This window comes from Felis catus, chromosome D1 (assembly GCF_018350175.1).
Source record: "Felis catus isolate Fca126 chromosome D1, F.catus_Fca126_mat1.0, whole genome shotgun sequence".
In the NCBI taxonomy this organism is placed as follows: Eukaryota; Metazoa; Chordata; class Mammalia; order Carnivora; family Felidae; genus Felis; species Felis catus.
The window spans coordinates 54,229,592-54,373,770 of record NC_058377.1 but is presented as its reverse complement, the minus strand read 5'-3'; the positions used below and the strand labels follow the sequence as shown (position 1 = coordinate 54,373,770).

General features: G+C 42.5%; 5 protein-coding genes across 7 annotated transcripts in view; 1 reads left to right on the top strand and 4 right to left on the bottom strand.

Moving 5' to 3' along the window:
* Positions 1-8,151, bottom strand: part of INTS4 (integrator complex subunit 4) — a 120,108-nt gene extending 111,957 nt beyond the window's left edge. The window contains exons 1-2 of the mRNA XM_045038686.1: positions 8,020-8,151; positions 3,097-3,291 (exon numbers count right to left, since the gene is read on the bottom strand). Of these exons, the coding sequence (XP_044894621.1) occupies positions 3,097-3,291; positions 8,020-8,073 (249 nt within the window). The 5' untranslated portion in view covers positions 8,074-8,151. The remainder of the gene's footprint in view (positions 1-3,096; positions 3,292-8,019) is intronic.
* Positions 8,152-18,615: 10,464 nt separating this feature from the next.
* KCTD14 (potassium channel tetramerization domain containing 14) lies at positions 18,616-25,205 on the bottom strand. 2 transcript variants are annotated; one of them, XM_019811755.2, is made up of 3 exons: positions 24,979-25,098; positions 22,083-22,367; positions 18,616-19,529 (listed from the first exon to the last, which is right to left on the bottom strand). In XM_019811755.2, exons 2-3 carry the CDS (start codon positions 22,203-22,205, stop codon positions 18,861-18,863), a joined length of 792 nt encoding a protein of 263 aa, XP_019667314.1. In that variant the 5' UTR covers positions 22,206-22,367; positions 24,979-25,098; the 3' UTR covers positions 18,616-18,860. The 2 variants fall into 2 exon arrangements, with proteins under 2 accessions (XP_019667314.1, XP_019667315.1); XM_019811756.2 differs by lacking the exon at positions 22,083-22,367 and having other exon boundaries at positions 24,979-25,205.
* Positions 25,206-54,113: 28,908 nt separating this feature from the next.
* Positions 54,114-56,774, top strand: THRSP (thyroid hormone responsive). The gene is made up of 2 exons (XM_003992699.6): positions 54,114-54,764; positions 56,310-56,774. The coding sequence occupies exon 1, from the start codon at positions 54,275-54,277 to the stop codon at positions 54,743-54,745; it is 471 nt and encodes a 156-aa protein (XP_003992748.1). The 5' UTR covers positions 54,114-54,274; the 3' UTR covers positions 54,746-54,764; positions 56,310-56,774.
* Positions 56,775-58,425: 1,651 nt separating this feature from the next.
* On the bottom strand, positions 58,426-67,805 carry NDUFC2 (NADH:ubiquinone oxidoreductase subunit C2). Its single transcript, XM_011286640.4, has 3 exons — positions 67,465-67,805; positions 61,055-61,198; positions 58,426-58,609 (listed from the first exon to the last, which is right to left on the bottom strand). The coding sequence occupies exons 1-3, from the start codon at positions 67,631-67,633 to the stop codon at positions 58,560-58,562; spliced, it is 363 nt and encodes a 120-aa protein (XP_011284942.2). The 5' UTR covers positions 67,634-67,805; the 3' UTR covers positions 58,426-58,559.
* A 13,497-nt stretch (positions 67,806-81,302) lies between these two features.
* ALG8 (ALG8 alpha-1,3-glucosyltransferase) lies at positions 81,303-110,596 on the bottom strand. Of its 2 annotated transcripts, none has more exons than XM_019811753.3 (13): positions 110,430-110,596; positions 106,687-106,765; positions 101,603-101,796; positions 98,553-98,662; positions 96,768-96,835; positions 94,382-94,508; positions 94,021-94,124; positions 93,203-93,323; positions 89,699-89,838; positions 87,998-88,137; positions 86,584-86,681; positions 86,196-86,268; positions 81,303-81,589 (listed from the first exon to the last, which is right to left on the bottom strand). In XM_019811753.3, exons 1-13 carry the CDS (start codon positions 110,522-110,524, stop codon positions 81,448-81,450), a joined length of 1,491 nt encoding a protein of 496 aa, XP_019667312.1. In that variant the 5' UTR covers positions 110,525-110,596; the 3' UTR covers positions 81,303-81,447. The 2 variants fall into 2 exon arrangements, with proteins under 2 accessions (XP_019667312.1, XP_003992734.1); XM_003992685.5 differs by lacking the exon at positions 81,303-81,589 and adding an exon at positions 83,570-84,200 and having other exon boundaries at positions 110,430-110,591.
* Between the last annotated feature and the right edge of the window lie 33,583 nt (positions 110,597-144,179).

Below are 144,179 nucleotides of genomic sequence, written 5' to 3'. Positions count from 1 at the left end.
GAGATATAAATTGAAATTTATGAACAAAATGGTATGATACCAGGGAGAATCTGGTGGAGAGGTAAGAGTGGAGGAATTGGGGTGGAGGCCATGGGAATAAAACAAGTTTGAACACAAAATGGTAACTGTTGAAGCTGGGTAATGGGTACATGGAAATCAAACTGCTCTCTTTACTTGTGTATATAATTGAAATGTTTCATGACAAAAAGCTAAAAAAAAAAAACAGATTTAAATCCAGACCCTCCATTTACTTAGCTGGTCACCTTGTATACTGAACTGCTCCAAACTTAGTTCCTCATCTGGATTACAGATATAACAATGGTGATGTCATCAAGATTAAATAAAACATTACATGTGGAAAGAGCTTTCTAAACTCCAACGCACTATATAAATGCTAACTGTTCTTAGAAGTATTATTACAGATGATTAGTGGTAGCAAAGTTATATTATCATATAATAGGTAAATACTGCTAAGAAAACAGATCACTAAGTGTCTGAAAACTAGAGAACAGAAACCTAGATTTAATTCATGTAAAACATGTGGGAAGCATTTATTAACACCCTACAGTGTTCTAGGGACCTTGCCAGGCACTGGGACAGAGATAAACAGATTTGTAGTCTCTGAACTTAGGGGCTTAAAGTCTAAAGGACAGAGACATATATGATGAAAATGGCAATACTAAGAGCTAATAAATGTGCTAACAGATGTGTCCAGTATCCAGAAAAGTGCTGGATATATAATAACCACTTGTTAACTGAGTAAAAAGTCTTACAAAAGCATACACTCATTCATTCAACAAATATTAATTTTACCACACTGTCAATTTAAATCAACTATCCAGTTAAAAACAAAAATCTCTGTTCAAGATGAGCTTACATTCTAGTATGGGGAAATGGACAAGGGACAAAATAAATGAGAAAATTATATAGATTATAAGAAGTTGGTAAGTGCTATGGAGAAAACAATATCAAGGAATGAGGCTAGGAAGTTCTGGGGTCGAATAAGGTCGTTTCAATTTTAAATACAGGGACAAAAAAAAGGCCTTAATGGAAAAGTGACATTTGAGCTAAGACTTGAACAGAGTGTGGGAAGCAGACATACGAACATCTGAGGGAAGTGTTCTAGGCAGAAGGAAACATAAGTGAAAGACTCTGAGGAAAGAATGTGTTTGGCAGAGAAAGTGGCAGACCAGATCACAGGGCAGTGGGAAGAAGAAAAGGGTTCTAGGCTGGTGGAACAGTGTGTGAAAAGACATGGGTTTCTGAAAACCCACAAAGTCTTTGGACAACTGCAAACATTTCTGGTTAAGCTAGAACATTATATGTGTAAAGGAAAAGACCCTTTATATCATACGTAAAAGACATAAATAATCATAGTTTGTAGAAAGAACAGACTGAAGGGAAAAAGAAGCTTTTGCAAGTGAACATTTGAAGACATTACAAGCATCCTCACAGGTGCAATATGAAATACAAATCTTCATCTATAACATATTCTTCAAAATTTCAAAAATGTGCTTAACCTAAGTCTAACTTTCAGTTCCTAGTAAATAAAAGGGATATAGAAGCAAGTTAACCCCTAAGCAAGTAAACAAATTCAGAAGACACTTTATAAACAACTGAGTTTATCAGATCAATGTCACCAAAACAATAAATTTGTTCTAGATTAAAAAAATAAATTTGTTCTAGATTAAAAAAGACCAATGCCATGTGTGAATAGTGTTGGTATTTTGATTTCTGGCTCAACCAAAAGAGTCACCCAGGTGTCGGTAAGCATCCAACTCTTGATTTCGGCTCAGGTCAGTCAGACTGACCCCCACGTTGAGCTCCAAGCTGAGCATGGAGACTGCTTGGGATTTTCTCTCTCCCTCCCTCCGCCCCTCTCCCAAGCTCATGCATGCATGTGTGTGTGTGCGTGTGCGCACACACGCACATGCTCTCTCTCTCAAAATAATTTTTTTTTTAAAGTCCCTTACGAATATTGAACCAGCCCTGCAGCCCCGGAATGAATCCCACTTGATCATGGTGAATAATTCTTTTTAAATGCTGTTAAACTCGATTTGCTAGTATCTTGTTGAGAATTTTGCATCCATATTCATCAGGGATACTGACCTGTAGTTCTCTTTTTTTGCTGGGTCTCCGTCTGGTTTGGGAATCAAAGTAATGCTGGCTTCATAGAAGGAGTCTGAAAGTTTTCCTTCCCTTTCTGTGTTTTGGAACAGCTTCAGAAGGATAGGTATTATCTCTGTTTAAATATCTGGTAGAATTCCCCTGGGAAGCCATCTGGTCCTGGACTTTAATTTGTTGGGAGATTTTTGATAACTGATTCAAATTCTTCACTGGTTATGGGTCTGTTCAAATTTTCTGTTCCTTCTCGTTTGAGTTTTGGAAGTGTGTGGGTGTTTAGGAATTTGTCCATTTCTTCCAGGCTGTCCAGTTTGTTGCCCTATAATTTTTCATAGTATTCCCTGATAGTTGCTTGTATTCCTAAGGGATTGGTTGTAATAATTCCATTTTCATTCGTGATTTTATCTATTTGGGTCCTCTCTTCTCTTTTTGAGAAGCCTGGCTACAGGTTTATCAATTTTGTTTATTTTTTCAAAAAACCAACTCTTGGTTTCATTGATCTACTCTACTGTTTTTGAGATTCTACTGAACAATTTAGGGAAAAATATCATGATACTTTAAAAAAAACTTCAGGAAAACAAATAAAGGGAACAAATTTGGCAACATATTAGTAAACTATTAAATCCCAGAGATGGGTATTTGGCAGTTCATTATAGTATTGTCTCTACGTTTCTATAGGCTTAATAATTTTCATAATGAAGTTTAAAACTCTGATTCATCTGTGATTCAAATATTTGGAAATCATTTCTTCCCCCTTACTTACATAAACTGAAAAATAAATACATCTTGTGAATTTCATTTCAGGATTTGGATCTTTTTTATCTCTGCATCTACAGTGCCTGGCACATGGAAGGCACTCACTACAAGACTGCTGAATGAACACCTTCTTACTTATTTTGCAATACTAACCCATTCTGTAGACGTGATAAAATTCTTACACATACTTCCATCAGATCCTCAAGACCATCTTACCTTGTAATAATGTTCCAAGAGAATCCGGACTACTCCCTCCACACTTTCTGCTTCAACAGGCTTCCTGGCAAACTGGAGCAGGTACTGCAAAGCATCTGCTGGGGAGGTAGCTTTACACAGATCTATGTGGAGTGCTGCAGATTTACTTGGTTTTGTCAATCGGAGTTTCTTGGTTGCAATTTCCTCCTGCTGTTGCTGCAAGGGAGTAGGGAAGGTAAGACATGAAAACACACAGTCTGCAAATTTAACACTGCCTTATTTCCTTATACCAACTAATGTATTTAGCTAATAGACCTAACTTTAGGAAAAAGCAGTGTAATGAACACAAAAAAAGAGCGCTAGACTGGAGACAAGATTATGAGTCCCCATTTTCCTTTTCACTAGCTCCTACCACTTTGGGCTAGTTATTTCATTTCTCCAAGTCTGTTTCTTTCTCTGTGAAGTAAGTCCACTAACATTTTGTTCTGCCTATCTCTTAGGACTGTTGCAACTTTAGGGTTAAAAGGACATACAAAGGATCTGTTCCATTCTTTATTTAAAAAGAAATCTCAATTCTACAAATATATACCGACTATGCTGAGGCACCCAGCAGGCTCAGCTTCCCTCCTGAGAAAACTGGAACTGATGGGAACTGTCTGCAGCTTACACTGAGTAAAAAGTCTTCCCCTTACTCCAAATGACTACCCAAAGCATTCTGCCTTTATTAAAAGGATGGTTAATATAAAAAAATTTTTTAAATACCTTGCAAACTGTAGTCACTTAACAAATTTTTCTCTACTGAATAATTATTCAGCATTAGGAGTTCTAATTCTGCTGCTCTTCTAAGTAAGTAACAATTTTTACCTTTATTATTTGCAATATGAGAATGATGACACTACTACCTGTTTTTCTCAACTAGGGATCATCATCTGAACCACAGGACACACAAAATTATTTGAGTAACTATTTTCTCGATTCTCCCAAGGATGGTACATAATTAGAAGCTTTTTAGATGCATTTGTTACATATAATGAGTGCCAAAAAGTTCAGTAAAAGGGAACCTGTCACTCCAGGGCTTAAGTCAGGCCCTGGTGGGTGGGTATAGAAAACATCATAACTAACATAAGGCAAATGTTGTAATCAATAATTTTCCTTAACATCTAATGCACCGTTTTGATATCCTGAGCAATCCCTCTTTACAATGTACAAATGTACGTATCTACAGAGAAAAGATTAGGATTATTCTAGTCAGGAACATAGTATGGCATGATAAAGAGACCAAAAGGTTTTTTTTTTATTGTTTTTGTTTTTTGTTTTTTTAAGAGACCGAGGGTTTTGAAGCAGAGGAATTTGGGTTCGGTAACCATTTACTAGTGAGGGAGGCCTCTCCTTCTTCTATAAAAGGGAATACACAATACCTATATTGTATGGATATTTGAGAAGTCTATGTCTTTAATTGTACAAATACAAAATAAGCACTAACTACATACCAGTTCTCTCTCCCTCCTTACCTTTATAGCAGAGGGAAAGACAGAAGCACTAAGATCTCATTTCATCACTGTATGGTAATGATTCATGCAGAATGAAGAAATGAGTTCTTTTCCTAAAATCCTCACTCATTCCTATCCTATTCTACACAAACTCAGTCTTCAGTGTTATCTAGGCTCCAATCAGTACAAAAGCTGAGAAAGATTTCTTTCCCTATAGAGTATGTAAGGGGAAAGACAAACCAATATCTGCTATCAGTCAACCATCAGTAACAGTTTAGTGAGCCAGGACCTATGGTCTATCCAGGGATGATGGAGAAGTTAGACCTGAGCTGGAGGCAAAGGCAGTGATAAACAGATGACACATTAGAAGCCTGAGGGCACAACATCCTGAATTTATGACTTTTAACATCCTGGTCTAAGGCTTCCAACACCCTGAAGCTGACAGAGCCACAAGTACAGAACTTGCAGCTCTCCTCTTCAACCTCTGCCCCAGAGTAATTTATACCTTCATTATAAACCATAACAGTTCCAACAAGAACCTTGCAGGGCCCAAACCCCCCACCCCAATTGGTAGGAGGAGTCCCTCAGATGACTGGCAACAACCTCAATTGGAGACAGCCCTAGCTATGACCTATAACCTATGCAAACACAAAAAGACATCTCTAGCTCCAGTGGAATAACCACTTCTGGGCCTGCCCACACTGCCTTCTTGAAAGTGTACTGTCCTTAATAAACTGCTTTGTGCTTGCTACATTCCTTCTGACCATCTTTATTCGAGTTTAGATCACCACATAAATCTTTCTATGGAAAATCCAAGAACTGAGACCTCCATTCATACAACATACAACATAGACTCTCCCGCCCATATCAGGGGACACTGATGAAGCAGGCATTATCTCTGTCCTTAAATAGGCCAGACTGGTAGGGAGATATGCACACTGTGTAAAATTAATAAAGCGAAAACTCATTAAAGTTGAGGAGAGAGGATACAAGGGAAGGCCAGAAGGAGGAACAGTACTACTCAAGAGTCAACTAGGGAAAGAACTGTCCATTATAGAGTCCAACAGAAGAATCAACAGGAAAGAATCTTCAGTTATAGGCCCCAACAGGGAAAGATGCACATGACCTCTCCTACAAGAAATCAACCACCCTTGCAACTCAGCTAAGGAGAAATTCTCATCACCCTAGACTTTCCCTTCAAAACAACCTCTCCTGGAGGTGCCTGGGTGGCTCAGTCATTTGAGCATAGGACTTTGGATCAGGTCATGATCTCACGGTTCCTAGGTTCGAGCTCTGCATCGGGCTCACTGCTGTCAATGCAGAGCCCACAGAGAGTCCCTCTCTCTATGCCTCTCTCACTCAAAAATAGACAAACATTAAAAAAAAAACACAAAAAACACAAAAAAAAACCCTCTCCTGACTTCCTGCTTCTCCTTAGTTTGCTGGACTTGCCTATGGTTTTGCCATAACTTGCATGTGCCGAATTGCAGTTCTCTGTTATTCCCCAAAAAATACATTTTTGCTGGTAAAATAACTATTTTTAACGTCAGCAACTAGTAATTATAGTAGCACTGAGGGGTAAGTACAAATAGACAAACAAGTACAGAGTGCTTGCTACAGAAGCAGAGGAGGAAGAGACAAAACTCTTGCTGAGGTTTTAGTTGCGTCTTGAAGCCAAAATGTGAGAGCAAAAATAAAGGGGAAAATGACATGCATTCCATGTAAAAGAGACAACAGGTATAAGAGTCTGGAGAAGTGTAAACACATGACATGAGGGAGGAAGGGCAAGTAGTCTTGAGAAGTGGGCACAATACAACAATAGGAAGAAAGGAAATCACACTGGGTAACAATGTGAATGAACTTAATGCCACTGAACTGTATACTTAAAAATGTTTAAAATGTTAAAATATGTATTTTACCGCAATTATTTAAAAAAAAAATCATAACACACACACACACACACACACACACACACACACACACGTGTGCGCAAGTGGGCAAGGGAAACAGATCCAGAAAATTCCAGAAAGCAAACCACAAAAGAAGGAGCTCTGTGAAATAAAAACTTTCCTGAGGAGGCCCTGGCTGGCTCAGTCCATGCGGCATGAGATTCTTGATCTCAGGGTGGTGAGTTCAAGCCCCACACTGAGTGTAGAGATTACTTTAAATTTTTTAAAAAATAATAAAAAATAAAAACTTCCTGAATCTTGACTCATTCTGAAAGTTCAAGAAAACCAATTTCACATAAAATGGAGCAACAAAGTGTCAACGTTAAATCTCAAAGTTATTTTAAGAAAAAAAAAATGAGAAAAGCTTCCCTACAGTGGGAATATGCTACAAAGATGTGGTAAGTGAAATAAGTGAAAACAGGAAGAAAAACTTGATTTTTCAATGGAATCATCCCTCTGTACGATAATCACAGATACGTTTTTCTGTCTCTCCCACTAGTCTGTGAGCTCCTAAAGGAGAAGGACCCTCACCTGTATTGGGCTTTGTAGCTCAACACCTTTCAGTATACCTGATACACAGTAACCACTCATTTACATGAAGGAATGATTTAAATGTTTCAGGACAGTTTCCTGCTGGATGGTCTAAGTCTTGCTACCCTCGAAATCTAAGAATCTAGGGGTACTCTACGGATCTAAGGAGGCTTTTGGTCTACCAGCATCAATTGAGGGCTTGTCAGAAATGCAGATAATTGCCTCACCTCCCCCACCCCACTAAGTAAATCTAGATTTTAACAAGATCACCAGGTGATTTGCATAAAAAGTCGAAGCAGCAGCACACTCAAGACAACTTGGGATCAACCTCGACTTTAGCAACACCTATGACGAGACACGTGGAGAATCACTGCTCTGACAGGGGCTCAGCTCACCTGTCCTTAACTCCAAAGGAAGAAAGTACTTTGCCCTACCTCCTAGGTAAGCTGTTCCACCAATGGAGAGTTCTGCCCCTATGCAGCCTGTGACCCTCACCTGCTTTGGCTGGGTTTTGAGATTTCTAAAGACTCCTCTTTCAACCCCTTAGTTTTGCATACAACCAACTCGTCCCGGGGCGCTTTCTCTGAAATAGGAGTTGGGAGGGGCTCTACCAGTAAATTGGCTCTGAATCCTCTTATCCCTCAGGAAGCTTTCAAGTCCATATGTGTAAAACGAAGGTGCTAATGTAACCCGAATAAACTGAAATAACGGATAAGACATCTTCGTAAATTGTAAAGTGCTATTTGTCCTCGCTAATAATTTTATTTTTTTAGAAGTGTCACACTGCACATATTAATAATGACTACGACAGCAGCTGCAAACGAACACGCCCACTTAAGTGTAGTTTCAGAGAGCCCATCTGAGTAGTCGGCACTCGAACCAGGTTTGCGGCGCCTGTTTTGGCAAAGTGTCTGGAAGGTGAATAACCTTCCCCGCCCAGGACTGGTCCCGGGACCTTTCCTTCCGTAAATTACCTGAACCACCTTAGTGAATTCCTCGTACACTCGCTTCTTTAGGTGCGCCGCCATGACTGCCCGCGGACCTTCTCAGCTTCCGTACTCGACAAGGGAGGCGGGGGGGGGGGGGGGGGTGCGGTGAAGGAATCCGGAAAACTTGTCTAGGCCTGAGGAACTCGCCACAGTCCCACAAGGCAGTGGGGCTCTGGGAAAGAGAGGCCTCTTCCGGCTGCGCGACTGCCCTGCTGCGGTGCAGCCCAATTTGTCCGCCTACACCTCCGGCCCCTGCGGAACGAAAAAGAAGGCGCAGTGTGAGGGGGCGGTGCCTCTGGTGGGAGGAGACTGGATTGGAAGGGTGGAGGAGCCAATGGGAGCCTTTGGGGGCTTGCAGGTGGTCGAAAGACTGGCGGGGAGCCGAGCTAAAGGAGGGTGGAAGTATATAGGGAAAGGGCAGAGGCTAGATGATCCAGAGCTAGAGGCAAAACTGGAGCTGCGTGAGGACTTTCACTTGAGCGATCAGGGAAAAGAGGCCCAGCTGGCGTTCCCATCGTCCTTTGCCGTTCACGTTTGCTGCTTGTAGCTTTATCGAGCTCTCCTTTTCTGTGTGCCACCCGTCTCCTGGCATGGGATTTTTTTTCTTGCTCTCTCATTCCGGTTGTTTGAAATTTACCCTTCTTTAAGGAATCAAACCTTCCTCTGATAGCTTAGGGAGAGTGGAAAGAATCCTGAGGTCAAGGGTCAAGCACCAAAGTTTCAGACTATGACTGGCACATAATGAGCAAAGAGCATCAACTACAAATGTGCTCACACCTAACCTGACCTAGATGTAGTGACAATGGAATGAGATAATACAGAAACATTCGGCAGACTGTAAGATGTATTTCACCTGTAAGTGGAACCCAAGGTCAAGTTTTACCTCTTTCATTAAACTTTAGCTGTTCATTGTTTCCTTCTTTCATGTGGATGCTTAGAAAAAGCAGGCTGTGGTAAGTACAGAAGACCCCAAAACACGTAAAAGATGGTCTTTACCCTCAAGGTCCTACAGTGTAACTTGGAGAAGAGACACCCAAACTAATAATTAGAGATCAAAGTGATGAGGGAGCATGGAACAAACTGAGGGCAAAATACAAGCCAACAGCAGCCCCATTCCCCTCCGGGTGGTACTCCTCAGACACTCCTGGCTACCCAAGAACAAAGAAAAGGGGTTTAAGTGTTTGCCATGTTAATGTGGGAACCTAAGGCAAATGAAAAATTAAATTCCCTTATTGCCTATAAACCCATTGACAAGTCCTTGAAGCCAGCAGAGTGACCTCCCTCTAGAAGCCCAGCTGCCTGGATGATAACACTTTGCTAGGAGCAAAAGAGGATCTTAGCCTAACATTATCCCAACCTTAAGGATCCTGTAAGTCTTCCTGTATCTCAACTGCCTCAAGATATATCCTTGAAATCATACTCCAAGCTTATGGCCCCCCAATATACATCCGAAGGGTCTCATGACTGAGGTTTTACTAATCGGCAATAAACGGTGTTTCCCTAGCACCAGCTAGCCCCTCAAGATCCTGGAAACGTTGCTTCCAAAATTCCTTAGAGACTTACTCTATCCCTGACCACCTCCCAACCTGAGGGTGTATAATGAGTTACCCATCATGACCCCAGTGCAGCTCCTCCTGCCCACAGGTCCTGTCCCTGTGCTTTAATAAAATCACCTTTTTGCACCAAAGATGTCTTCAAGAATTCCTTCTTGGTCCTTGGCTCTGGACCCCTCCTCCCCCACTTCATCAAAATTGTCCTTGGATAAGAGGAATGTGATTCAAACACACCTACTAACTTCCTCAGGATGGGGGGGGGGGGGGCGAAGGAGAATAATGACCCCAAAATAAGACATTTTGGTATGTGGATTATTTCTAACTGAAGATAATCTAGGTGCAACAGACTCAGGAAGGGCTGTTTACCGTCCCCTTAACTTCCTACAAGAATTTAGAGGGCCTGTACCAGGAGAGTGCTAATACCAAAGATAATGTTTTATTGGAAAGACTTAATCTGCATAGCATGGCAAACATTTGTTCACCAGACATTTGCTCTTCTCATCTTTCTGTGAATTGTCTTTCTCCTCTTAAGGAAGCTGCAGACCTCTTCCCCTTTTCCCTAGCTCAGGATGTCATATAAGCCTCAATTGCCTAACTGTCTTTGGATCTCATGTCTTTGGGGCTCCTGTACATATAAAATTTGTTTTTCTCCTGTTGATCTGCCTTATGTCAATTCAATTAATAGGCCAGCCAAAGAAACTAGAAGGGAAGAAAAATTTTCCATTCCTACAATGCCTTATGGAAGTACAGAGGAAATGATTTTTGTGCTGGCTTTAAAATAGTGAATTTGGGGGGCACCACTTGGTTGAGTGTACAACTCTTGATTTCAGCTCAGGTAATGATCCCAGGCTTGTGGGATCGAGCCCCACATCAGGGGCTCTGTGCTGAGTGTGGAGCCTGCTTAGGATTCTCTCTCTCTATCTGTCCCTCTCTCCTGCTTGCATTCTCTCAAACTCTCTCTCTCTCTCTAAAATATAAAAAAAAATTTAAACATTTTTTAATGTTTATTTTTGAGAGAGAGATAGAGACAGAGCATGAGCAAGGGAGGGGCAGAGAGAGAGAGAGGGAGACAAAGCAGGCTCCAGGCTCTGAGCTGTCAGCACAGAGCCCAATGCGGGGCTCAAACCCATGAACTATGAGATCATGGCCTGAGCCGAAGTTGGACGCTTACCCAACTGAGCCACCTTGGTGCCCCTAAAATATAAAAAAAAAATTTTTTAAATAGTGAATTTTCAAGAAAGAAAGGCATCCCAGACCACAGAGACTACCACATATACAAATGTGTTGAGTAAAATGAAAAGCACTTACAAACAGTGCCTTCAGTAAATGTTAGCAGCTATTATATCATTACTATATTCTATCTAATCTAAGCTGCCAGCAATGCCAGTAAAACAAACCATTATTTTAGGTAACACATAAAAAATTTAAGAAAAATGTTAAGAAATGAAAAGAATCAAGAAGTAAAAAAAATCCTAAAATTAAAACCAGTGGTTTCTTATTGCTTAATTTGTTATGTATATTTACTGAAAGAGCCCTTTTAAACTTATTTACATGTAGATTTGTATCCTATGTCATACTGCTGTGTTTCCATGCCTTTCTGTGCACATTAAAACTTTTCATTTCAATGCAAATTATAGGGTAATCTCTTTGAAGACTCATTAAATGGCAATTAAAGACAACAGATGCAGAGCTCAATGGAAGTGATGAAAACATGAACTGCCATGACCCAATCTACACATGAACAATTGACCAACAGCAATCTTAGATGTGTCCTGATTTCAGAGATGTTAAATGTGCATCTAAGCATCAATTATTAAAAGTACTAACATCATTATTATTAGATATGGCTGCAGGAAGGAGTTGGGTGCACTCAGAAAATGAAAGAAAATTCAGTTTATATTGAGAGTAAACTGAATACAGGGGGCAACTGGGACCAGACTAGTATAGAAACAAGAATATTCCACATTCTTTTTTAAAATATTTTTTAAAATGTTTAATCAATCTCTATACCTAATGTGGGACTCAAACTCACAACCTTGAGATCAAGAGTTGCACACTCCACCAACTGAGCCAGCCAGGTGCCCCCATTCCACATTCTTTAATATTGAAATGAAAAACTGTATTTATTGAATTGATGATATTTTCATTTGACTTCATTATTGCATATGGGAATAGAATGAGACACCTCAGTGAATCCTTTAAGCTTCAAACAGTCTTCCCTGTCCCCATTGTGTAACAGCAACCCAATTTCCTAGGAAATTGGGGTTACTCACTCAGATAATAACTCCTTCTCTGCTTTTGGCTCAGCAAGAAGAGCTCCTAATGACCAGGAGGCAGTCTCATCACATGTTATAATGTAATAGAACAATGACAATGTTCTTTGGTGGAACTGTTCCTCCCTTGGGAACTAAATACTCCAAACCCTCTGAATAGAATTCATAAATGAGTCATTAGGTGTAAAAATGACAAGAACCACTCTTACCTCCTCTCCTTAGTCCCTAGACCTATATGTTCTAACTGTGGGAGAAACGGTACTAAATTTTAGCTATTGGTATAAGGTAGATACCTCAAATCTGTAAAACAGCACCCCAAATTCACAATGTTTTGTCTCTCAGCTAGCCCCATAAGTGAGTCTGCAAAAGGTCATTACACTGTTTTTATCATAGCAGCTACATCTGAGTGGTGGGGTACCTAAGAAAACTAAAGAATTTCTTTGCAAAAAAAAAAATTTTTTTTTAATGTTTACTCATTTTTGAGACAGAGAGAGAGAGTGGGGGAGGGGCAGAAACAGAAAGTGGGGGAGGGGCAGAGAGAGAGACAGGGAGACACAGAATCTGAAGGAGGCTCCAGGCTTCAAGCTGTCAGCACAAAGCCCAACGTGGGGCTCAAACCTACAAGTGGTGAAATCATGACCTGAGCCAAAGTCAGTCCCTCAACCTACTGAGCCACCCAGGCACCCCTATAATTCTTTCATCATACAATAAGTTCCTTAGTGCAAAGCAATGTCCATGAAAATTCATAAGATACCCATGAATAGTAGGGTTGGCAAAAACATCACAGTTAAGCGTTATTAGGGTTTTCCAGGGAACCAGAACCATAGGAGATGACTGATAGATAGATGATAGATAGATAGATAGATAGATAGATAGATAGATAGATAGATAGATATAAGCTACTATAACAGAATACTACAAACGAAATGGCTTATAAACAGAAATTTACTTCTCACAGTTCTGGAGGCTGAGAAGCCCAAGATCAAGGTATAGAGAGATTCACCATCAGGCAAGAGCTCACTTTCTAGTTCATAGACAGCTGTATTCTTGTCGTGTACACACATGGCAGAAGAGGCAACGGAGCTCTCTAGGGTCTCTTCTATAAGAATACTAATCCTGGGGTGCCTGGGTGGCTCAGTCGGTTAAGCATCCAACTCTTGGTTTCGTCGCAGGTCGTGATCTCACAGTTCATGAGTTTGAGCCCTGCATTGGGCTCTGCTCTGACAGCCTGGAGCCTGCTTGGGATTCTCTCTCTCTCTCTCTCTCTCTCTCTCTCTCTCTGCCACTCCCCTGCTCACTCTCTTTCTCTCAAACAAAAAAAAAAAATAATAAATAAACTTTTAAAAATTTAAAAAAGAGGCACCTGGGTGGTTCAGTTGGTTAAGTGTCCAACTTTGGCTCATGTCATGAACTCATGGTTCATGAGTTCAAGCCCCGTGTCAGGCTCTGTGCCAACAGCTCAGAACCTAGAGCCTGCTTCGGATTCTGTGCCTCCCTCATTGCCCCTCCCCCAGTCATGCTCTGTTTCTCTCTCTCTCTCTCTCTCTCTCTCTCTCTCTCTCTCTCTCAAAAAAAAAAAAGAAAATTAAAAAAAATTTTTTAATTAAAAAAAAAAAAGAGGGGCATTCACTTTCAAATATCCCCTCTCTGCAAAGAGAGCTTTCATACTATTCTTCCTTTCTAATTTTATATTGTAATAAACTTTTGCCTTCTGCTCAAAAACAAAACAAAACAAAACAAAAAACCCCACCAATTTCATTCATTAGGATTCTACCTCATGACTTAATTATCTCCCAAAGGCCCCACCTTTGGAATAACTATGACAATGCAGATTAGGATCTCAACACATGAATTTGGGGCAGGGTAGGGGGTGGCAGGGACACAGGAATCCAATCTATAGCAGCAGGAAAGCCAAATCTAAATCTGGAATATGTATCTACTCCTGTGAGGACCAATCACCACTTCCTCCCTGATGGAAAGGATCCAGTATGTGGTAGAATGATTGCAAAAATGACTCTGATACTCCCCCTCTCTGTATGTGTACCCTCTGAAATCCATCCTTGAAGCTGCTTCCATTAAGAGATGGAATCTCTGGGGGTGCCTGGGTAGCTCAGTCAATTAAGCATCCCCAGGCCTTTTGTTTGATTTTGGAACCCTACCATTGCCATGAGAATAAGTGCACTCAAGTCTGCTGAATAATGAGTGACCAGATGGAACAAGCCAAGCTGACCCCGCTGAGGCCATCTTAGACCAGCCCACCCCAGCTGATCCACCACCTGACTACAGATGCATGAGGGAGCCCAACCAAGACCAGAAGAATTGCCCAATCTGTAGTTTTGTGAGCAAAACCTTATATGATTATAACCTTAAGGCACTAAGTTCGGGGGTCAGGAGGTTTTCATGTGGTCAGACAGTTCCTAAGATGCTAAGTTGATTTGACACATAGGTTCAGTTGGTAAGGAGACAAGCCCAAATGGATCTAGATAGTTTATTATTCACATGATAGCAGGTAGCATGAATTTCATGTTTTCATTGGTTCCCTTTGCTCCCCAAGCACCATGGAGGTGATGCAGGTAAATGTCATGCACACAATAGATCTGCAACACAGATGAAGAACACGGAGCTTAGGAAACCCTCAATCTTAAAAGAGGAATGCTAGCAAACCTGCCCTCTGGAGAGAGACTTTATCATACTGGTCAGAAAACAAATCTGCCTTCCAACTCAGTGGGAGACATTTTTTTTTTAAATCATCCTGAGATAGCTCCAGGATTGGACGGTGATACCAACTTCATTAACTTTATTACTATTATTTATTTATACTTTTGTATTGTAAGTATATCTCCTTACCCCTAAGAAGTTTTGCAAACATCGTCAAACAAAGGTGTCAATGCCATTTGCTTAGAAATGTCAGTGTTGCTTCCAACAGTTTGTTACAGAGCAGTCTAGCTAACTGATTTACAGTGCAATCAACCTATCACCAAGAAGTGTCTAGTTTCCTCACTCTCCCCCTCCCCAGGAATAATACTGTATCAGGAGCTCAGTGTTGGTATCTGCTGTTGTACATCCATCAGGAGCCAGACTGGCTTTGGTAAGAGGAAATCTATATTGTAGAGCCCATTCATAGCCATCATGGCCACCTTTTTCATGATTCTATTTAGCAAGCACTTGGGAGCTGGAAAAAGAGGCTGACTGACATCCAGAGGTTAGATGGTCGAGTCCATTTATTTTTTGAGAGCCTCTTTTAGAGTGGGTGCCCTCTAGTGGCAATTTTTAAGAAACACAAATATTTTCTCCACTCGAAGAGGTCCATCCACACACAGACTCCCCAGGCTTTGTTATCATGGATCTTTCATTCTAGTACTTCCCAAGTCTTTGGACAACCAGGAAGGGGCTTGGGCATGCAGTACCTAGGGATCAGATTTCGAGGACACTGAACAGAGCAGAAATGGATGGGGAGGGGAGTAGGAGAGGATGGGATAATAAATAGAGGATTAAAAAGAAAAAAAAAAAAGTCCTCTAGGAGAACAATGTAGACCTGAAAACCAGGCTAGAGCTATGAACTAGGTGAGGGCAATCTCACAGGGTTCAGTCTTTATGTTTTCCTTCGGATCATAATGACAGTTATATTTACCATTCAGTTTGTTTTTTTTTTAATTTTTTTTTCAACGTTTTTTTATTTATTTTTGGGACAGAGAGAGACAGAGCATGAACGGGGGAGGGGCAGAGAGAGAGGGAGACACAGAACTGGAAACAGGCTCCAGGCTCTGAGCCATCGGCCCAGAGCCCGATGCGGGGCTCGAACTCACAGGCCGCTAGATCGTGACCTGGCTGAAGTCGGACGCTTAACCGACTGCGCCACCCAGGCACCCCTACCATTCAGTTTTAAGTTTTCCTCCTTTGACTCTAATTTTCTTTAGTTAATCCCAATAGATCAGAAAAGTATCATATACCCCTACATATGGCCAGAGATCATTTTTTTGAACATTATTAATGTGCTTTACTATTTTGCTTCTCCTGTTAGGAAACAAGAAAGGGGGAGATGGTATTATTGGGTAGGCAACTAAGAGTTTCCACTTAATTTATGTACTTTTAATTAATATATTTTTGGATATTTCTTTTTTTCATAGTCCTGTAAACCCCACCACCATAAATCCTTTTTTGGAGCACAAATTAAATTAAATTGCATTGAATTAAATGAGTATTCTCCTCCCCAATAATCTTAAGCCTCTATAAATATAATTTTAATTGCTGTATAACATTGCATTATATAGATGTAATACAATACACTTGACTTATTTCCCATTGTTTGGCTTTTATAATTTAAGTGGGATAAAAATAGTGTGTTATCTTAACTGTATTATGGATTGGGATTGGGGAGGGAATGTTGAAATTGCCTTTGTTTAATAAAATAATTTGGTAAATCGTTCAGGAAGAGAGTGAGATCCTATGGGCATGCATGCAGGCTACAGCCAAAGCAATAAAAGAGGCAGCTAAACTGGAACGTGGTCTTCTCCTGGTAAATGACAAGAACACAAGAGGGCTGATGGAAACTTGGCATGCTTCTAAAGCCTGAATTTGGGATTGGCACAGTCACTTCCATGCATATTCCATTGGCCAGATTAGGTCATGAAGCCAAGCATGAAGTCAGTGGGGTGGGGACGATTACTCCCACCTACAGAGAAGCATGGCAAGAACAGGGAGGGAAGAAAAAAATAGGAAACAAACACAATCTACTAGTGAAAAGTTCCTAGTGATGGGGGTGACTGAGACTTTTTAAGAACAGATGTGTCGAATACTCTCAGTTTGAAGTTATTTGCATTTCTGTCTTGTAAACTACCTCCATTTTATTTGCCTGCATTCGCCACAGTCTGCTGCGTTCACAAATAGCTTGTGGAAGCAGCATTTGTAAAAATTAAGAAAAAGATAGGCGTGTTCAATCTGGGTGAGCATCGTGTAGAACAGCAACAAGCTGAAGACATCTAGATGATCCATGAATCCAGCAGAAGCAGAGAACCAGAACCGACCATGAGAAAACAAACCCTCCGGGAATATGCAGACATCTTCAGGAGGACATTGCCCTTTTCGGAATTCACAAAATTGAGGTTTTAAGCAATCCTATTTAGTTCTTATGGAAAAGAGTATCTCCTGGGAATCTAATCTCATAAATGTAATTACTGACCAAAGAGCATAAACTTTTTTTTTTCAGGTTCTTGATAAATAATGAAATGGCTCATGATAAAAAGTGCAAATATTCAGGATTTTTCCACTTAAAATTGTCAGCCATATTAAATACCAAAAGGAAAGCATGGGGAAATTTTTGAAAATAAGAAAAAATGACCATTCTGAGCAATTATGTTTAAATTCAAACTCCCTGATAGTAGTAATTCCTTAAACCCTGAAAATTAACCTTGATCTTGAGGACAGATGGTCACCCTAGCAGGCAGGAGAGGAAGGGGGTCGTCTCTCCCAGACTTGGACTTGGAAAAGATTGAATGTCTACCCATGTTCTCCTTAGAGTTCCGTTACTGTCAGGTTGAGAAGCAGAGCCTGAAACAGAGACTCTGTGCAAGTGGTATATTGGGGATGTGCTCTCAGGGGAAAGGGAGTGAGAGAAGTGGGATACAGCAGAAGAAGAATCCTAATTAAGAACGTGGCGTCAAGGGGCGCCTGGATGGCTCAGTCGGTTAAGCGTCCGACTTCAGCTCAGGTCATGATCTCACGATTTGTGAATTCGAGCCCCCCATCAGGCTCTGTGCTGACAGCTCAGAGCCTGGAGCCTGCTTCAGAGTCTGTGTCTCCCCTTCTCTCTGCCCCTCCCATGCTCATGCTCTGTTTCTCAATAATAAATAAATGTTAAAAACAAACAAACAGAATGTGGCCTCAAATGAGGACTGACTTCACCTGATCCCACAAGGAGGCCCAGAACAGGAACTGCACCAGAATTGATTCCTCCTTTGAGGTAAGGGCTCAGTCTTCTCTATCTCTACACAAGCAAGATGGCAATTCTTTTCCAGAGCAGATCTCAAAATTAGGGTGCATCAGAATCACCTGGAGGGCTTATTAAAACAGACTGTTGGGCCAACACTGTTTGATTCAGTAGGTCAGAGGTGGGGGCCAGAGAATTTGTATTTCTAAGAAGCTCCCAGGTATTGCTGATGCTGCTGGTCTAGGGACCACACTTTTGAGAATCACTGCTCTAGAGAAAACAGCTGTGAAGCTGCAGCAGTCAACACAGCATTTGGAAAAGGGAGATCTGAGTGGCGTCTGCCATAGGTACGAACTTGGCATCTTCCTCGTGAAGGCACCTAACAGGGCTAAAGGATTAGACCACAAGCTGAGGCTGAGTAGATTGTATTTTCAGATCATATTATCTAGGTCAGTGGTATCCTGTTATTTTCCTGTTATCATCCCACATCTCCAGCCAAAGCATTGTCGAAACATTCCAACTCACCTCAGCCTTGTTCTGGACTTGACGGGAAGCGTCTGGCAGGTAGGTGAGGCTTTAAAGAGGAAGCAGCTGCACCTCACGAGGCAAGCACAGTGGAGTCAGTTGCAGTGAGCACAAAATTCTCAGCAGGGGGATAGGCAATTATTAGGGGGCCAGCCTCCTAGACCACCTTAGAAACTGTTTGATGTTTGTTTATGAAATTAAAGGAAGATGGCTTTTTGAAAACTTTTTTTTAATGTTTATTTATTTTTGAGAGAGAGAGAGAGAGAGAGAGAGAGAGAGAGAGAGAGAGAGAGCGCACCAGCAGGGGAGGGGCAAAAAGAGAGGGAGACACAGAATCTGGAGCAGGCTCCAGGCTCTGAGCTGTCAACACAGAGCCCGAAGGGGGGCTTGAAACTCATGGACTGTGAGATCATGACCTGAGCTCAAGTCCGACGCTTAGCGACCGTGCCACCGAGGCTCCCCTGGAAGATGGCTTTTGAAGGCAACTTTCAATTTCATAAGTCCCGCCAGAACCCATAACACACTGCCTCTGCCCCTGGCTCCTGGGGATCACCACCAGATGAAGAGGAATGTATAAAAGTAATTGAAATACTTGGCCCGTAATGTTCTCTCGGAGTAGTGTTCATAGTATACCTGGTACCCCTGGGCTGCAATGTCCATCTTCACGCAGTCCAGGAGGTCCTTGACCTGCGGGGCTGCCTTCCAAGGTCCAAACTTGACAACCGACTTCTTTTCAAACTCGAAGACGCGCAGGGCCTCTGCGCACTGGGCTGCCTCTTCTTCAGTGCGCACCACGCACACCAGCACTGTGGAGCTGCGTGCCGCCACGGCCTCGGCGCGTGCCAAGCGCACCATGAGCTCCAGGTTCTCGCTGTAGGCGGGCACCCGCAGCAGGAACTGCTTCCGAGCCACCTGCTCACCAAAGATCTGCGGCGTGTCCTCCAAGAGCTTGACCAAAGGCTTGATTTCGTAAAACTGCGCCTCACGGTACACCTCCGGGATGTGCTGTGTGGGTAGCTGCTCGCTGCGCAGGTAGTCCAGGACGGGTCCGAAATAGGTGCCGGGGCGATCGATGAAGAAGCGGCCTTCTGCATCCAGGCAGGCCTTGGTGGAGCTGGAGAACATCTCTGCCAGCTTTGAACCTGGGACTTTTCTCAGCGTGCTCACGGTGGTGGTGTACAACTCGCCTCCTACGTTAAGCTCCACGACGGGAGATACCTGAGGGCACAAGAGGCGGAGTGAAACCAACAGCGCCACCTCCAGGGAGCTCGTGGCTTATTTTCATCGACAGAATACTAAAGGATATTAGTCCAAGACGCCGCTAGGGAAGCAAGTCCCAGTGACAATGCTCACAAAGTCTGTGGCCTTGGGCAAGGCTTTTTTCCTCCCTGGGCCCATTTCCTCATTTCTAAAATGGGGATATGGAGGTGTTGTGAAGTCAGAAGTTCCCAAGGTGGGATGCTCATGTCTAAGATCTAGCCTCAAAGAGGCTAAGAAACCATACATGTATTCATTGCATACAGGAAGCATTTCTTGGGTACTTACTACATGTCCACACCCCATGGTGGGCGTTGGGGATACAAATTCTTCTATTTATTTATTTTAGAGAGAGTTCACGAGTGAGGGAGAGGGGCAGTGGGAGAGAAAGAGAATCCCAAGCAGGCTCCATGCTCAGCACGGAGCCCAACGCAGGGCTTGTTCCCATGACCTGAGCTGAAATCAAGAGTCAACACTCAACAGACTGAGCCACCCAGGCGCCACCCAGGGAATAAAAAATCTTATTTAATGTAGGTCAGAAGTTCCTATTAGCAGTTGGCATGACTTTGATTAATTAACTAAGGGAATTTGTTTGATAGATGTGTTTCAGAATGTGGGCCGGTGGGGGTTAAATAACAGGAATATTCTTGGTGCTGAAAAGGTCAGTAACCCTGGATACAATGGCTATAAAATTGCCTCATAAACTGTAAAGTGTGGTGTCAATGGAAGTTAGGTTTAGCTGGTCAATGGAATTTTTAGAGGCCTCTTCTCAATGCCAAACCTTGAGATGAGCACTAAGGATGTGGTTAAGATGCACATGGTACCTGCCTCAGGATGCCCACAGGCAAGCACAGAGGGGGACGTGGAAACAGACAGAGTCAGGATACGTTTAGGGAATACTAAGTGCTGCCAACAGACCTAACAAAAATACCAGATTATTATATGTGAGGTGATACACTAATTGTTATCCTTACAAACCAGCTTCCTGAATAACTCTGCTTATTTAAAATTCATTCACTCAGGGCACCTGGGTCACTCAGTTGGTTAAGCCTCCAACTTCGGCTCGTCATGATCTCACGGTTCATGGGTTTAAGCCCCACATCGGGCTCTGTGCTCACAGCTCGGATCCCCTGTCCCCCCTCTCTGCCCCTCCCCCACTGGCGCATGCCCTCACGTGTACGCACCCACAGGTATGTGTGTTCTCTCTCTCAAAAATAAGTAAACATTAAAAATAATAATAAAAAAAAATACAGGGCTCCTGGATGGCTCAGTCAGGTAAGCGTCCAACTCTTGATTTCGGCTCAGGTCATGATCTCACGAGTCTGAGTCTGAGCCCTGAGTCTGGCTCTGCAATGATGGTGCTTGGGATTGTCTCTCTCTCTCCCTCTCTCTGCCCCTCCCTCATTCTCTCTCTCTCTCTCTCTCTCTCTCTCTCTCTCTCTCTCTCAAAATAAATAAATAAACGTAAAAAAATAATAAAATCAAATTCACACACTTGGTCACTAAAATACGGATGTGCCAGATACCTGGTGCACAGTGAGGAACAAGCAGGACAGTCTCTCCCCTCATAGTCTAGTGACTGTGCAAAGTGTTTTGCATTCAATTCCTAACTCAGTCTTCACAGTGCTCCTGTGAAGAATGTATTAAATCCCCATTTTACAGATGAAGAAACTAAGAATTAAGGAGCTGAAGCAAATTGCCTAAATCAACTTGCTATTAAGTGATGATCTCAGAACTTAAACTCAGGGCCCATTTACCCCAAAGCATGTGCTCTTAGTCATTACATCAGTTAGTGTTCAACCTTTAAATACCTCCACTCTTCACTCCCTTAATTACTCAGTCATTCGAAAAAGGTAGAGGGGGCCCTGGGTGGCTCAGTCTGTTGAGCAACCAAGCCTTGATTTCAGCTCAGGTTATGATCTCATGGTTCATGCGTTCGAGCCCCACATTGGGCTCTGCGTTGACGGTGCCCAGCCTGCTTGGGATTCTCTCTCTCAGCCTCTCTCTGTTCCTCCCCTCCTTGTGCTGTCTCTCAAAATAAATAAATAAGCTTAAAAAAATAAAAAAGGTAGAGAGGACCTCTTACATTCAAGCCTCCTCCTGAGCAGATGAATAGGACACAGTCCCTGCCCTCGAGGAGTTCACAGAGAGAGGGAAACAGACTGCTGAAATGTGCAGGTGCTGAGAGGGGAGACTCAAAGGCTCTCCGCGTGGATGTGCGCTGGAGGTTGTCAGGGAAGGTTTCCTAGGCGGTGTGATGCCGCAGCCGCAGAAAAGATGGGTGCAGCGTCAGAGGGAAAACTGCATTTCCACCTAGAGACTCTGCCACAGGTCTTTGCGGAGCCAGGAGTAGTGACAGGATTCGGGAATGTCCTTGGTTCTCATTTAGGTGTGACTTCATCCTCAACTTGTCTGTGGGCTCTACCCCTAAGATTAAAGTACTGGACTAAAGAGAGCCAGAGGCAGCCAAACTAATGGGGGAAAGAACTGAGTTGCCATGGCAACAGCTCTTACCAGGGGACAGCTTTGCCGGCTGGAGTGGAGAAGGGAGACGGAGTGGATGCACTCTGACAGCAGCCAAACAATACAGCCAGGAGAAAAATAAACCCAGAACCTGTGACTTCCTCTTTCTCCCATAAACCTCAAGGCCCCTTGGCAAGGATGTTTGGTTAACCCTGAGGTGGCTCTGTGAAGCAGGCAGTTAAACGCAAAGTTGCAGACTTTAACCCTTGAATGGATCCATGTGCTTCATCATCACTCCTGTACCACTGAAAGCTCACAGGTGCTCTGGAGGTCCCCCTATGAGGTCAGAAAGATGGGTCACATAGCTGGGAAGTGAAGTCAGAGCTGCAATCAAACCCCTGTAAGTCTGACTCCAGTACAGAATGGGTGTCCTACTCCTCCAGACATCCAGTCCCACTGCTGCCAGTAATTAGCGATGTGCCTGGGGCAGCTCCCTTTCTTCTGTGGGCCTAAGCTTAGTCATCTATGAAATAGGGAGGCAAAATGGACGAAGAGAACTCTAAGCTTCTCCAGCTCTGAAAGTCTAATGAGTCCAATCACTTCAAATGTTGTTTCTGAAGCTCATTTCCAGATGCTTCACAAAACAGCTTCCTGCCCTGATATCCTCAGCCCCGTTTGTTTACCAAATAAGACCTCAGTCTTGTTCCCGAACTTCTTAGTTCTGTCCCTTGTTTCCCTCCTTTTTTCCCCAAAATCTCCCAGTTTCTTTGGAAATCCAAGACCTCCTACCTCATCCACAAATACTACAGTATGTTTCTAGCAGATAAAGACTTCTTTTCCGCCCCTCTTCTGGACCATCTGCCCATTTTTGCGGCCCCTCTGCCCCACCTTTTCTACCAATCACCCTGAAGGAGCATTCCCGGGTAAGAAAGCCAGTCTCAGGCTCTGTGTGCATGGACTGGGGAAACACAGTCTTTAGGAGCCCTTGCTCCAGAGCCGGCCCTCCCTAAGGGCACTGGGACGAATCAGACAGACCCAGCTTTCACCCAGTTGTAGTCTAAAGGGTCCCTACACACCTGCAAAACCCCCTGCCAAACATTCATACATTTCCTAAGGTTACCCTTAGTAGAGTCAATGGAGGGAGATCTCCATTCACATGTCCCCCAAGTCCCTCAAATCTCTCTCCACTCCACAACCTTGACCTTTTCCATTGCCCCCCATCTCAATCATCTGAGCCAGAAATCCAGGTTGTAATCTAGCAGTCTGCTCCAGTCCTTAACCTCTTCCCACACGAATAATCAGTAACCAAGTCCTGGTGATTCTAAATCCTGGTCAATTCCACAGCCCTCTGCCCCCTTGATTGCCCTCCCCCAGTCCAATCTCTAACAGCAGAGCAATTTTTCTGAAATGCAAATCTGATCTGGTTAATCTGCATTAAATACTTGAGTGAGGGGCACCTAGGTGACTCAATCCGTTGAACATCAGAGTCTTGATTTAGCCTCAGGTCATGACCCCAGGGTCCGTGGGACCCAGCTCTGAGACAGGTTCCATGCTCAGCGTGGAGCCTGCTTGACATTCTCTCTCTCTTTCTCTCTCTGCCCCTCTCCTCTGCTCTTTCTTTCTAATAAAAAATTAAAAAGTAAAAAATAAATAAAACAAACCCTTGGGTAACCTTGCTTTCCCTTCCAGATAAACTCTAGACTCTTTCATGAGGTTTACAAGGCCCTTTGCAGCCCTGGCAATCAGCTACCAGAACCTCTCTCCCCCACCCATCCAGAACAGGCTGGTCCCCATGGCCCCCAAGACTTCACTCATTTGCCGCCCACATTCCCTTTACTTAGCCCACTCATCCTTCAAGTTAATTGCTCCAGGAATCTTTCTAGATGGGTTGTCTCCTTGTGATCCTACAGGGCCCTGTACTTCTGTCGTCATGGTAGTTAACTCTTATAATTCCATTCGTTCATCTGTATTCCCAATTAAGCTGCAAGGTTCCTAAGAGCTGACTATCCCAGATTCATCTTTATGTCACCAGTACCTGTTACAGGGCTCAGCACACCAGGATGCTCGATAAATGGCTGTTCAATTGACTGGAGCTTACCTGCTGCACTGATTTATAAGAGTGCCTGGTATTCTGATAAAAGCCAATCTTTCCCCACCTGGCATCATGCCCCGTGCTGGCTCCCCCTCTTGCTCAGTAATTCATGCAGACATTTATTGAGCACCTAGGGCGGCCCTACCACTGAGCTGGTGACTGTGTCAACCACAGTGATGTCACCATTGCCCTATGGGAAAGAGCCACAGTCTCCCCACTGCTGGATCTGCTTTGTCTTCCTACAAGTTTTCAGGATGGCACCTAGCCACCGGAAATTAGAATGTTCTGCTCCTGAAGTGCGCTGGGCCTTTTCCTGATCCCACCCCCACCCCTTCTCCTCCCCAGCAAACTCCCCTCAACCAAGCCCTGGGAAGAGGCAGGCAAGCTGGAGGACTCAAGATCCAGCCAGTGGGCAGGGGCAGGCTGGAGAGGATGGGGATGTGCTGGGTAAGGCCGCCTTTAGTTGGGTCGTCTGCTCCCAAACACGGGAGGAGGAAGGGCAAAGGAAGAGGGGTGCACTAGGACGAGCCTGGAGACCAAGAGGAGACACGCAGAAAACAGCTAAAAACAAAGACTGAACACAGAAGACCAACAAAAGCACCCACTCAGGAAAGAGGTCAAAGAGGAGCGGCTGGACTGAGCCGGAAGGGGACGGGGCACCTTGCGCCTAAGGAGAGCGATCAAAGCCAGAACCAGCTAGAAGAGAAGACCGCGAGCCAGAGGCCCGCCAGAAGCAAGGGAACTCAGACCCCGACAAAGGGGCGCACGGGGGGTCACTGGAAGGAGCGAAAGAAGGCAGAGGCGCGGGGACAGGGGAATAAGCCGCCCTCCCACCCGCCCCTGCTGCGCACTCACCACCGGCGGGCCCGCGGGGGGCGAGGCCCGGTGGAGCCGCAGGGAGCGGGGCCCCGAGGGAAGGCTCATCTTCCCGTTCCCGCAGGCGGCTGGGCGCCCAGCCCTGCCACGTGCCAGGTACTTGTGGCTGGCTGGCGGAAGTGCACCTTTGCTCCACGCCCCCCAGGTGGGGCAAAGTGCGTCCAGGGTGTGGTTAGAGCCCGGGGTTGACTTGGTCTCCGACTGGCTTGCCGGGAGTCCCTAGTCTGGTCACTGACCCTCTGTGGGAGGGGCTTCCCAGACAGCCAAACGGGGGAGGCGGAGGGAACTGACATTGACAGCAGGAGACTTTCTACTCCCTACAATCCTACGGTGGTGAAGGATAAACAACACCTATTTTACAAACGAGGAAAGTGGGCTCCAAGAGATACTGGTGGCCAGTGTGGGATATTTATCCACTTCAGATCAGCTGCTAAAAGTGCAAAGCATGACCAACGATGAAAAGAGCTAAAATAACTGTTGTGTGAGTTATTTTGCTTATTAAAACAAACCCCTAAGGAGCCGGGGCGTAACTCCTCACTCCTGAAGTACGGTCTGTGCATGCATAGTGACTTTCTTCCAAAGAGGATAGTGTGCAAAGGAAAAAAAGAGAAAACTGATAAACCCTATTTCAGCCAGGTAATCAAGGTCAACATCAAGACTCATATTTTGATGACAGTAAGTACCCTTGATGTGATGTGATGTGATGGAAATAGCACTTTATCTCTGTGATCGTCTACTCAACCCCATAATCCCAATCTAATCATGAAGCAAAACAAAACAAAACATCAAACAAATTCCGGGGCACCTGGGTAGCTCAGTCAGTTAAGCAACCCACTTAGGCTCAGGTCATGATCTCACAGCTGGTGGGTTCGAGCTTCACATCAGGCTCTGCACTAACAGTGCCTGGGATGGTCTCTCTCCCTCTCTCTGCCCCGCCCTGCTTGCTCTCTCTCTCTCTCAAAATAAATAAATAAACTTAAAAAAAATTCCAATAGAGGGGCATCCCATGATATACCTGACCAATAATTCTCAAAGCAAGAATTGTCATTAAAAACAAGGAAAATCTGAGAAATTGTCACAACCAAGAAACATGGCAACTAAATGTAATGTAATGTGGAATTCTAGATGGGATCCTGGAAACGAAAATAGACATTAGGTAAAAACTGAGGAAATATGAATAAGCCATTGGCTTTAGTTAATAATAGTGTATCAGTGTTGGCTCATTAACAGTAACAAGTGTACCATACAAATGAAATATGTTAAGAATAGGGGAAGGGATGCCTGGCTGGCTCAGTCCATAGAGCATGCAACTCTTGATCTTGGGCCTGTAGATTTGAGCCCCATGTTGGGTGTAGAGATTCCTTAAAAATAGAAGCTTAAAAAAAAATAGAGGAAACTGAGTGTGCTTCTTCTCAGTTTCTCTGCACATCTAAAACTGTTCTAAAAAATAAAGTAAAAAAGATTGACTCAGTAACATACAACCACTATGAAAAACAGTACAGAGTTCATAATCTTTGTGTTGGTGGAAGGTCTTGCCCCAATACTGATGGCTGCTGACTGGTCAGGGTGGTGGTTGCTGAAGCCTGGCGTGGCTTTGGCAATGTCTTAAAATAAAACAACGATGAAGTTGCCATATCCATTGACCCTTCCTTTCATGAATGATTTCTCTGTAGCACGCAATGCTGTTCGATAGCATTTTACCCTCAGAACTTTTTTCAGAATTGGAGTCAATCCTCTCAAACCCTGTAGCTGTTTTAACAACTAAGTTTATATAATTTTCCACATTTGTCGTTGTCATTTCAACAATCTTCACAGCATCTTCACCAGCAATAGATTCCACCTCGAGAAACCAACTGCGTTGCTCATCCACAAGAAGTAACTCCTCATCCATTCAAGTTTTATCCTGAGATTACAGCAAGTCGGGCACACCCTCAAGCTCTACTTCTAATTCTAGTTCTTTTGTGGTTTCCACTAGATCTGCAGTTACTTTCCTCCACGGAGGTCTTGAGTCCCTCAAATTTACCTACAAGGGCTGGAATCAACTTCTTTTTTTTTTTTTCCAAGTTTTATTTATTTTTGAGAGAGAGCATGAGTTGGGGAGAGGCAGAGAGAGAGGGAGACACAGAATCCGAAGCAGGCTCCAGGCTCCGAGCTATCAGCACAGAGCCCGATGCTTGAACTCACAGACCTTGAGATCATGACCCGAGCTGAAGTCAGACGCCCAACCGACTGAGCCACCCAGGCACCCCTGGAATCAACATCTAAACTCCTGTTCATGTTGAAATTGTGACCTCTTCCTATGAATCATGAATGTTCTTCATGGCATCTAGAATGGTGAATCCTTTCCAAAAGGTTTTCAAATGACTTTGCCCAGATCCATCAGAGGAATCACTCTCCATGGCAGCTATAGCCTTATGAAGTGTATTTATTTCCTTTTTTTTTTTTTTGAAAAATTTTTTAAAAGATTTTTTTTTAATTTTTAAGTAATCTCTACTCCTAACCTGGGGCTTGAGAACTTAAACCTCAGGAACCCGCCTCTGCTAGCTTCAAACTTTTCTTCTGCAGCTTCCTCACCTCTCTCAGCCTTTGTAGAATTGAAGAGAGTTAGGGCCTTGCTCTGGATTAGGCTTTGGTGTGAGGGAATGTTGTGGCTGGTTTGATTTCTATCCAGACCACCCAAACTTTCCCCACCTTGCAATAAGTCTGTTTCCTTTCATACCATTCGTGTGTTCACTGGAGTAGCACTTTTAAGTTCCTTCAAGAGATTTTTCTTGGTATACACACCTTGGCTGTTGGGTGTAAGAAACCTAGCTTTTGGCCTGTCTCAGTTTTTGACAAGCTTTCTTCATGAAACTTAATCATTTCTAGCTTTGATTTAAAGTGGGAAATGTGTGGGGCACCTGGGTGGCTCAGTCGGTAAAGCAGCCGACTTCGGCTCGGGTCATGATCTCACGGTTCGTGAGTTCGAACCCTGCATCGGGCCCTTTGCTGACAGCTCAGAGCCTGGAGCCTGCTTCAGATTCTCTCTCTCTCTCTCTCTCTCTCTCTCTCTGACCCTCCCCTGCTCACACTCTGTCTCTGTCTCTGTCTCTCTCTCAAGAATAAATAAAAAACATTAAAAATAAATAAAGTGAGAAATGTGTAATTCTTCCTTTGACTTGAACAACTAGAGGCCAGTATAGGGTTATTCACTGGCCTAATTTCAATGCTGTTGTGTCTCAGGGAATCGGGAGGCCCAAGGAGAGGGAGAGAGAGCGGGGAATGGCTGGTCAGTGGAGCAGTCAGAACACACACAACATTTATTGATTAAATGTGCCATCTTAGATGGGCATGGTTCATGGCACCCCAAGACAATTACAGTAGGAACATCAAAGATCACTGATCACAGACCACTATAGCAAATACAGTCATAGTGTAAAAGTGAAATATTGCAAGAATATGACAGAGACACAAAGTGAGTGAATGTTGTTGGAAAAATGGCGCTGACACACTTGCTTGAGGCAGGATTGCCACAAACGTTCAGTTTGTTAAAAAACAAAAACAAAACAAAACAAAAAAAACCCCCAAAAACCCCGCAGTATCTGTGAAGCACAATAAAGTGAAGTGCAATAAAAAAAAGGTATGTCTGTATTTTAAGGAGAGAAAGTAGGAGACAAAGACTGGGATACTCACAGGGTAGAATGTCAGATCAGAGACTATAAAAGGGTAAATTATAAAACAATTCTCCACTCAAAGAAGAATGCTGTACCTGCTTCATTCCCTGGTTCTGGGGAGGGAAAAGTCTTCCCCGAAAAGGTCTGATTGTAGGCTAAAGCTCAAATGGATCTGGGGCCCAAATATTCACTTGTTTAATGGTCAAAAGCAGCAATATCAGCGAGGAATTTAATTTAAATGTACCTGGAATGGTAAAGCCCTCGGATGCCTGACAAAGAAAATGAAAACCCATCCTGGAGGAAAGTCCACAGTCACACCAAGCTTGAAAGAACCCACACAGTCCAACAAATACACACTCACAGTCTAAAGCCTCAAACTACAAAAGTAAATAAAGAGCCATGAGCAAGAGTCAACAGATTCACAAGCACCTCAGATATTGAGGTAATTGGATATAAAATATAAAATAAGTGTTTAATGGGCTATGAGCCACCTGGGTGGCTCAGTTGGTTGGGCATCCAACTCTGTTTCAGCTCAGGTCATGACCTCATGGTCGTGAGTTCAAGCCCAGAATCAGGCTCTACATTGGGTGTGGAGTCTGCTTGGTATCCTTTCTCTCTCTCTCTCTCTCTCTCTCTCTCTCTCTCTCTCTCTGTCACACACACACACACACACACACACACACACACACAATAAAAAAATAAACAAAAAATACAATAAATGTTTAATGGACTTAAATAAATATAAGTGTTATCTAAAAGATGAGTGAAGAGCAAAAATTTATAATCAAAGGGGCACCTCGGTGCTGTCAAGAGTTGGTTAAGCGTCTGACTCTTGATTTTACCTCAGGTCGTGATCTCACAGTTCATAAGAGTTTGAGCCCCTCATCCGGCTCTGCATTGACAGCATGGAGACTGCTTGAGATTATCTCTCTCTCTCTCTCCCTGCCTCTCTCTTTCTCTCAAAATAAACTTAAAAAAAAGATATGATCAAGGCAGATTTGGGGGTACCTGGGTGTCCCAGTTGGTTGAGCATCCGAATCTCATGATCTCAGGGTCATGGGATGAAGCCCGTGTCAGGGGCTCTGTGCTGAGCATGGGGCCTGCTTAAGATACTCTCTCTCTCTCTCTCTCTCTCTCTCTCTCTCTCTCTCTCTCTCTCTCTTTCTCCTTTCCCTCTGCCCCTACTGGCTCTCTGTCTCTATTTCTAAAATAAAAATTAAAAAATTACCCAAGCAGATTTGAGAAAAGCCAAATAGAGCTTCTAAAAATTAAAAATAAAATAACTGAAGTTACCAAAATTTAGCAGGGGTTGAGAAAATGCAATCAAAGGAGCAATGCTGTGATATTTCTAATCTGTCATTTTGGCAAATATTAAGAAGAATAACAATATTCCAGAGGTGGTAAGGATACAGGGACAAAGTTCCTTAAGCTTTGCTGATTGGAAAGAGGTGCCCACCATTTGACCCAATAGTCCCACTTTTGAGAACCTATCCAATAGAAATAAAAACTGCTCTGTAAGAATATGAACAAATACATGTATCACTGTTTTGTTTGTGGTGGCAACAATTAGAAATTTAGAGGTATGGTTGAATAAACCATGATTTTTTATTTGTCAATGTCTTGGAATACTATATACCTATTAAAAAGAATGAGGCAGATCTTGGAACCGAATAGAAAACTCAGAAACAAACCCACAATTATATGATCAATTAATCTTCAACAAAGGAAGAATGAATACAAAATGGGAAAAAGTCTCTTTAACAAATGGCGTTGGGAAAACTGGACAGCTACATGCAAAAGAATGAAACTCAACCACATTCTTACACCATAGGCAAAAAACTCAAAATGGATGGAAGACCAATGTGAGATCTAAAACCATAAAAATCCTTAAAAGGGGGGGGGGGGGGCGCCTGGATGGCTCAGTCGGTTAAGCGGTTAAGCATCTGACTTCGGCTCAGGTCATGATCTGATGGTTCATGAGTTTGAGCCCCGTGTTGGGCTCTGTGCTGACAGCTCAGAGCCTGGAACCTGCTTCAGATTCTGTGTCTCCCTCTCTCTCTGCCCCTCCCCCATTCATGCTCTGTCTCTCTCAACAATAAACATTAAAAAATAAATAAATTATAATAAAAATTAAAAAAATAAAAAAGACCCCCAGAGAGTCTTCCTTCTACCATTTGAGGACACAATGAGAAGACAGCTGTCTATGAATGAGGAAGTGAGCTCTCACCAGACACCAAATCTACCAGCACCATGATCTTGTACTTCCTAACCTTCAGAACTATGAAAAAGAAATGTTTGTTGTTTAACAGCCATGAAGTTTATGGCATTTTGGGTATAACAGCCCAAATGGACTAAGTCACTGGGCATAGTATATACCTTGAACATCAGGATTCTGCAAATGGGATCGAGCACGGGGAGGCTGCTGTGATCTCCTCAAGGCAAGCTTCCCTGCCCACCGCGTCTGGCTGGAGAGCCTCCCACAGGCTCTGCATAGCCCCTGTGCCCACTCACCCTTGCATTGGTCCAACTTGTCCCTGCAGGCTGATCAGATGCATGAGCCGGAGCGATTCCATGGGGAAGCTGAGTTCTGAAGGGTCATTACCCCAGAAAGGAGGGCTAGACACTCAGGGAGACAGTGGGCACTTCTCACATGACCAAGCAGCCTGGGCTTTTCGCTTCATTTCCTGTTTCTTCCCCAGTCCGGGCTTCCCTGAAATACACCCAGCAAGTCAATGCCTTCCTGCCTTTATTTATGCTGTTCAGAATACCTTTCCCCATAGCTCTCTGGAAAACAATTTTCAAGTCCCAACTCAAATGGACCTCATCTTCCTTTTATATCCATTAGTACATTTGACCCTCACCATTCAAAATTGGAACTAGCACTCCCTACACTTTAAGTATGAGGACCCTGAGGATCTCAGAGACGAAGCGGCTCTTTCAGATTCCTCTATCCCTGGGAGACAAGAGATCAGGGCTCTAGTTCTGGCTCTGCCATTTGTGTGTCACCTTCGGCAGGTCTCTGCTTCCCTCTGGGCCTTAATTCTCCATTATAACATGGTGGGTGTTGGGATGTTGCCTGAGATGCTCTTTGCAATCCTGTCTTGTTTGATGCTATGGCAACAAAAGAATTCAAACAGCCCCTTGGTGTTGCCTGTGACTGGATCTTGTTTCCCTTTGGCCTGATTCCAAGAGCAAGCACTGCTTCCCTCTGCCCTCCTCCCACTCATCCCTCTCTTTGTTCTTCCTGAGACAAAGCTGCCAGCCCCTCTCCTCTCCAGGCGGCCGGGCTTTGAGCCAGCCAGCCAAGTGGCAGCTGGGACTCAGATGAAAGGGTCCTTAGAGGGTTGCCTGTGGCCAAGTGCCCAGCCCAGCCCAGCCCAGGTCTGGCAGCCGTGGGCCCAGCTGTCCCACAAGGCATCCTGCCACCAGTTCCACACAAGGCGCCCTTTGTGGGCCTGGCAGCAGGGGGAGACCCCTGCCAACCCATGAGGACCCTCTTCCCTTCCCTCTGCTCCACACCCACTTGAGAAATATGCAGGTCCTTAGAGAATGGTCCAGGGCTGGGCCAGGCCGGCCCGACTTTGGGCCAGGCACCTTGGAGAGCTTTGTCCTATTTAATCTTCAGAACAACACTGGTAGCAGGTAGACTATTCCCTTTCAGAGAGGAAGGACACAGGTACCTGGGCGCCTACTGTGTGTTGATCATGGTGCCAGGCACTGGGAAAAGAGTAGTGAACCAGAGGACAAGAGCCAGCTGCAGGGGCTCACTGTCAGCAGGGACATAGACTGATAAAGAACCACACAAAGAAGTATCTGATTACGCAGGGTGATCAGTGCTCTGAGGGAAAAGACCAAAGAATCATGAGAGCACACAGATCATAGGGAGCTTATTAGGGGGGAGCAAGGGCAGTGAAGTCTTCCTGGGGTGAGGTCTGAAGGGTGAGGGGAAGGATGGTGTGTAGTGAAGGGTTCACAGGTCCCTGAGCCCCTGAGGCAGGAGGGAGGTGCTGAGTTAGAGGAGGAACTAAAAGAAGGAGGTCTGACAGGAGTAAAGAGGGGTGTCCCTTTTTAATCACCTTTGGCTAAGACAGCCTGTCAATGCAAAGGCCACATTATAAACCCCAAAGTAGTGCCTCAATGAATCAACTACATAGTCAATCAACGTGTGATCCCATCCGCCTAGGAAGCCCCACCCCCCAGCTCTGCCTGGGGAATTTTATTTAGAAGCAAGCCTCCTTGGGATGCCTGGGTGGTTCAGTCCGTTAAGTGTCTGACTCTTGATTTTGGCTCAGGTCATGATCTCATGGTCGTGAGATGATCTCATGGTTGAGATCATGAGATCGAGCCCCAAGTTGGGCTCAGCATGGAGCTTGGATCTATTTTGGATTCTCTCTCTCTTCTTTCTCTCTGCCCCTCTCCTGCTCTCTCTCTCTCTCTCTCTCTCTCTCAAAATAAATAAATAGGTAAACTTAAAAAAAAAAAAGAAGCAAGTCTCCTTAACTCTGGGAGCCTCACTTTCTTCACCTCAAAAATGGGCATTGTGATGCCCCTACAGAGTTTCCAGGAGGCAATGTACAGTCAATGCCAGGCACAGGGCAGGCACAGGTGCCCATCCCTGGAGACCGGTATGGGGAGGAAGCAGAGCTGGGCTTCCGTTTGAAGCCCTCCCTCTGACCTACCCCAGACCCAAGCTCCTCTCTGGAGGAAGGAGGCAGCCAGAGCTTCTGGATAGATGTTAGAATTTGCTCAGCTTAGCCTTGACTGCAGGGACACGGAGCATGGCTGGAGGCCAAGTGTGCCCATAGTTCACCAATTCATGGGCCTTTTAGCCCTTGCAATGATGCCCCTTGCAAGGGGCAGGCATCAAGATACCCAGAGTGGGGGATGGTAATAAAAGGTAAACTTTGTTTCATATGCATTATCTCACTTATCTTCATGGCAACTCTGTAAGGAAGACTAAGGGAAGACTGAAATCATCTCCATTTTCCAAGTGAGGAAATTGAAATTTAGAGGGGCGCCTGGGTGGCGTAGTCGGTTAAGCGTCCGACTTCAGCCAGGTCACGATCTTGCGGTCCGTGAGTTCGAGCCCCGCGTCAGGCTCTGGGCTGATGGCTCGGAGCCTGGAGCCTGTTTCTGATTCTGTGTCTCCCTCTCTCTCTGCCCCTCCCCCGTTCATGCTCTGTCTCTCTCTGTCCCAAAAATAAATAAACGTTGAAAAAAAAATTAAAAAAAAAAAAAGAAATTTAGAAAGGCTGTTTTTCTATGTTCAGATCAAATCCAGAGCCTGGCTCCAGAGCCTGTTGTGTTGATCACTCCCTGCCCTGCCAGGCCAGGGCACAGAGCCAGCGCTGCCTGACTCCCAACCCCTCCCTCTTTCCTCCATAGCCTCTTTTAGAACCCATAGTGGTCTAGCCTGAATTTACCAGCAGGTCCCTGTTATACCCAAGACTTCCGTTTCCTCATTCACATAAAGCAAAGTGGACAACTAGGGTTGATGATGCTTAAGATCCCTTCCAACATTATCACTCGTGGTTCCTTCTGGTGAAAGTGATGTCAGGATGAACTCTTTAAGGGGTGTCATTTCCACTCTTAGAGTTAGCCTCTAGAGTACAGGTGTTGACACTATGTGTGTACAAAGATGTTCTTTGCAGCATTGTTTATAAAACTTTTTAAATGTTTTTATTTATTTTTGAGACAGAGAGAGGCAGTGCATGAACAGGGGACAGTCAGAGAGAGAGGGAGACACAGAATCCGAAGCAGGCTCCAGGCTCTGTGCTGACAGCTCAGAGCCCGACACGGGGCTCAAACCCACGGACTGTGAGATCATGACCTGAGCTGAAGTCGGACGCTTAACCGACTGAGCCACCCAGGTGCCCCTGCAGCATTGTTTATAGAAGAAAAAGACTACAATAGAAACATCCTAAATGTCCATCACTTGGGGACTAGTTGAATAAATTAGAATACATCCATATTCTAGATTACTCTACATGCACTACAAAAAATGATGCAAACCTCTATGCAGTAATATAGAAAGGTCTTCAAAATAGTAATACAATGATAATAAATTATAGGTATACACACTTCTGCATTTGCACTGATAATTTCCAGAAGGACATACGGGAGACTTGACCATCATTACCTCTGTAGAGAAGAGTAGGAGTCATCCACGGGAGGAAAATTACTTTTCATTGTATGTTCTTTCATACTGTCTTAATTTCTTATAATATATATGTCTGTCTTCTGTCCCCTTTCACCTTCCTTCCTTCTTTCATTCTTTCCTTCCTTCCTTTCTCCAAACATTCTCTAGGGGTATTTCTTGCTTCTTTTTTAAAGAACAAGTCCTGTAGGGGCACCTGGCTGGCTCAGTTGGTGGGGGGTGTGGACTCTTGATATTAGGGCTGTGAGTTTGAGCCCCAGGTTGGATGTAGAGATTACTTAAATAAATAAAATAAAACTTAAAACACAAAACAAAACAGAAACAAGTCCTATAGAGGACAGATCATGTGACCTGGGTTTAAGTCCTGGTCTTGACATCACTTACATGGTCTTGTGCAATGCCCTTCTTCTCACTGGGACTCAGTTTTGCTACCTGTAAAATAAGGTCCCTGGGCTAGGTAATCTTCACGTCCCTTCAACGCAGAGGTAGGACTGAAGGGCCCTGAGTGATCCACATTCCCCCAACTGGCCATAGTGAAGCATGTAATACCAATCCCTGTCACCTGAGTTTATGGAAGGTAAGCACTCAGACATAAACTGTAGTGGAGATGTGTAACATTTCCACCTGGCTTCTACTCACCATCCTTTCTTGCAAAGGACTGGTTGCTCTCTGGAGACCAACCCCTCCTTTACTGCCACCATATTGCCACTACATGTATCTTGAGAATGAAGTTGACATATGAAGGAAAGTAGAATTGAGAGATGATAACAGACTTGTTTCTAGCTAGCATTTGAGCACTGATCAAACTATTCCTATGGCCCTATCCCTGGAATGTCCAATTAGGTACCAAAGGTATTCCCTTTTGACTTAGGCCATTTTACATCAGATATATCTGTCACTTATATTCTAAAGATATATCTATCACTTATATCCACATATATATCCAGTGGATATGGACCCTGTGCTTTATCTTTGCCATTTGTTTCTACAGATCTATTTCACCCTTCCTCCGCTCTCTACCCTGGAGGCCGATCTTCAGGGGTTACATCTACACAGCCTCCCTGCCTCTGGCTTTCATCTTTGCTTGTCCCATGGGGGGCCTAGCAGGATATCAGAGGATAAGGGGAGGCTGAGGTCAGAGTCCTTATTCCCTCGGCTCCCTCCCTGCCCAGCTCCTATAAGTCAGCTACTCCCTTCTTCTGAAGGTCCCAGCTCCTGTCAGGTGCCGAGTCCACCCAGCTATTCTCTTGGGTTCTGGTAATTGTTCTCTTCCTCACTCTCTGCAGCCCCCCCTCTTATTAATAGCCCTAGGGGATGCTCTATTCCTTGATGCTGCCATGCCTTTATAAAGAGTGTCATTATTAAACTCTCCACAAATATGTAGCTTGAGTGAGCCTGGGTGTGTCCTGCCTGTAGGTGTTCTTGACTCTGTGTGTGTGTGTGTGTGTGTGTGTGTGTGTGTGTGTGCATGTGCGTGCATTGTCTCTGCTATCACTTGACAATTAATCACGACCTGGGACAGGAAAGGAACTGACTTCACTGGGTATCCACCATGTGCCAGGCGCCATGCAGGGCACTTTCTATACACGATTGGGTCTCATCCTCACAATTCTGTGAGCTAGGCATTTTTAGCTACACTTGACTGAAGATAAAACAGAGGCACTGATTGGTAAGGGGACTCTACCTAAAGTCTCACCAAGAATCTTCTCCATAGCACACTGTGCTTTCCCTTCATGGTGTGTATTTGCTTGCTTGTTTATTTCATGTCTGTCCCACTCGTTGGATTCTAAGCTCCACGGGGGCAGCCAGTTTCCATATCTGTTTTGTTCACCACTCTCTGCCCAGCGCCTGGCACAGTTGCCTGCTACACACTAGGTCTCAAATGAATCTGTGCTAAATGACAAAGCAGCAAAGGAAAGGAACCTTTATTAAGTACCTGGCCCATGCAATTATGGGTGATCTCATTTTCTCTTCACAACAATCTTAGGAGGTGCATGTTGTCCCATTTTGCCGATGAGGAAACCCAGGTCAGAGAGGGAATGTGACTTTTCCAAAGTCACATGGCCTAGAGCAGGCTTCGAACACAGGTCTCCCTGATGTTACAGCGGTGCTTGTTCCATGGTGCCTCTCTGTGCCCTACTCAGCTACTCACAGTGCGCAAAGAGGAGGAAAAGTTGATCAGTGGAACTCATGTGAATCATTCCTGGACAAACAGAAACTTCAGGGAGCAAATAGTGTCTATTTTGGCCACTCCTCTGGGACTGGCCATTCCCTGACCCTGTTGGGCACACACCCTGCCAGCCCAGCCGGGAAGATCATCTTCCCTGTTTGCCCTCATGCTTTCAGCCCAGCCCTGTCTGAACTGTGAGCCTCTGCAAACACCCTGTTCTTTGCCTTTCTCTGCAAGGCTGCCTATGGCTACAAACCTGCTTACCAAGTTCTGAGGGCCGGTCCAAGACACCAAGTGTGTGGTGTGTCCCTGAGATCTGCACATAGGCCAGTTCACTAGCTGGTGTGAACAAAGCAGGGGGCTCTCCTGCTGAGTCCTCAGGACCACACATCAGCCCAGACTGGAGGAGGATCTTTTCCTTCCTTTTTCCTTTGTTCTCAGACCCTGCTCACTTCCCTCTTGAAAATCATTGCCACCCTAGAGTGCCTGGGTGGCTCAGTTAAGCCTCCAATTCTTCGTGTCAGCTCAGGTTGTAATTGTGTGGTTGTGATCTTGCCGTTGTGATCTTGAAGTTGTGAGATCAAGCCCCACATTGGGCTCTGTGCTGAGCATGGATCCTGCTTGGGATTCTCTCTCGCTGCCCCTTTCCCCCACTTGCTTGTGCTCTCTCTCTCTCTCTCTCTCTCTCAATAAATAAATATTAAAAAAATAATAAAATAAAATCAAATCATTGCCACCCAAAGGTAGGGGAGCTTCTGAGATGCTGAGTAATGTGTTTGTTTTGTTTATTTGTTTTGCGCTAGAAATGGTTACACTGGTTCAGTTGGTTAAGCGTCTGACTCTTGATTTCGGCTCAGGTCATGATCTCACGGTTTGTGAGTTTGAGCCCCATGTCAGGCTCTGCACTGACAGCAGGAGTCTGCTTGGAATTCTCTCTCTCCCTCTCTCTTGTCCCTCCCCCTCCCCCATGCATGCTCTCTTTCTCTCTCTCAAAAATAAATAAATAAACAAAAATAATTTTAAAAAATCATTGCTACCCACTCCTTCCCCAGCGTTCCCCAATACTCCCTTGATACTCCCCTAACACACCCAGAGACCCTTCTCATCTAAGAGTTTCTGACAGAAGCCTGTGAAGCAGAGACAGGGTAGAACAAAGTGAGCAGCAACATGGGCAGTGCCCCAAGTCTTGAGACCTCCTGAGTCCTCAGGTCCCTGCTCCTGGTGGGCAGCAACCACCACCCCCGCCCCTGCCCTGACATCTCTTGAAGCCCTGAACACCTCTCCCTGGTGCAGTCTGAGCAAGAGCTTGGATATCCTCCCTACTCCTCCCCAGACCCCCCTTTTTTAGGACATGCTAGCAGCCTGTAGCCCAGATACATGTGGGGGCTAGTTGACTACTGCCTTCTGTAGAAGAGCACCTCCCATGGCCTCTGCCCAGGACCTCTGTCTGCTCATCCTCCTTCGGTCCCTAGAGAGGAACGATCTGCATCCCATCCAGCTCCCCACTCACTGGTTGCCTGCCCTAGTGTGTATCCCCCAGCTGACGGACTCCTTCCCACGCAGCCCCAGGACACCTGAACCCAAGGGAAGGGGGGTGCCGTGCACACCTTGTGGGGAGTGGTAGCAGAAGACTTCCGGCAGCCGAACCCAGCAGGAGTGTCAGACAGGGCTTCCGGTGGCAAGTAACAGGGGAATTTCAGTGTTCACTGAGGCCAAGGACCAGGAGCTCAGGGGGTCCTGGCGGCATGAGCCTGACTAAGATTTCACTGCAGAAGTGATGGCTTCTGCCGCTATGTTCATAGGCAGGCCCCTGGCTATACCAGGAGCAGGTAGACTACAAATGCAATCACTTGGACTTCTTTAGTGAGAGCAGGGACTAGGAACCTTCCCTCCCACCCCCACAAGACTTTAATGGGAATTTCCCTTGGGTAAATTTCCCATGGGGCTATCAGGGAAGGGGTGGGGTCTGGACTTGAGATTGTAAAAAAAGTACCTACGTCTTAGCACAGGTTGAACTGAATGGAATTTTGAGAAGCGTCTGAGTCAGGGCAGAGGTTTGCCACCGTCATTACACACATATCCACTAATAAAATTCGAATCATACCTTGCAAAGATTGATTTAAACATGAATGCACTTAGGGGCGCCTGGGTGGCTCAGTCGGCTAAGCGTCCGACTTCAGCTCAGGTCATGATCTCACAGTTCGTGGGTTCACAGTTCAAGCCTGGTGTCGGGCTTGGTGCTGACAGGTCAGAGTCTGGAGCCCGCTTCGGATTCTGTGTCCCCTCTCTCTCTGCCCCTGTCCTGCTCATGCTCTGTCTTCTCTCTCTAAATAAATATTTAAAAATACTTAAACATGAATGCACTTCATTTTCTTCATCTAGTATCATGAGGATATCCCCCAATTCGTTAAGGGCTGTGCAGTACCCTTTGTAATGACTTTGTAATGACTACACAGCTTTGTGTTGTATGAATGTATCACAAATCTGTTAAGTCACAATTCATTTCTTTCTTCTGTCTTTTTTCTCCTTTACTATAAATAGCACTGCAACGAGCCTCCTTTACATCTAAGACACTGTGCAAGGGACGTGCACTTTTTTGAGGATCTTACTCCTTGTTGCCAAATGGCTTAGAAGTCTGTGCCCCCCTGGGGTGCCTGGGTGGCGCAGTCGGTTAAGCGTCCGACTTCAGCCAGGTCACGAGGATCTCGTGGTCCGTGAGTTCGAGCCCCGCGTCAGGCTCTGGGCTGATGGCTCAGAGCCTGGAGCCTGTTTCCGATTCTGTGTCTCCCTCTCTCTCTGCCCCTCCCCCGTTCGTGCTCTGTCTCTCTCTGTCCCAAAAATAAATAAAAACGTGGAAAAAAAAATTTAGAAGTCTGTGCCCCCCATCCAGGCACATGCGGGGTGGCTGCATCTGAGTATGTTTTTGCCCCAAGTTCAGAGTCGACTGAAAACTGGAGCTGGTTTACAGGCAGGGTCTGGGCTGATGGCTCAGAGCCTGGAGCCTGTTTCCGATTCTGTGTCTCCCTCTCTCTCTGCCCCTCCCCCATTCATGCTCTGTCTCTCTCTGTCCCAAAAATAAATAAAAACGTGGAAAAAGAAAATTTAGAAGTCTGTGCCCCCCATCCAGGCACATGCGGGGTGGCTGCGTCTGAGTATGTTTTTGCCCCAAGTTCAGAGTCGACTGAAAACTGGAGCTGGTTTACAGGCAGGGCCTGAGACTCGAAGCCAGGTCACTTCCCTCACCGGTGTCTACCTGGGATCTGAAGCAGGAGCATTTATTTTTTCTGGACTGATTCGAAACACCAGCTAAGGAACTCACCCACCTCTTGCTCCTCATTCTCTTTTCTTTTTCCTGTGTTCTCTTTCTTTTCCTTTCTTCTTCATTTTCTCTTTCCTTTTGTTTTCTCCTTCTCCCTCCACTTCTCCTTTCTATGTCTCCCCTCTGACTCTGGTCTTCTTTCTGTCTCTCTACTCTTTTCCTTCACCTTTTCATTTTCCTCAGACAGACTCAGCCTTGTTTCGGTCTCTTTTCTGTTTCTCTCCGTGGCTCTCTGTCCTCCACCCACCACTCCTGCCGTGAGTCATAATTTCCCCCAGGGAGATAAGGCAGGCTTTTCCTTGATAGGCCTTGATTTGAATGAGCTGGGAGTTTGCCTCCCACAAAGGGCAGAGCTAACCGATCACGGAATTGGGAGCCACCTGGTAAACGAGAGTGACTCAGGGCTTCCAGGTTGGGAGATGCACAATCCATCAATCCAGCTTCCCTTAGAGGCTTTGTCATGGTGGGGGCCAGCACACTGTGCCTCATGACTCACCAGGGCAGCCTTGGCAAGGTAGGGGCACTGGAGTTTAGGATGTTGCTCCTGGAAGGAAACCCCCTCTCTTTGGGCAGGCTCGGGGTTGGATGCTGGAGACCCAGGAATGCAGTAGATTCAGGCCCCACAGCCACGTGTGTCATTCAGGTTGCGGGGCCCTAATTCAGCTTTATTAGACCGGAATATCTGGGGATGGGAGTTAAGAACTTTCAGGTTCAAGATAATTTTGATGCAAAGAGTGGTAAGTATTTGTTAGACTTTTAAACACACATACCTTGGGGTGCCTGGGTGGTTCAGTCAGTTAAGTGTCTGACTTTGGCCGAGGTCATGATCTCACAGTTCATGAGTTCGAGCCCCGCTTCGGGTTCTGTGCTGACAGCTCAGAGCCTGGAGCTGCTTCAGATTCTTTGTCTCCTTCTCGGTCTGCCCCTCTCCCATTCGTGCTCTGTCTCTCTCAAAAATAAATAAACGTGAAAAAAAAATTAAAAAAATAAACGCGCATACCTTATGTTCCAGCAGCTCACTCGTGGGACTTCCTTCGAACAAAATAGTCCCACATGTATTATGCGTGGGGATTTTTTTGCAGCATGGTTGGTATTATCAAAAAATTGGGAACACCTTGAACGTCCATTAGTAGAGAACGGTTAAATAAATGATGATGTCTCCTATTGTGGAATAGTATTCAGCCATTAGAAAAGAATGCAGCATTCACAGAGACAGAAAGGAGATTAGAGGTTAGCAGGGGTCATGGTGGCAGAAGACAGTGAGTTATTGCTTAATGGGTACAGAGTTTCTGTTTGAAGTGTTGAAAAGTTTTGGGAATTGATAGTGGTTGATGGTTGCACAATACTGCGAATGTAATTGATGCTGCCAAATTGCATACTTAAACATGGTTAGGGGCGCCTGCATGTCTCAGTCAGTTAATCGTCCAACTCGGGACTCCAGCTCACGTCATGATCTCACGGTTTGTGAGATCAAGCCCCGCATCAGGCTCTGCACTGGCAGCAGAGGCTGCTTGGGATTCTCCCTCTCCGTCTCTCTCTCTGCCCTTCTCCCCACTTCAAAATAAATAAATAAATTTTAAAAATGGTTAAAATGGCAAGTTTTATGTTGTATATATAAACACACACACAATAAGAAGAAAAGAGAATGAGATAAAATCATACGCACTAACATGGAAAGATACCCACGATAGACTGTTACGTGAAAATGGAAATTGCAGACCAAGAAGTACAGTAAGAAGGATTCAATTGTGTGTATGTGTATGTGTGCGTGTGCACATGCCCACATGCCAGGAAAAGACAGTAAGGAATCCTACCACCCTCTTAAAAGTGGTTGTCACTGGAGGTTAGGATTGGCAGGACAGGCAGGAGAAAGGAGACTCTTTGTCTTTTTTATGATATCAAAAGGAAGTGGTGGGATTATGGGTAATTTTGACTTTTTGGAAGCTATTTTTCATATAAAAATGTAAGTACACTCTGGGCACCACTCTGGGTGGCTCAGTCGCTTGAGCGTTGGACTCTTGATTTCTGCTCAGGTCAAGATCTTATGGTTGGTGAGATCTAGCCCCATGTTGCTTGGGGTTCTCTCTCGCCCTCTTTCACTGCCTCTTTTCCACTTGAATACACATATGCACTTTCTCTCTCTCTCTCTCAAAATAAATAAATAAACTTTAAAAAATGTAAACATACTGGGGCGCCTGGGTGGCGCAGCCGGTTAAGCGTCCGACTTCAGCCAGGTCACGATCTCGCGGTCCGTGAGTTCAAGCCCCGCGTCAGGCTCTGGGCTGATGGCTCAGAGCCTGGAGGCTGTTTCCGATTCTGTGTCTCCCTCTCTCTCTCTGCCCCTCCCCTGTTCATGCTCTGTCTCTCTCTGTCCCCAAAATAAATAAACATTGAAAAAAAAATTAAAAAAAAATGTAAACATACTTAACAAAACAAATATCATCCTTGCCTTCAAAGAGCTCAGAATCGAGTGAGGAGATAGGTATAGATTGAGATAATTACAACAAAACACTATTTGTGACAAGACCAGTGGAAACATGATGGAGGGCGTCACAGTCAGGGAAGCCTTCCTGGAGGAGGTGACATTTTGACTCTGGTCTTCAAAAACCACAGGAGTCAGCTAAGTGGAGAAGCTAAGTGGAGCTAAAACTCCCCTGGTGGAAGGAAAGTCAAAGGTACGAGAGAAAGCATAAGGTGAGGGAAGTATCCTAAAGCCTAGGAATTGAAATGCAGCATGCCTCCAGCAACAGCTGGAGGGTGAAGATTTTATGCAGGGGACTGACCATCAGATTTGTGTTTTGGGTAGATCTTCTGATGAGGTCTTTTCTGGGCTGAGATTAGAGACACAGCTCTCCAGTAAATTCTGGAAATTAATAAGATGTAAACAAAGACTTTCCCAGTCACCTCAGAATTTCAGGGGAGGTCCCAAAGGCTGAAACATTGGCAGAGTTGCTGACGCTAAACTGAGAGGCTGGACCACATATGCAGTACTCCGAAGGACGGAGGGCAGGGCTAAAACCCACGTCCTCACCCACTCCTGGCCACAGTAAGCAAGCTAAATCCCCCAGGACCGTGGGAAGACATGCTGTTTGGAGAATTGTCAGACCCTGCCTGTCCTCCAACCCACTCCTCACCAAAGAGCGGAAGAAGCTGTCCTCCCTTCCCCTCAAACTAGGAGACAGAGGCTTCAGGAGAACTATTTGAGGAATCTTGGAGGGGGAGATTCTGGGATCTGGAATCTGGTGAGAGCTGGCAAGTGGAGGGGCTCTTGGCAAGGGGCTGCACTTCAGCTGTGTTCCCTGCAACACCTGCAGACCCCACAGAAAGGAGCAGAATGTAGGCCTTATGGAAAAGGACCCCGCGGAAGAGGACTTTCATTTAGGGGTAAGGGGAACCTAGCAGAATGAGAATGGAGGTGTAAGTAGGGATGCCGAAGCGAGGGGCTGTAATCAGCCTGAAGGAGGAGGCATCCGCTTTTCTTAGGGGTGTTGCTGTTAAACGGGGCGTGGGGTGGGTCTCCAAGGAGCCCATCAAAGTGCTCCTAAGAAAAAGTGTCAGCATATGGAATCTGCCACGCGCCAGTGACCTCCCAGGCTGTGCCTTCTCCTCCCCCACCCGGCCCTAACTAGCCAGAAGCAGCCTGGGGAGGAGCAGGAGTAGCTAACTGCGCGAGGCCTCCCAGCCCCCCCAAGCCACCAGGTGTCCCAGCCAGAGGTAGCCGGAACCGGGAGAGTTTTGCTGTAACTCAGGCCTGCACTTAAGACTACCCAGCAATAAACGAGAGACTCAGAAAAGCTAGGGGACTTGGCCGAGATTTCATCCGGGAACAGTGAAGCAAGAGTCCACAGAATCCGTTCGAAAGGGCAGTGGCAGGGAAAAAAGAAATCGCTTTGGTGCTTTCACCTGCTGAGTCAAGCTCCTTTAATAAATAACTCCAAAACCTTAATGACGCCTATCTTGTGAGTGGGATCCCGGAACGCTGAGAAGATTTTCCTCCCACTCTCTCCCCTGTCGGCCAACACTTTTCTATTAAGACGAGGCGGACAATTATCGCCTGGAAACTCGTGTGTGTTTCCGCTGGCGACAAGTCCCCGCTGGCTGGCAGGCGGTCAGGATCCCTGCTGCGAAGCTGAGATCCTCGCCTGCCCCGCAGCGCCCCCTGCTGGCGGGAGCCGCAGCGGCCGGCGCCCCGCCCAGCCGCTTCGGAGCCAGTATTCTTTGCAGCAAGGCACAAGTCGGTAGAGGGAAGGGTCAGAGGACAGGCGTACACTCGCAGCGAGGAGGAGGGCCTATCCGGTAGAGGAGCGGGCTATCTGGTCAGAAAAGTCAGCCGCGGTAGCGGGAGCCCGGGCAAAAGGGGCGAAGCGGGAAGAGGAGGAGCAAGGCTTTGGAAGTTACGGCGGAGTTTAGGAGGGTGCGAGGCGTGTCTTGAGGAATCATCGGTATTTTTGCTATTTTGAGTGTCTGGGCTTTTACTCAAGCTGGTACTTCTGCCTGAAAGACATTTCCCACTTTTCCTTTTTTTTTTTTTTTTTTTTAATTTTTTTTTTCAACGTTTATTTATTTTTGGGACAGAGAGAGACAGAGCATGAACGGGGGAGGGGCAGAGAGAGAGGGAGACACAGAATCGGAAACAGGCTCCAGGCTCTGAGCCATCAGCCCAGAGCCCGACGCGGGGCTCGAACCCACGGACCGCGAGATCGTGACCTGGCTGAAGTCGGACGCTCAAACGACTGCGCCACCCAGGCGCCCCTTTTTTTTTTTTTTTTAATTTTTTTTTTCAACGTTTATTTATTTTTGGGACAGAGAGAGACAGAGCATGAACGGGGGAGGGGCAGAGAGAGAGGGAGACACAGAATCAGAAACAGGCTCCAGGCTCTGAGCCATCAGCCCAGAGCCCGACGCGGGGCTCGAACTCACGGACCGCGAGATCGTGACCTGGCTGAAGTCGGACGCTTAACCGACTGCGCTACCCAGGCGCCCCTGGTTTTTGTTTTTAAGAACGTAATGAATTCAAATTTATTAGAGAATGAATATGAAAATATTCGTGTACCCATGACTCAGCCTGAGAAATAAGACCTAATAAACATGAAGTACGCTTTCACCACCCCCACACGGCTCCTTAAATTCGTGTTTTCATTCCCATGTAAGTTTTTATTTACTGTTTATGTACGTATTCGTAAATAAAATATAGATACAGCAAATCAGAAAAATTGGAATGGATATATCCTACTATATAGAATACATATGATATGTATGTATACTTAAATATATTCTATATATTCTTGGGTGGCTCAAGAGGTTGAGGGTCCAACTGTTGATTTCAGCTCAGGTCATGATCCCAGAGTTATAGGATCAAGCCCCAAGTCAGGCTATGCGCTGAACTTGGAACCTATGATATTCTCTCTCTCTCTCTCTCTCTCTCTCTCTCTCTCTCTCTCTCTCTCTTTCTCTGTGCCTGGGTGGCTCGGTCGGTTGAGCCTCGACTTCAGCTCAGGTCATGATCTCACTGTTCGTGAGTTCGAGCCCCGCGTCGGGCTCAGTGCTGACAACTCAGAGCCTGGAGCCTGCTTTGGATTCTGTGTCTCCCTCTCTCTCTACCCCTCCCCTGCTCATGCTCTGTCTCTCTCTGTCTCTCAAAAATGAATAAACCTTTAAAAAAAAATTAAGATTGTTAATCAGTGGGCCTTGAGATAAGAAGATTATCCTGGATTATCCAGCTAGGCATAACGTGATGACAGCAGTTCTTGTAACTGGAAGAGGGGAAAACAGAGAAATGGCAGTCTGAGAATGCTTTGCTGGCTCTGGAGATGAAGGAAGGGGCCACGAACCCGGAAATGCAGGCAGCCCCTAGAATATGGAGAAGGCAAGAGAATAGATTCTCCCCCAGAGCCTCCAAAAAGAACACAGCCTGTTGACACCTTGATTTTAGGCCAGTGAGACCCATTTTGGACTTCTGACTTCTGGGACTGTGGGACAGTAAGTTTGTGTTGCTTTAAGCCACTCAGTTTGTGGTGATTTGTGACAGCGGCCATAGGAAGCTAACACAAGGAATTACTGAAGGTATTTGAGTTAGAGAGGGGCTGGTATTTTGTGTACAGCAGGAAGATTGTACAGGGAAGAATCATGGAGAAGCCAGAGCAGGAATCACCATGGATCATAGGCTGGAAAGAGAAGGAGGCCCCAGGAGATGGCTGGGGGTGGATTAAGGGCTGGGAGGTCTGAGAACCCTGAAAGAAGAGTGTTCATGGGCTGAGTTTTGTGTATGAGCTTAAGGCCCTTGGTCAGCGTCTCCTCTTTTTCCAGCCAAGCCTCCTCCCAGCTCCTGTCCAGGATGGGCAGGGGTCCTTAGTTACCTCCTAGACTCTGGCCTGGGTCCCAGCCTGTGGGTCAGCTCTGTGGGCAGAGCGAAAGGTCCCCCCAGCAAGGGTGACTCATGGAGATCCTCTGTCAGGATCTGGCCATCTTGGAAGGAGGCAGCTGAGCCAAGGCCCCACCACTGCTGAGCTCGCTGGAGTCCGGGTGCTGCTGTTGGTAGACTCTCCACTGAGTGCCTCCCCTGGGGGGAGCTCAGTATAAGTGTGTTGAATGAAAAAAATGGAAAAAGAAGTGAGGAAATACCTGGGAAGCACACCCAAGTAGACAGATCCCCACAGTTTTCATTCATGCATCCTTTCAGTCAACAAACTGAGGAAACTTTCTTAAGCTCCTGGGGTCCTGGGGTCACAAGGAAGAGTTAGACCAGTTTCTTGCCCTCAGGGGTCCCAGGTAGAAGAGAGACAGACAGGCTTTCTGTTTGAGTGACTAGTCTTATCTAGTCACAGAATTAAAAGAATTTTCTTTTAATGTTTATTTATTTTTGAGAGAGAGAGAGACAGACCGTGAGCAAGGGAGGGAGGGCAGAGAGAGAGAAAGAGACACAAAATCCAAAACAGGCTTCGGGCTCTGCGCTGACACAGGGCTTGAACTTACAAACTGTGTGATCACAACCCAGCCGAAGTCAGATGCTTAACCAACTGAGCCACCCAGGTGCCCCTGGTCGCAGAATTTTTAAATATAGCTCTATTGTAAGTGATACATATGGCCTTTCAGGGGAGTGAACAATACGTGATTAGAAATACAAGGTGAAGCCTCAGTTTTCTCATCAATAAAGGAGAGGTTGGGTGCGTGATAGCTATCCTATGTCCAACTCTGACAATCCAGATTTTGACTCACTGGGGAGCACTTCTGCCTCTGCCTCTTAGTCGGGGAGCCCAGAAACCCTAGGCTGACCCCAACCTGGTTGCATCAGCTAGAGGAAGGAGTAGGTCTTCCCAGAACTGAGGGAGGAGTGTGACAGGGGGGAAGTTGGGAGTGGAGGCTGGATCGGAAGACCTGCGTTTCCCGGGTCTACTCCGGGCAGCCATTCACAAGGAACCTTTGTAACAGTGGAGTTTGTGATGGGTTCCTTGAACTGCAGACATGCCTGTATTCCCGAGTAACAGAAAAGGCCCGGGCCTCTTGGGGTGACCTGAGGACTCCAGAGAAGGGACCCTACTGCTCCCTCAAATAGCTCTTTCTTAGCCGGTCATTTGACTCTTGATGCCTTAAAACCCTTCATTCAAAAGATAGTGGTTTTGGTTTTTGTTTTTTGGGTTTTTTTGGTTGTTTGTTTTTGTTTTTCGCTTGAAAGAGTCTCTACTTAGGCCAGCTCCTCAGTTTTTCAGTTGGTAAACTGAGGCCCAGAGGGGTGGAGTGGCTTGCTTAAGGTTACCCAGTGAGTTAGTTGTGTCTTTAAGGAGAATATATTATGATCAGTCACACTGACTGTTCCCTCTGCCTGGGAGATAGATCCTCCAGAAGCTGAGAATATTCAGGTCCCAGCATAGATATTTCTTCTTCCTCAGGGTAATAACCGTGTTTGGAGTGAATGCTTGACTCCCTGGCCACACACATCCCTGGGGGATCTTGCTGAAATGCAGTTTCTTATCCAATAGGTCCTGGGGAGGCCCTGAGAATCTACATTTCTGATGAACTCCCTTCCCTGGTGGTTAGATGCTGCTGGTCTGCAGACCACACTTGTACTAAGTAGCAAGGCTCTAGCTCATTATTTTAGTTATTTTATTTCTAGTACATGTCACAATGTAGTATTATATTTATCTGTGCATATGTTCTTTGTGGCTTTCTCCCCAGTAGATATGAAGTGCCTGAGTGAGTGCTGTGTCTGCTTTGTGCCTTGCTATATCCCCAGGCCCAGCACAGTGCGAGCAGAATAATCTCTCAATATATGAGGTCCCCTGAGTGACAGAGGGAGCCAGGTTCTGGAAAGCAGGAACCAACTGCTTTCTCCTGCCTCCCTGGGGCACCCCAGAGAATAGAGCACACCAGAGGGGTTCAAGTACTGGGAGTAGGGCGTAGAAAAGTTCTGGACTCTTGACCCCATGTGTTCCCCCATAGGTCAGGACGGAAGTAACAGTGTAAAGAAAAGCAGCCTGAGGCCCATAGATATCAGATGATGATGATGATGAGTGTATAAAAGTCATTTTGGGGGTACCTGGGTGGCTTAGTCAGTTAAGCGTCCAACTCTTGGTTTTGGCTCATGTCATGATCTCACAGTTCATGGGTTCGAGCTCCACGTCAGGCTCTGCACTCAGTGCAGAGCCTGCTTGGATTCTCTCTCTCTCTCTCTCTCTCTGTCTCTCTCTTTCTTTCTGCCCTTCCCCTTTGAGTGTGTTCTCTCTCAAAATAAATAAACTTACAAAAAAGAGTCATTTTTTTTAATTTTTTTTTCAACGTTTTATTTTATTTTGGGGACAGAGAGAGACAGAGCACGAACGGGGGAGGGGCAGAGAGAGAGGGAGACACAGAATCAGAAACAGGCTCCAGGCTCCGAGCCATCAGCCCAGAGTCTGACGCGGGGCTCGAACTCACGGACCGCGAGATCGTGACCTGGCTGAAGTCGGACGCTTAACCGACTGCGCCACCCAGGCACCCCAAAAGAGTCATTTTTAAAACTAGAAAACTTGGGGGTGCCTGACTGGCTCAGTCGGAGGAGCATGCGACTCTTGGTCTTGGGGTCATGAGTTCAAGCCACACGTTGGGGGCAGAAATTACTCAATAAATAAATAAACTTTAAAAAACCATCAACCTAAGAAAAGTTGTCGCAACCATAGTCTGAGTCCATTCTGTATCTGCATGGGCTGAAGCGCAGCCAGGGTTACTTGGACACTGGCAGTCCCAGAGCACAACCTCATCATCTTACCCCTTGTACCACATTCACATGGTGTTCCTGGCCTGGCCCTTGGGGGCCTTGACCCGACCATCTGGGGCCATATCGGTTTATCCAACATGGGGCATTCAGATACCTTGAGGATGAGGCCACTGTCAGCTTTGCAGAGGCCATGCCAGTGAAGTGCCTCACTCAGCCTCAGTTTCCCCACCTGAGAGCGGGGGAAGGGGGGGGAGAAAGGAAGACTGGGGAAACTCAGTGACACTTGAGATCTAGTCCAGCTTCTGCTACCTTTGTCCTCTCCATGGCCAGGACCTCCTTACCTGCAGTGGCCCAGCTGGACCAGATAATCTCCCAGCCCTGGGATGTGGCATCTTGAGAGCAAGGACACCTGAGTCCAGTGGACCTGGCTGAATCAGAACCACCTCTCCTGCCCTACTAAATCCCCTGAAAAGAGCCCACGTCCCTTCTTTCCTGTCTTCCTCCTTTCCCCTCCTCACTCCTAGAACTTGTCTGAGTTCAGCCTATCCCCTCAGATCCCGTCTCTCTGTCTTCTAATCGGAGACACTGGGCAGCCGCTAATTCAGCAACATTTCATCCAGGGCGTTCCATCTGCCAGGCAGACCTGGAGGCAGCCTCAGTTTGTAGCCTGCTGTTTGGACACCGGCCGTGTCCTCCTTCCCAGGGCTCCTCGTATGGTCTGCTCGTATGGTGCAGACCTTTTATTCTCGTGGCCCTTTTATTCTCCTAATTACCAATTTGTTCACTTTCTCCCTTTTTCACTAACACCCATTTGCTCACTCACACACGTGGCACTCACTCGGTCCCTCTGGGCTAGGTCCAGGAACACATCTGGGAACAGGCTGGCCCAAGATGGGATTGGGACACAAACGGCAGAGGCAGAATGACACAGAAGGGCACGGGGGCCCTGTGCTCAGGTGGACTCCCTCAAAGTCTGAGCTGGAGCGGCTCTAAGAAAGATTGGCCCCCTCGTTGAATAGATGGGAGGAGGCCCAGGGAGGCCTTGGTCGGCCCCAGGCCACTTGCAGGGCTCTTCTGGCCTGCCCACCATACCAGGGTCAGCTCCCCCAGCCCTGTCCACATCATGTTTTCCAGGGCTAGGTTCAAAACATAAGAACTAAGGCAGGGTAATGCCCTTAGGGACCTGGACATGGGTTCAGAAGAAGTTACACAATTAGGGCTGAAAGGGCCTTCCCTTCAGAGACCTCCCATCCCTTCATTTTACAACCGCGGACCCCAGGGTGCAGGGCGCCTGCTTGCAAGTGGGCCTGGCAGCAGCCCCAAACCCGAACTACAGTGTCCAGGCTCGTGGTCTTTGGCTGTGCCCGCTGCTCAGCCATCTTGGATGTTCGGTTACAAAGGAAGCCCATTTTTCTGAGGAGAAAACATTTAAAGAATGGTTTTCCCAATGAAGGTAAAAAAAAAAAACAAAACACAACTTTTAGGGCTGGAAATGAGTTAATCAAATATTTACTTAAGTACCCTGTTAAAATTAAATTCTTTCACTTACTCTATTAATTTAGAAAACTTGCTTTTTTCTACTCATAGTGTAGGAAACAGTTTTATGCAAATTCTTTACCCCTCTGACTGGTGGAGGTAATTTTGGGCCCGTGTGTCTTGCTAAGAATTTAGTTTGCAGTAAAGTATGGGGAGGGCAACTTGGACAATGAAGACTGTCAGAACAGGAGTATGTCACGTCCCTCCTTCCCTGAGGAGCAGTTCTGGAAAAGAGTCTCAATGTTAGCACCAGCAGTAGCTGCAGATGCTCAGGCTCCCTCACCGGCCAGAGTCCTCATGACTGCCTCCTGACAAGCCAGGGACGCTGTTTTTCAAGGCGACTGGACATTATGACCAAAGGCACTAGAATGTATCAAGAAGTGAATCTTTTATTTATTTATTTATTTATTTATTTATTTAATTTTACGTTTATTTATTTATCTTTGAGAGAGAGAGAGCATGTGCGCACACACACATGTACACACACACACACAAGCAGGGGGAGGCGTAGAGAGAGAGAGAGAGAGAGAGAGAGGGAGACACAGAATCTGAAGCAGGCTCCAGGCTCTGAGCTGTCAGCACAGAGCCTGACGTGGGGGCTCAAACTCACAAACTGTGAGATCATGACCTGAGCAAAAGTCAGACGCTTAACTGACCGAGCCATCCAGGCGCCCCGTAAGAAGTGAATCTAATGGTCATTAATCAGCTAGTATCTACCGAACATTTGCAGCACTGGGCCCTGGGACAGGTGCACAGTGAATGGAAATGTATGTAGCAAGTCCTAGAATGAGGGAATAAAAGAGGGGCTGGGAGGACAGAAAGGAAGAAAACAGAAATGCCAGGAGGCAGTGCAAATTTATTGAGGTCGCGATATACCAGATATTTCATAAATATCATCTGTAATCTCCATGGTGGGAGTTATTACTCATCTCAACTCCTCCTTGCTTAAGGACTAATAATGTGTATTCGTAGGCTGGTTACTTTACCCCCATAGACCTCAATTTCCTCAACTCCTGCCACATGTCATTGCTGGGAGGATTGAGTTCTGTTCTAAGCACTTTGCTTAGAAAAGCAAGCCCTCAACCAATGTCATCATGATTACACCACAGGAGGAAGCTGAGGCTGAGAGAGGAGCGGTGACTAGTCCGGTGCCACATAGCCACAGGGAGGAAGAGCTGGCTTCTGTTCTCTGTTCCACTCCACAATCTGATACAGGAAAGGTTAAAGTGGAAGCTTTGCCCTTCACAGCAAGCCTGCGGCCTGGACTTGGCTGTCCTCTCTGCCCTGGAGAAGCAAGGCCACCTGTCTAACACAGGATGACTCCAGGTTACCTGTGGCTATGTGCATGGCCAGCCCAGAAAGGGCACTTGGAGAGAGGGCCGACCTTGGTTTTCCTCTGAGGGCTGGAGAGCTGGGCCAAGCCTCATCTTGTCAGGTTTGAGCCCTTGGACAAGTACCTCCTCCTTTCAGCTGTTTCCTTGTCTGAAAAGAGGGCTGCCAATGTTTTTCTGCCCCATAGGGCAGCTGTGGGGATTGAGCAAGTTAAAGACTGGGAAATGGTGTTTCACACAACCCTGTTGTGCTAACAGAAGCATAGTTAAGGCAGGCAACTTTGGGGTGGGATGGGGTGAATATTACAATTTAACTTAATGGGAGGGGCTAAAGGCAGGTAGAATTCATTTAGAAATAAAGATGAACTTTCTTGTATCTCTGGCCATAGGAGTGGTAGGGAATGGGCGAGTGGAGTCAAGAGAGTGAGTCAAGTGAATGCAGAGGGGACTCCCGCCCTGAGGTAGGGGTGAGAGTGGCTTAGGTGAGACAAGATCCCCTCCCTATGCTCTCCTCCTCTCTCCCCATTGCTGGGGCAGAAGCACCTAGCAGATCTTTCCACCCAAGGTGGTGTTGTGAGCAGGTGCCTGAACCAGAACTTGGAAGGACTTGTTCTCCACTTGACTCTGACACTTACTTGTTGCACAACTTTGAGCCACTCTCTGGGCCTCAGTTTTCCTAATTATCTCATAAATAATAGAGCAAATGCAGTGTGTCAACTGTGATAACGTGGTTTTGCAAAAGATTATTGTCTTCTAAGACTGCTGGTCAAAGGACTAGGTTGGTGGTGAAGAGGAAGCATCGTAACTGCTGGAATTGTAGGTTACAGTTGACAGTGACCTGCATTCATCTAGTATCTGCACAGATAATGCACCTGGGAACTGTGCTTTGTGGTTTACAGAGCATTTTCAATGGCTTTATCTTATTTAATCATCACAACACCTGAAATTTACAGATCAGGATATGGATCCATTTAACATGTACAACTTACGCAACCTCACACATGGGTCTAGAGCTCTGACTGGAGGTGGGAGTGAAGTGGTCCTGGGCTGCCATCCCAGCTCCAATGGGGCCATGGGCAATTTACTTTAACTTAGTGCAGAACTTGATGTGAAGTAGGTTTTCAATAAGTGTTAGCCAGCAAACAACCAGAAAACGCAGCTGGGAAGTTGCAGAATTGGGCTTCTGGCTCCTATGTCAGTGCTCTTTGTCCCATAACGAGCTGTTCCATTTCATGACCCTCCTCCCTAGTTCATTTAGCAGCTGAGGCACCCCAGGCTAAAGAAGTGAACTTGTACATTAAGAGGCAGGCAGTGAAGGGGCGCCTGGGTGGCTCAGTCGGTTAAGCGTCCAGCTTCAGCTCAGGTCATGATCTCACGGTTCATGGGTTTGAGCCTCATGTTGGGCTCTGTGCTGACAGCACAGAGCCTGGAGCCTGCTTCAGATTCTGTGTCTCCTTTTCTCTCTGCCCCTCCCCTGCCCACTCTCTGTCTTTCTCTGTCTCTCAAAAATAAATAAACGTTAAGAAAAATTAAAAAAAAAAAAAAAAAAAAGGAGGCAGTCAGTGAAGAGGCAGCTTGGTCTCAGATAACCCGAAAGAACTCATGACTGCCCTGGGGTCAAGCACACTGGTTGCCAAAGAGAAAAGCTTCCCTCTAACAAGCCAGTTGCGCTGGTGAAGGAGGAGGCGGGTGCTTGCTGAGGCGGTCACAGAGTGCTGAAATGACAGACAGAGGGCTGGCAGGTCTGTCTCTGGGCAGATGGATCGCCTGATATAGACGTTGGCGCCCAAGCCCTGGGATTGGCCTAAAACAGGTTTGTGTTGACCCACTGGCGGGCTTTGGCATCCTGTCAAACTGCTGTCACCTCCGGACATAAAAATGGTCTCGACGTAGTTCTGGGGCAGTCTGCTGGACTCGGCATGGAAACAGCAGCCATCATGCAGGTGCAAACCAAGCACTACCCCAAGAACTGCCTGCTGACTGTCATGGACCGGTACTCGGCCGTGGTGCGTAACATGGAGCAGGTGGTGATGATCCCCAGCCTCCTGCGGGACATGCAGTTTAATGTGCACGGGCACCGGGCCCAGGATGGGGCCCCTGATCTCTACAACTACTTCACCATGCTCAAGGCCATCCGCGTGGATGTGGACCACGGGCTGCTGCCCCGAGAGGAGTGGAGGTCCAAGGTGGCAGATGGCAGGGCCAGTGAGGCTGGGAATGAAGCTGCAAAGACAGAGAAGGATGAGGAGGAGAGAATCTTGGGGCAGCTGGACCTGGAAGCCCAGTTCCACCTGCACTTTTCCAGCCTTCATCACATCCTCACCCACCTTACCCTGAAAGCTGAGGAGGTGACAAGGACATACCAGGAGATAACGGGAGAGGCCAAGTAGGCCTCGGACTCTAGGGAAGGTAATGGTGGCTCATTGGTGGTTGTCAGAGTCCATTGAGGGATATTCCAGGGGAGGTGAGTTGGAGCAGTGCACAGCCCAGTGGGAGAGGGAGAGCCTGGGTCTCAGACAGGTACCCTCACTGCAGGGTATTGAGACCAGGACCTGGGAGGGCTCAAGGCCAGGCCTGTCTTATTTTCTGGACCCAGAATTGGTAAGTAATGGCCACAAACTGCATGGTGATAATAAGAAAGGTGGCCTGTGAATGCATACCTTATGTGCACATATATGTGTTTGTGCATGGGTGCATTTACTAGCAAGTATGTGAATGCTTGGGTCAGCAACTCTGGTTCAAGTTCTGACCCCAACACTAAGGCCTTGGTTTCACTGGCTCACTTCTCTGGGTTTCTGTTTCTTCACTGAATCATAACAGTCTTAGTAAAAACAACTATTGGCACTTCAATAGTTTTATAGTTTAAAAATCACTTGCATATGGGGCACCTGGTTGGCTCAGTGGGTTGAGCCTCTGACTCTTGATTTTGGCTCAGGTCGTGATCCCAGGGTCATGGGACTGAGCCCCATGTAGGGCTCCGCGGTGAGCGTGGAGCCTGCTTAGGATTCTCTCTCTCCCCCTCGCTCAGCCCCTCCCTGCAATGGCACTCTCTCCCTCGCTCTCTCTCTCAAATTAAAAAAACAAAATCACTTGCATATCAATTTTCTAATGGAACTATCATTCCCTTTTTCAGATGAAAAAACTGGGGGCCTGAGAAGTAAAAAGAGTCCCAGGTTACTCAGGAAATGAATGCACCCTGGCTTAACTCAAATCCAGTTCCCTTTCTCTGTGCTAGTGGATTGCCCTAGAACCTTAGAACCCTGCAGCCTGGGCTGGAGAGAAACCCCCTCTATGTGTGTCAACTATACTTTAATTAAAAACAAAACAAAACAGGGGCGCCTAGGTGGCTCAGTTGGTTAAGCCTCCAACTTTGGCTCCAACTCTTGTGGTTCGTGGGTTTGAGCCCCGTGTTGGGCTCTGAGAGCCTGGAGCCTGCTTCAGATTCTGTGTGTGTGTGTCTCTCTCTCTGCCCCTTCCCTGCTCTCACTCTGTCCCTCTCTGTCTCAAAAATAAATAAACATTAAAAAAAAAAACTAGAACAAAAATCCACTTTGTTAGTGTCAACTTTAGCAACAAAATAGAAAAGAAACCGCACCCAACTCCTTCAAAGACGAGAGCAGCCATTCTGCACCATGTTTGAGCACACCGTAACCTGATGTTCGTGGAGGCTATCTGGTACAGCAGAAGTTAAAAAATCTGGGCTCTGGTCTTGGGTCTACCACTGAGCCTGTATGACCCCAGACAACTTCACCTGTCTGCCGTGCAGTTTCCCTGTGAGTGAAACGCGGAGGTGAAACTAGCTGTTACCGCAGCTCTGACACCCCAACTCTTACGCTGCTAACTGCATTGCCAGGTTTCCCTACAGCAATGAGCTGTGCGTTGTTTTTCCCACCTAAATAGGCACGTTGTATGAGTTTATACTGACTCGGTTTCTTAAATGTCGGCTCTCCACAGATCCTTTTAAGTGGCAGAGGGCAGACTCTGATGAGGACACGGAACACTTCGCTCGCTCTGACGCAGACCAGAAAGGCCTGGACCTGGCGCTGGAAGCAAACAAAGGCGACTTGGCTCTCTGGGATGCTTCTCTCGCTCTGAGCACCAGCTTGTGGACTTGGCACCAGCTCACCTTTAGGATGCCTGCTGTTATTCACAGCTCCCGTCACCCTCTTAGCAGCTTGGGGTGGTGGCCAGTGCTTCATGAGGGGCTAGGTATTACCTGGCCAGTGTGGTATGCCAGAAAGGACGTAGGTTTTAGCATCTGACCCAACTGAAATTCACATCCTTTCTCTGGGCAGTCATTTACCATGTGATCTTGGACGTTAATTCAACTCACCGGAGCCTAAATTTCCTCATCTATAAAATGGGATAGTATTACCTCACAAGATTGTTATGGAAATTAAAGATGATGAATCAAAAGCACCTGGCATGTGAGTGCTATTATTATAGGTTGACTTTCTCCCACCCTTACCATGTATTTGCTCTAGCCCTTGCTTTTTACCCTCCAGAACTAAGGCAGAGCAAAGTCCCTTGGGATGAATGGTTCACACTCATGTACCTGCCAACCACAAGTGAACTATAAACGTATTTATTGCAGTAACAGTAAAAAACCCAAAACTTTGCACGTATATATATCTTCATTAGCTTAAAAAAAATTTGTTTCGTATTTGAGAGAGAAGAGAGCGAGTAGGGGAGGGGCAGAGAGACAGAGACAGAATCCAAAGCAGGCTCCAGGCTCTGAGCTGTCAGCACAGAGCCCGATGTGGGGCTTGAGCTCACGAGCAGTGAGATCATGACCTGAGCCACCCAGGTGCCCCTATCTTCATTAGGTTCTGAAGTAATTTCTCAGACATAATTTCATTTTTAACAAGTGAGACCCAAGAGAATAGATGGAACTCATCTGATTTTGTCCAGAAACCACATGCGTATATTCATTCTAATTTGATATAATGTATTGAGAAATAATTTTATTAATCTCCCCAAACCAATCTGATTATAAAATCTGAGCTTGCAAACAAACACATTTTGGATAAACATTTGGATTTGGGAAGTGATAAAGGGTAAATTCGTTCCAGTTAGGTGGGGTTTTTACCTTTAATCACACCAAGCTCTGCTGTAGACAGTGTTAGCTGCTGAGCCCACTTTCTCCTGGGTGATCCCTGGATCATAACCAAAGACCCCTTTGCAGTATCAGTGTTCCAACAGTTCTTCTGGTCTTGAGTCTCCTCCTAAACCACCCTATATGTTGATTGTTGCAGAGAGCTCAGAAATACAAGCCTGACTGTGCTATTCCACTAAAAAGCCTTTAGTGACTTCCCACTACCTATAGAATCAAGCCCAAATTATTCTGCAAATTCAGAAAACCCTCCATAATCTGGGTTACTTTATTTTGCTTTTACCAGCACTGGGAACAGGTAAGCTTTTTCTGTAATCGGCCATATATTAAAGAGTTTAGCTTTTGCAGGCCATAACGTCTGTCACAACTACTCAACTCTGTCATTATAGCATGGAAACAACCATAGACAGGCAAACAAGCATGGCTATATTCCAATAAACCGTTCTGGCAGCGGACAACATTTGGCCCACAGGCTGGTTTGCTAACTCGACTCAACTTCATTTTATTTTTTGAGAGAGAAAGACAGAGAGAATCTTAAGCAGGCCCCGAAATCAAAAGTCAGGAATGCTTGACTGAACCACCCAGGTGTCCCTAAACTCCATTTTATTTTATTAAAAAAAATTTTTTTTTTAATGTTTATTTTTGAGAGAGAGAGAGAGAGAGAGAGAGAGAGAGAGAGAGAAAGCAAGCAGGGGAAGGGGGGGAGAGAGGGAGACAACAGAATCTGAAGCAGGTTCCAGGCTCTGAACTGTCAGCACAGAGCCTGAAGCAGGGATTGAACCCACGAACTGTGAGAACATGACCTGAGCTGAAGTTGGAGGCTTAACTGACTGAGCCACCCAGGCCCCCCACCTAAACTCCACTGTAAATCTGCCAGATGTCTTCTTAAAATTGGGTGAATGGAAACGGAGCATTCTCCAGTGAATTATTTTTCTTACGACAAAAAGGAGTCAAGAGTGTTCATGAAGACCATTTTAATCACAAAGTGTTAACATACAGATTAACATAAACTTCAGGTATCATGGAAACATGTTTCACAAAATTCAGACATAACTGGTATCAGTGAAACCAAAGTAAGCATTTTGGAGACTTCAACGCACTGGATGGAATTCTTCAAGAAAGTCACCATAAGTTTTCTTATCTATAAAAAGGAAAGATCACAAAAAAAATTATTTTTAAATTAGGTTTTATTTTTATTAAAAATTTTTTTCTTATGTTTATTTATTTTTGAGAGAGACAGAACACAAGTCGGAGACGGTCAGAGAGAGAGGGAGACACAGAATCTGAGCACGCTCTGGGCTTAGAGCTGTCAGCACAGAGCCCAAATGTAGGGCTCAAACCCAGGAACCGTGAGATCATGACCTGAGCTGAAGTCAGATGCTAAACCAATTAAGCCACTCAGAAGCCCCTTAAGTTATGTTTTAAAAATCGTATTTCCTAAAAAAAAAATTAACAGTTAATATTCTCGTAGACAGAAACTCCTCTAAGAATTTCCTTAGGTTCTTGTCCTCAACCATAGCTTGGCAATCCCTGAGACACTGTTTCACTGGATGAAGGGTAACTTTGGAAGACTCTGGTGACATCCAGATGGCTGCCCAGAGGGACAGAGCGCTGCCAGGGGGCCCTGGCTGACGGGGTAATGGAAGGAATAAACAGGGAGGAGCACAGGTCAGCTGCAGGACCAGGAGTCGAGGTGGTCAAGCTTTCCATGTCCCTGCTGTCAGTGCAAGAGGCTCTCAGCACACCTGCCACTGATATGCTGCTCAGAGACAGAATGAGTCTGTAAGGCTACACAGGCTCCCACTGACAGAGGGAGCTAGTATAAACAGGAGGCAATGAGCCACAGGCCTGGGACCGAGAACTGCTCTGCCACTGGGTCTGTTAGGAATCACGGTTTCCAAGATTCCAATGCTAACGTGCATTTGCCTACTCCCCATCCCTGATACATCCATTATTCATGGCTTTGTACTCTAGCCTTTGAATTCTTCATTGGTAAAGAAAGCTATACCTTTTTGATCCACCACGAACATCACATATGTGACTAAAGGCTATGGGAATATTAAATAGAGTAATGAAATTTTAGAGCTAAATAGGACATTAGAAACCATCCTTTAGTATAATAAAATTTAAATGCTTAATATTACACATTTTTGTGAATATGTAAATATTTAAATATCTCTTTAAAATCTATGTAAGTTCAAAGTTTTTCTACATTCGTTCATTCATTCCTTCACATATATGTACATCTGTATTATGTATATGTATTAAAATACAAACAAGACAACAGTTATATTACAATCATACTCATAGTTGAAGAGTGGTAAGTAGAATGTACTGAGGAAATTCCTGTCTGTAGCTGGGCCAAGGCTTCTTTGAGATGATGAATCTTAGGTTGGAATTTGCTAGATGGACAGGTAAAAATGGAGGAAGAGGACGATCAAGAAGGTACAGAGTTGAGCATTACCCAGGATATAGGGCAGATTTAGGACACAGAATTTCACAAGGCAGGAGATGAGTTACAGGAGATGAGACAGGTTTTTGTGTACATCAGATCAGCTATTATTTATTGCTTACTAGTATAGGCTTTGTACTAGAGGGCTGGGGAAACAGATGAAGCTACAGTCTAGTGAGGGAGACAGACATGTACATGTTATGTGGTAGATAAAAGGTATGGGCAAAGTCTTTCTAGCAGGCAATTAGCTCAGCCTGGGGAAATAAGCCCTCCTAAACAGTCTGGATTTTGTCCGATAGGCAATAGATAGCTACTGTAAGCAATGCCTATTATTATGCATAGCCACATTTATCCAGAGACATGATCTTCAGTAAGATTGTAGGCAGAGGTGTGCTGGAGGCAAGTGCAAGAGTTCAAGCAAGAGATTATAAGGGTATGAACTGGGGTAGTGGCAGTGGGAGAGAGATGGGAGTTTAGGATTGAGAAATAGGAAGTAGAATGGTAAGACTTGAGGACTAATGAGAGGTCACAGAAAGACTGGAAGACACTTCCCAGGCTTCTGGCTGGAGTAGCCAGGTGGACAACAGTGCCACTCACCAATGCAGAACACAGAACAGAAGTCTGCACAGGCAGAGGGGACATAAAATCTGTTTGCTGTCTGAGGGACACAGAGGTACTCGGCTAGGAACTGGATATACAAATTCAAGAAAATCCTAATACATAGGCAATGATGTGAGAGTCAACAGAATACTGAATGTACCTGAAGCCACAGGCATGTATAAGATTAACCAGGGCAAATGATACAGGGTAAGAAAGAGGTTCACTATAGGTAACTTGAAATACCTTTCTTTTTTTTTATGTTTATTTATTTAATTTTGAGAGAGAGAGAGAGAGAGAGAGAGAGAGAGAGAGAGAGAGAGAGAGACAGAGTGTGAGCAGGTAAAGGGCAGAGAGAGACAGAAACACAGAATCCAAAGCAGGCTCCAGGCTTTGAGCTGTCAGCACAGAGCCTGATGCAGGGCTTGAACCCATGAACCATGGGATCATAAAGTCAGACGCTTAACCGACTGAGCCACCCAGGCGTCCCTGAAACTCCTTTTTCAAAAAATAATAAATCAAAAATAAATGAAATACCTTTTTCAGGAAAATCCTCTGGATGTGATTTTACATATGCAAACATATCATGGTCCTTCACAGCATACATATAATCTTGACGTTTTAAAAGATAATATCCAATAAAGACAAAAGAAGTAACATATAGAAGCTGGCGATGTAAACCTGAAATTCAAACAATAAATTCCAAAGAAAGCAAAAATCCATCAATGTGTATTTAAAATCACAGCTTTGCAGTTCAGATATGTAATTTATTGTTATTTCTTCCACCATTCTTTAAAAAAAAAGGTTTTTCTACATGGCTCTTTTGCAAAAACAGCCTTGACCCTGACATCAATTATGAAAACCAACATTAAATCTACAAACATAACTATGAATAGAATCCATATTTATTTATTCATTCATTTATTCACTTATGCAAAACGAACTCAAGATTTTTCAAATTTAGGTTTTATAAATTTCTTTATGGGAAAAGGTGGATTAAGTACAAAATCCTGAAGATCTAAACTAACTTGTATTCCAGGACCTGTTCAGGATGTGATGTGACAGAGATGAAGTCCTTTATAAATGCTCAGAAAGCAGTTTGGTTTGTCTCCATACACCAATTTGTATCTGCATATTTACTGGTTACCAAAGCAGCCAGGTACACTATCAATTCTCTTCTTATCTTCTAAATTTTGTACCATGTGTATGAGTACCTATTCGAAAACTAGATTTAAAAAATCATCCTATTATAATGAGACTGGGGAGGATCAAATCATGTGATCTAGGGAAAGCCAAAATTTAAAGTCTGAATGGGAGATCCAAAGGTCTGAACTTTACATACAGAAGCATCTTTTAAAAAAGGCTAACCACAGGTTTGATTTTCTAGCTATGCCCCAGAATTCTATCCCCAGCCCTCTTCTTCTTATCCCACATATATTGCTTTGAAGAATTCGTTTATTCCTATAGTTTTATTTACCATCCATGTTCTAGTGACCTGCAAGTATGTCTGACTCAGATACCCAAGGTGAGTAACAGATATATCCAAATGTTTGACACGTGTGTTCACCTGCATATCCCCAAACGAACTTCCTTCCTTCCTAATCACCTTTTGTAAGACCAATCACCCAGGAAATCAAGTCCTGGGTAATCACAGTACTCATCCCTTTTTTTTTAATGCTCTTTCCCCACATTCTGTCACTGAGTCCTGTCAATTCTATTGTAAATATTTCCTTGCCTCACTTCAGGGAACTCAATCTCCCTTTCATCTCATTTTCTACTCTGCACTTATCCCAGTCTGTACCCTGTCACTAGAGGAATTTTAACTAAAATACAAACCTAGCTTGTCAGCCCTTTCTCCTTCAATTATACCCAATAGGAGACCAAACTCCTAGATAATGACCTCCCAGGTCTTTCATGAACTGACTCTTCCATCTTTATCTAACATTCCCTGATATGCACATTGTGTTCCAGCAATACTGAACTACTTCTATTTTTATTTTTAATTAATTTTTAGAGAGAGAGAGCAGGGGAGGGGCAGAGAGAGAATCCCAAGCAAGTTCTTTGCTATCAGTGCAGACCCCAATGTGGACTTGAACTCCCCAACCATGAGATCGTGACCGGAGCAGAAATCAAGGGTCAGACACTTAACTGACTGAGCCACCCAGGCACCCCATGATACTGAACTACTTTTTTTTTTTTTAATTTCTCTTTGAGAGAGACAGACAGAGTGCAAGCAGTGAGGGGTAGAGAGAGCGGGAGACACAGAATCCAAAGCAGGCTCCAGGCTCTGAACTGTCAGCACAGAGTATGAAGCAGGGCTTAAACCCACGAATTGTGAGAACAGGACCCGAGCTAAAGTAGGACATTTAACCGATTGAGACACCCAGGCGCCCAATACTGAACTGCTTTTAATTCCTCATACCACCCACTGGTTATTTCTCTGCCCAGACAACCTCTGCCCCCATCCTTCAAGATTCAATTCAGACATCACTTCTGCTAAGAAGTCATCCAGAATTTTCCTTAACAGGGTTAAAACAGGGTGAACTCCTCTCTATTAGCATGTTAAATGCTATACAGATTATTTCTATCTACTACCCCGCAAAGCCAATGTTTAATTCATTTTTGTGTACCAGCACGTAGCCAGCACTTAATATTTAATAAATGGATAAAAGGTCTTGGGCAAGTCAATTTACTACCTCTAAAACAAAGATGATACCTATCCTATCGTTCTCATGGCAGTATTATATAAACTAAAAGAAAATGCGTGTAAAAATATTTTTGGAAAAATGTGTAAAACAATAAAAATTCAAAATAGTACTACAATCTGGGACTGGACAGGGTTCAGGCTCTTTCGCATTCTCCCTGACCCCAAACAGTCATCACTCCCCCTAATGGGCCACGTGCAATACAGCAAAGTGTGCTGAGTTCTTCTTCTATATGCCACTGGACGACACAGACACAAAGACCTAGACTCTCTATGCTTATGTATATTCCTCATAGGAAAAGATTCCCTGAATGTTTCAGATGGTGATGTTAGTGTCCCAGCCCTCAAGGGCATGGTTTGGCCCCTTCCCAAGTCCTCCTTTCCTTAACCTCTTCTCTCCCTCTCAGTGGTGGCCTCCCTCCCACCACATGCACAACCCCTCCACAATCGTTTTCCCTTTATTAAGTGAATTAAAAAAATTTTTTTAGGTTTATTTATTTTTCAGAGAGAGCGAGCGAGAGACAGAGCATGGGTGGGGGAGTGGCAGACAGAGGGAGACACAGAATCTGAAGCAGGCTCCAGGCTCTGAGCTGTCAGCACAGAGCCCAATGCAGGGCTCGAGCTCACGGACCACGAGATCATGACCTGAGCCGAAGTCGAACGCTCAACTGGCTGAGCCACCCAGGCTCCCCAAGTGAATTTAAACTTGGAAGCCATGGTGTTCTTTGCAGAACACCATTAACTACTGATATATTATACTAGAAATCAATAAATATATTTAATTTTGTGGTAGACACTTAGATACCAACTGACTATAAATTTAGAGCAGGTAAGTGGTAACTACTATCAGTGGTTTAGAACTTGCGATGGGAGAAAAGCTCAAGAAAAAAATTGTTTAATATTTTCTGCTAACTTGAAAAAGATCTGCACAATTTGATTTCATTTACAGAATATTCCAATGCTACCCACAGAATGCCAGATACTTTCCACGGCTATAGTTTGAAAATCCACCATATCTTTCTCCTTCCCCACTCCTCTGTCACAGCTGTTACCCAACATGCATAAACTTACACCATTTGGCCTTTTAAATGGATATGCTTGTCTGATTTGTGAGTCTTTTAAGGCCTGGGACCATGTTTTAGACTTCCTTGTAATCGACATATATGTATTTATTCAATACTTACTGAATACTGCTATATGACCGTCATTAAACTAGACAAACATAATGTGCTTCAGTAAATGCTGCTGAGAACCATTTCAATAAAGTTCTCAAGACCAAGGAAACCCTGGGGAACTCAGGAACTCTCACCCCTAGCCCCTAGGTTAAGGGCTTTATACATCATCTCATCTAGTTCTCACAGCCACACAGAGGCAGATATTATCTCTATTTCATATGTAAGGAAACTAAAGCTCAAAGAGATAAGTAATTTCCCCAGAATTGAATGGCTAGTAGAATGGAGTGGTGTCAAACCCAAAATCATGTGCTCTTGACCACTATGTTCTTCCTCTGGAATAGTATCTCTCCAATCTCTACCTCCTCTGTGCTCCCAAAGTGCTCTCTGCTCACCTACTTCTATGAAAACACATTATCTGTCATGCCTAGACCCATAATGGACTGTTCACTTGTCTGACTCGACTAGGAGCTCTTCAAGGGCAGGGACGGTATTCCTCACCCCATATACCTGGTATGTAACCCTTCCTGGCACAAAGAAAGAACTTAGTAAATGCTGAACGAACAAATATATGGTAAACTGTTTGCATAACGACAGCTAAGGAATAGAAACTTTGTCTAGTACCTTCTGTAAGCCAGGCATTTTATCTCTAGAATCTCACTTAATTCCCACAACAAATATGCAAAGATTAATTACTGTCATTTTACAGATGAAGAAATTTTGCCTCTGAATGGCCCGACCAAGTAACTTGTCCAAGCTAACACAGATAGGAAAGAGAGGAGCAAGGCCATCGAGTTGCAAAGTGCAGCTGTGACAGGCTGGGGCAAATGTGGAGTGGTGATGAAAAGGGAGAAAACCTCATCTCCCCAGAGGCAGAAGTAGACAAAGCCCACTCCTTTGGATGGAGGAGGGTCATGTCTAAGGGAGATGGAATTTCAATACTATTTGAGCACTGGAAACGCTAAGATTTGGTGAGCTGAAAGCTGGACTTCAGGCATGACATACAGCTGCAAGGTGGCCAAAAGAGGAACAAGTGAAGTGATTCCTGGTCACCTGAACCACTGTATTAGCTTTCTTCTAAACTGAGTTCCTCGGCTCCAATCAGTGCTTTGCACTGACAAAGGTGACCTTCTTTTTTTTTTAAACGTTTATTTATTTTTGGGACAGAGAGAGACAGAGCATGAACGGGGGAGGGGCAGAGACAGAGGGAGACACAGAATCGGAAACAGGCTCCAGGCTCCGAGCCATCAGCCCAGAGCCTGACGCGGGGCTTGAACTCACGGACCGCGAGATCGTGACCTGGTTGAAGTCGGACGCTTAACTGACTGCGCCACCCAGGCGCCCCAAGGTGACCTTCTTTTTAAAATACAAGGGCTGGTGCCCCTGGGAGGCTCAGTCGGATAAGCATCTGACTCTTCATTTCGGCTCAGGTCATGTTCTCCAGGGTTCCTGATTTCAAGCCCCATGTGAGGCTCTATGCTGACAGCAAAGGACCCTCTTGGTATTCTCTCCATGCCCCCTGTGCCCCTCCCCACTCACGTGTGCTCTCTCTCTCTCAAAATAAATAAATAAACATTGAAAAGAAAAAACAAAACAAAACACAAGGCCTGGGGGACCTGGCTGGCTCAGTTTGTAGAGCATCTGACTCTTCATGTCACAGTCATGAGTTCAAGGCCCATGTTGGGCATGGAGCCTACTTAAAACACAAGGCCTGCTTACTGCATCTCTCCACTCCCCATCTGCCAATAGCTCTCAAAAGCTAAAAAGGTTCCTGTCTGCCTAGAGTATAATGTGCCCTGATCTACCTAAATCTCCTTCTTACCCTCATTATCCTATTCTATACACTCAATCATCAAATTGTTCCCCATTCAGAGGCCCTTACCTCCATTTACTTCCACTAGCTTCTCAAAGGCCTGAAAAACTCTCCTAGAATTCGATAAATCATAGCTAAGTTCAAACACACCTCTTCCAGGGGCGCCTGGGTGGCTCAGTTGGTTAAACAACTGACTTCGGCTCGAGTCACGATCTCACAGTTCGTGGGTTTGAGCCCCACGTCAGGTTCTGTGCTGACAGCTTAGAGCCTGGAGCCTGCTTCAAATTCTGTGTCTCCCTCTCTCTCTGTTCTTCCCTTGCTCATGCTCTGTTTCTCTCTCTCCTTCAAAAATAAACAAAAACATTTAAAAAAAGACAGCTCTTCCAAAGCTTCCCTCCTCTTTTCCCTTTGGAAATCCACTGCCCTTTGCCCAGCTACTGTGTCAGCCATTATCTGACAGGAGGCCACTGACATGCTACTAGAAAATACAGGCCAGTGGTTTTATCCTCTCCTACTCAAAGGGGGTCTCTAGACTAGCATCATCAACAGTATCTGGGAGTTTGTAAACATCACGCTTCTCTCCAGACTTGATAAATTAGAATCCGCATTTTAAAAAGATCCCCAGGTTACCAGTATGTACATTAAGTTTGAAAAGCACTACTTTCAAATACAGACTTGAGGTCTAAAACAGGCTACTTAGGAGCGTCTGGGTGGCTCAGTGGGTTAAGTGTCCGGCTTCGGCTCAGGTCATGATCTCCCCGTTCCTGGGTTCGAGCCCCCATAGCAGGCTCTGTGCCGACACCTCGGAACCTGGAGCCTGCTTTAGATTCTGTGTCTCCCTCTCTCTCTGCCCTCCCCCCTGCTGTCTCTGTCTCTGTCTCTGTCTCTCTCTCAAAAATAAATAAACATTAAAAAAAATTAAAAACAGGCTACCTAACAACCATATGACCTTGGGCAAGTTGCATTAACCCCTCTGAAGCCTCATTGAGGACCTGGCAGTTCAATCCTGGGTTCTTCACAGACTCACTGTGGGGCCTTGGGGTTTCATTGCCCTCAATTGTTAAGTGCCAAGTAACACTTTGGCCCTATCGGGTTCTGAAGAGCTCCCGGGACACGGATGCCCCAGGGAGGCGAGGCGGGGCCTGTTAGGTGAAAAGGCCCGGAAAAGCGAAAGGACCTTGGGCAGCCTATGGAGGAACCAACCCACAGCCCTGAGACCCCCTCTCCTCCCAGCCGATCCCGCCCGCGCAGCCCTCACCGGCAGTCACCACCGGCCTTCGCCGGATCGCGTTATCAATCAGGCCGGAGCAGTAGCCCAAGAAACCCATGTAGACGAGTCTCGGGTCGGTCAGCTTGGGCGGTGGGAGGCTCCGGGCCTCATCCGGCAGGAACTGTAAGGGCACTCGGCCCGGCCGTCCGCTCATCATGGTGATGCCGTTCCCACTGGAGGCCTAGCCTCGGACCCGCCAACTACAAAGAAAACCACCAGGACCACCGCCTCGGCCCAAGCCGCGAGCTTTCTCCTCCGAGAGCCCGGCTGAAGGGCATGGCGCAGGGCGGTACAGCGCCCATACGCTTCCCCGTGCGCGCTGCTGCAGGGACCCCGCACACGAAGTTCCGGGTTATCAAATGGCCGGTGCTGCTTGCCCTCCCGCCGGCGCTGATGCTGGCGGGTAGGGTTTCCTGGGCTTGGTACCGCGGGGTCTAGGGTACACCAAATGAGCAGAGCTCAGAGACTAGTAGATACTGCTTTTTTTTTTTTTTTTTTTTTTTTTTTTTTGCTCTCGACGCCCCCCGCCCGAATTGCCTCTCTTTCCCCCTCCCCTGAATGGTCCTTCAGGCCAAATTGATCTTCGTATCCAACACCCACAAGTAGGTTTGACGGATCGTTCTAAGAAACGTAATTAATCAAAATCATAAAAGCTAGTTTCATTTGTTGAATTTGCCGTTGCTCACAGGCTCGCTTTCCAAAGCCTAAAATTAAGATCCAGCCAGCAACAAAGAATTCAGAGAACATCAGGATTGGATCATTTAGCCAAACTCTTGAAAGTCAGCTTGGTGGCAGCACGCTAAAAATTTTCACCTCTGAGTCTTTAGGTCCTTGCACGTAGCTCAAGGAAAAGGTGTTCCCCACAGGTTTGAAGAATGAAAGAAGGAATTTATAACATTCTGCCAAGTAATTGCCAAGTCTTTGCTTCCCTACCTCCAGTAACGGGGAGCTTCTACTTTTGAACAGCTCTCTTTCGAAAACCCTTCCTGATTTGAGTGACAATGTCTTCTTTTCGTGTTCATTCATTAGTGAGGTCAACATTTTACCTAGATAAATGCTGATTAAACCAGAGATTAATGCAAAGGTATACATATCAAAGGTATTGAGCTCCAAAGTGGAAGAATTAAATATCAGTTAAGAATGATTAAATAAAGGATGGGCCTTTTATGTCTCATAAAAAGCACTCCCAGATCTATAATATTTCAAGTTAGGATTTCCCTAGGTAATGTATATTGGGAGTTGCCTGGAAAGCAGCAAATGTTTCAAAGTTTCACACTCTTTGATCCGGTAATTACAGAGCTGGAAATCAGTCCTATGGAAATAGAATGACATATAAAGCTGTTTTACAATTTTAAAAAAAACCTCAGTGTTTATTTTTAAAACTACATCAAAAGAAGGGAAACCACTTAAAATTTCCCATAGTAAGATTGTGTAAATTTTGAATACTAAATGAACTCTTAGGCAAACACTTAAAAATATTTAAATGATATTTACACATTCTTCTCCCCCACATTTTTCTAAGTCCAATCTGGGACAAGATAACAAATAACCATATTCTACCACTCAAATTCACAACCATTAATGTTTTGTCATATTTATTTTTAACCTTTTTTTAAAGGAAATAAAACACTATAAATAAAGCTTAAGTCCCCTCTCTCTTCTTCCCCAGAGAACCACTGTCATGAGTTTAGTATATATACTTCCAATTCACTTTTTATATTTTTACATATATTTAATATCATGTTATGTGTGTTTGTTATGTTTTTTTACCCAAATAGTATAATTCATTGTTCCTCTTTTCTCTCACTTTTATCATTGCATGCAATGATTCATTCCTTTTTTTTTTTTTTGAAAGTTTACTAATTTATGTTGAGAGAGAGTGCATAAACGAGCAGGGGAGGGGCAGAGAAACAGGGAGAGAGAAAATCCCAAGCAGGCTCCACGCTGTTAGCACAGAGGGGCTTAATCTCACCAACTGGGAGAACATGACCTGAGCTGAAATCAAGAGTGGAACGCTTAACCAACTGAGCTACCCAGGCACCCCTGATTCATTCATTTTGACTACTGTATAATATTCCACCATATAAATATGTCACATTTAATTTATCCATTACCCTTTTGATGGATATTTAGATTGTTTTCAGTTCCTTGAACATCTATACTCTAAGCCTATACTCTAGTGTCCAGAGAAACTTGAATACATGTACTAGGATTAGGAGATGTACAAGAATATATGCAGGAGTAGAAGCACCTGAGTGATTCCGTCGATAAGTGTCTGACTTTGGCTCAGGTCATGATCTCATGGTTCATGGGTTCAAGCCCCACGTAGGACAGCCCAGAGCCCAGAGCCTGGAACCTGCTTCAGATTCTGTTTCTCCCTCTTTCTCTGCCCCTCCCCCACTCACGCTCTGTGTCTGTCTCTCAAAAATGAATAAACGTCAAAAAAAGAAAAAGAATATTCACAGGAGCAATAGCCATTTATAATTCTCCCAAACTGGAAACATCCTAAATGTCCGTTAAGAACAGAATAGAAGGGGCTCCTTGGGTGGCTCAGTTGGTTAAGTGTCCAACCTCAGCTCAGGTCATGATCTAAAAATTTGTGAGTTCTAGCCCTGCATTGGGCTCTCAGCTGTCAACACATAGCCCACTTCAGATCCTCAGTCCCCCTCTCTCTGCCCCTCCCCTGCTTGCACTCTCTCTCACAAATAAAAACATTAAACAAACAAACAAACAAAAAGAAAAGAAGGGGCACCTGGGTGGCTCAGTCGGTTAGGAAACTGACTCTTCTTTTTGGCTCAGGTCATGATCCCAGGGTTGTGGGATCGAGCTCCAAGTAGGGCTCCATGCTGAGTTTGGGGCCTGCTTGAGATTCTCTCTCTCTCTCTCTCTCTCTCTCTCTCTCTCTCTCTCTCTGCTCCTCTCCCCTGCTTTTGCTCTTTCTCTATATAATAATAATAATAATAATAATAATAATAAGAAGAAGAAGAAGAAGAAGAAGAAGAAGAAACAGAAAATAAATTGTGGTATTTTCATAGGAAGGTGTATCTATGCATTGGTATGATGAATCTCAAAAAAGAGAGTCATGTTAAAAAAGGGAATAAACATAAGGGAATAAGAGATAAGTTACAGGAGAATATTTAATTCCATTTATATAAAGTTCAGTGTTAGGCAAAAATATATTGTTTAGAGATACACATGTTGGTAAATTTGGAAAGAAAAGCAAGAGAAGGATTAACATAAATATTCAGGATTATTATCTCTGGGGAAGGAGAAGCACACATAAGGCCTTTATGGTATTAATAATATTCTATTTCTAAGGTGTGGTGGGTACATGAGTGTACATTTTATTATTTTTGACTTTACATGTGCATTACACACTTTTGGGTTTATGATATATTTAATGTAATAATAAATTTATATTGCTACATTAACATTTTAACTTTTTTATTATGGTAAAAAATACATAGTATTAAATTTACCATCTTAACCATTTTTAAGCATACAGCTCATTAGTATTAAGTATATTCACATCGTCATGCAACATATCTCTAGAACTCCTTCATCCTGCAGAACTGAAACTCTACACCCATTAAACACTAATTCCATGTCCCTCTTCCCCCCAGCTTTGGCAGCCTCCTCTCTACTTTTCTGTTTCTATGATTCTGACTTCTGTAGATACTTCATATGTATGGAATTATATAATATTTGTCCTTTTGTGACTGGCTTATTTCACTTACCATAATGTCTTTGAGATGAAATCATATTGCTGCATGTGACAGGATTTTCTTCCTTTTGAGGCTGCATAACATTCCATTACAAAAAGTAGACACTACATTTTTTTTAATCCATTCATCTGTCAATGGACATTTGTGTAGCTTCCACCTTTTACCTATTGTGAATAATACTGCAATGAAAATAAGTTTGCAAATATCCCAAGGTCCTGCTTTGAGTTCTTTTAGATATATCCCAGAAGTGGGATTGCTGAATCATATGGTAATTCTATTTTTTATTTTTTTGAGGAACCTCTCTACTGTTTTCCATAAGGCTGCACCATTTTATTATGTTCCCACAGTGCCTAAGGATTCCAAGTTCTCCACGTTCTTACCTACACTTGCTGTTTTCTGTTCTTTTGATAGGGGCCATCCTGTTGAATGTGAGTGGTTATCTCATTGTGGTTTTGATTTGCATTTCTCTTATGATTGAGAAATGTTGTGATGTTGAGCTTCTTTTCAGACACCAACTTATTGGCCGTCTATATCTTCTTTGGAGAATTGTCTGTTCAAGTCCTTTGGTCATTTAAAATTCATGTTATTTGGTTCTTTTTGTTGTTGGGTTGTGGAAGTTCCTTATACATTCTAGCTATTAATCCCTTACCAGATACAGATTTGCAAATATTTTCTCCCATTCCAGAGGTTGCCTTTTCACTATGCTGATTATTTCCTTTGATATGCAGAAATTTTTTGTTTAAGTTTTTTTCATTCTTTTTTATTTTTTTATTTTTTTCTCATACATTTTATTTTATTTTATTTTATTTTTCAATATATGAAGTTTATTGTCAAATTGGTTTCCATACAACACCCAGTGCTCATCCCAAAAGGTGCCCTCCTCAATATCCATCACCCACCCTCCCCTCCCTCCGACCCCCCATCAATCCTCAGTTTGTTCTCAGTTTTTAAGAGTCTCTTATGCTTTGGCTCTCTTCCACTCTAACCTCTTTTTTTTTTTTTTTCCCTTCCCCTCCCCCATGGGTTTCTGTTAAGTTTCTCAGGATCCACATAAGAGTGAAACCATATGGTATCTGTCTTTCTCTGTATGGCTTATCTCACTTAGCATCACACTCTCCAGTTCCATCCATGTTGCTACAAAGGGCCATATTTCATTCTTTCTCATTGCCACGTAGTACTCCATTGTGTATATAAACCACAATTTCTTTATCCATTCATCAGTTGATGGACATTTAGGCACTTTCCATAATTTGGCTATTGTTGAGAGTGCTGCTATAAACATTGGGGTACAAGTGCCTCTATGCATCAGTACTCCTGTGTCCCTTGGGTAAATTCCTAGCAGTGCTATTGCTGGGTCATAGGGTCGGTCTATTTTTAATTTTTTGAGGAACCTCCACACTGTTTTCCAGAGTGGCTGCACCAATTTGCATTCCCACCAACAGTGCAAGAGGGTTCCCGTTTCTCCACATCCTCTCCAGCATCTATAGTCTCCTGATTTGTTCATTTTGGCCACTCTGACTGGCCTGAAGTGATATCTGAGTGTGGTTTTGATTTGTATTTCCCTGATGAGGAGCGACGTTCAGCATCTTTTCATGTGCCTGTTGGCCATCCGGATGTCTTCTTTAGACAAGTGTCTATTCATGTTTTCTGCCCATTTCTTCACTGGGTTATTTGTTTTTTGGGTGTGGAGTTTGGTGAGCTCTTTATAGATTTTGGATACTAGCCCTTTGTCCGATATGTCATTTGCAAATATCTTTTCCCATTCCGTTGGTTGCCTTTTAGTTTTGTTGGTTGTTTCCTTTGGTGTGCAGAAGCTTTTTATCTTCATAAGGTCCCAGTAGTTCATTTTTGCTTTTAATTCCCTTGCCTTTGGGGATGTATCAAGTAAGAAATTGCTACGGCTGAGGTCAGAGAGGTCTTTTCCTGCTTTCTCCTCTAGGGTTTTGATGGTTTCCTGTCTCACATTCAGGTCCTTTATCCATTTTGAGTTTATTTTTGTGAATGGTGTGAGAAAGTGGTCTAGTTTCAATTTTCATTCTTTTTTAAAATGTTTATTTATTTTTGAGAGAGAGACTGCAGGAGGGGCAGAGAGAGAGGGAGACACAGAATCCCAAGCAGGCTCCAGGCTCCAAGCTGTCAACACAGAGCCTGATGCAGAGCTTGATCTCATGAACTGTGAGATCATGACCTGAGCCAAAGTCGGATGCTTAACCGACTGAGCCACCCAGGCACCCCTGTTTGTTTTATGATTTTTAAGTAATCTCTACCCTCAGTGTGGGGCTGGAACTTACAAACCTGAGATCGAGAGTCACACACTTGGGGTACCCGGGTGATTCAGCTGGTTAAGCGTTTGTCTTGAGTTTGAGCCCCACATCGTGTTCTGCTCTGACAGTGCAGAGTCTGCTTGGGATTTTCTTTCTCCCTCTCTCTCTGTTCCTCCCCCACTTTTTCTCACTCTTCTCTCAAAATAAATAAATAAGCTTAAAAAAAAAGATCGTTTTGCAATGTGGGGTCAACAATGCATTTTTTCCTTTTTTTAAATATACATTTTAAAAAGAAAAACATCTCATTTTAATGTAAATATACATGATAATTAGAAAGGTTATGAGAAGTCTTTCATAGATTTATTGGTCATCTGGGTCTTTTCTTCAGCAAATTGCTGGGTTTTATCCTTGGTCCATTTTGTTCCTTTGAATTGTCTTTTATTTATTGATTGATTTGTAGAATTCTTTACATATTTTTTTTAACATTTATTCATTTTTGAGAGACGGAGGGAGGCAGAGCATGAGTGGGGGAGGGGCAGAGAGAGAGGGAGACACAGAATCCGAAGCAGGCTCCAGGCTCTGAGCTGTCAGCACAGAACCCTACATGGGGCTTGAACTCACAAACTGTGAGATCATCACCTGAGCTGAAGTTGGACGCCTAACCGAGTCACCCAGGCGCCCCGAATTCTTTACATATTCTGATGCTAATCCCTTGTTATATAGGTAGCAGATATCTTTTCCAAATCTTTTGTTTGCCTTTGAGCATTATTTATGGAGGATATTTTTTAAGTAATACAGAAGTGAAAGAATTGACTTAGTCAAATATATCGATCTTTTTTGTATGGTCTATGTTTTTCATATTGTTTAAAAATCTTTATTCCATGGTGCACCTGGGTGGGTCAGTGGGTTAAGTATCTAACTCTTGATTTTGGCTTAGGTCATGATCATTTGTGAGTTCAGGCCCTGCATCCGGCTCTGCACTGAGTGTGGAACCTGCTTGGGATCCTCTCTCTCCCTCTTTTTCTGCTCCTCTCACCCCCCAAATAAATAAACATTAAAAAAAAGAAATCTTTATTCTGTGATCATAAAGATATGACCATATATATTTTTCCCAGGTTTTAATTTCTTATGTGTAAGTCTTTAATCCATTTGGATTTTATTTTCGTGTTGGGTATGTGGAATGTTACACATGAGAACTGGCCCAACACCATTTATTAAGTAGTTCATCATACTCACCCACCAATAATCAACTCCAACTCTATTATGCATCATGCTATCAGAAATGCTATAGTCTATTTGTTTTTTTAAAATTAAAAATCTCCAGCTTTGTTATGACATTATTGTGATATAACATAAATTAAAGGTATAAAATGTGATGTTTTGATAGACATGTATATTGTGAAATGATTACCACAAAAGGGTTGGTTAACAGTCACAGTCTATTTCTGAACTTTATTTTATTCTACAGATTTCTTTGCTAATTACTGTACCTTTGTCACACTAATAGCTACAACTTTGTTTATTATTTACTTATTTATATTTAAATTTTAGTTAACATACAATGCAATATTGTTTCAGAGTAGAATTCAGTGATTCATCACTTACATATAACACTCAGTGCTCATCACAACAAGTGTCCTCCTTAGTACCCATCATTCATCTAACCCATCTCCCACCCACTTCCCTTTGTCAACCCAAGTTTGTTCTCTATCATTAAGAGTCTCTTGTGGTTTGTTTCCTTCTCTTCTCTACCTCCCTCCCATATGTTCATCTGTTTTGTTTCTTAAATTCCACATATGGGTAAAATCAAATGGTATTTGTCTTTCTCTGATTGACTCATTTCATTTCACATAATACATTCTAGCTCCATCCACATTGTTGCAAATGGCAAAATTTCATTCCTTTTGATGGCTGAGTAATATTCCATTGTATATATACCATATTGTCTTTATTCATTCATCAGCCGATGGACATTGGGCTCTCGACATAGTCTAATTATGGTTGATAATGCTGCTATAAACTTTGGGGTGCATGTGCCCCTTCGAATCTATATTGTTGTATCCTTTGGATAAATACCTGATAGTGTGATTGCTGGGTCATTAATAACTACAACTTTGTAATATTCTTTTATTTCTGGTGGGGCATGTTACCCACATATTTTTTCAAAAGCTAGCTCACAGTAAATGTTAGTGGTTATTATTACTATTTGTACACTTCTATTTGTCCTCATTTTTAAAATCACCTTGTCAAATTCCCTGGAAAATCTCACTGGGGGTACTGATTAGAACTATAATGAATTTATAAACTAATGTGAGGAGAATTGATATATTTAAAATGCTGAGCCTTCTCATGCATGGACATTGTATATATGTCTCCATTTATTCAAATTTTCTTTTTATACCCCTCATTAAAACATTATAATTTTCTCCATAAAACTATTACACATTTTTGTTAGTTTGTCTCTAGGTATGTGTAGTTTCTGTAACCACTGGGAATGATAGCTTATATTCGATTACTTTTTCTAAACGTTGATTAAGATGTCATTCTTATGTCTAGCATTTTGCTAAACGCTTACTAGTTCTAATAGCTTTCCACTTGATTCTGTTGGTTTCCTTGGCAACCCCTGCCTGTTGCCATTGTCAAACTTCGATTTTGCCAATCTACTGGTAGAAATGTTATTTCGTTATTGTTTTGCCATTCCTTGATTATTAGTAAAGTTGAATCTCTTTTCATATTTATTGAAAACGAATATTTTGACCATTCAAAATATTGACCATTCCAGTTTCCTCTTCTGTGAATTAGTTGATTGTTTATCTTTTATTCACTTTTCTTTTGGATTGGATCGTCTTTTTTACTGGCTGATTTGTAGTAATTCCACAGATACTCTCAACACTAATGAAATTTACTGTTTTTATGTAGGGACATTTATCCACTTTCTTTCTTTGTGATTGTGCTTTGTGTGTCTTGTCTAAGAAATCTTGGTCACCCATGACAATGTCCTTCTGCTCTCACCTTCAATTAAATTACCCTAACGAGAATACCAGTGACCTCCATATTATCACACTCATTGATTTTACTCAACATCTCAGCAGCATTAGACACAGTTGTCCTCTTCATACTTTCAATTAACACTCTCTTCCTTTAGCTTCCAGGACACCATACACTCCTAATTTTTCTCTTGCTTCACTGGTTTCATTTTCTCAGTTTCCATCCTCTATTTCTTCTCAGCTTGCAAAGGTTAGATTTCCTCAAGACTTGTCCTGGGTCCTCTTCTCTTTACTATCTCTTCTCTTTCCTTAGGTGACATATCTACTTCCTTAGCCTTAATTATCATGTATATATTGATGATTCTAGCATTTTTTACTCTAGCCCAAACTCTCTTCTGGGCTCCAATGATACATCTATTCTCCTACTTGAAATCTCTGCCAGGATATCTTACAAACATCTCAAATTAAGTATGTCGAAAAATAAGTCTTCTTCACATTGAAAAAAAGTTTTAAAAATCTTCAAGTATAAGGAACAATATAATAAATACTCATATATTCACCATCGTAACATTTTGTTGTATTTACTTCAGATTTATTGTTTCCTGATGTATATACACAGATGCACACATTTGTATATATTCTCCTTCAAAGATATGTAAATAATACAGTACGAAGCTAAAATTCCTCTTGACCTCAACCTTACGTCCCAGTCTTTTTCCTTCCTTCCTAGAGGCAACCATGATCCTAAATTCCATATGTATATTAGTATCCATATTAATGTTAATAAATGAATTCATAAATAATATAAAACAATTTTTTGTGTGTGGTTTTAAAGGTCTACACATTCTGTATATATTATCTCTGTATAGATACTATATAAGTCCATGTAAAAGAGTTTCAGAATATATGAATTTTCAATTTTACTAGATACCACCAGGTTCCTGTATGAAAAGACTGATCCAATTTCCATTTCCATCCACAATATGTGTGAAAGTAGCAATGTTTTCTATTGTGACACTAATTTTTGCCAATCTGATGGTGAAAAATGGGAGCTCAATGTTGTTTTAATTTGCATTTCCCTATTATCCAATGAAAATAGTTATTTTCCATTTGAGTTTCCTTTTGTTTCGTTGCTTGTTCATATACTTTGCTTATTTTCTTTAGAGTTGTCTTTCTTTTTTATTAAGATTTTATTTTTAAGCACTCTCTGCATCCAACATGGGGCTTGAACTCACAACCTGAGATCAAGAGCCACAGTCTCCACCAACTGAGCCAGCCAGGCACCCCTAGGATTGTCTTCTTTTTTTTTTTTAAGTTTATTTGTTTATTTTTGAGAGACAGAATGGGAGAGAGAGAGAGACTGAGAAAGAGAGAGAATAAGTGGGGGAGGGGCAGAGGGCGAGAGAATCTCAAGCAGACTCCATGCTGTCAGTATAGAGCCTGATGCAGGGCTCGATTTCATGAACCGTGAGATCATGACCTGAGCTGAAATGAAGAGTGGGACATTTAATGGACTGAGTCACCCAGATGTCCCCTGGAGTTGTCTTTTTAAAAATGATTTGTAGAAACTTCTTGTGTGAGGTAATATGAATCCTTTCCTATATATGTTATAAAATACTCTTCCTTAATCTGGTGTTTGTCTTGTAACTTTGTTTATAAGGCTAGAAGTCACAGAAGTTAAAAATCTGATATAGTAGGGGTGCCTGGGTGGCTCAGTCGATTAAGCATCCAAATTCAGCTTGGGTCATGATCTCGCAGTTTGTGAGTTCGAGCCCTGCATCAGGCTCTGTGCTGACAGCTCAGACCCTGGAGCCTGCTTCAGATTCTGTGTGTGTGTCTCTCTCTGCGGGCCCCACCCTGCCCCCCGCCTTGCTCACACTCTGACTCTCTCAAAAATTAATAAACTTAAAAAAATTTTTTTAAATAAAAAAATTTCTGATATAGTAAAATTTGTCAATCTAATCTTTTTTTTTAAATAATCTTTTTCCTTAAAATTTTTTTAAATGTTTATTTATTTTTTTGAGAGAGAGACAGAGTGCAAGCAGGGGAGGAGCAGAGAGAGGGAGACACAGAATCCAAAGCAGGCTACAGGCTCCAAGCTGTCAGCATGGAGCCCGATGTGGGGCTCGAACTCACTGAGATCATGACCTGAGCCGAAGTCGGACGCTTAACCTACTGAGCCACCCAGATGCCCCTAATATTCGACCAATTTTTAAATGCACATAGCTTTCAACCCAGAAACCACTTCTAGAAATTTAATCCTATAACATGTGCAATCCTAGCGCATGTGCAGAATAAAGTATACTGGAAACAAAGGTCCATTGAGAGGAAACTTGTTAAATAAATTATGGTCCATCTATACAATGGATACCTTAACGGACAGACTTGAAAATGGCCCCCAATTATCTCTGCCTCCTGGTACTCAAGCCCAGTGTAATCCCCTCCCCTTTAGTGTAGGTGGGACGTGTGGACTTCCTTCTAATATACAGAATGGGGCAAAGGTGGCAAGAGGTCACTTCCATGATTACATCACATAACATACATCTGTCTTGCTAGCAGACTCTCTCCCTTGCTGACTTTGATGAAGTCTGCTGCTCTGTTGTGAGTTACCTTATGGGGAGGCTTACAGCGCAAGGAACTGAGGGTAGCCTCTACCCAACAGTCAGCAAGAAACTGAGGTCATCAGTTCTACAACCCACAAAGAACTGCATTCTGCCAACAACTGTGTGAGCATGAAAACAGATCTGTCCCCAGTCAAACCCTGAGATGAGAACATAGCTCCAAGGTGTCACTGGAGCCTGTGAGAGACCCCAAAGCAGAGAACCAGATAAGCTTGAGCCTGGATTCCTGACCTACAATTTTGAGATAAGAGATGCGCTTTTTCAGCCACAGAGTTTGTTACACAGCAATAGATGACAGATACAGATATTATGCAGCTGTTAAAAAAGCATGATGGAATTTTATATATACCTATAATGGAATGAACTCCAAAATACATTAAGGAAGAAAAAGCAAGGTCATAACAGTGTGTGGAATGGTATCGTTTGTGTGTTTATAAACACACAGATATGTCTGGTGTTTCTGCAATGATATAAGATATTGATGGCAATTGTTGCCCTGTTGGTAGGGGAACTGGGTGGCTGGGGACTTTTTGAATTTTGCTCCATGTACATGAAAATCAATTCAGAAATTTTTAAACCCTTTTGTTCTCATTGTACTCAAAATAAAATTTCATTTCTTTACAATGGCCTAAAAGACCCTGCATGACTTGGGCCTTGCCTACTTCTCCAACTTCAGCTCATGCCACTCTTTCTGGCTTTCAGGACTCTCCAGTCACTAGAATATAAACTCCTTGAAGGCAGGAATATGTCTCTGTTTACCTTTTGATCTCTAGCACCTAGCATAGTACAAAATACTCAGTAGGAATTCAGTGAATATGTTTTTTGTAATTTTTTAAAGTTTATTTTTATTTTGAGAGACAGAGAGAGAGCGAGTGTGAGAGAGAACACAAGCATTCACATGCATGGGGGAGAAGCAGAGAGAGAGGGAGAGAGAATCCCAAGCAGGCTCCTCACTGTCCACCTAGAGCCCAACGCAGGACTCAATCTCACCAACCATGAGATCATGATCTGAGCCAAAACTAAGAGTTGAACACTTAACTGACTAAGCCACCCAGGTGCTCCTGTGAATTTTTTTTTAAAGGAATAATAAATGAATTTGATTTCCAAAGTTTTAGGAAGGGTAAAAGAGGTAATGCCTAGAAGAGTACTTGGCACTCAACAAAAGAGGACACAATATGGGATTTTCCTTTTGTATATCACTTGAAAGGCTGTCATAAATGGGAATAGGACCTCATTATGTACTCCTCCAGAGACTAACTAGTAAAAGTCAGAGGAAGAAAAATATTAATTCAGCATTAAATGCCCTAAGGAATATGGGAGGGGCTGTTTTATGATGTGGTGAACACTTCCACACTATTTATTGTCAAGAAAACTGTTAAAAATGTGCCAAGTAATCATCTGAGAGCCTTTCTAGGATTCTAGAGTCCTGTGATTCTGTACATAGGTATATTTCAGGTCCTGTCCTTTTCATAGGAAATAGGCATATTGTTTTTTGTTTTAAAATTTTTTTTTCAACGTTTATTTTTATTTTTGGGACAGAGAGAGACAGAGCATGAATGGGGGAGGGGCAGAGAGAGAGGGAGACACAGAATCAGAAACAGGCTCCAGGCTCTGAGCCATCAGCCCAGAGCCTGACGCGGGGCTCGAACTCACGGACCACGAGATCCTCGTGACCCGGCTGAAGTCGGACGCTTAACCAACTGAGCCACCCAGGCGCCCCTGTTTTTTGTTTTAAATATTTTTTATAGTTTATTTATTTTGAGAGAGTGAGCATGAGTGGGGGAGGGGCAGAGAGAGAGGGAGAGAGAGAGAATCCCAAACAGGCTCCACACTGTTAGAATGGAGCCTAATGTGGGGCTCAAACTCACGAACCATGAGATCATGACCTGAGCCAAAGTCAGACACTTAACTGACTGAGCCACCCAGGTGCCCCTATTGTTTTTATTTCTGACTCCTGGGACCAAAACAGAAAAATTGGTACATTTATCGATCTTTCTATTAAACAGGCATGCTGAATATGGGACTTCATTGTGAGATACTAATGGCTGTACTGACTCAAGTTTTTTGAGGTTTATAGGTTTGCTCTAATCTCAGCTGCCATCAGCACAGTAGTCTGTTTCTTTGGAGCACCAGAAATGAGATAGAGGGGTCAAAAGGTTTGCTTTTTACCACAATCACGATGGAAATGTAATTTCATCAAACTACTCAAGAGTAGTTTTTCAAAGGCCATTTTTTATTGGAATGCTTTCCTGCTCCATTAAATGCTGCATAACAGCCACATAGACTGTATGTAGGGGGCAGTTCGCTGACACTGAAGTGCTTCCTTCAGAAAGAGTAGCTTCAGGTGGTGATTAACAAGGACACCATAGCAGTTTCAGGCTGGAAAGGCAGTGCATCTTCCTGGTAGCTCCCTGCTGGTTCTGGCTCTACCCCCCTGCTTGGGTAAAGATACTGGGAGCAACAGTACCAAGTCCCTCCCATCTTTCTTTTCTTTTATCTTCTTAAAGCTTGGCACACTGCATATAAATTAAACAGCAGGTAAAAAAGGAGTTATTTATATACCCTATTTAAATTTTGACGGTAACCTTAGCTTGTTCTTGACTTTACTTAATTCTAGATTTCAAAACATTTTGAACAGCACTTTGGTTTACTTAGGAACTGCTGAAACCTAGAAATTTGTTATTGAAAGCCAGCCACATCTTGCAAAGTTTAAATATATGAATACGAAGTATGGTACTTGGGAGAGTCCTGGGCCATAGGCAGGAGTGTGGGTTTGAGTCTGTGTGGCACCAACAAGATATTCCTGTCTCTGGAGCAGTTTCCCTCCTGGTAACGTAAGAGGTTGCTTTATTTTATTTTTTAAATGTTTATTTCTTTTGAGAGAGCACAAGCAGGGAAGGGGCAGAGAGGAGAGAGAGAAAATCCCAAGCAGGCTCTGCGCTGTCAGTGAGGACACTGCCATGGGGCTCAATCAATCCCATGAACCGGGAGACCATGACCTGAGCCAAAATCAAGAGTTGGAGGCTCCACCAACTGAGCTACCAGGTGCCCCTTGAGGCTGAGTTGATTTAAAGAAACTGTATTTGGACTTGGAACTCTTTGTCAAAACAAAAATTTATGCAAAGCCCAATATATGAAATAGATTAAAGCATATTTGCTTTGGTGGAAGATGGGACAGGGCCCAGAGCCTCTGAGGCAACTCTCAGGAACATCCCATGCTCTTCGGAACATTCTGGAAATCTCTGCACCACATAGGCTCTTCCAGTTCTGGCATCACAGAACAATCTACAAAGTACGATTAAATTTGGCCTTGTTGATATGCATCTAAATCCAACTTCTAATTTCTTTCTTTCTTTTTTTTTTTTGCTTGCACATCAATTGGCCAAGATGTGAACTACACTGAGTCTTGCATTAATGCTGGTATTAGTAAACACTTAGATTTATGGCCTGTGCGGTGTGCTTCATTCATTCAACTGTGCCAAAAACTGGGGCTATTAAGACAAGTGTGGTCTCTGCTCTCAAACTGCTAGTACCTCCTGGGGAAAAAAGATAAACGAATTAATATTAGATGTAGACTCCCCAGCATGGGAGCTCACACATGGTGAGGGTACTCAGTTCTGGGGCATGGGGAGAGAAGGTTGAGGCAGAGGAAAGGATTCATAAAAATATCAAGTGATATTTATTGCACATTCATGTGTCAGGCAGCATTCTAAATTTCTTGTAATCATTTTAGAGACAAGGAGATTGAGGCAAAGGATGGCTACATAACCTGGCTGCAGATAAAAAAATGATGGAGGCAGGATTTAAGATCAGGCTGTGTGACTCTGGGGCTCCTATTCTTAATCACTACACCATACTACCTGCATATTCATACATAGGGTAGCAGTTAAGTTTAATTTTGATGAAGTACGTACAATCACATGACAGGGTAGGAAAGTCAGCCGAGAGACAGGAAGCAGAATGGATGAAAGGGAGCAGCATTGACTTGGACTTTGATCTTCTTAGAGGATAAGGGGTAAATAAAATGTGTGAAAGGTCCTGGTGTTGGCTAGATAAACGTCGGCTGAATTTGAATGTGCAGCAGATATTCGGCAAACTGGGGTCATGGATAAAAAGTGTGTGTGAAGGACTCTTCTAGAAGGGAGAGGGCATGGCCAGGCTGCAAAAACCACTTAAGTTTGTTCATATGGTGAAAGTTTAAGAAGTGGCAGCCTTATCAAAACTGCAGAGCTTGCTGTTAGAATAAATGAACTGTACAAGATGTCCTTAACTCAATGCAAGCGTTGATATGCTGACAGGCCAAACCAGTTCATTAAGTATTCACCCCCCGGCTTTGTGAGTATTGTTATTGTATAATTTCAAAAAAAAAAAAAAAAACCAACAACAAAAACCTCCTCTCGGAACAAGGTGTATAGAATGGGGACAGAACATCACCTGTTTGTGTGCACACGCCAGTAGGAAAATATAGGAGCGGATAATGATCCAGAACATTCTTGTTCAGAAATACAAAACAGCATTTTATTTCTATTTCCCTTAGCACATGATTCTAATTATGCCTTATAGCCTGACAATGGTCATCACAGGCTACAAATAATCATGTTGTTGGTAGACTCCCTGCTTGCTGTGAGCAAGCACAGCAGTCTGAATCATCTCAGATGACTTGAACAGGGCAAGGCGAGATTTGTTTCAAATGTGCTTCATTGCTTAGGGAGGATAAGTGGCTTCTCACCATGGTGACAATCACGTCGCTAGGCTGGGCAAGGCGAAGTTTAGAAGAATGGTCTTCCAAACAGAACCACTGAAATGAATGGTTCATGCCACCAGCAACTTTCTTCAAGTTCTGATTAATTTCCCATGAAATAATTGCTTGGAAGACATCCAAGCAGTTCCTTTATTCATTGTTTCTTTGTCTTGCTGGAAGGAGGGTCAGACAACACTGAAACATACAGTTTGAACCAAGCATATGTGATGCCGGCTGCACAATACACTGAGGTCAGTAACAAAGGGATAAAGGGGTACTTCAGCTTCCAGGAGGTGAAAGGGAATACAAATTCACAGAAGACTTCCAGAGGCCCCAAGCCAAGGAGGTAGAAAGTTTCCAACCAATTAAAAAGAGGTTTTTCTTTTCTGAAGACAAAAGGAGAGAAAAGTCTCATTTTAAACAAGTCATCCTGGTTTAGCAAACATCTCTCAGCTGAAGCTTCCCACCTGCACCGTCCTGATGTGAATGATAGCCAAAGCCATTGTCAAAAGAGTGCATTCAATTTCACATTTAGAAAAAATGGAGAATGATATACCACTGCACTAGCTCAACAATCCAGATTTACCCAATCATCATCTACCCATGCTGTCGCCTCAGTGAAGCTGCTGAGAGAACCAGCTCTGCATCTGGGGGAGGAAAGGGAGCTGGATGCTGTGACGCTGATGTAAAAAAATGCTACACAATAGGTAATTGATGGTTTTCAAGACGCTTTTGCTTTGGTAAAATAACATACAACTTGCTATTTAGCCATTTTTAAGTATGCCATTCAGTCCAGTAAGTGTATTGATAGTGTTCTGCTACCAACGTCACTATCCACTTTCAAAACATTTTCATCACCCCAACAGAATCTCTGGAAACATCATGCAATAATCACTCCCCATTCCTCCTCCCGCACCTCTACTCTGTAACCTCTAATTTACTTTTTGTCTCTATGAATTTGTCTATTCTGCAGCATTTATATAGTATTTGTCCTTCTGTGTCTGGCTTAGTTCACTTAGCCCATGTTTTCAAGGTTCATCCATGTTGTAGCACACATCAGAACTTCCTTCCTCTTTCTGAGTGATCAGTACTCCACTGTATGTATACACCACCTTTTGTTTAGCCATTCATTTGCTGATGAACACTTGGGCTGTTCCCACCTTTTGGCACAGTGAATAAAGCTGCAATGGACACTGTGTACAAGTATCTGTTTGAGTTCCTCTTTTCAGTTCTTTTGGGTATATACTAACAGTGGAATTGCTGGGTCATATGGTGAGAACTGAGTTGTAATATAATTAAGTATATGAGGCTTATGGACATAATCAGATATGAATCATAAAGGAGCTTTAAAAAAATTATATGGATAACATTATATTAAGTTTAGAAGAGAAAAAATTCTACCCATAATTCTACAACAAGAATTTTTACATATATTTATTTAAAAATATTTTTTGAAGTAGGGGCGCCTGGGTGGCTCAGTGGGTTGAGCGTCTGACTTCGGCTCAGGTAGTGATCTCACAGCTCATGGGTTTGAGCCCCACGTCAGGCTCTGTGCTGACAGCTCAGGGCCTGAAGTCTGCTTCGGTTTCTGTCTCTCTCTCTCTCTCTCTCTCTCTCTCTCTCTCTCTCTCTCTCTCCCTCTGCCCCTCCCCCGCTGGCACTCACTCTCTCTCTCTCTCTCTCTCTCTCTCAAAAATAAACATTAAAAAATTTTTTTAAAATATTTTTTGAAGTTTGTTTATTTATTTTGAGCGACAGAGAGAGCAAGCAGGGGAGGGGCAGAGAGAGAGGGAGATAGAGAATCCCAAGCAGATTCCGCATGTCAGTGCGGAGCCCAATGTGGGGCTCAAATCCCTGAACCATGAGATCATGACCTGAGCCAAAACCAAGAGTCAGATGCTTAACTGACTGAGCCACCCAGGCGCCCCTACATGTATATTAGCTTTATGCATCTATATTTATGTGGCTTTACTCATAATGCATATTTTACATTCTGATATTAAGTTTTCATATAAGGTTTTAATTTAAGTTAGGTAGTCCCTCCTCAAATAGTCCTTCAGTTAAAGACATGAACTATGTTGTCATGTCAGAGTGATGTGATTATGGGTAATTCGTCCCTAAAAAAATTCTGGCAGCTTTTTGGGCTCAGGTCATGATCTCATGGTTTATAAGTTCGAACCCCGCATTGGGCTCTCAGCTGTTAGAGTGGAGCCTGCTTCACATCCTCTGTCCTCCTCTCTCTCTGTGCCTCCCCTGCTCGTGCACTTTCTCTCTCAAAAATAAACATTGAAAAAAAATATTTTTTAAAGGCTTAACGGACCATTTAGGAATAAACATTTCACAACAGCAAACATAATTTTAAATGTACTCTTTTGGATTACCTGAATAGAGTCTTCAGTGAGGAAATACTATAGGTGGTAAATAGTAACATGAGTAAGATTTTAGTGGGAAGTTCTGTTAAAAGAAAAAAAAATACAGATGATAATTCAGTTGATCACAGAAAGATATATGATACTCAAGGCAATATAAGAAGCACACTGGCACAGCTATATAGTGCTAGCAATGCTTTTTGAGCTTAATGATGCATCTTTGTGACATCTAAAGATACTGACGATTAGGAACAAATTAGAGGTTTTATTTAAGAGCATGGAGGGGCTCTCTCCTTCCAAGAGATTTTAAGGTCATTTAAATGAGATATATTGATCTCTAGGCCCTGATGAAAAAGGCATGGCAATCAAATCTCTCTCTCTAAAATAAAAAGCTGTTTACCTGGTGCAGTGAAGAGCAGAGGGAAGAGGGAATAATGTCCCGTTGTGGTCAGAATCAGAAAAATTGAAGCATCTCCTGCTTTTCCCACAGAAAGAAGGCTAAAAATAAAAATTCTTATAATAATTCCTTAAAACAACAACTGAAACTTACACTTGCAGCAGACAGCTTGAATAAACGGCATCTATTATTTCTAGCAATGGCTTATGCATAAGCTAACATACTGATCTTTGCTACAAGTCCAATGTAATTGAGAATATTAATTTCGTGGGAAAATTTAAGCAACTGATGGAAAAATGTACCACACTGAATTGGGGAGTATTGAAAAAGAGTCTTGCTTCCCTGAGTAACTGCCTTCCCCACAGGAAGGGACATGGTGGGACTAGGAGCTGCCTAGTCGTGGTAGCCAGGGAGACAGGACTTGGGAGTTTAATTTCCAGACCTGGAGCTCTTCTCTTGGGCAGTGCCCCATGCCTGATGGTGCTTAGTATGAGTTCTAATTAAAGACATTAGAAGTTTTGCTCTATTTCTTAATTTGGAAACTCTACGTTGCTGAATGAATCCAGACAAGCCATATACTGACGTGACAAATTTGCTTAAGCTTCCTTCAGAGCTTAATTTCTCTCAAGATTTAAGAAGAATCTCAAGGAAAAAAAAAGGCTAATTCTAATATCATCTATCTATCAGGATTTAATTATATGCAAAATGGACACTACTGCATTTAATTTTTTTTAATTTTTAATTTTTTAGCATGGTACAGTGAAAAGATCATAGGAACTAGCATGATAACATTCAGGTTTAAGTCCTAACTGTGCTACTTGCTAGCTGTGTGGCTTTGGATAAGTCACTTAGACTCTCTGAGCCCAGTTTCTGTAGATGTTAAGACGGGATGATATCCATTTATCCTAATTACCTTAAAGGTTGCTGTGAGGCTCAAAAGAAAAAAAAATGCAAAAAGAAAAAAACCCAACCAAACCCCTCTTCTCCCCACCAAAAACCACCTCAACAAGAGTTCTGCAAAATGTGAAGTTCTGTACAAATATTAAATTTTACTCCATAATGGACTCAATCATCACTCTAACAACACTTAACAAGAAACCATGAAATCTTATTTTCGCCAATGAGGTGACACCAAAGCCTATGCTTTTCTATACCATGCTGCCATTCAATATCCAGATCTAACACCTTGTATCATGGTTCTTAATTGCTGTAGTACCCTTAACAAAAAACAGCAGTAACTGTGTGTGCATATTCCCAGGCCCAGCGATCCCAAGTTAAGCATCCCTGTCCTGTCCTAGTATAAATCTATTCCTGTACATCTTTGCCTTTGCCTATCCCACTGAACATGTCAAATAGAAAACAACAGGCTCATTACGAAATCTGCCAGAAATGCCGGCTGACTGAGTTATGTGCTTACCTCATCGGGAGAACTGCAAGAAGTATGGCTTTTTCATGGACGTGCCACCCAAATAGGAAGGAGCTCAAGGCACAAAGAATTAGACATCGCAGAAAGCCTCTGGGCCCTTGGGGTTTAAACCAAAGACAGAAAACAGAGGGCTAGAAACAACAGGCAAAGATAAAACTTCAGTATCACTCAAAATAGGCTTTACAGAAACATTGTTCAGGCGAATACAATTTATATCATCTCTGCAAACCAGTACATCTTACACTGGGTTAATTCATCACCATGTGAACACTCCACCAGAAGTTATAAAAAACTACACAGGGGGCGCCTGGATGGCTCAGTCAGTTAAGTGTCTGACTCCTGATTTCAGCTCAGGTCATGATCTCATGTTTGTGAAATCAAGCCCTGAGTCGGGCTGTGTGCTCACAGCACAGAGACTACTTGGGATTCTCTCTCTCCCTCTGACCCTCCCTGGCTCATGCACACTCCCTCTCAAAAACAAAACAAAACAACAACAACAAAAACTAAAAACCTACTCAGAAAACAAGGCTTTTGGAAATACGTATTTAACTCATTAATATTAATTCTGTTCAGGGCACCTGGGTGGTTCAGTCAGTTGAATGTCTGACTCTTTACTTTGGCTCTGGTCATGATCTTGCAGTTTCATGACTCGGAGCCCTGTGTTGGGGGGGCTCTGTGCATGGAGCCTACTTAGGATTCTCTGTCTCCTTCTTTCTCTGTCCCTCCCCTGCTCACGGTCTCTCTCAAAATAAATAAATAAACTTAAAAAAAATTAATTCTGTTCATCAGAATTAATAATGAATGACTGATACCAGGTCAAACTACAGAAGTTCAAAAACATTTTGAGGCTAATAATAAACTAGATTTTACCATATTAATAAATACATACCTAGCTTTGTGGGCTGGATTGTAATTTATAATAAAACTAGGACCTTCCATACGCAGCTTATGAGGCTGACGTTTTAGAAAGTTTTAGGCAGTTAGAACATGGGAACAAGTAGGCCAGCAGAGCTTAATTACCCATCAGCACTGCCACTTAATTAAGCGGGGTCAGGTATCTTACTAGGTTTGATCTTTTAGAAACCAAAATTAAAGCTGAGTATAATTAAAGTAGAATTGAGTTATTTATACTGAATGCCATTAAAATCATATCATGAAATTGAGAGCATCATGATCACAAACAAAAACAGCTATGAATGAAGTCTCTAACACCATCTGAGTCATGTTAGATTCAATGTTTGATACTCAAAGAGCCACTGTTGACTCTCTTAACTCATTGTCATCATCAAGACAAAATATCCACGCAGTCCAGGCAACTTTGGATTTTTGACCAGTTAGCCATGGATGAAAACAACAACAGAAACCTGGATGTTCCCACTACACACATTTTCCTTCTCCACAGTGCAGTCCTTGGCCCTTCCTCTCTGGGCTTTTCTTTTTTTCCCATCAGATCATGAACAAATGATCTAACAGCCACAGCAAGGATCTCTCTCTCAGAGGTCGTACTAGTAATCTTTCTTTAAGGTGTTCAAAGTTACTCTAAGAATTGCTCTGAAATACCTCAGTCTGCAGCAGGATGACAGCTATGGTATTTGTCCTATAGTTGGAAAAACCTGAAAGATGAAATTAACCAGCCACACAAAAGAAAAGCAGAGAAAACTCAAGAAACGAGTACCGTGGGTGAATTCTTACCAATATGGCAATCAGAGTGCAGATGAGGGTGGCCAAGGGAGTCACTGAGGGAAGGACTGTGTGTTGGAACTGCTGAACCAAACCACTTGTCATTGAGGCCTTGGGAATTTTGTTGGGATCAAGAAGTTTCAATTCCAAACCTAGAGAATAAGTAGATATTTTGTTTTATTTTTATCAATATTTGGTCAACCAACTCCTCGAGAAAAAAAAATTTATTAAATCTTATTGTTGCTTCAAGGTCGAGCTGTATTAAAACTCAACTCTGTACTATTATTCTACCTAAAATGCCTCTGGTCTTGAGATCATATGATGCAAAGCAGCTTTTTGCACTGGAACAGGGAATTCGTGCAGACAGTATGAATATCAATCTGCTCTCTCTCACCTCTAAAATGAAGCAGGCTTCTAAAATGCAAGTCTGACCATGTCACATCCCAGCTTGGAATCCTTCATTGCCTATAAAGTCCATATTCCCAAGCACGGCATAAACTGTCTTCCATGATCTAGCCCCTTCCTCTCCAATCTTATATCCTCTGCTTGATTAAATGTGGCTTGGCCACAATGAATTGACATAGCACTCTCCACACTTGTCCCCTTAGCTTAGAATGGCCTAATCACTTCTCTAAGTTAACTCCTAATTCACTCCCTCATCTGAGAAATCTTTTTTTTTTTTTTTAATTTTTTTTCTTTTTTCAACGTTTATTTATTTTTGGGACAGAGAGAGACAGAGCATGAACGGGGGAGGGGCAGAGAGAGAGAGGGAGCCACAGAATCGGAAACAGGCTCCAGGCTCTGAGCCATCAGCCCAGAGCCTGACGCGGGACTCGAACTCACGGACCGCGAGATCGTGACCTGGCTGAAGTCGGACGCTTAACCGACTGCGCCACCCAGGCGCCCCTGAGAAATCTTTTAAATAAAAAAGTAGAGCTGATTTTCTTGTGGGCTAGGTACACACATATGGACCCTGTACATGTCTCTATCTAGTGTTCACCCTACTGCCCTGTATCTGTTTATGCACTCATTTCCTCCACTGTATTGGATTTCTTAAAAGCAGAAATGATGATTAATCCATTTTTATCCCCAGCACATACATGTTCAAGGAATACTTATTAGATGACCAAGTCTGAGGATGATGATGCAAATCCCATCCCAAACAAGCTAATAGGACAGCCAAGGACAGTCTGAGCACGGCCTTGTAGTAGACAAGGTCTACTGAAAATCAGTGAAATGTGGGGAGGTGTACACTACCAAATTATTTTGTATTCATTAACCTCTTTCCTTTTCCCTTCAGTCTGATGACTCTCTCTTAAAGCTACCGCCACTGACCAAGACATCTTTTTTTTTTTTTTATATATATTAAATATAATTTGTTGTCAAATTGGTTTCCATACAACACCCAGTGCTCATCCCAACAGGTGCCCTCCTCAATACCCATCACCCACTTTCCTCTCTCCCCCACCCCCCATCAACCCTCAGTTTGTTCCCAGGATTTAAGAGTCTGTTATGGTTTGCCTCCTTCTCTCTCTGTAACTTCCCCCCCCCCTTCCCTCCCCCATGGACTTCCGTTAAATTTCTTAGGATCCACATGAGTGAAAACATGTATCTGTCTTTCTCTGCCTGACTTATTTCACTTAGCATAATACTCTCCAGTTCCATCCACGTTGCTACAAATGGCCAGATTTCATTCTTTCTCATTGCCAAGTAGTATTCCATTGTATATATTAACCACATCTTCTTTATCCATTCATCAGTTGATGGACATTTAGGCTCTTTCCATAATTTGGCTATTGTTGAAAGTGCTGCTATAAACACTGGGGTACAAGTACCCCTATGCATCAGCACTCCTGTATCCCTTGGGTAAATTCCTAGCAGTGCTATTGCTGGGTCATAGGGTAGATCTATTTTTAATTTTTTGAGGAACTGCCACACTGTTGTCCAGAGCGGCTGCACCAGTTTGCATTCCCACCAACAGTGCAAGAGGGTTCCCGTTTCTCCACATTCTTGCCAGCATCTATAGTCTCCTGATTTGTTCATTTTAGCCACTCTGACTGGTGTGAGGTGATATCTCAGTGTGGTTTTGATTTGTATTTCCCTGATGAGGGATGACGTTGAGCATCTTTTCATGTGCATGTTGGCTATCTGGATGTCTTCTTTAGAAAAGTGTCTATTCATGACCAAGACATCTTTGAAGAGGCAGATATATAAGATAATGTACAGCCTAGTTTCCTCACTCGGACAAGGAAAGTGGCCCTTATACCTCATACCATGCTGGTTATTTAAGGTTTTTGAATATAAATGTTAAGAAATTCCTTGTAAGGGTCCTTGGACATCAAGGCTGGATTCACAGTGGGTGAGGGATAATACCAAATTATGATTTCCTTTAAGTACGCACCAAAACAGTGACAGCAGCTACTTGTGCCAAGAGCTTTGTGGCCATTACTTTCAGACCCTTGAGGCACAGAAAGATGTATAACTTGTCCAAAGTCACACAAGTGATAGGTGGTAGAATTAAACTCAGATCTGTCTGGCTACAACGCCCCTGCTACTAACAACCTAGCATTTTTTTATTATTGCATGTTTCTTACAATATAGTGCATTGGTACAGTTACTTACATTATCCTCTTATTATACTCACTAGAAGAATCAAGTGACTTGAAGAATGCCACAGAGCCACTCATTTATGCAGGTGGGCCTCCAACCAAATCATCACTCTAGATCAGGAATTGGCAAATTCTACCTTGAGGGCCAAATCCCCAGCCTGTGACTAATTTTTGCATAGCCCGAAGCTAGGAAGAGTTTTTATATTTTTCAAGGTGGTAAAACAAACAAACAAAAACACCTTATGTGGTCTGCCAAGCCTAAACTATTTACTATCTGGCCCATTTTTTTTCAGACAAAGCTTACTGACCTTTCTCTTGATCCTCCCCATTTCCCATCAAGCTAGGCTATATTCACAAACTACTGTGAGTTATTCTAGAGTGAATTATTTTCAGTAGAACCATCTTAAAATATACATTATTATTATTATTATTATTATTATTATTATTATTTTATCACAACCCAAACTTAAAAGCCTAGCCTAGGTTTCCCATTTCTTCTCATCTCATGCATGACTATCATTTTCCTTACTGATAGAACACCTAGAGTCACAGCTTACACAGTCTTCTTTCCTTATGCACACATTTAAGTTTAAAAGCAGAGTTAACTGCTGAATAACATTTTACTCAAGGCAAAAATTACTTTTTAAAAATGTCTAAATATTGTATTTTTTTTTTCCAAAGCAAAGGATCAACCTCATTGCCACAAATGGTTTTTATAAGGAACACAGCCTGTCTACTACACTGAAACCTTAGTCCCTAGAACTGCTCCCCTGTTTATTCTGAAAGCTGAAACACAAGGCCAGACAACAAACAGTTCAGCCACATTCAAAACACAAAGCAGGATTTTCCATTTCTCAGTATGACTTGTCCAAATCCATCGTCTAAGTAAGAAGGCTGGCTACTATACCGATGATGGAGAGCACTTTGTCCAAAGCATTGTACAAAGCCCAGAAGTTTGGAGCCCAATATGCATGGCAGAGGCCCCTCTTGAAAGGGAAGAGTCGGGACAAGACTTGAGGCAGTTGGTTCTGTAGAAAAGAGATTAAACAGTGACCGATCTTTTCCAAATGCAAAAAGAGAACTAAAGAACCATCTGTGACATAGCGTGTAGAAAGTTCTAGTCCTTGTTCCCTCAAGTAGTTGTGTGATCCTGAGCAGTTCACAGAACCTCCTCTTGTCTAACCTACTCATCTGTTGAGTGGGACAAGATATGCTGAATACCAGTCCAGTACTGCTATGAGATAATTATAATAAGGGAAGAATTTATGAGCTGCAAAGGAGGAGACGCCAGGGTGAGGGATAAAGGGGAAAACGAAAAATATTCATCGAACATCTATAATATTCTAGGCACTTTGAATGTTGTCAGTGAATGACTATGCAACACCATTAGTATTGATTTTGGAGTTACAAATAAATTATCACAAGTAAGCAAATGAGCAAATAAGGAAATCTGCGAACAGTGATCATCAATTCTGTGTGTAAGTGTGTGTGTCTATGTGTGTGAAAGACATATAGTTAAACATGTAAATACACAGATACGTATTTGAATATGAACCAAAATGTCTGAAAGAACACCATTCTGTCTTTGGGGAGTCATACTGGGGAAGAATCAGAAAAAAGTAGATTTGCTTCTTTTATACATTCTTTGTTTTACTATTTTTTTCTAAACAACAGCAGCAACAACAAAAAATATGTATTACTTAATTTAAAAAATAAAAGACTTACCAAGGCTAGGAAGGGACCCAGTGAAAGAGCAGAAACTAAAAAAACAATCAGTCCTAGAGAAATAACACGGACAAAGCTGAAACTGTTCCATCGGATGGATCCATCTACAGAAAAGGAACATTACCATTACCAGGAGCATGGAAAACCATAACTTATACAATGTGCTAAAACCAGAAGTATCCCCTGATAGCACACCAACCTTCATGATGTGACAAGAGCACAGAAAAGTCAGAATGGTCAAGGGTTTATAGGATCAATAAACGAGAGATATCTGCTGTGCCTCATAAAATCCTCTCATGAAGCAAGCTACCAAATCAAGGAAAAAGAAAATAAAGGTTTTGTTATTGTCACTAAAACTTGCCTGGTTTATTTGCAGTGAAACAGTAAGACCGTAGCAGGTATACACCATAAGCCGGGGCTACATAGAGGTAGATGTGCTTGAAGTGTAGAAGAACAGCAAAGAGAAATGCTCCTTCCATATGCCTTTTCTAGGAGATTTAAAAGGGAAATATCACTTTAAAATTCAGGGTAAACTAAATGTAGTAATGTAGTATCCTGGTTGGATCCTGGAACAGAAAAATAACATTAGTGGAAAAACTGGTGAAATCTGAGTGCAACACCAATGTTGATTTTTTAGTCTTTTTTTGTTTTTTAAGTTTTAATTTTAATTCCAGATAGTTAACCATACAGTGTTATGCTGGTTTTAGGTGTACAATAGTGTTTTTTAGTCTTGTTGAAAGAATGAACTATGAAAGTGTCATAGTTATGTAAGATGGTGACATGAGGGGAAAATGGGTGAGGCGCACAGGGACTCTCTGTACTATCTTTGTTAACTTTTCTATAAACCTAGGACTATTTTTAAAAATTAAGTTTATTAAAAAATAAAAAAACCCTGGAGACTGGTTGCATAACAATGTGAATATACTTAAAACAATACTAGCCTGTACACTAAAAAAATGGTTGATAGTTAATTTTATGTGTATTTCAACACAATTTAAAAAATACATATTTTAAAATCTATATCCTGACATGCTTAATGAATGAAATCATCTGGGATATGTTTCAAAATAATCTTGTGTGTGTTTGTGTGTAGATCACTGTGCTATTTTTATTTTCTCTACTTTTGTATATGATTTAAATTTGCTATAATAAAAAGGTTTTAAATTTCAGGCAAATATTCTACATGCAATATAAGGAGAAAACAGGCAAGTGATTCTAGTTAGTTTTTATACTGAGCCTAGTTAATTACTGCAACAAATATTTATTTAATACTAAGCTTGATGCTAAGGTACAGGACACATTATCATAAAAACACACCCCAATGCTCCTTAAAGATCTGAAGCCCAGAGAATTCAATCACCCTCATCCCCTGGACCTGGGGATGAGAGTATTAAAGAATACATATGATGTTATGCTACCAAAGAGCCACCTAAATCTGGTGTTATAGATCAGGTAACATATAGTACTATCAGGCGGAAGGCACCGAGTACAGTACTTGATCCTAACAAACTACCTACAAGAACTAAAGGTATTCTGATTTAAAACAAATAAACAACAACAACAACAAATCCCCAAGTTGACTATAACTAAATAAATCTGAATTCTACCTACCTCACAGGAATTTGGGGATCAAATGAGATAATGTTCCTGTGGTTCAGCAAGGAAGCTGCCAAAGGGGCCATGAAAGGCCAGGTTCCTTCTCTCACTGTCTCATCAGGGTGTGCTCTAGAATAGATGAGTGAGGAATGATCAGGAAAAATAATGGGTTGTTTCCAGATCTCTGATCGCCGCTTTTTCAACTTAAGATTCAGAGAAGGTCTAGCTAAACTTTACTTAACAATCATTCACTGAATGCCAATTATGCTTTAAGTGCTACATGGCTTTTTATGGTTAAAAGACAAAAACTTATCCAGACATTTATAGTTGACAAAGAATTTTAAAGCAGATTATCAAATTTGATCTTTCCAAAGTCCCTGTGAGGTAGGGGGCCCCCATTTTACAAATAAGAATGTAATAAGAGGTACATTTCATTTTATGGATGCAAAAACTGTGGCTGAGGGGGTTAAATGACTTACTTTCGGGTAATGGTTCCCAAACCTGACTGTGAATCAAAATTCCCTATAAATTCCTAAACGCCAGTGCTAAGGATTCTTATCCAGCATACAGAGAGGTGACCCCAAAATATGAACTTCTGATTTCTTCCTCTATAAAGAGGAGGAAAATAATGACAATAATTTCATAGAATAGTTGTGAGGTTTACTCAATAAGATATTATATACAATGTACCTAACCAAAGTAGCCAATGCATTTGTGTGAGCCCTGTCTGAGTTATACAGTTCATTAGGGTCAGTCAGGATTTCAACTCAAATCTTCTGATTCCAAATCCCATACTTTCCATTACACTATGCTATATACTTCTGACGACGAAACCCCACCATCAGTTATTATATTGTAAAAACTGGAGACTTCATTCCTAGGTAAATGATTCCAGCCAAATACAGCAACACAAGTTTATTTCAGGCCTGCCACCCTCCAACAAGTTTCTAGAGTCTATGTGTAAAAGGAAGAAAATTATTGTCAAAAGAGAAGATGGGATTTATGAGAAATATGCAATAAAATTATCTATAGTGCTTGACAATTCAAAACAGTTCATCAAATAAGTCTACCCATCACCAACTTATTGTTGCCTTTCAAAGCTCAAAGTCAGACTTAAGGGCAAAAATCTAATCAGCCTATTTTGTATTTACCTGAAATAATCGTGCAATGGAGAGTAGCATTAATCCAAATAAAAAACCATTGTACTGGAAATGAATATCTGGACTTAGATTAAGGAAAGACAACAGAGGATACCAAATTTAAGTTGAATTGTGCCAGCAGATTGAATATAAAAATGCAAATGCTTTCCTAATAGGTAAACTAAAGACAAAAATATTCCTCCAGTTTGAACTTCTCATAAATGTGTTTTCTATAAACAGAGTCAAACCTTAGACAAACTCTAATTAAAATGTATATAGTGCCTGGGAATGCAAGCTGGTGCAGCCACTCTGGAAAACAGTATGGAGGTTCCTCAAAAAACTAAAAATAGAATTACCCTACGACCCAGCAATTGCACTACTAGGCATTTATCCACGGGATACAGGTGTGCTGTTTTGAAGGGACACTTGCACCCCCATGTTTATGGCAGCACTATCAACAATAGCCAAAGTATGGAAAGAGCCCAAATGTCCATCAATGGATGAATGGATAAAGAAGATGTGGTATATATATACAATGGAGTGTTACTCTTTTCAAAAAGAATGAAATCTTGCTATTTGCAACTACGTGGATGGAACTGGAGGGTATTATGTTAAGTGAAATTAGAGAAAGACAAAAATCGTATGACTTCACTCATATGAGGACTTTAAGAGACAAAGCAGATAAACATAAGGAAACGGAAGCAAAATAATATAAAAACAGGGAGGAGGACAAAACAGAAGAGACTCATAAATATGGAGAACAAACTGAGGGTAATGGGAGGGGTTGTGGGAGGGGGGATGGGCTAAATGGGTAAGGGGCACTAAGGAATCTACTCCTGAAATCATTGTTGCACTATATGCTAACTAATTTGGATGTAAATTTTAAAAAATAAAAAATAAAATAAAATAAAATAAATGTATATAGTGCCAAGGATTATATAGGGGATAAAAAAAATTATGTTTAAGAAGAAAACCAGGAAACATTCCCATGTTTTTTCTATCTTAAAGACCCAGCAGCTACAGGACAGGGAGTTTTCTGGTTTTGTTTTTTAAATTAGGGATGAGAAAGGAAGGGACCTAACAGCTACTGAAGGCCACTGGCATGAAGCACCCCCTCGTTTATAGTATATATACACAATCTTAGTAAGCCTCACAACGAACCTGTGAGGACATCAGAGCTCAGAGCCATTAATCTACACATGGCCTAAAGCTACTGCAATGCCATAGCTTAGAGCTGAGTCCAGGTCAGACTTGAACCAAAGTGCAGGTGTTTTCCTCACACATGGCTACCTTTATGAAAACTGTAAAATATTAGGCTCCTGTCGTTAAGAGTTTAGTTTCATTCATATCTTCTGGATTTAAGAACTTTGCCTGTTAATATGTGGTAATCTAAGGTGGTAGAAGAGCATGAAGGTCTGCCTGGTCCCATATGTAACACTGAGACAGGCCCTTACCTAGAAAAGGTATTTAGAATAATGTGTTCTAAAACTATGTAAGATATATGTATCTGATGAATCTAAAGACAGTTAACAAATCCCAGAATATTGCTTTACTGATGGTTTAACTGGTTCTTGAATATCACCACTAGCTTTTCAGAAACAAAGTGCTCTAAAAATCAGTGTCTGGTACAGTTGGGAGAACCCATAGAAACCACAGTTTTGGGAACCCACGGACCCACCCCACACCCATTCTCAAAAGCAGCTCACATTTCAGAATTACCACCGAAGAAATAATTAATCTCATACTTAGTATATATCAGAGTAAGTAAGGGAATAGTGCAGAAAATGTCAAGGATACGGTCCACGATTAACAACCCGAAGTTCCACAGCAGTAACACTGATAGAATAAACTTTGGCTTCTCTGTAAGTTCTTTACCTGCTTTTTTCCCATCAATGCATTTACAGCACCTACAGTGGAACACCAGGAAGGAAGCAGAAAGATCTTTTATCTTCATTAGAACATCACCATACCACTACAGAGTACACTCTGATACACTCAGACATATTTTATTAGCTATTCCTGATAAACTGTCCATGCTGTTCTTGACTGCTTAAAAAGGTGACAGCAGAAACAAAGACCTCAGGGTCAGTTCCATGTCTCTTTTTCAGCTCTGCTGATTTGAAACAGTCCTCATTTAGTAAAATGAAAAATAAACAAACAGCCACCATAAACTCAAAGGGAAGGATTTTGAAAGTTGAGAGTGCACACACTATTTAGTCCTGAAATGTAAAAAATGCAGACCATACCTGAAACTAATATAACAGTGTAACATTGTATATCAACTATAATAAAAAAATGCAGACCAGAATAATATGGTACTCTAAATTATATATCATAGCAGCCAAATTAAAAATAGAGCCACGAGGAGCACCTGGATGGCTCAGTTGGTTAAGCGTCCGACTCTTGATTTTGGCTCAAGTCATGGTTTGTGGGTTCGAGCCCTGCATTGGGCTATGCCCTGACAGCACAGAGCCTGCTTGGGATTTAATCCCTCCCTCTCTCTCTACTGCTCCCCTACTTACTCTCTCTCTCTCAAAAATAAATAAATAAACATTTGAAAAAAAGTAGAATGGGGTGCCTCAGTGGCTCAGTTGATTAAGCTCCAACTTTGGCTCAGGTCATGATCTCACGGTTCGTGAGTTTGAGCCCCATGTTGGTCTCTGTGCTGACAGCTCAGAGCCTGTAGACTGCTTCAGATTCTATGTCTCCCTATCTCTCTGACCCTCCCCTGCTCATGCTCTGTTTCTCTCTCTCAAAAGTGAACATTAAAAATAAATAAATAAATCCTATCAGATCTAACATCCCCTTAAAAAAAAAAATAGAGCCACGAACTCATAGCTCCTGATTGTCCAAATAATTTTAAAAACATTTATTAAAAATGTGTATCATTGGGGCGCCTGGGTGGCGCAGTCGGTTAAGTGTCCGACTTCAGCCAGGTCACGATCTCGCGGTCCATGAGTTCGAGCCCCGCGTCGGGCTCTGGGCTGATGGCTCAGAGCCTGGAGCCTGTTTCTGATTCTGTGTCTCCCTCTCTCTCTGCCCCTCCCCCGTTCATGCTCTGTCTCTCTCTGTCCCAAAAATAAATAAACGTTGAAAAAAAATTTTTTTTTAAAATGTGTATCATTTAAAGGTCAAGATCTATTATTAAATGACAATAGCAAATGAAAAAAATTATGATCCTATTTTTATTTTATAAAAATTATATTCAGACATAGAAGAGAGAATGAAATAATATATAGCAAAATGGTGATGGTGATAGCTGTAAGTGGAGGAGTATGGGTCACTTCTACTTTGTGTACATGTGTGGTTTTCTCTTTTCCAAAATTTTGACAACGATGTATAATCCCAAAAAAGGATTTTAAAAAATACGTCTGAGTATCGGCAAATCGCAAAAACAGAAATCTAAGCCCCCAAAAAGAAACAGACAATAAAGATGCAATTAAAGAGGGGTTAGCAAAAGGTGTTCTGCTTTTCCTCCATGGAGCCCATTTCCTCAACAGAGACAGTAACCTTACAGGGTAATTGAGAAAATTAAGTAAGTTACTGTCTATACTTTGTGCCTGGTTCTGGGAACTGGGACATAGATCTCAACAATTTATATCTTATTTACCTGCTCCTTCTACACTGTAGGTAGAAATGAATTCTATTCCCTCTTCCTTCTGCTTATATGCCTTCTCTAGGAACTTCAATTCAACCATTTTGAGTTTAAAGGAGTACATCACAACTCACCTTCCGTTCCAACTCTTGCTAGGTCGTAAACAGACTGAATGTTAAGGTGTCAAGTGGGAACTACTCCTTGAGAATGAGCAGGGGTTAAAACATTGCCAAGGGACTCTTGCCTAGATGGGGCAGGGGTTCAGTGTAGAGGGCCTCACAAATAGAAATGATCCATTTGTGACAAGGGTCATGAAGGGACACAGTTGGTGGTCTGTCACATCATACCAGCAGGCTTAATAAAGTATTGGGACAGAATAGGAACCAACATTAACCGAGAACTTACTACTTATAAGTCACTGTGCAAGACATTGTATATATGTCTATTCAACTAAAATTAATTTATAAGTAAAAGATGCAAAGCATAAAAATAGAAAATATAAACATAACTTAAAATTAGTGAAGAGTCTAAGGCGCCTGGGTGGCTCAGTTGGTTAAGTGTCAGACTTCAGCTCCGGTCATGATCTCATAGCTCATGTACTGAGAGTTCAGAGCCTGGAGTCTGCTTCAGATTCTGTCTCCCTCTCTCTCTGCCCCTCCCCCCTGCCTGTGCTCTGTTTCTCTAAAATGAATAAACGTTAAAAAAAATTTTTTTTAAGTTAGTGAAGAGTCTTCATGAAGGAAAGAGTCCAGAAACAACAACTAAAAGCACTCAGTAAGGTTTCCTGAGTTTACTAGAATGGACACTCCATTGGGTGGTCAGCACAATGAATATGTGTACATGAGCGTGTGTGCTGTATGTATGTGTGTGTATCCTAAAGAATAGGGTAGGTCACAGAAACCTCTGGGGGCCGGTTACAAGAAAGGAAAGAAAAGCATATGGAGCCATTCTGAGCAGGAGAAATGGTCGTGGAACTCTACGTGAGACTACTCCTCAGAACACTCACAATCTCTCGTTCTGCCTCTGCCTTGTAATCCCACCTCATTCCCCATTGTCTTCCACAAGATATAGCTAGACTACCTACTGTAATTACTCACTGTACAGTTTAAAACACAGTAACAGAGTTCAGAACTATTCTAGAATTTGCTATCATGTGAGCTTTGTTTCTCTCAAATGAAGAAACAGTTAATACTACTTAATATTGTATTATGTCCTCAACACCTTCCACACAAAATGACATTCTCAGACTTACTCGTGGACAGCATACACAAAGAGTGCATCTGTAAAGATGACAGAAAATCTCTGGAAAAGTAAGGTTCTCGAGCTGGAATAGTTCAGATTACGGACATTCAGCATCTCTTGATCAAAATATTTGGCAACATGTGACAGGGCATACTCAAACCACGCAAAAAAAGGCGGATAATCCAAGGTCCATTCTGAAGTTGCCTGTAAAAATAAAAAAATAGAACATATCCTAAATAACTGAATAAACAAAGTGGGTGTAAAGACTGAAAATCCTCACTCTCTAGTCTTTAAAAAAGCACATGAAATAAAACCGCATTCAAAATATGACCTGGGGTGCCTGGCTGGCTCAGTTGGAAGAGTGTGCGACTCTTGATTTTGGGATTGTGAGTTCAAGTCCCACAATGAGTACAGAGATTAAAAAAAAAAAAAAAAAAAAAAACAACTTTAAATAAATGATTAAATTATAGAGTAATTTCTATGTAAGACTGAGCAGACCACCAAAACCTGGTTCCTAAGTTATTTAATAATGGTCTTCAATTTTCCTTAAATAGAATTAACTATATTTCAAAGAAAATTAATGAAACTTGCAATAATAACCTTGGTTCTGACATGGTGCTACTCATCTAAATATAAAAAGGGAGCTATGGTATAACAAATGATTCACTAGCTTGGGTTCAAGTTCTGTCTCAGAGACTCAACTTCTCTATTCGTAAAATGAGGTATTGTGAGGGTTAATTGATATAATACAAATGAAACACAGTTATAAATGACAAAAGATAACACAAATGCTATTTATCTTTTGTTCTTATAGGTTATCAGATACTGAGATTAAGAGAACAAAAGTCACTCCTTGCCATTTCTGTATTCTGAACCTTTAGTAAGTGCCTGATATATTAAGTATGAAAAAATCATTAGCTAAATAAATAAGCAATCACTAATGAGTAAATGAAAATACAGATCATATGAAATAGTATATAAAATATATAACTTCAGGATATTATGTTTTGTTAGATTACTCTAAGTCTCCATTTCCTCACCCAAACAACAGGGATGTACCTACCTCATTACTGCATTAAATTTTACATACGCATTTCAAATACTATTTACATAGTATTGCGCCAGAAACAAAGTGTCCGCAAATATTATTTATCATTTAAAAAATTATCGCTATCACCACAGGATGTCCCTAAAACTAAACTCAGACCTTGCACCTCTAAGAGCTCAGATGGTAATAATAATCTCCCTACTCTGTATTTGTTGCTCTTTTCAATGGGAAATTCCTCTCCTTCTGGAATTGCACTGAAGGTTCACTGGGTACTAACTGGGTGCTCATAGGGACTACTATTTAGGGTCGCTCTGTGGCATCAAATGAGGTGAGAGAGACTCTGACAAACTACTTGTTAGCTCTTTGTTCATGATAAGGCTAAATGACAACTTTGGGTCCAGATAAGAAGTAGCTTGTTTCCTCCCCCTGCAGGTACCAACATGTAGAAAGCCTCAGATCTGAGGCAAACCCAGAGGACTGTATGTCTTAAGCACTCAGGCTATGAACCCACCCATTAAATTCTCTATGAAAAGTTCCTTCCCTAATCCCAAGTTTCCAATGGGGAGTGTAAACAAGATGAGCTATTAAATTGGAGAAAGAAAAGTTAGAAATTCTATTTTTTAATTTCACCCTGTTTAATGTCTACTTTTAATAGTATATTAATAAGGCAGTACTTTTGTAATTTATAAATAAACTCACATGGAGTAGTAAATGATCAAAATGTTTTCTTGCGGGGTATCTGGGTGGCTCAGTAGGTTAAGCGTCCAGCTCTTGATTTCAGCTCAGGTCGTGATCTCACGGTTTGTGAGTTGGAGACCTGCATCGGGCTCTGCATAGTGCAGAAGCTACTTGGGATTCTCTCTCTCTCCCTCTCCCTCTGCCCCTCCCTGTATGTGCTCGGTCTCTCAAAATAAATAAACTTAAAAAGATTTTTTTAATGTTTTCTTGCTAGGGTATAGATATTTAAGAAACAAATTTAGAAATTACTGCTCCATATAATTCCAGGAAAGTCAACATCAACTTAAACTTTAACATCTGCAGTTCCCAGCTACAGTTTCTATGTCAGAGTTCACTCTACCCTGAAAGAGCCATTTACTCTACAGAAGCGTAAAAGGTTTTGTCCTACTTTACCTTATTTGGAACATTTATTACTTTAAATAAAATGGGGACTAGGAAAAGCATTGAAAAAAACTGGGAGGGACAGGTGCTGCCTGGGAGATGGCCATTTTTCCAAAATAAAATGTCCCTGTCGTTTCTTTGCTATTCCCAATTCCATACCACTCAGAGGCTTTCTACATGCTGCTCCTATTCCCCACACAAAGACTTTCCAAATCTAGCTGAGAAGGTCTCTGGACCTCAAGGATTTCCATCTGGGCCATTCTCTTACCTCAACAGTTTTTGGGAAGCCAGTTAGGCTATTAGCTATCATTTCCTCCCAAGTAAACAGTTCCATCACTTAACTAATATTTGGCAGAAGTGGAACTAAAATCTGGGGCTTCTGACTCCAAATCCATTAGCTCAGTAAGCTAGTACAACAGAGCTGTAGAGAGCAAGATGGAGTCACTCATGTCAAGCAGTGACTCATGTCAAGTAGTGTGGTAAGCAGCCAAGGGCGTTGCAACTAAGACCATATATCATGAAACCAGAACATGCTGACAACTCCCAGAACTGATAACCAGCAGAACCAGAAGAAGCCTGCAAAGACCCACTGACCCTTTCACTGTAGTCAACGTCTGGAGCGTCTGACAGTTTGCTGCAAAAGTCCTCCCTTTTTAAAGGAGCTTAATCAGTCTTGGGTCTTTGCAGGCTTCTTCTGGTTCTGCTGGTTATCAGTTCTAGGAGTTGTCAGCCTGTGCTGGTTTCATGATATCTGGTCTTAGGTGCAACGCCCTTGGCTGCTTACCACACTGCTTAATATGAGCAACTCTATCTTGCTCTCAAGAAGAGCTATTTCTTCAGATATAGAAACATCTAACTTCACGGCGCCCGCGTGGCTCAGTTGGTTAATCATCTGACTCTTGATTTCAACTCCGGTCATGATCTTAGGGTTTGAGAGTTTGAGACCCATGTTGGGCTCTTCACTGATGGCACTGGAGCCTGCTTGGAATTCTCTTTCCTTCTCTCTGCCCCTCTCCCACTCACGTGTGTGCATGCGCATGCTCTCTATCTCTCAAAATAAACCAATAAACTTTAAAGAAAAAAAAAGAAATATCCAACTTCTTCATATGAAGATTCAAAACAACTGTGTTCATTCCACAAGTATTTACTGTGGGTCTCTTTGGTGTCTTTCCCAACCAGTCGACCAATCAATTTAAGCTGAAGCCAGAGCAGAAAGGTAGGTTTGAAGTCACAGTTAGGTAGTCCACTGCTCACATGTTCACTCTCCTTACCATGTCAGAGAGACCCTTCCAGACCTGACCTCATGTGCCTCTCTAGCCTTATCCCCTACTGTGAGGTTCTTGTCTCATATAGTCAAGCCTTGCCCACAACTGAGTTTTGCTCCTTATTGGCTCTTGTGGTTATTTTTGAGCAGAGCAGGAAGAACAAAGAAGTATACCATTACAAGAATACTTTTTTTTTCCCTTTAGTAAGCTCTATGTCCAATGTGGGGCTTGAACTCACAACCCTGAAATCAAGAGCTGCATGATCTACTGACGGAGCCAGCCAGGTACCACAAGAGTATCTTTTATATAAGACTCTTTTATCTAAAATAAATTGATAAAGAAGACAGCTTTGGCCTAAATAGTGTTCTAGGAATCCTAACTTAACAGACAGTGGTGAAGGTTCTAGGAACAAATGAGAGAACATCCAGAAAGAGTTACAGAACTGAAATTCTGTACCACAAAGAGAACCCTAGAGTACCAGCTGTTTAAAGGGTGTACAGATGAGGAAAAGTTAACAAAGGAGACAAGGAAGGAATGGTCAGAGAGAAAGAGAAGACAGGGGGCTGCCTTCTTATTTACAGTCTAAGGGTCATGATATGAATAATGCTAATTCTTAATAACTCTTAATGTTTACTGAGCACTTCTGTTCCAAGCACTGTGCTAAGTGTTATAAGCATCATATTCATTTCACTCTAATACTTATTATCATTTAATAGTTAGGGATGTTGAGGCTTTGAGAGGTCAAGCAGTTTGCCCACAGTCACTCAGCATGGGTGTTAGCTGGCAGAACTGAAAGTCACAGAGAGGTGGTCTGGAATCACAGCCCCAAACTCTTGACTGCTAGGCCACACAAAATGTCTTCTAATGGATATGTATACATGCAAACTGAACTATCTTATACTAAAGCAATTACTTAAAGATCCTTAGCATTCCTATCAAATACTTATAATGTTATTATGTGAGAAGAACTCGGTCCCTTAGGTCAATTGTTCTTAAGCTTTTTTGGTACAAAGGACTATTCTGATCTGACAACAAACAAACAAACAAACCCAAAAAGCAACAATGAATTAAGAGAAAACTTTGCAGATTGTCTTAAAAAAACCTCCCTGCAGCAGAGTGCTATTTTTGATCAAGACACTTCTGAAATATCATATGCAACTTAGTAATTCATACCAGAAATAAAAATACATAGTTTTCAAAAATAATAGGAGAGAATGGTTTGTATATTATCAGAAACCTATATATCACATTTGATTATTTCTTTTTTCATAAATAGTGGGGATTGGCAGGATCTTAGAAATAATTCATTCCTAATCTTTATGTGCCAGATGAGAAACTAAGGCTCAGAGAAATGAAATATATTTTCTATGTTGTGACAGAGCCAGGCCTGGAATCTAATTATTCCTCTTTCCCAGTCCCAAATTCTTTCAAAAGGGGTGCAGCAAATATTATAATTTCTAATTTATTGTTTGGGAAACTCATTTTGAAGTACAGGGATTCCCTAATAGTGCCAGAGGACAGAACTGAGGAAAAAGTACAATTTTTATAAAGATTAATTAGAGCTATAATCACATGGAAAACTTCTGATATCAGTAAGACTTATATGATTTCACACATCACTGTAAAAGACAATCCACCAAAAAAGTGAAAATTTAAACTTACCTCATAATACCACTGTGATACTGGCAAACTGTGAGTGATAGCAAGCCAGTTTCGGTGTACTTCAAAATCTGTGGAATGGCTATTCAAAGTAATCAGATGAGTAAAATGAGATTTTGTTACATTTATCTATTTCACATTTCTAAAATTATGCTTTTAAATGGACTAACACTCCTATACAGCCACAGTTCATGATCCTCTAAAAACACAAACAGGCATTACATAATCCTGAGACACCTCACTTATCTGAAGGTCAGACCTCCTTCTGGAAAGGTTGGGGATCTACAAGTAAGTGAAAAGGTTCTTGGAGTTATCTAAAGGGCTGGGCAAAATCCCATACTCTTTCTTAAGGGAGGTCCTCTGGCTATTGCTCAGAGGTCACTTACTCTTGTTCACAAAGAATTCTAACAATATTCATTATCTGGAAAATGCTTCACACACCAGCTAGAACTTCAAGGATGAGTAGGAGTTCATCAGATGGAGAAGGTGAGAAAAGGCCCCTGCCCTGCCTTTCCCATGTCTCTTAATTCCTCACTATGTGTAAATATAGTCAAGAATCTCTCCTGCAGGGAAAGAAACATTTTCTCTTCTACCCTTCCAAGTTCTGTAGCTGGTCTAAGAATTAAACTGACATAAGACAAATTTAACAGGAGAAAAAAAAAGCGCCAATTTTAATAATATATGTATATATGGGAGCCTGAAAAGAGATGAGAAAGACATGAGGCTTAAACAGTGGCCAAATGATTAAGGCTTATATACCACTCTGAACTAAGGACAGGGATAGGAGCCTGGGGCCTCAAATGGGGAGAAGGAATTCAAGTGAGAAGATGTTTGGTGCACAAAGGTCACCCTGCCAGCAGATAAGTCTCTCAGGTGGAAAAGTGATCTCTGGTAACAGCTCTCTTTCTGGTACAGGCCCCCTTTCTCACATAAATTTTCCTTATAAAAAGGAAAAACTTACAAATCTTATTAAAAGGGTAACTTCTACTGTTTTCAGAGCTTCTCCTGTATCTGCAGTTTCTCCAAATAATCAGCCCCAAATAATCCTTATGGCAAAGAGACATATTTTGGGGTGGCATATTCTGTGCCTTTCTCCCCTCTTTAGAATAATTTTCTTTTCCCATTTGTCTACTGCAGTATTTCCCTTCCATGTCTTGAACAGCACCTGATATACAGACGGGCTCAACACATTCCTGTGGAGTTAACCACTCATCATCAAAGTCAACGAGTTCCACAGCAAAACCCGATTAACACTTTCCAATGTTTTATACAACCTTTCCAGTGTCAGCTATCTCCCGAGTTTCCTAGCTAACTTTCATGGCTTTCCATTCCAATATTCATCAGGTAAACGCTGATGATCCCCTATGTTCAGTTCTTGGTCCTCTTTTTATGCAACTTATTCTACTCTGGACAATCTTATTCATTCTTATTGCTTCCATTATTAACAGTACAATGATGACTTCCAAACCACAGTACAAGCTTGATCTCTTTCCTGAGTTCTAGAGATAGGTATCTCCAAATTCCTGCTGACAATGTCCCCTTAATTTCCTATGGATTCCTCAAAATCACAATTCAAAATTGATCTAGCATTTTAATTTCTAAGTATATTCAGTAGTCAACAGAAATACATTTACATATGTTTATCAAAAGACATGTATTGGGTGTGGTCTTCAGGCCTCCAATTACATGTCAATTCCTGACACTTTCCTTGACACCCAATCTAAGTAAGTCTCCCTAGTTAGTCCCTTTATAGAATCCCATTCTTTTCCCTTATAACACTTTTTTTTAATGGATTCATCTGTTTAATATAGAGATATAACACTGTGTCAATACTAGGCACCATAAAATGTAAACACAATTACTGTCATAAACCTGGAAAGAACCTTTAAGGATTCAAAGTGGCTTTGTTTAGTTACCATTTGCATATAGTGCAGAGAAAGGTCTCCATGTTATTAGCAGTATGTACACAAGAGGTCCAAATTATGAGACAGATAAAAAAGTTGTGTTCTTTAAATATTGTTAAACTAAGTTTTGTAGTAACAGCCAGGTTTATCTTCCTTTCACTAACCATGTTCCCTGTTCAGCACATCATAACAAGAGCATAGTGAAGTGAATGACGAAATAAAAGAATTTTGATACACTTGCACACAACACATTCTATTTATATGATTAAACATTTGATCATACAGTACTTTCCTACAGGATTACTGGCTAATTTTCTTCATAACACTTAACACAAGTGTAGTTGTGTAATTACATATTTACTTTGATTTGTTGCTGGAACTGTTATAGGATTAGTGATCATATCCATTTTGTCCTCCCCTGTAGTACCTAGCCCAGTACATGGTATACAAAAAGCACTTAACAGTTTGTTCACTATATTTACATCTATCCTGTAATACCGTAATGCTGTAGTCCTTCCCTCTCACATCCCAGGGTTTTGCAGTTGAGAAGCAGAACATTAACTACAACTATATATGCTCTTAATCCTGGACTAAGAGGAGTATTGAAAGTAACAACCCTGAAGTAACTAAAGCAAGAAACATTACTTTATATACACAGATCTACAGTTAAAAAAAAAATAATTCCCTTTCACTCCAATTTGAAAGGTATTTCTTCATTTTAGAAAGATTTTTTTTCCAATTTGCTTTTAAAATGGAGATATGTTCCTTATTTATTTTCAGTTGCACAGAAAGTTCAACTGACCAACTCCTTTTTCTAAGTCCCTGCAAGTCATTTTGCTAAACCTACACACATTTCATTGCTTATATAATTACATAGACACATCAGTATAAATGCACACTCTATCCATACAGTTCTTCCATACCCAGCAGGATATCACCAAGAACTTGAACCAAATGATACCAGTAAACCAAAACCTAAACTGGGAAGGGGTGGGGAGACCTGGAAGGAAGGGAGAAAAGGAATGAAAGGATAAATGATGGGATAAGAGTTAGGAAGGATGAACAGATGGTGGAAGCTAATATTGAGTACCCACAGTATACATATTACTTGGTGGATACTTCCTAACTGGTTTCCATGCTTTCAGCCTTGCCCCTCTATTTTTCAAATAGCAATCTAATCCTGTGTGATCTGGCCACTGTCCACCTCATCCTGTGCCATTCTCCTCCTCCCATCATGCTCTTCAGCAACAAGGGTCACTTTCTGTTCCCAGAATGCTCTTGAGGTTTTTTTCCTACCACAGGGCATTTACACTTATTCTCTCCTGTGCTTGAACTGATTTTTACATGGCTTATTCTCTTTCATACTTCAAATTTTAACTCAAACATCACCTCCTAAAAGAAGGGTAAAGCCTTGACCTGTAGTCAATTTCTTGTATACATCCTATCACAATCTGAAACATTCGTTTTTGTCTGCCCCCACTAATCTATTGAGGGCAAGAATCGGAAATGTCTTTCTCACCACTGGATCTCTAGTGCCTAGCCCAGCAGACAACTGTTAAATACAGCTGAACGAATGGTGGAGGTGAGTGTTCTTAATCTGCATATTAAGGATGAAGACCCAAGGCTTAAAAACATTTAAGTCAGTCAGCGCCAAGCCTGAACCCAGCCATCCAGGGCTATGATCTAGTTCTCAGGTCAAGTAACAATCAATCGGCGGAGCGGGCAGCTTAGCAACAGCATAGCGGAGCCTACATGAGCGTTCAAGTTCCCTTTCCTCCTCCCACCCACGGGCATCCTCGCTTCTCTCTCCCGCTTTGACCAACCGTGGTGCGGGTCCCTTACTATGTGGGGATGAGAAGGCATTTGAGGAGAGTCACCCCGAGCGCCAAAGCCGAAAACCAATTGCCACCACCCATCGCAATTCCGAGAGCGGCCATTACTGTAGCGCCCGGCGCTTTCAACCAACTGGATCCACATCCGGGCTCCCGCGCATGCGGGAAAGGCCGTCTGAGGCGGTGCCTAGGCCGCTGCGCGCATGCGCTCAGCCAGTCCGGCTGTGGGACTCTAGTGCTGTGTCATTTAAACCTCCCGCTAACTGTTCTTTCACCGCCCCGTCTCACTCCAGGGCTCGGCAGGGCGTGACAGTGTCTGCGCGGATTTCTTACGGCGACAAGTTAAGTTGGCGACAAGTTTAAGTTTCGTTAGCTGCTTCATACTTATCTTTAAATAGTTGCTGGGTGTCTGCTCTGGCGTTTCCTGCATTTTGCCTGGCAAAACCCGGCGTTGGGGCACCTAGGCGAGAGAGGACTGTATCTTGCACCAGAGACGTAGTGGAGGAGACAGCCTTGTAACCCGAGAGTTGCTGTAGTCGAAAGCACCTGAGAATCCTGGAGGTGCCTAATGCAGGCACCTGAACAGAAGTGTCAGCTCCAGGTAGAGAATGGTGTGAGCAAAGATGCAGAGGTGTAAAACGTCTGTGCTTCTAGAACTCGGAGTTAGGTTCTTGGTGCGGCACCTGCCAGAGTGGAACCCATTCTGGACGCAGGCTAGAGTCTAGTGCTTGTCACACAAAGTATAAATAACTTGGGGATCTTGTGAAGATTCAGATTCTGATTCAGTAGGACTAACAGACTCCTAGATCGTGCCAGTGCTGCTGGTGCATGGGCTATAAGGGCCAAGGCATGAGGAATGGAGTTAGTCTCACTACATCATGTACTGTCTGATCTTGGACACATGACTAATCTCTCTAAACCTCAGTTTCCTGTTCTGTAAATAGATAAAAATGGTGTCTAGCTCATAAAATGGCTGAGAGTATTGAATGAGTGCACATAAATAGCTCTGTATGGTGCCAGGACAGAATAAAGGCTCAATAAATAATGGTTTCAGAGAAGTTAAGTATCTTGCTGAAACATGCACAGCATGTAGGTGACAGTGTCACTCTCCTCATAGGAGCTTATGCCGTTCTACGTCTTCAAATGCTACACACCTGAATATGACACTCAAATGTAGACCTCATGCCTAGCCCTCTTCTTTCACCTCCAGACCCTTATATCCAACTGCCTAACTGACCTCTCTTAGATATTTTAAGGGCAACTTGCATTAGTTTCCTATTCTTGCTGTAACAAATTACCACAAACTTAAAGCATAAGCTTAAAACAGCGCAAATTTATTCTCTTACAGTTCTCGAGGTCAGAAGTCTAAAATCAATCTCGACAGGCTAAAGTTAAGGTGTCATTGGTTCCTTCTGGAGGCTCTGAGGGGAGAATCTATTTTCTTTTAGTTTTTGAAGTTGCCTGAATTCCGTGGCCCCTTCCTCACATCTGTAACCTCTTCCTTCTATTGTCACATCTAGTGTTTTTCTGGGCTCAAATCTCCCTGTGCTTCCCTCTTGTGAGGACACATGTGATTACATCTAGGGCCCACCTGGATAATACAAAATGATCTCCCTTTCTCAAAATTTAATTTAATCATTTCTGCAGAGTCCCTTTTGTCATAGGCAGTAATATTCATAGGTTCCAGGGATTCAGTTTACCATATAGCTTCAAGCTCAATATTCCCAAAACTGAACTCACTATGTTGCAATATTATCTAATCAGAATGATATCAACCATCCAGTTGTTCACTCCCCCACCCTGTACTTGCAAACTCACTGTGAATTGACTAACTCAACATGCATTCCCAATCCTCTTCCACCTTTTCCATTTTTTTCTAAAGAGGATAGAAAAGCCAAAAAGTTGAACTTCCAGCTTCCCTCGCAGCTAAAAGTGGCCTGATTACACAGTTAGGTCTGCTGGGGGAGGAGGGTGGTTTGAAAAAGGTTTTCCTTTCCTGATAAAAGAGACTGTTGTCTTGAATTTTGCCCCCTTTTCCAATTCTTCCTGCCTTGGATTTGATCATGAAGCATGGAGCTGGATTCAGCTGTGAGGAAAAAGAGCTTCCTGTTGGCCCTGGCATCACTGAACTCCTATTCAAATCCCCCTTACTTCTGGAATTCTTACTATCTTTTTCTTGTCTCAGGAAACTTCTTATCTGAGGAAACGTGCACACACATACATGTACACACACACTCTCATGTGTTCAGTCCACTGTCGGTCAGGTTGTCTGTTCATTCCACGAAAGTATTCCTAACTGCTATTGCCGAGTCCTGTCTTTTGAGCTTCGTATCTCTCACATGTATCCCCTCCTCTGAAACCTCCTTCACTCTACCTCACTGGTCTGCTCTCAGGCTCTGGCACATGCACGTTCTCTCCTGTCATCGTGCCTTTATGCATTCTCTTCCTTCATCTGGAATATTCTTCCTTCTCCCTATTACAAAACAAAATTCGGGGTGCCTGGGTGATTCAGTCAGTTAAGCAACCGACTTCAACTCAGGTCATGATCTTGAGCCCGCATCAGGCTCTGTGCTGTGCTGACAGCTCAGAGCCTGGAGCCTGCTTCGGACTCTGTCTTTCTCTCTCTCTGTCCCTCCCCTGCTCACACTCTGTCTCTGTCTCTCTCAAAAATAAATAAACTTTAAAAAACTTAAAAAAAACCCACAAAGTTCAACTCAGTAAATTTTATTTTTTTTAGTGTTTATTTATTTTGGGGACAGAGAGAGAGAGAGAGAGAGAGAGCGAGCGAGCAGGGGAGGGGCCGAGAGAGAGGGAGACAGAGGATCTGAAGTAGGCGCCACACTGACAGCACAGAGCCCAATGTGGGGCTTGAACCTGAGAACTACGAGATCATGACCTGAGCTGAAGTTGAATGCTTAATCGAGCCACCCAGGTGCCCCTCAACTCAGTAAACTTTCAAGGTCTTGTACAGTGATTCATGAATCAAGCAGCATCCACTCTAGAAGATTGAGAAGAGCTCTGAAGAGCTGTACAAAATGAAAGACTTTCAGAGGCAGATGCAGGAACAAGAGGTTGTACTAGGCAAAAAAGCAGGTTGGCTATTGCTACGTTACTTTCCTTTAGGGGATAGCAGGGGTCTAGCAGGCAGATTACCCAACTAGTGCTGATTAGGCAATTCCTGGTTTACTAGTTTCAGATTCTACTTGTGGGAGAGCTGACACTAATAAGTCCTGGTTTTGCAGTGTGGGGCTTCACATAAGTGACTCCATTTTGGGCCTGCTCTATCATTTTTAACATCCTTTTAGGCTACTTAACTATCAATTCATTAGCTCTCAGATCAAGCACGACTTCCCCCTGGGAAGTCTTCCCTGGCCTTGTCCTTCACTGGCCTGTCCAGTGCAATTGCATTTATTTGCATGATTACTTAATTCTCCTACTAGTGGGAATGCAAACTGGTGCAGCCACTCTGGAAAACAGTATGGAGGTTCCTCAAAAAACTAAAAATAGAACTAACCTACGACCCAGCAATTGCACTACTAGGCATTTATCCAAGGGATACAGGTATGCTGTTTCAAAGGGGCACATGCACCCCCATGTTTATAGCAGCACTATCAACAATAGCCTAAGTCTGGAAAGAGCCCAAATGTCCATGTCCATCAATGGATGAATGGATAAAGAAGATGTGGTGTATATATATATATATATATATATATATATATATATATATACACACACACACATATATATGTACATATATATATATATATATATATATATATATATATATATACACATACACATACACAATGGAGTATTACTTGGCAATCAAAAAGAATGAAATCTTGCCATTTGCAACTACGTGGATGGAACTGGAGGGTATTATGCTCACTGAAATTAGTCAGAGAAAGACAAAAATCATATGACTTTATGAGGACTTTAAGAGACAAAACAGATGAACATAAGGGAAGGGAAACAAAAATAATATAAAAACAGGGAGGGGGACAAAACAGAAGAGACTCGTAAATATGGAGAACAAACTGAGGGTTACTGGAGGGGTTGTGGGAGGGGGGATGGGCTAAATGGGTAAGGGGCACTAAGGCATCTACTCCTGAAATCATTGTTGCACTATATACTAAATAATTTGGATGTAAATTAAAAAATTAAATTAAAAAAAATTCTACTAGGAATTCACTCCATAGGGGCAAGGAGCTTGTCTGTTTTTACTCACCATAGTAGCAGCAGCAGCTGGCACAATCTATGGACTTAGTATTTATTTGTTGAATGGTGTGAGTATCTGAGACAGGATTCTAGCTTCAGTCTCTCCTACCCCTGAGTCCTTCCTTTTTCTTTGGTGCACCACCCAGAATGAATAGATCTGGGACTTTGAATAGATCTGAGAAATTGCTGAAAAGGGCCAATCTCTGTTTCTAAGCGTCTTCCAGCTTGAAAACCTGAGCAGGTAGAACAATACACAACTTGGTGAAGAAGGTTTTGATAAACCACATGATCTGGCCTCTCCTTTCTGCAGAGTTAATTCATTCTGCTCTCAGTTCTGGGTGCATTGCTGGTGTCTGAAAATTCTCCCGACCACTGTAACAAGCTTCTTTCTCAGAGGATGCTCAGATTTTTGATTATCCCACAAACTGTATAGGAGCTCTGTGGATTCTGAATGCCTAGAGACTTATTTTTATTTTTTTATTTTTAAAAATATTTTATTTATTTTCATCATGATAAGTGTACTCTTTTTTTTAGATGTTCTTTTAAGTTTTTTTATTTTAGAAAGAGAGAGCATACAAGCGGAGGAGAGGGGCAGAGGGAGATAGAGAATCTTAAAAATGTTCCATGCTCAGTGCAGAGCCCAATGCAGGACTCGATCTCATGGCCCTGGGATCATGACCTTAGCTGAATCAAGAGTGGGACACCCAACCAATGGAGCCATCCAGGCCTGCTGGTAAGTGTACTCTTGATTCCCCACCCCCAAACCCATTTCCCCCTGGTAACCATAAGTTTGTTCTCTATAGTTAAGAGCTTAAGTGTCTGTTTCTTGGTTTCTCTCTCTCTCTCTTTATCCCTTTGCTCATTTGTTTCTCTTTCTTTCTTTCTTTCTTTCTTTCTTTCTTTCTTTCTTTCTTTCTTTCTTTTGAGATAAAAAGAGAGAGCCAGTGAGCAGGGGAGAGGAGGGGCATAAAGAGGGACACGGGATCTGAAGCAGGCTCTGCTTTGACAGCAGAGAGATCAATGTGGGGCTTGAAACCACGAACCATGAGATCATGACCTGAGCCGAAGTCTATTGCTCAACTGACTGAGCCACCAAGGCGCCCCTGCTCATGTGTTTCTTAAATTCTACATATGAGTGACAGCATATGGTATTTGTTTTTCTCTAATTTATTTTGCTCAGAATTCTATTCCCTAGCTCTAGGTTGTTGCATTGGCAAAATTTCATTCTTTTTTATGGCTGAATAACATTCCATTTTATATATACCACATCTTCTCTATCTATTTATCTATCAATGGACACTCAGGCTGCTTGCATAGTTTGGCTATTGTACATAATGCTGCAATAAACATAGGGGTGCATGTATCCCTTTGAATTAGTGTTTTTGTATTTTTTTGGGTAAATACTGGTAGTGTGATTGCTGGATTGTAGGATAGTTCTATTTTTAACTTTTTGAGGAACCTCCATACTGTTTTCCATGGTAGGTGCACTAATTTAAATCCCACCACCAATGCATGAGGGTTCCTTTTGCTCCACATCCTGGTCAACACTTATTGTTTATTGGACTGTTGATTTTAGCCATTCTGACAGGTGTGAAGAAGTGATATCTCATTGTAATTTTGATTTGCATTTGTCTGATGATGAGTGGTATTGAGCATCTCTTCATGTGTCTGCTGGCTATCTGGATGTCTTCTTTGGAGAAATGTCTTTTCATGTCTATTGTTCATTTTTTAAATTGGGTTATTTGTTTTTTGGGTATTGAGTTGTATCAGTTCTTTTTTTTATTTAAAAAATTTTTTTTAACGTTTATTTATTTTTGAGACAGAGAGAGCATGAACAGGGGAGGGGCAGAGAGAGAGGGAGACACAGAATCGGAAGCAGGCTCCAGGCTCTGAGCCATCAGCCCAGAGCCCGACGCGGGGCTCGAACTCATGGACCGCGAGATCGTGACCTGAGCTGAAGTCGGACGCTTAACCAACTGAGCCACCCAGGCGCCCCGAGTTGTATCAGTTCTTTATATATCTTGGATACTAACCCTTTATTGGATATGTTGTTTGCAAATATCTTTTCCCATTCTTTAGGTTGCCTTTTAGTTTTGTTGATTCCTTTATTCTGCAGAAGCTTTTTATCTTGATGTAGTCAATAGTTTAGTTTTGCTTTTATTTCCCTTGCCTCAGGAGACACATCTAGAAAAATGTTGTGATAGCTGATGTTAGAGAGATTGCTGCCTATGCTCTCTTGAAGGTTTTTTATAGTTTCAGATTTTATGGTCTCACATTAGATCTTTAATCCATTTTGAGTTTATGTTTGTGTATGATGAAGAAAGTGATCCATTTTCCTTTGTTTGCTTGTGGCTGCCCAGTTTTCCCAGCACCTTTTGTTGAAGAGACTCTTTTTGCCATTGTATATTCATTCCTCCTTTGTTGAAGATTAATTGACCATATAATTATGGGGTTATTTCTGGGTTTCCTATTCTATTGATCTATGTGTCTATTTTTATGCCAGTTCCATACTATTTTAATTACTCCTGCTTTGTAATATAACTTGAAATCTGTAATTGTGATTCCTCCAGTTTTGTTTTTCTTTCTTGAGATTGGTTTGGCTACTTCAGGTCTTTTGTGGTTCCATACAAATTTTATGATTGTTCTAGCTCTGTGCAAAATGCTGTTGGTAGTTTGATAGAGATTGCATTAAATCTGTAGATTGCTCTGGGTAGTATAGACACTTTAATAATACCTGTTCTTCCAACATGAGCGTGAAATGTCTTTCTATTTTTTTGCGTCATGTTGAATTTCTTTCATCAGTGTTTTTTAGTTTTCAGAGTCCTGGTCTTTCATCTCTTTAGTAAGTTTATTCCTAGATGTTCTATTGTTTTTGGTGCTGTCAATAAATGGGATTCTTTTCTTATAATAATAGTGTATAGGAATGCAACAGATTTCTGTACATTGATTTTGTATCCTGTGACTTTAATAAATTCATTTATCAGTTCTAGTAGTTTTTTGGTGGAATTTTTAGGGTTTTATATATATAGCATCATGTCATCTGCAAACAGTGAGAGTTTTACTTCTTCCTTACCAGTTTGGATGCCCTTTTATTTCTTTATGTTGTCTAATTGCTGTGGCTATGACTTCCAGTGCTATGTTAAATAAAAGTGGTGGAAGTGGGGGCACCTGGGTGGCTCAATTGGTTGTGCATCTGTGTCACAGTAGTGGGATCAAGTCCCCTGATGGGCTCTGTGCTGATCACAGGACCTGCTTGGGATTCTTTTTCTTTCTCTCTGCCTCCTCCCTCCCTCTCAAAATAAATAGATAAACTTAAAAAATGTGAAAAAAGTGGTGAAAGTGGACACCCTTGTTGTGTTCCTACCTTAGAAGGGGAAAACCCTCAGTTTTCCACCATTGAATATGATGTTGGCTGTAGGTTTTTCATATGAGGTCTTTATTATGTTGAGATATGTTCCCTCTAGACCTACTTTGCCGGGGGGGGGGGGTTTATCGTGAATGGATACACTTTGAAATGCTATTTCTGCATCCATTGAAATGATCATATGGTTTTTATCCTTTCTCTTATTGATGTGACATATCACATTGATTGTTTTGCAATATGAAACTAACCTTACATTCTGGGAATAAATCCAATTTGAACATGGTGTTTGGTTTTTTTAATATATTGTTAGATTCAATTTGCTAATATTTTGTTGAGGATTTTTCATCTATATTCATTAGAATTATTGGTATGCAGTTCTCTTTTTTTGTGGTGTCTTTATCTGGCTTTGGTATCGGGGTGATACTGGCCTCATAGAATGAATTTGGAAGTTTTCCTTCATCTTGTATTTTTTTGAATAGTTTAAGAAGAATGGGTATTAACTCCCCTTTTTTTGGGTATTAAGTCTTCTTTAAATGTTTGGTAGAATCCACCTGTGAAGCTCTCTAGTCCTGGGCTTTTGTTTTTTGGGAGTTTTTTTTTTTTTTATTACTGATTCAATTTCATTCCTGGTCATTGGTCTGTTCAATTTTCTATTTCTTCCTGCTTTGGTTTTGGTAGACAATATATTTCTATGAGTTTATTCAGTTCTTCTAAGTTGTCCAATTTGTTGGCATATAGGTTTTCATAATATCTTGTTATAATTACTTGTATTTCTGTGATGTTGATTGTTATTTTTCCTCTTTCATTAGTAATTTTGTTTATTTGGGTCCTATCTCTCTCTTTTTAAAATGAGTCTTGCTAGTAGGGTGCCTGGATGGCTCAGTCGGTTAAGTGTCTGACTTTGGCTCATGTCATGATCTCACGGTTTGTGGTTCTAGCCCCTCGTCCAGCTCTGTGCTGACAGCTCCGAGCCTGGAGCCTGCTTCCAATTCTTTCTCTCCCCTCTCTCTGGCCCTCCCCTGCTCATGCTCTGTCTCACTCTCTCTTTCAAAAATAAGTAAACATTAAAAAAAATTAAAAGAAAAAATAAAATAAAATGTCTTGCTAGAGGTTTATCAATTTTGTTGATCGATTAAAAGAATTAGCTCCTTGTTTCATTGATCTGTTCAATTGTGTGGTTTTTTGTTTGTTTGTATGTCATCTATTTCTGATCTGATTTTTATTATTTCTTTCCATTTGCTGGTTTGGGTTTTGTTTGTTCTCTTTCTAGCTCCTTTAGGTATAAGTTTAGGTTGTTTATTTGAGATTGAGCCCCTCATGGGGCTTGGTGCTGGGTATAGAGTCTGCTTGGGATTCTCTCTCTCTGCCCCTCCCCTGCTTGCTGCATGCTCTTTCTCTTTCTCTATCTCTCTCTCTTTTTTTTTTTTAATTTTTAATGTTTATTTATTTTTGAGACAGAGAGGGACAGAGCATGAACGGGGGAGGGACAGAGAGAGGGAGACACAGAATCCGAAACAGACTCCAGGCTCTGAGCTGTCAGCACAGAGCCTGACGCGGGGCTTGAACTCACGGACCGCGAGATCATGACCTGAGCCGAAGTCGGCCGCCCAACCGACTGAGCCACCCAGGCGCCCCTCTCTCTCTCTCTTTCAAAATAAATAAACTTATGGCCAACTAATCTTTGACAAAGCAGGAAAGAATATCCAATGGAATAAAGACAGTCTTTTCAGCAAGTGGTGCTGGGAAAACTGGACAGCAACATGCAGAAAAATGAACCTGGACCACTTTCTTACACCATACACAAAAATAAACTCAAAATGGATGAAAGACGTACATGTAAGACAGGAAGCCATCAGAATCCTCGAGGAGAAAGCAGGCAAAAACCTCTGATCTTGGCCACAGCAACTTCTTACTCAACACATCTCCAGAGGCAAGGGAAACAAAAGTAAAAATGACCTATTGGGACCTCATCAAGATAAAAAAACTTCTGCACAGTGAAGGAAACAGTCAGCAAAACTAAAAGGCAACCGATGGAATGGGAGAAGATATTTGCAAATGATATCCGATAAAGGGTTAGTATCCAAAATCTATAAAGCACTTATCAAACTCAACGCCCAAAAAACAAATAAGCCAGTGAAGAAATGGGCAAAAGACATGAATAGACACTTCTCCAAAGAAGACATCCAGATGGCCAACCAACACATGAGAAAATGTTCCACATCACTCATCATCAGGGAAATACAAATCAAAACCACAACGAGATACCACCTCACACCTGTCAGAATGGCTAACTTTAATAACTCAGGCAACAGCAGATGGTGAGGATGCAGAGAAAGAGGAACTCTTTTGCACTGCTGGTGGGACTGCAAACTGGTGCAGCCACTCTGGAAAACAGTATGGAGGTTCCTCAAAGAATTAAAAATAGAACTACCCTATGACCCAGTAATTGCAGTACCAGGTATTTATCCAAGGGATACAGGTATGCTGTTTTGAAGGGGCACATGCACCCCAATGTTTACAGCAGCACTATCAACAACAGCCAAAGTATGGAAGGAGCCCAAATGTCCATCGATGGATGAATGGATAAAGATGTGGTACACACACACACACACACACACACACACACACACACACTCACACTGGAGTATTACTTGGCAATCAAAAAGAATGAAATCTTGCCATTCGCAACTATGTGGATGAAACTGGAGGGTATTAATGCTAAGCGAAATTAGTCAGAGAAAGACAAATATCATATGACTTCACTCATATGAGAACTTTAAGACACAGGACAGATGAACACAAGGGAAGGGAAGCAAAAACAATATAAAAACAGGGAAGGGGACAAAACGTAAGAGACTCTTAAATATGGAGAACAGAGGGTTACTGGAGGGGTTGTGGGAGGGAGGATGGGCTAAATGGGTAAGGGGCATTAAGGAATCTACTCCTGTAATCATTGTTGCACTATATGCTAACTAACTTGGATGTAAATTAAAAAAATTAAATTAAAAAAAATAAATAAGTAAATAAATAAATGAAATAAAATAAAAATTTGAAATGAATCCCAGCAGTAATAGCAGTAAGAATGTGAGGGCAATAAAATATTTGTGAAAGTAAAAATAAATAAATAAATAAATAAATAAATAAATAAATAAATAAACTTTAAAAATATTTAAAGTTTATTTTATCTGATATAAGTATTGGTGCTCCAGCTTTCTTTGAGCATCCATTTGTATGATAAATGTTTCTTCACATCCTCACTTTTAATCTGCAGGTGTCTTTTGGTCTGAAATGAGTCTCTTGTATGCAGCATATAAATGCATCTTGTTTTTTTAATCCACCCTGTCACCCTAATGTCTTTTTATTGGAGCATTTAGTCCATTTACCTTCAAAGTAATTATTGATAGATATGTATTTATTGCCATTTTGTTACTTGTTTTGTGGTTGTTTCTATAGATTTTCTCTGATCCTTTCTTCCCTTGCTCTCTTTCATGGTTTGTTGGCTTTCTTTAGTGGCATATTTGGATTTCTTTCTCTTTATTATTTGCATATCTATTACTGGTTTTTGATTTGTGGTTACCATGAGATTTGTATGTAACATCTTGTGCATATGGCCATCTATGTTAGGTTGATGGTCGCTTACGTTTAAACCCATTTTTTACTCCTTTCTTTCCCATGTTTAGGTATGTGGTGTCATATTTTATTGACATATCACTTTATTGTATGAATCCCTTGACTGATTTTTACAGAAATACTTTTTACTGCTTTTGTGTTTTTCACTTTTCATACCCTCCTCTTGTCTTAGCCAAAAGGCCGAGAAGCGATTCACTTTTCATACTCTCTTTTCATGTTCTTTCCTTTCCACTCAAAAAGTCCTCTTTAACATTTCTTTTAGGGCTGGTTTAGTGGTCATCAACTCCTTTAGTTTTGTTTGTCTGAGAAACTCTTTATTTCTCCTTCTATTCTGAATGATAGCCTTGTTGAACAGAGTATTTTTGGCTGCAGATTTTTCTCTTTTAGCACTTTTACTGTATCATGTCACTGCCTTGACCTACAAAATGCAGATGTTTGTCATTAAACTTGATGGAGTCCCTGAGTTCCATCAGACTATTCTCTATTTGCATAATTTCCTTTTCTCTCCTTTGCTGAGCTTGATTACTTTCCATTACTCTGTCTTCCAGGTCAATTTGTTCCTCTGCTTCATAACCTGCTATTTTTCCCATCAACTATATTTTTAATTTCATTTATTGTCTTCTTGAGCTCTGATTCTTTTTTATTTCTGTATTAAGCGTCTCACTGATGTCCCTCCCCCCTCTTTTCTCAAGTCCAGTGAGTATCTTTATGAACATTTCTTTAAGTTCTCTATTAGGCATATTATATCTATCTCGCTTAGGTCTCTTACTGTGGTTTGGTCCTGTTCTTTAATTTGGCACACATTTCTCTGTCTCCCCATTTTGTCTGAGCTTCTGTGTCTGTTTCAGTGTGTTAGGAAAGTCAGCTACTTTTCTTGCTGTTAAAGATAACAGCCTTATGAAGAAGAGGTCCTGTAGTGCCCTGCAGTGCAGTGTGCCCTGTACCCTAGCACCTGACACTTCAGGGAGTGTTTCCTCTGTGTTTTGCATGCGATCTGCTGTTAAGTCTTAGTCTCTTTTTCTTTCACTCCAGTTGTCTGCAGAGGCTCTCTTTGCCTATTGTGGGCAGCAAAGTGTGCAGTGGTCTGCTTGCAAAAGGAGATGTGTTCCTGCTGCTGCCAGAACTGAGGTCCTGCAAAACGCGTGGGTCAGGAGATGTGGTGTTGGCAGGATTTACACCGGTCTTCTGGAGGAGAGGCCCACAGCACCAAGACTTAGGCTAGCTTGCCTGAGAAAGGCAGATCCTGTGAAGTGTGGGGGATGGGGGCAGGGTTTAGTAAGGAGTGTGGGCACCTCTCCTCTGGTTCCTGCAGGTGGCAGTTTATGCTGGGGGATGGGGGTGGGGTGGGGAATGGCACCTGCCAGCCCCTTTGTTTCTGGAGGGGTTTCCCAGTGACCCCTGTCCCTCTGGGCTGTGCTTTGAGATGAGCAAATCACCTTTCTTCCCATCTGCCCCTGGCATTTTTCAAACTGCTGGTTCTGTATCCTATCTGCTGTTTGTAGTGCTGTCTCTTTAAGGGAGGGGACTCTGCTTTCTAATATGCCTTCTGGGCTCTCCCAGAGCTGATTTTTAAAATTCCAGGCTTTGAGTCATACTGGTTTTAAGAATTCATGAAATTCAGTCCCCTCTCATTTTCAAAGGCAAATATTACTGAGATTCCTCCTTCCTGTTCTTGGGCTCTGAGGTGTGAGAAGTGTGAGGCTCCCTCCCCACTGCTGATAGCCATAGTCTTTTCACTCCCAGATTGCGTCTTTGCCCTTCCTACCTTTTTCATTGTGGCCTCTTACCTGCCTTTAGTTGTGGAGTTTGTTCTTCCAGGCTTTTGTTCCTTTTCTGGGTTATTTACGCTGATACAGGTGTTAACTAGTTGTATCTGTAGGTCGAGGTGAGCTTAAGGCCCTCCTACTCTACCATCTTCCCAACTGACCTCTTGTTTTTGTTTTTAATTCTTTTTTTTTAATGTTTATTTATTTTTGAGACAGAGAGAGACAGAGCATGAACGGGGGAGGGTCAGAGAGAGGGAGACACAGAATCCGAAACAGGCTCCAGGCTCTGAGCTGTCAGCACAGAGCCTGACGCGGGGCTTGAACTCACGGACCTCGAGATCATGACCTGAGCCAAAGTCGGCCGCTTAACCCACTGAGCCACCCAGGCGCCCCTGTTTTTAATTCTTATATTTTTTGGAACCCAAAACAAAGATGATGATTAATTTAATAAATTATATATTTTTATACCTCAGGATGATTGTACATGTCACTTGAAGGCTATAATTAAAATCAGAAAGAAAGAATCAAATTCCAAGCATTGCATTTAGATATTGTATTAGTTCTCTATTGATACATAACCAATTACCTCAAAACTTGATGGCTTAACACAAGAAACATTTATTATCTCATTGCTTATGTGGTCAGGAATTCAAGAGTGGCTCTGTTGGGTGGTTCTGGCTTAGGGTCTTTCATGAGGTTGTAGTCGGGATGCAATTAGAGGCTGAGGTCGACTGAAGACTTGACTGGAGCTGGAGGATACACTTCCACGGTCAGCAGGCCTTAGTTCCTCCCCACATGAACCTTTCCTTAGGCTGTGTGAATGTCCTCAGGACACGGCAACTAGGTGCTTCTAGAGCGAGTGATCCACGAACCAGTAAGGAACGAGTCACAATGCCTTTTGTAACCCAGTCTCTGAAGCTGTACATTGTCACTTCTGCTTTATTCTATTTGTTAGAAGCTATCTACTAAATCCAGCCCACACTCTAGCAGAGGGCAGTTAGACTCCACCTCTTGAAGGAAGGAATATCAAATAATTTATTGACCTGTTTTAAAACTACCATAGATGCCTCAGCCACGTTCTTATGATATTGGGAAAATGATTATATCTAGATGAAAAAAAAAAACAAAACCAACAACCCAGACTCTTGTAGGAGGGCCCTTCATTTATATGTCTAGTTTGTCCTCCTTATCAAAAGTTGTCCCCCTCATGTACGTTTCTGCCGAAAATGTGCAGGCTGTATGCTAGGCTATGCATTTCAAGGGTGAATCAGAACAAGAGTTGCTTTGCCTCAGGACTAATGTATCCTGGCATCATGCTGAGCAATTCTGTTCTTTTTATCTTCACTACCATCCTTTGAGATAAGTACTATGATTATCTCCACTTTGCAGATGAGGAACCTGAGGCTCAGGGCAGTTAAATAACTTGCCCAAGAACACTCAATAAGTTGAGGAGGTAGGATTTGCATTCAGGACTGTCTAATTATTCTGCCACCTGAATGTTTCCGGGCTTCCTGGAGCTCAAGATCTTCCAAAGCACACAACACATGGTCAATTGCTGGTAGAGTGTGATGGTTGCAGCAATTAGAGGTATGTGCAAGGCATAAAGGTACACAAAGGAGAGAATAACCAAATCACAAGCCTGGTGCTGCACCACCTCCAGAGTCATCTTCTACAGTGTGGGTCTTCCTATCTACAGGTAAAAGTTGAAGCTGTCATTCAGGCCTTCCTGTGGTGGCCCCTGCTGGCTTCTTCAGGTTCACTTCATCCCTCGTCCTCCACTAAACCTATCCTAGCCACATGGAACTTCTCTTCTCTGGACGCACTGCGCTCTTCATACATCTGAATCTCTGCATGGGTCATTCCGCTTTCCAAAATGCCCTCTTCTTCCAGTGTGACAAGTTCCCACAACTCCTTCATGACCCATCTCAAATAGTCTGAAATTTTTCTAAAGCACTTTAGGCAGGCTTCTTTTACAGAATTTACTGGTAGCTGTTGTAATTGTAACCCCAATGGCAGCTAGGGCCTCCGAGATTCTTAACATCTAGGTAAAATTGACTTTGCCTAACCATTTCCTCCCAATTTGACAGCTTTGTGGAAGCTGAAGCCCTCCCTCATCCTTCTGCAGATTCTCAGACTTAACATTTTCACATCCCCTTTTCTCCTGGACTTCCTACTTCCTCACCTGCGGCCTGTATTTTCACCTTGAAATCCAGATGGGAAATTTTGCTCCTTCAGTGGTTTCCAGGCAAAATTTGCTCACACAACAGTACTTATGAATGCAGAGGGCTTTCCTGAAGAGCTTGGGGTAACACAGAAAATCTTTTAAAGTCCCTGAGAATCACCTTGGCCCTCTTCAGTCCTCTTTGGCTACTTGGCCACAGGGTGTTTCCTCCTTTTCCCTTTCCTTGGGCAGTACCAGTCTCCCCCCCCCCCCCATTTCTCTGATCTTCCCTTACTCTCAGAAGCAACAAAGGGCTTCCAGAGCCTTTCTCATGCAGAGCAGTTCTAGGGCACTTTCTCCTCAGGGCCTCTCCTTCTACCCAAGAGCTTCACAAAGTGTTTTCCCAAACAAAGCCAAGTCCTTTCCAAAGAGGAATTCTGGAGCTAGCAGCAAAGATAATTATTTCCCCATTCCTTTACCTAACTGTATGTTTATGAGTGTTTTACCCATGAGTCTGAGTCAGGTCTTATTTCATTCATTTTGGTTAGCCCAGCTCCCTGCACAGGGGCCTTAGTAACAGTTATTGAGTAAATGAATTTGACAATTGATAAGACTAATTGACTGAAAAACAACAACAAAAGAACGAAGGGGTTGATGTTAATTTGATCTGGTGGTTCCCAGGGATCTTTACAATGCAAAAAGAAAGAGGCTGATCCAGGGTCTAAACTGTAAATGTAGTTCCAGTGTTGCCTCTAACTTGCTGTGTATCCCTGGACAGGTGTCTTTTCCTCTCTGCACCTTGGCTGTAAGATGAGAAGGTGACTTCTAATTATTCCTTTGTGTTCCACCAACCACACTTCATTCTAATCCCCACCTGATATCTGAAGCTTCACACTGGGAACCTGGCTAGCCTGCTGGGTAGCTTATTATTAAAACCCACCTGCCTGGCTAAGAAGTGCTTTCAAGTCATCAAGGCGGAGGGACTGGGGGGGGGTGGGGAACTGGGAAAAGTTTTCATTAGTGATAAGCTCTTGGATAAACCTCATTGGCTGCGATACTTGCTACTGCACACAAAGTGATTTCAAAGCAGAAGGCCAACCTAGTATTGTTCTAGCCCGTGGTTCTTATTCAGCGATGCCAGGTTTCTCCACCTGCACATTCCTCACCCTCCTCTAATGCCCTAGCAAGCTGATGTTGAAGGAGGTGCTTTTTATCCCTCACCAGCTTTACGTATTAAATCCCATCAGTCCTTTCCTATTTATTCCTAGCCCTCAAGCAGGTGTGTGTGTGTGTGTGTGTGTGTGTGTGTGTGTGTGTGTGCATGTGTATGAGTACATCCTGCATGCGTGTGCACACACCCACTTCCTTAACCAGGTTTATTGTCTCTGGAATTTCCTGAAACTTTCTGTAGGATTTCTGAAGGAATTAAGGACCCCATGTCGTGTTCTTGGTAAGGCTTTTGTCATCACTGCTTCTCCATTGTTTGGGGCCTTACAACTTGAGCTACCTGTCATGAGTCCTCAGAGGCAAGAGTTTGTGAGAGCTAAATGATCAGTTTTCATTTATTTCTAGTTCACTGATGTCACTAAGCCACTGTGCCAGCAACTTATATTTTTGAGTGCTGAAGGGTATCCAGTGGGTTTTTTTCCTATAATGTATCTTGCTGCTGCCAGGATGCCTATTTCTGTCATCTTTGCTTTAGGGGTTTGGGGGTAACTTAAAAGAAGACAAAAAAGGTATAACCCACAGAACCTTAGAATTTTGGATTGTGCCCAGCTCCATGTGAACTAGGACATAATTAATGACAATTATTCAATTATTAGCATGCATTTATCTATGCCAAACATCAAGCTAAATGCAATACAAAGACATCTCATTTATGTAAACATTATGAGGACAGCATTGGACAGGTTAAGAAACTTGCTCAGGTGGGGTGCCTGGCTGGCTCAGTCGGTAGAGCCTCTTAACTGAGCTTTAACAGAAAATTCCACAGAGGCACCTGATGGCTCAGTCAGTAGAGCGTTCAGCTTTGGCTCAGGTCATGATCTCACGGTTCGTGGGTTCAAGCCCCATGTTGAACCCCATGACTGGCTTTGTGCTGACAGCACAGAGCCTGCTTCAGATTCTCTATCTCCCTCTCCCTCTCTGCCCCTCCCCTGCATGTGCTCTCTCTCTCTCTCTCAAAAATAAATAAACATTAAAAAAGAAAGAAAATCTTAAAAAAAAAGAAAATTCCACAATTCTGGTAACAGTTTTTCTAGCTGATGAAGTATACAGTATGATCAGTGGATCTCTATAGTCAGTACCTCCTTTGCTAAAAGTGGGTCCCTTGCTCTGAGTCAATGTTGTGTGGGCTCAGGAATCTTGGAAGCTTTCAGATGGTAGTTCTAGTATAGGCAATGAAGGCAAAATCATATCCAGGGTGGACATAATTTCACTGCTCTTCCCAGGACTGAAGAGGTTCAATGTAATTAACTTGCCACAAAGAGGCTGACTGGTTTCCTTAAGGATTGGTGTTATGCTGAGAGCTCAGTATTGGTCATTGCTACTGGCTTTTTTTTTTTAAATGAAATGTTTTATTTTGAAATAACTAGGTGCGCTTGCAGTTGTTAGCAGCAATACAGACCCATATTCTCTTCTACCCAGTTTCCTGCAGTGCTAGAGCCACAACCTGGAATAATTGGCCTTCCCCCCACCAGCCACCCCCCCCCCCCCGCCACTTACTTACTTACTTTCTTAATTTATTTATTTAAGCAGAATCATATCAAATACATTTTATTGACTGGAGTTCTTTTTTAAAATTTTTTTCATCTTTTTTCTTCTTCCAAGTTTTTATCAAATCCATTTAGGTAACATACGTGTGATATTGGTTTCTGGTGTAGGATTTAGTGATTCATCACTTACATATAACACCCAGTTCTCATCACAACAAGTGCCCTCCTTAATCCCCATCACCTATTTAACCAATCCCCCCAACCACCTCCCCTCTGGTAACCATCAGTTTATTCTCTACAATTAAGAGTCTGTTTTCTGGTTTCTCTCTCTCTTTTGTCTCCCCTATGTTCATTGTGTCATTTCTCAGATTCCACATATGAGTAAAATCATATGGTATTTGTCTTTCTCTGGCTGACTTATTTCACTTAGCATAATACTCTGTAGCTCTATCCATAATAAGCGTACTCTTTAATCCCCATCTTCTGTTTCCCCCATCCCCGTTTCCCCTCTGGTAACCATTAGTTTGTTCTCTAAAGTTAAGAATCTGTTTCTTGGTTTGCCTCTCTCTTTGTATTTTTCCTTTGCTTATTTGTTTTCTTTCTTAAATTCCACATACAAATGAGATCATATGGTGTTTGTCTTTCTCTGACAGATTTATTTTGTTGGCATTATACTTCCAGCTCCATCCATCTCATTGCAAATGACAAGATTTCATTTTTTATGGCTGAATAATATTCTATTGTAAATATATATACCACATCTTTTAAAAAATTTTTAATGTTTTATTTTTGAGAGAGAGAGAGAGAAAAGAATGAGTGGGGGAGGGGCAGAGAGAGAGGGAGACACAGAATCCACGAAGCAGGCTCTAGGCTCTGAGCTGTCAGCACAGAGCCCCTCAGTGTCTGTTGTGGAGCTCGAACCCATGAACCACAAGATCATGACCTGAGCTTAAGCCAGATGACTGAGCCACCCAGGCACCTCTATACCACATCTTCTTTATCCATTCATCTATGAATGGACACTTGGGCTGTTCCATAGTTTGGCTATTGTAAATAATGCTGCAATAAACATAGGGGTGTGTGTATTCCTTTGAATTAGTGTTTTTGTATTTTTTGGGTAAATACTGGTAGTGTGATTTCTGGATTGTAGGGTAGTTCTATTTTTAACTTTTTGAGGAACCTCCGTATTGTTTTCCATAGTCGGTGCACTAGTTTACATTCCCACCAACAGTGCATGAGGGTCCCTGTTGCTCCACATCCTGGTCAACACTTACTGTTTCTTATGTTGTTGGCTTTAGCCATTCTAGCAGGTGTGAGGTGACGTCTCATTATAGTTTTGATTTGCATTTCCCTGATGGTAAGTGATGATGAATATCTTTTCATGTGTCTGCTGGCCATCTGTATGTCTTCTTTGGAGAAATGTCTGTTTATGTCTTCTGCCCATTTTTTAATTGGGTTATTTGTTTTTTGGGTATTGAGTTGTATCAGTTCTTCTTTTTTTTTAAATTAAATTAAATTAATTTGTTTTTAGGTTTTTATTTTAATTCCAGTTAGTTAACATATAGTGTTATATGTTTCAGGTGTACAGTATGTTACAGTGTTTCAGGTATACAATAAATGATTCAACAATTCCATATGTCATCCCGTGCTCATCATAACAAGTGCACTCCTTAATCCCCATCACCTGTTTACCCATTCCCCTCTCCTCTGGTAACTACCAGTTTGTTCTCTATAGTTAAGAGTCTGTTTCTTGGTTCATCTCTCTCTCTCTTTTTTCCTTTGCTTGTTTTGTTTCTTAAATTACACATATGGGTGAACTTATATGGTATTTGTCTTTCTCTGACTGACTTATTTCATTTAACATAATACTAGCTTCATCTATGTCATTGCAAAAGGCAAGATTTCATTATTTTTTAATGGCTGGATAACATTCCTTTGTATATATATACATCACATCTTCTTTATTTATCAATTGATGGACACTTGGGCTGCTTCCATAGTTTGGCTATTGCCAGGGGTATAGCTTAGGGGCAGAGCGTCTGACTGCATAGTTTGGCTATTGCCTAAATAATGCTGCAATAAACACAGGGCTGCATGTATCCCTTTGAATTAGTGTTTTTGTATTTTTTGGGTAAACACTGGTAGTGTGATTGCTGGATCATAGGGTAGTTCTGTTTTTAACTTTTTGAGGAAACTCCATACAGTTTTCCACAGTGGGCTGCCCCAGTTTGCATTCCCACCAACAGCGCAGGAGTGTTGCGTTTTCTCCATATCCTCGCTAGCATTTATTGTTTCTTGTGTTCTTGATTTTAGCCATTCTGACACGTATGAGGTGATATCTTATTGTAGTTTTGATTTGCATTTCCCTGATGGTAAGTGATGATGAATATCTTTTCATGTGTCTGCTGGCCATCTGGATGTCTTCTTCAGAGAAATGTCTGTTTATGTGTTCTGCCCATTTTTAATTGAGTTATTTGTTTTTTGGGCATTGAGTTGTATAAGTTCTTTTAAAATTTTTTTTTAATGTTTATTTATTTTTGACACAGAGAGAGACAGAGTGTGAGCGGGGCAGGGGCAGAGAGAGAGAGGGAGACACAGAATCTGAAGCAGGTTCCAGGCTCTGAGCTGTCAGCACGGAGCCTGACATGGGGCCTTAACCCACGAACTGCGAGATCATGACTTGAGCCAAAGTCGGACTCTCAACTGACTGAACCACCCAGGCGCCCCTGTATAAGTTCCTTTTTTTAAAAAAAAGTTTTTATTTATTTTGAGAGAAAGATTGCGAGCAGGGGAGGGGCAGAGCGAGCAGGAGAGAAAAATCCCAAGCAAGGTGTATCCTGTCAGCACAGAACCAGATGCAAGGCCCAATCCCACAAGCATGAGATCAAATCAAGAGTTGGACGCTTAGCCAACTGAGCTACTCACATGCGCTAAGTTGCATAAGTTCTTTATATATCTTCGATACTAACCCTTTATTGGATATGTCATTTGCAAAGATCTCCCATTCTGTAGGTTGGTTGCCTTTTAGTTTTGATTGTTTCCTTCTCTGTGTAGAAGTTTTTAATTTTGCTGTAGTCCCAGTAGTTTATTCTTGCTTTTATATCCTTTATCTCAAGGAGACATACCTAGAAATATGTTGCTATAGCCAATGTCAGAGAGATTACTGCTTGAGCTCTCTTCAAGGATTTTTATGGTTTCAGGTCTCACATTTAGGTCTTTAATCCATTTTGAGTTTATTTTTGTGTATGGTGAAGAAAGTAGTCCAGTTTCCTTCTTTTGCATGTGGCTGTCCAGTTTTCCCAACATCATTTGTTGAAGAGACTCCTTTTGCCATTGTATATTCATTCTCCTTTGTCGAAGATTAATTGACCATATAACTGTGGGGTTATTTCTGGGTTTCCTATTCTATTCGATTGATCTTTGTGTCTATTTTTAGGCCAGTTCTGTACTGTTTTAATTACTACTGCTTTGTGATGTAACTTGAAATCTGGAATTGTGATTCCTCCAGTTTTATTTTATTTTATTTTATTTTTTTCTCAAGATTTCTTGGCTATTTGAGGTCTTTTGTGGTTCCATACAAGTTTTTGGACTGTTCTAGTTCTGTGAAAAATGCTGTTGGTATTTTGATAGGAATTGCATTAAATATGTAGATTGTTCTGGGTAGTATAGACACTTTAATAGTATTCATTCTTCCAATCCATGAAGATGGAATGTCTTTCGATTTCTTTGCATTATCTTGAATTTCTTTTATTGGTGTTTTACAGTTTCAGAGTCCTGGTCTTTCACCTCTTTAGTAAGTTTATTTCTAGATGTTTTATTGTTTTTGATGCAATTATAAATGGGATTGTTTTCTTATAACAATAGTGTATAGGAATGCAACAAATTTCTGTACACTGATTTTATATCCTGTGATTTTTAATGAATTCATTTATCAGTTCTAGCATTTTTTAGTGGAGTCTTTAGGGCTTTCTTTCTTTTTTTAAGTTTATTTATTTATTTTTGAGAGAGAGAGAGAGCACAAGCAGGGGAGGGGCAGAGAGAGGGAGTCACAGAATCCGAAGCAGACTCCAGGCTCTGAGCTGTCAGTGCAGAGCCCAACTTGGGGCTCGAACCCATGAACCATGAGATCATGACCTGAACCGAAGTTGTATGCTAACCGACTGAGCCACCCAGGCACCCCAAAGGCTTTCTATATATCGTATCATGTCTGGTTTTTGCTACTGACTTTTTAGACATTTAGCAAAAACCATAACTATATCAGCTTTAGCAAGAGGGAGTCCATCCTGTTGAGCCCATCCTGTTTGCCATTGTAACCACTCAACAAATGGGCCCATTATGCTAGCACTGAGGTAGCTGAGGAGAGAGGCTGACTGACAACCATAGGCAGGATCATCGTCTCTTCTGGTTTTTGAGCATCTTCTCTATGGTAGATGCTCACTTGTGGGCATTAACTTGGGATACAGAGACATACATACTGATTCCCACAGGTCTATCCACCTTTTTCTTGCCCAGATTTCCTTAGTCCAATCTTCCAATATTGTTTCACTCAAGTCTCTAACCATCAGGAGAACATGTAGAAATGTACCTCAGGCCACTTTTCTGTCCTCTCAAAGTGGTTAATCAAGAGTATTGATTGTAGCTCTGTCCATTGGGAGGATTTTCTCTTAATCACTAACTCTTATAGTTACCCCTGACCCATGAAACAGCTGTCCATTTTTGACGAGTACCAACAAATTGCACCAACCCATCTCTGAAGTAGGTTTGAGCTTTTTCCTTCTCTGTCAGTATGTTATGTGGGCTGATCTCCTTCCTCATAAGATCCGTAGTGTGAGGTAAGGAAGAGAGGTTAGTGGGTTGAAGTCAAGGTCTCAGCAGGACTATGCTCCTTCTGGCGACTTAAGGGGAGAATCTATTCCCTGCCTCTTCCAGCTTCTGGTGCCTACTAGCATTTTTTGGATTGTGGATGCATTACTTCAGTCTCTGCCTTTATGGTCACTTTGCATTTTTTCTCTCTGCATGTCAAATCTGCTTCTGCTTTCCTCTCATAAGGATATGTGTGATTGTATTTAGGGCCCACATGAATAATCTAGAATAATCTCTCCCAACTCAGAATTCAAACTTACGTCTGCAAACTCCTTTTTTGCCATGTAAGGTAGCATTCACAAGTTCCAGGGATTAAGACATAGATATCTTTGGGGAGTCCATTATTCAGTCTACCAAACATGATATCCCATGGTCAAGCAATTACTCTCTACTAGGACCTCGTAGTAGATGATGAATGATGAATGGTTCTCTGCCACAGAAGGCATAGCCTTACCCCCAAAAACTCTAAGCCTGTAACTCTCCTTATGGAGTTTTTAAAAAAAAATTTTTTTTAATGTTTATTTGTTTTTGAGAGAGAGAGACACACACACACACACAGAGTGTGAGCAGGGGAGGTGCAGAGAGAGAGGGAGACACAGAATCCAAAGCAGGCTCCAGGTTCTAAGCTGCCAGCACAGGGTTGGATGCGGGGCTCAAACCCATGGACCATGAGATCATGACCTGAGCTGAAGTCAGATGCTTAACCAACTGAGCCACCCAGGCACTCCTCCTTATAGATTTTTTAAAAGGTGCTGTACAGCACCCTTATGCCCCATAGATCTTCTGGGTCATATGCCCGAGTGTCAAGGTAACTTACACTACAGACTGAATCTGCTACAGAACCCTCCCTTGCTCTCAGCTCAAACAGAACTGGCAGACTTCCAAGTCAGCAGATAAATGGATCAGAGCAGCACTTGTAGCCCAAGATATGCCACCTCCAAAATCTACCAAGCACCATGGCTCTTTCTCAGTGATAAGAATGCTAGTGAAAAAACTCATCCTTTACCTTAGATGGGATATTCTACATACCCTAGGCCATTGAACCACTAAAAACTTTTCTAACATGGCAAGCCCCTGAATCTTCATGGGGGATTTATCCCCCAATCTCTGGAATACTTAGTCTCATTGGGGCACCTAAGGTACCTTTCTTGTCCCATCTACCAGGACCACTAGTAGGGGACTATTCTAGGGGACTATTGTGGATGTTTTATGGAATGAGAAGATGATTAAGGGTCTATAGGCTACTCTGTGACAGAGCAAGAGAGTTGACATAGACTTGGGGCAACACAGTGAATGTGGACTTCTATCCTTTTTTAAAGTTTGTTTGTTTGTTTATGTAATCTCTACGCCCAACATGGGGCTCAAACCCATGACCCTGAGATCAAGAGTCACATGTTCTTCCAACTGAACCCGTCAGGAGCCCCATATAAACTGGTTTTGATCCTCTTTAGCAATAGGTATTGAGAAGAACATGTTTGTCAGATCAATAGTGACCTTTCAAGGGCTAGGGGATACATTACGGTTAGAATACCACATTCATCATGGCAGCTACGATTAAGGTTACAAGTTGTCGGTTTATGATAGTTCACCATCATCTGTCAGGACCTATTTGGTTTTTGCAGAGGCCAGAGAGGTGACATGAATAAGGATATAATGGGATGAATAGTCTCGTATCTTCTAAGCCTTTATGATGGTAGTAATCTCTGCAATTCCTGCTAAATGCAGTGTTGTTTCTCATTTACCCTCTTGGCTGGATGCAGCAGTGGGCTGGTTGGGTAATATCAAGGGCTTCCAGCTGGCCCTTTCTACTATAAAGGCTCTTACTCCTCAGGTTAAAAAATTAATGCAAAGATTCTTATATCTGCTAAATATATCTCTACTAATCTGCACTCTCAAAAATTGGGGGATTAACTACAGGGTAGGTCTATGAATGTATTTCACCATTGTGAAATGGGCTAGGGCTAGAAGTCCTTTTATTACTTGACTTCCATATTCCTCACTCTAACCAGAAGCTCCTAGTGGTTGGGGCTCCTGGTATAATCAGTGTCTGCTTACACTCCATATCCAACAGCCCTGAGAGGTCTTTTCTCCCCTATCCAACCTTGTGTTCCATCCCTCTAAGTCTAATATCTTCAAGATCCATCTCCACACATGTTCCCTTGCTTCCTTCCAGCATGCATTAGCCAGGGCCTGAAATACCTTTGGTATAGAACTCATCTCCTCTCAGGACAGAGATCCTTCTTTTCCAGCCCAGGCCAATACCCAATTCTGGTTATTAGCCTGGTAGCTGACAGGGTGATGAGTCAGATACAGAATAGAGCAAGTGTCATCTTATCATGTACCTGCCTTTGTTCAGCTTTTGTAACGTCGCCAGACAAGGAGAGACTGCTTTCTTTTGGCAAGAGGGAATGGGTAGCTTCTGCTGGAACAGAGAATTAAGGAGAATCTGAAAGTTTCAGGTTCTAAGGTTTCTCTGCTAAAATGTCCCTATCTGTATTAGTGTTCTGTTCTTTTTCTACTGGGACTCGGGCATCCATACAGGAGATCATAGAGGTTGTGCATGCAATCTCCTTTGCAGTTCTGCCACCAGTGCCATTCTGAGGAGGGTCCTCAAAAAATAAAAAGTGGAGGGGCACCTGGGTGGCTCAGTCGGTTAAGCGTCTGACTCTTGATTTCTGCTCAGGTCATGATCTCATGGTTTTTGAGTTTGAGCCCCATGTCAGGCTCTGTGCTGACAGCAGTGAGCCTGCTTGGGATTCTCTTTCTCCCACTCTCTCTGCCCCTCCCCCACTTGCTTGTTCGCTCTCTCTCTCTCTCAAAATAAATAAATAAACTTAAAAAAATTAAAAATAAAAGTAAAATGTAGAGCCTTGTTTTAAAAAGTATTCATTTATTAGTTTCTGGTTATAAAAATCCTACATGTTCATTGTAAAAAATTTAAAAGTACAGAAACATGGAAAAAATTATACTACCCAGAGGCAACTGGCATATTTAATTCCAACCTTTTTTGTTTTTGTTTTTGTTTTTATTTTTGTTTTAGAGAGAGAGAGAGTGGGGGAGAGGGGCAGAGGGAGAAAAAGGGAGGGAGGGAGGGAGGGAGGGAGAGAGAGAGAGAGAGAGAGAGAGAAGCATGCACACAAGCATGCAGGGGCAGAGAGAGAGAGAGAGAGAGAGAGAGAGAGAGAGAGAGAGCAGGAGACACAGCAGGCTCCAGGCTCCTAGCTGTCAGCACAGAGCCCAATGTGGGGCTCAAACTCAAGAACCATGAGAGATCATGACCTGAGCCAAAGTCCGATGCTCAACGGACTGTGACACCCAGGTACTGGCCTCTCCGTCTTTTTTTAATGCATGTTTTAACCTAGCTGAGATTATACTATAAATGCAATTTTATCTGTTCACTTAAAATATTCATTTAACATGAGAAAAATTTCCAATGCTATTAAAATCCTACGTTTTAGTAGCTGAATTTGCAGAAGTAGATACAGCCAAACTTACTTAACTGTTCTATTATTGGGTACTTAAGTCGTTGCCAAATTTTGCTGTACGGGGAGGGGTGAGGGTTTGGAGGCATACATAGTTGAGTTCCAGTCTGCTTACTAGCTGTGTAGCCCTGGGTAGATTACTTAATTTCAAATTCATCATCTGAAAATGGTGATGGGTTCCTTAGGTGGCTCAGTTGGTTAAGTGTCTGACTCTTGATTTTGGCTCAGGTCATGATCTCACGATTATGGGATCGAGCACTACATTGGGCTCTACACTGGGCAGGGAGCCTGCTTGAGATTCTCTTTCTCCCTCTCCCTCTATCCCCCACTCCCCATTCACTCTCATGTGCACACACACACTCTCCCCCCTCCAAATAATAAAAAATTAAAAAATAAAAATAGGGATGACAGTTCCTATCTCCTAAGGTTTTTGTGAGGATTGAGTGTTAAGTGTAAACACCAAAAGCAGTTCTTGGCACATAGCAGGTGTTTAATAAATGACACTGTGATGGGACATCTTTCTGCAGGAACACTGGTCCCCATTTTGGATTATTTTATTGAATTCTGAGGTTTTTTTTTTTTTTTTTACTTCCCCAAATTGCCCTCTGCTGTATAGCATACTGATTAAAAAGAAAGACTTGCTGGGGCGGGGTGGGTGGTTGTCTGACTGGCTCAGTCAGTAGAGCATGCAACTCTTGATCCTGGGATTGTGAGTTCAAGTCCCATGTTGGGTGTATAGAATAAAATCTTTTTTTTTAGGGGTGCGTGGGTGGCTCAGTTGGTTAAGTGTCCAACTTTGGCTCAGGTCATGATCTCCTGGTCTGTGTGTTTGAGCCCTGCATTGGACTCTGTGCTGACAGCCTGGACCCTGCTCAGATTCTATGTCTCCCTCTCTCTGCCCCTCCCCTGCTTGTACACAGCCTCTCTCTCTCTCTCTCTCTCTCTCTCTCTCTCTCTCTCTCAAAAAATATATGTAAAATTTTTTTAAAAGTGAAATCTTTTTTTAAACATTTTTTTCTCATTTTATTTATTTTAGAGAGAGCACGTGTAAGCAGGGGAGAGGGGCAGAGGGAGACAGAGAGAATCTTCAGTAGGCTCCACACTCAGCACAGAGCCTGACACAAGGCTCAATCCCATGACCCTGGGATCATGGCCTGAGTTGAAATCAAGAACCAGATACTTAATTGACTGAGCCACCCAGGTGCTCCCAAAATAAAATCTTTAAAAAAAAAAAAAAGAAGAAAAACTTAGGAATCAGACTCTAGGGTTTCCAATCTTGGTTTTACCAGTCACTAAGCTGTTAAACTTCACACATAAGTGGTTTAACTTCTCTATAGCTTGGTTTCTTTATTTATATAAGATAAGAAAGATGATGGTACATATCTCATGGTATTGTCTTGAGAGCTGAATTACTATATAGAAAATACTTAGAATTGCCTCGTACATTGTAAGCATTTTGTATCTGCGATTACTGTTATCATCATCATTATTTATTGGTCAATGCCATCAGTCAGAATTTCTCACTGGCTGACTTTTTCCTCAGATTTCGCACTCCATTGCACAGTTCCTTAACTCCCTTCTTCCTCTTCTCTGTTCTCCCGGACCCAAAATCCAATTCTTATTTTATGTTATCTCTGTTTAGATTTTTCCTTCCAAACCATATCTGAGGGGCTCAAATTTTCTGGGAAATGTCATAATAGAAACATTCACCTAGCACTTACTGTATGCCAAGCACTGTGCTACATGCTTTATGTGGATCAACTCACTTAATTCTCACCACAGTCTTATGAGGTAGATATAACTATTATGCCCACTTTATAGATGGAAGACATTGCAGTTTTGGAAATATGTAACAACTTACCAAAGGCCATACTCTAGGAATTGGGGGAGTCGGGAATTGAACCCAGGTTTGTGGGATTCCATATCCTATGCTCTAACCATTGGAAGATGGTATTGCACAGTGGTTGAGATTGTACACTTCAGTGTCAGACTGTGTTGAAATTCTGGATTTGTTACTGTCACTTATTACTGTCATACCTAAGTGGCTCTTGAAAGGAATTGCCATTTAATTTAGATAGAAGCAAATGTGATCAGTTGTGTTTTTCTATAGTGTTTTCTCCAATACCCAGCATGGAACCTGCTGCAGAACAGAGATGCCTTATAAACATATGCTCAAACAAATGCATTCAATATACTATTATAGGCACTGTATGGGTTATGGATGTGATTGATTTATTGTCCTTGCCTTCAAGGAATTTACAGACTAGGAGAAACTACACAGGTGCTTAAATCATCATGATATCAGAAAAAATGTGCCAATGCTTCTATATAAAAACAAAACTATCTACAAAAACAAACAAGAGGGAGAGGGTAATTCATTTTGCAGCATCCACGAAGGCCTCTTGGAGAAGTTATTGTTTGAGATGGTCTTAAAAAAAGGTAATCTTTTTTAGAAGGAGGGTGGGAAGGAATAGTATTCTAGGTAAAAAGAATAGCAAGAAAAAGGCATAGAGTAAGGAGGGTTTGAGGTATGTTCAAGGAGTGGCAAGTGACTGAATAAAGCCTGAGCATAGTTTTGGGGTATGAGAAAGAGTTGAGTAAGGGCAAGGTGATGTCCAATCTTGGATGTCACTGAAGTGGACATTTTGGACTGCTCAGCATTCATTCATCTACTTCCGGTAACAACCCCTGATTTTCATTTGGGGATCTACTCTACCTTATTCTCAGTCCAATATGGTTGGGCAGGGCAGACCCCATCCATACACATGGTGCAGACCCAGGCCAACTGATGCATAGTACATCACTGCTAACAGTGACACATGTCCACATCAGACCAAAAGAGCCCCCCAAATTCAATGTTTCCTATACCTTATACTTTTAATTTGGGAGGAATGGGTTCCCTTTTTCCATAGGATTGGACCTAAGAGTGTGCAGGCTGGGGCAACAGCAACCATCTTGCCACTATGAAGGGACAGCTGATCAAGAAAGAGATTACAAATTAAAAAAAAAAAAAAAGTAAAGCAAAGCTAAGCACTTGAGAGAAACCAGTCCTGGTAAAACCAGCACTTCTTAACTTCTCCAGTATGTAAAGCATACTACCCTGCCTTAAGTTTTCTCAAAGCCAGTTCAAGTTGCATCTCTGTCACTTGCAATCAAAAGGGCTTTGACACAGTCATGCTAGGAATTTTTATTTTATCGTGTAGGTGATGGATTCAATGAAAGGATTCACATGGGCTGGTCACATGAACCCATTTGTGTTGTGTCAAGATTGCTCTGGCATCTGGTGGGGAGACAGATACTCTGAAGACAGATGGATATAGATTTAAACCCCATCTGTGTCATTTATTTACCCTGTGATCTCAGGAAGTGTATCAGTCAGGGTTCTATCAGAGAAACAGAACCTGTATCTCTCTCTATATACATATATTCTCTACAGCCGAATATATGTATATCTGTAGAGAGAGGGAGAGGAGGAGATAGGGAGGGAGGGAGAGATTGACTTATTGCAAGAAATTGCCTTTTGGGATTATGGTTGTTGGCAAGTCTGGAATCCGTAGGGCAGGCCAGCAGGCTGGAAATTCTCAAGTAGGAGGAGCCAAAGCAACAGTCCAGAGGTGAATTTCCTCCTCCTGCAGGAAACCTCAGTTTTCCTCTTAAGGCCTTTTTAACTGACTGGATGGGGCCTATCCAGATTTTGAGGATAGTCTCCATTATCTAAAAGTCAACTGATTATAAGTAGTAACCACATCTACAAAATAACTACATCAGTCCGTAGATTTGATTTCATTTTTTTAAGTGTATTTATTTATTTTGAGAGAGAGAGCATGTGAGCAGGAAACAGAAAAGGAGAGAGAGAATCCCAAGCAGGCTCTGCACTGGCAGCACAGGGCCCAACATAGGGCTCACACTCTTGAACTGTGAGACCATGACGTCATCTGAGCCGAAATCAAGAGTGGCATTCAACTGACTGAACCACCTAGGCACCCCTGATTTGATTTCATTAAAAAAAATTTTTTTTTAAGGTTTTTATTTATTTTTGAGACAGAGAGAGACAGAGCATGAGCAGGGGAGGGGCAGAGAGGGAGGGAGACACAGAATCTGAAGCAGGCTCCAGGCTCTGAGCTGTCAGCACAGAGCCCGATGCAGGGCTTGAACTCACAGACTGTGAGATCATGACCTGAACCGAAGTCAGACGCCCAACCGACTGAGCCACCCAGGCGCCCATTGATTTCATTTTTAATTAAGTAATTGAGTACTATAGTATGACCATATCAGCACATAAACTAACCATCACGGGAATTTACTTACTTTCTGAGTTTCCTCAGCTATAAAATTGAGATACTGAGCATTACTTACCCTATACGTGAAAATATACAAAAAGCAGAACTTTACATAAAGCAAGGCATTGCACTTGATACAGGAGCAGCTCAGTTTATGGGAATAAGTGAGCAAGACAACAACAGGTTAGAAAAGCAGGAGTTGGTTTGGTTTGGATAAGAATATATGTTTCCTATCCTACTGCCTTTTAAAAAAAGTGTTTATTTATTTTGAGAGAAGGAGAGTGAGAGAGACAGTGTGTGCAAGGGGAGGGGAAGAGAGAGAGGGAGAGAGAGACAATCCCAAACAGGCTCTGCACTGCCAGCACAAAGCTGGACGTAGGGCTTGATCTACGAACCATGGGATCTTGACCTACCTAAATCAAAAGTCAGCCACGGGGATCCTGGGTAGCTCAGTCAGTTAAGCCTCTAGCTCTTGGTTTCAGCTGGGGTCATAATGGTAGGATCGAGCCCCTGTGCTGGGCTCTGCGTTGACAGCATGAAGCCTGCTTAGGATTTTCTCTCTCCCTGTCTCTATGCCCCTCCTGTGTTCTCTGTGTCTCTCAAAATAAATTAATAAGCTTTAAAAAAAAAAGAAAAAAGAGCTGGAAGCTTAACCAACTGAGCCACCCAGGTGCCCCCCGGATGCTTTTTAAGTAAAAGTAATATAAGTACGTGGGAAACAGGTCAAACCAGTTCAACTTGGTAGTTTCCCTCCTACTCCAGATGGTCAGGCCTTTTACTCAGAAGTAATCAATGTTGATAGTTTCCTAATGTTTTTCCTGGATTTTGTTCTATATGTGCACACACACACACACACACACACACCTTTTTTCACACACAGTTCCCCTCCCCCCACCAAGAATCTTGCTGTTTTCAATTTTATAGTATATTTTGGAGGATGTTCCATTTCTTCACATACAAATGTATTTCTTTTAAAAAATGGCCGCAGAGTGTTCCATTGTGTGGTTAAACAATTATTTATTTATTTAATAAGTCCCTAGCTGATGGCCATTTAGATTCCTAACGTTTTTGTTATAAATAATCCAAGAGAAAACATCTTTGTACATATGCTTTTGCATAATGTACAAGAATGTCTGTAAGATAAATTTTTAGAACTGCAAGTGCTGCATTAAAAGGTTTGCACATTTGAAATGTCAATAAATGGTACCAACCAAGGGCGCCTGGGTGGCTCAGGCTGTTGAGTGTCCGACTTTGGCTCAGGTCATGATCTCACGGTTTGTTAGTTCAAGCCCTGTGCCGGGGGGCCTCTCTGCTGTCAGCGCGGAGGCCGCTTGGGATCCTCTGTTCCCCTCCCCCTCTTGTGTACACACACAACACTCCTTCTCTCTCAAAAATAAATAAACATAAAAAAATGGCACCAATTAGTCCTTCAAAGAAATCACATTAGTTTATATCCCACCAATAATATAGGAGGGTGCTTGCTTCCCTACCCCTTTATGAACATGACCATCCTGGATTTAAACCCACTTTTTTTCTTTTAAAGTAGCAAAATACATATTTAAAAGAACAGGCGTCATAACGATCCCTTTTCTGGGAAAGAGTTGCAGTTTTATTTGGGTTTTAGCTTTCTGATAGCGGAGCTCAGCCTGTGTTCACCACTCTGAAGGGTTGGGACAGATGACAGAATAATTCCAGATCATCAGGCAAAAGGGCAGGCCAGACCCCAGCCCTGTGCCTTGCCTGATGATAGAAATGCAAACAAGCCCGGTTCTATTATAGAACACAAGGCCATTGTCGGGAAACCACAAATTGCTGACTTGCTCCTGCAAACAATCGATATTCAGAAGCTGAGTCCAGGAATTCTAAAGCTGCACCCTGCATAAAGGACTGAGGGGAGGTGGAGAGGAACGAGGACACTCTTTTAGAAGGGAAACCAGCAACAGAGAGCCACCAAGAAGGCCCTGTGTCCCCTTCACTGCTCCCTCTAATGATCCCAGAATCAGAGGCTGCCAAAGCTGGAATGGATTGGAATTTATCCCATCTTAACAGAGGGTGCACATGGAGGTAAAGAACCAGGGCAGTTTCAAGAAGTAAGTGTGCATTTTCAGTGAAAGAGTGCACTACAGTGGTTAGTAGGTACACCTGCGCTCAAATCCTGACTCAGTCACTTACCAGCTCTATGACCTTGGGCACAGCACTTTATCTCTCTCAGCCTCAGTTTCCTCTCTATCGAATGGACATAATAACCCTTATCTCATGAGGTCCTTGTGAGGATTTGATTGAATGATTATGTTTGTAAATAACAGCATGGTGCCTGGCTCTTTATGAGGGCCTAACAGATTATTATTATTATTGTAATTAAAAATAGCAAGAGGAGCTTAGTGGATGAAGTAAGGAAAGCTTCCTGGAGGAGAGGCCATTTGAATTAGATCTTAAAGAATTGGAAAGATTTGGCACACTGGAATGAATAAAGAGAATGAATGAAGTTCATGTGTATGTCTCTCTTACAGCTTCTCGGGCCTGACCAGGAGACATGCAGAGGGCTCACTGGTAGGCTAGCATAGAGAGGAGGGCAGAGTACAGAAGGGAAAATTCCACTGTGGAACATGTTAGTCCCTGCTTGAATGGGACCTAAAGTAGCACTGGCATGTGGGGTCCAAATTAGAGCCTGGGGCTGGGCACAGTTGTCCAGGTCTCTGCAGTGGAAATGTTTTACCTCATTAAGAGCCCCTTTTGAGATGACTTGACCCCTGGGGTCTTGGGGATACTATGTATTGTACTGGGCTCATGGTACTTAATGATATCATAGGAACAACCTCTGGGGTTTCCACTGAGCTCAGTGAGGTATATTTTGATCAAACTGTCTGTGTCTCAAATGCTTCATCTTCCATGACAACATGACACAGTCTTCTTCCAGTGTCCAACTGCCAACCTTTCATTGCCATGACAACCCACATCTCATGATAGGCACATTGTAAGGAACATGGAGGCCAAGCTTGCTAATATTTCCCCTGCTCCAGCCCCTTTGGAGCCCCTTTGCTCTTTGTCCCATGAACCATTGGCATCTTATGCCCCTTCCTGTGAAGTTCACGAACACTGAACATTTCCAGTTGGAACCGAACTGGGCTGTACCACACATTATGGGAAGAGGGGGGTCTCCCTTTATCAGATGAACACCATGATTACATAAATCCTGAATGTAAGCTAGGGGACAGACGAGGATCAGTCTGAGGTTCCCAGTTATCTGCCTATTTAATATGTGGGAAAATGTAGGCAACAGAG

Bases quoted from the DNA above. Each gene is read 5' to 3' on its own strand.
- NDUFC2 (XM_011286640.4), bottom strand. From the start codon at position 67,633: ATGATGAGCGGACGGCCGGGCCGAGTGCCCTTACAGTTCCTGCCGGAT. The intron at 61,199-67,464 runs GTGAGGGCTGCG...TTTGAATTTCAG, and splicing joins AAGGCCGGTGGTGACTGCCG to GTTTACATCGCCAGCTTCTA. The intron at 58,610-61,054 runs GTATTTCATTTA...TCCTTTTTATAG, and splicing joins AGAGGATTTTCCTGAAAAAG to ATAAGAAAACTTATGGTGAC.
- ALG8 (XM_003992685.5), bottom strand. From the start codon at position 110,524: ATGGCCGCTCTCGGAATTGCGATGGGTGGTGGCAATTGGTTTTCGGCT. The intron at 98,663-101,602 runs GTAAGTCTGAGA...GTTCCACTGTAG, and splicing joins TTTGTGTATGCTGTCCACGA to GTGCTGTAAATGCATTGATG. The intron at 94,509-96,767 runs GTAAATACAAAA...TAAATCTCCTAG, and splicing joins CCATTGCACGATTATTTCAG to AAAAGGCATATGGAAGGAGC.
- THRSP (XM_003992699.6), top strand. From the start codon at position 54,275: ATGGAAACAGCAGCCATCATGCAGGTGCAAACCAAGCACTACCCCAAG.
- KCTD14 (XM_019811755.2), bottom strand. From the start codon at position 22,205: ATGGGAGAAAGAGGAAGTCACAGGTTCTGGGTTTATTTTTCTCCTGGC. The intron at 19,530-22,082 runs GTAAGAGCTGTT...TTGTGCCCTCAG, and splicing joins GCCGGCAAAGCTGTCCCCTG to GTATCTCCCGTCGTGGAGCT.